We start from the raw sequence: 144,179 nt of genomic DNA on the forward strand, positions 1-144,179 counted from the left end.
GCCAGCAGGTGCATTCTCTTCAGGCCTTTAAAGAGGCACATTTTGTGGGGAGCAAGAAATTCTGGCTGGTGGAAGCATCTTGTGCTGCCTCTCAACAACCAGCCAGTAAAAAACCCTCCCTACCACACTCCCCAGTCACCAAACCTCCTGGCTTTTTTAAGGGCACCGGTGTGTCAGCAGATTTCATGACCAGTCTGCAAAAGTTCTGAGGAAACCATCCTGCGGATACCATTCTCACACCAGTTTCTCAGGGGGCATGAGGGGCCAGCACCACTGTTGGTCCCTAGAGAGACCTAATCTAGTCCTGGGATTCAGCTGGAGCCAATATCCTTCCTTGCAGGGTATCAGGCGGCTTCTCCTTCCAGCTGAGGATCCTTTCACTGTTATCTCTCCAATGGCCAGGGTGTTCTTATCTGTTTCTCTTCTTCAGGGGTTTATAAGTAGGGTGGACATTTCTAGGAGCAAGATACCGCAGGCCAATCCTAGAATGTCACATCATTCCTCCACCCATGTCCTAACAATCCCTTATGGCAACTTCAAGTTGTCTGTGGAAAGATCTCCCATGAAAGCCTCAGCTCCGCCCCTTGGTAAAAGAGCTGCATGATTCCTTCCCAACAACATTTGAAGGTGGACCCTCCTGTGTTTACTCTAGAGGTCTGGCTATTCATCTTTGTTCTAGTGGAACCAAGCCCGGGCTATCAGGTGCAGTGTTACAAACTAATTATCAGATGCAGATTTCCACCCCACCCCTTCCTTTCCAAGGAACTGAATCAAGAAAAAAGATATTTAGTCATCATTATACAAACGGTTCATCAACATAATTAGTTTAGATTGCCCTTATTGTCAATGCTAGTCAGGTGAATTGGCACCGTATTCAGAAAACTCTAGGACCCCCACAGGAGTCCGTTATAGTTAGGCAAAGTAAAAAAATGTGTGCTCTTGGAATTGCCATTCTGGTTACCTACTCTTACTCCCTGGTCCTGAATTGACGTTGAATCCGTCTACCAGGGCAATTGTACGTGAGTCTACGTCAGGTGGGTTTGCACCACTGAACTATTTACTAGTCGTGATCAAATACAAACAACAGGAATTGTAACATAGTGTACCCTGTTAGGGTAGGGTGAACATAGATAAGATTCTGAAGAAAAAATGATCCATTTGGGCACCCTGAGGAATATAGCATGTAGACTAGATTAGAGAGGCCCCTGAACAGCAAAGGTTCTACTGGTCCTTTTATTTATTTTGTAGTCATAACATGTATTCTCAATGAATAAAACAAATGCATGTGTAATTTCTGAGTCAGTTTTAAAGTTCACTATTGTGTCACCTATTACACACAAACACCCACCAAATCACGGATGCACATATCACTAACACAGGAATTGCAGGGCCCGCCTAGCATGGAGCTGAACTCAGTGATGAACAATGCCCCCTAGGTTGTGAGGGTTCACAATTCTAACTGTGGGATGTCCCCAATAAATATTTGTGGTACACATTAGGACACTTTTTACTTGAGCCTCGACTGTTTGTTAGGCCGTGAGTAATACTGTGGAACATAGATTTTTTCAATTTCTTTGAATTTTGAGAGAGAAGATATATGACGGACCAATGAAAATCTCCCAGCCCATATTAGTTTTTAAATATATATCAAAAGGTTGCCCCAGAATCTCAGTCCTACTCTTTATGATTCTCTTGTCAGCCCCATCTCCTTCCTGAGATGTGCCGACGCCTCTTTCTAGTGATCTCTCTCTCAACAAAGAGCATTCTTTAAAGTATGTTGAAGAGCCTGGAGCTTCCTTCCTCCTGTGTGCCTCACCCAGCTCACAGGAATGCAGTAATCCACAAATCTGTTTATGGGGATTCCTCTGCCTCCTTATTTCGCCAGTTAATCCTTGGTCTTCCATTATGGAATTTAGAATCGTCTATTCATTGTACCATACACAGGCACACAAACACCCAGCACGTGCATATAACACACACATACTGAACAGCACTACTTCTTTCATGCACTGTACACTGTACAGGCACACATATCCCCAACACATATATATAATATGTGTGAACTGAACAGCGCTGCTCCATCCCTGTATTGTACCATTCATAGGACACATACGCCCACCATTTGTGTAACAAACATGCACTGCTCAGCATTACTCAACAATCTGATGTATGCCAAGTGTGTTTTAAGAACACATGACCAGAACTTTAAATAAGTGAGCCTGTAGGCCTCACTCCAGTGACACAGGTAAAAAGGTCTATTCACTCCTACTGATCACTGCATGGTATGCTGCTATCACCATGCTCATGCTGTTCAGCTCCTGGAAATGGGACTAACCTTTTATCACTATGAGGGTAGTGATTGTCGTGCCTCTCCAGGTCAAAAAAGACTGCAATTCGTGAGGCAATCCTATATTATGGTGCACACACATGATCTGTGTTCGACCATGGTTGAAAAGTCAGCATCAGGGATCTTGAATTCATTACAGTTGGGGCACTCAGGGGTGCACATCCATCATCATGCAATGGACTTTTCACCCCCAACAGACACCTCTTTTACATCAGCCCACCCCAAACCAATTCTTAATCTGGAATGGTTAGGTGGTCAGATCGGTAAAACAGGCAGTAAAGTCCATCGGCATTCCAACTCTGTGCTCCACTACAAAGTCTAACCATTCCAAAGAATTAAACCAACAATTCGGGATTTCCTTCTCTCATACCCATCAACCATTTCAGTGGCCTATGATCATTTGCACTGCAAACTTAGTGCCAAACAAGTACGGTCAGAACCTATGCAAGGCCACAGTATGCCAAAGCACTCATTCTCAATAGCTACCCAGTTCTGTTCTCTGGGTAGTAACCTCCTTCTAATAAAGGCTACCAGACACTCTTTAACTTTTACCATCCAGTTGAGCTAACAAGGCTCCAACTTCCTTGTTAGAGGCATCTGTCTGTGAAATAAAAGGTTGACGATATTAATGTCCCCTTCTATGCCATCAGCATGCAACTCATTCGCTCCTTTACAGACAAGATGCTCAGTACCCGCTTCAAGTTCTACACCTGCATAACTGAAATCACCCACTGTGTGAAGGCCAACTGTCTAAAGCTGAACACCGTAAAAAACAAAATTGTGATCTTTGGGAAGAGTACATCACTGTGTGGCCTACAGTGCTGGGACTGACAACCACCACCCACGCCAAGAACCTTGGGATCATCATCAACAGCAAACTCAACATGGCCACCCAAGACAATGCTGTCACCTCCTCATGCTTTCAAATCCCAAAGATGCTAAGGGAGATATTCAAATGGCTCCCAATCAGCACGCCTGGTCACAAGCAAATTGTACTGCAGGAGCATATGCGGGATCAACAAAAATTTCACCAGTAGACTGCATACCATTCAGAACTCGGCAGCCAGAATTGCGTCTACTCTGCACTCACATCACACCACACCTGAAGGTGCTCCACTGTTGCAAGGTTACATAAACCCTGGGCACAAACACTTTCATATTTTATGCTCACATTTAAAATTGACATCTTTTTAGACAATGAGTCTCAACACACATTTGCTTGCGTCGCTTTATGAGCTATGTATTCAGAAATGGTTGGCTTACAGTTACACTTCTTCTTAGTTTGAGATAATGTTGGATCCAAGCCTTGTAAGCCACAGCTACAAAGTCATATGAGAAGCTTAACTCAACAAAAAAAAACTTTGAAAAGAGGCTGGAATAGTAAGAAAAATAAAAAAAAGACCAAACCACAGGGTGGGACACCTCCACAGGAGTCCTCTGAAAAGTGTTATAATCTGCGCAGAGTGAAGCACTTAAACAGCCTGATAGGTATCTTTATAATAAAAAAACACGTCCTTCTCGTTCCTTTCAGGAGTCAATAGAAGAACTCTCTGGAGAGGAGGACAATCAGAGCACAAGTCGAAGGAGTACCTGAAACAGAAGAAGGACTCATGTCGATCGGCAGACTTCATAATAAACAAGCTTTGGCATTACCAATAGGTCTCACCTTTGGGACCTTGTAAGTATATAGCCAAACAGCACATTAACCTGGGTGTTACAACATGTACTGATACTTTATGTGCCACTGGTGACCTGGGGAGCTAGAGCTGCCAATTAAGTTAGAAGTGGCTTGTACAGGCCACAAGAGAGTGAACAAGCTGCGAGGCTCAGGTACTACACAATAGAAGGGCAGGTGGAACATGCAGTGCCATAGTGATAGTAACAGACGTAATGGTAAAGTGAGTGTGCCTGCCCATATGTTACAAAAACCGAAGAGATGGGTACACATCTATTTGCAGAGCTGTACCTAACAAGCAGAACACAGACTGCCACTGCAGCAAGGAACCAGTGGTTCAGACTGAGGGTCTATCAGCACCTAGAGGATGGGGCTTCTAACAGGTCACTCTAGAGCTACACGGGATTTACAAAGACACACACAAATAAGTAAACAGAAACACTGGAGCATATATCCAGGTTTCTGGGACTACTTGTGTTCCCGTCTAGAAGGCATGTGACCTGAAAATTAAGGCTTCACTATTCCCAAATCAGCATGACCAAATCTGATTTGTAGATGGCTGATCTCTGTCTGCAGTAGCGTAGCAAACATCAAATGATGAACTGGAATGTGGACACAGTAAATTACCAGCAGCTGAGATTAACGCATTCGACCCATCACTTTTGAGGTTTTCTATATGACTGGTCTGACCAAAAGCGGGGCACATGCTCAGTGTGCCATAGGACTCAAGCAAAACCCAGCTCAGGAGACTCAAAATGCTGCACCTGTCTGGGATTGCTGGTGACCATGTGTGGAGAGAACTTGGCCTGGAAGTTCATACTGGACTGTGTTTACCAGAATAGAACCAAGTTAATTCTGTGCATGGCCAGCCTCAGTGTGGAGTAGCAGAATGTAATTAATGGTTATTACCAGTGGCTAATTTTAAATCAAGTGTACCAGCAACCATATTTTTGGTTTTCTTTTGCATTTTAGTGCCTCTTCAGTGAATTCCTTTCTTGGAGCTAGCACACACTGCTTATTCTGTTTTGCATGATATCCCATAACCGATAAGCCACTAACACAAGATCCAGCCAACCAATTTACTCTCTGAAACAGTTTTAATGACGGAAGTATTATTCCCTTCTCTGATAAACATGAGCACAGCCCACATCACAAACATTCATACACCTCCGACTCCACACCACCACTTCTACCACAGTGCTGTAGATGGGTATCCAATGCCCTTTTAAGAGAAGTGCTTGTGGAGGTTTCTTTCACAGGCCCAGGATCCAGTGCTTGGTCTCCGCACTGGATCCTGGGGGTTTTCAAAATCCATTTATCTGAAAAAACACTTTGGAATTTGTAGTCAATCAGCCAGTCTCTAGAGAAATAAAGGTTTCTAGGAACTACATATTACAATACCAAGAAATTTATATATATAGACGCATGTGAAAAAACGGAGTATGCATGCCGCTGGACCAACATGACAAGCGTGCTTTGCCAACCACTGGGGAACTGGGTGGTTTTTGTAAACTAAGCGTGGACTATTTCCCAACTCCTTGCGGTGAAGCATTGCAGCCACTATTCACAGCACTCATTTGAGTAAGCAGAGCAGGCTACCAACCCAGAGGTCACCTCCGCAGCCTGCTTTCCTAGGAGAAAGGGAGACGTGAAACCAGTGGGCGAGTCTAGGGCTGTGTGTTTGGTGCCACTAGTTCTGAATATCTGCCAGCCCTCAGACTCTTTCAGCTGCCATGGTGTGACAAGAGGTGACTTGAGCGTCCTGCGTGGCATTAACATACAATCCACATTATTGCAAACAGGAGAAAACCATGGGGGGCGATCAGATAAGAGGGACAGGGACATATAGAGCAATAAAATAACGGGGTTGTTCAGGGGATTATATCAAGGGGTACCATAATGCAATGTGGTGGATGTCACAGGAAAGCGATCGGCAGGACGATGGGCAATCTGGGGACAGAGCTAGAAGGATGATCTGGGGGATGAGATAAAGTTGCCACTCATGTGCCCATGTTCAAACCATACAGGGCTGACAGCAGGCCTGGTTTCATAATCAGGGCTCAAAAGAAAAGAGTATGCTGTTCTTAAAGGGGACAAAGGACAAAGAGGAGTAGGTCAGAGAAAAGGAACCACTACAAGGAGAGTAGTTCCTTTTTTGGAAATGGGGCCCTCACACACCCTTGCGGGTGTCATGCTTCATCATAGGGCTAGCTCCATGTCTGGCCGGCACTGCAATGCCTGATGGACACCCTCAAGGGGGGCTATTTATCGGAGATATTTTTCCAAAGCTGTGATGTGAAGTGCAAGTTAAGGGCCCTTTGTGTAGATTGAGGAAAAGTACTTGTCGATGTGGTGATTAATCACTTAAAAAAGCTGGGCAAGTCTCAAATAAAATTTGAATCCATGAGTATGCCTGACTTATTAAAAACGTGATGCCACCAATAGGGACAATGATCCATGGTGACTTATAAGGTCAACTTGTTTCATGCCATCAATTAGTCAAGATGTGATTTAGAGCAATTCTTCAGGACCGTAAAATTTGAAACTAATCTACACAGTGTCTGGGACCAAGGATGCAGCAAGTAGTGTTCAAACACTAAGTACCCTATAAGTGTACCTGCAGAATGTAGAATCACTGACCCAATGAGGGTGATGTAATCACCTCCTTGAGAGGAACACTGAGATAAACACTAAAATGTTTAGCGTGGTCATCCATTGGAGAACTTAAATAATGACCTACCCCTTCTCAGGTTCCTCCCAAAGGAACATGAGAAGGGGCAGGTCATTGGTAGATGAGAGCACATAGTCTGGATGAAGCTCTTTGCCTCCAGAGCCAGATCTTTGAAAAAGGGGGCCCCTCAGGTCTCACCCCCCCTGAGTCCTGCTGTTTTCAACATATAAATGACCTCATTGGCATTTTTGGTCTAATTCTTCTGCATTAAGATCATATCAGGACAATACGCTGCTCCTGCTCACCTTCTACAGGGACTCAGCGAGCGTAAAAGAAACATTTGCACTTTGCATGAAGGCGCTATTTGATTGGCCCTGGGCTAACAAATTACAATGCACCCCATATAAAACTGAGATCCTATTGTTTGGGTTGAACCCTCTCACTGGGTGGACATGAGCCTGGCCCAACAGCGTCCGCCCCACCCCTCCAACGGCGATGGTGAGAAATCTGGGCGCCCTGTTTGACTCTCAACTCTCCGTCAGTGCCCAGGTGTCAGCAATAGTTAACTCAAGAATCTGGAGTGTTGGCATGCTCAGGAAGTTTCTAAGCTTCCTGCTTCACGAATCACAGGTCACTGTCGGCAGGGAGCTGATTTAATCAAGGCTGAACTATGTTAATATTTTGTACCTAGGTCTCCCAGAATATTTAGTTGAGCATCCGCAAGTGGTCCAGAACATGTAGGTCCACCTACTCTATAAGTTACCCAAATACTCTTCAGTATTTCTGTTTCAAGGAAAACTACTTTGGTTACTGGACTTCAAGCACATCCTGTTCAAGACACTGACACTGACCTGCCAAGCCCTCCAAAACAATGGTCACACTTACTTGAATGAGAGGATCAAGAAGTATAGACCTGGGAGGTCGCTGTGTTCCAGTAACACTGGTTTGCTAACAGTCTCATGTTTAAAAAGCAACAGAAAGGAGGATCTTCCTTCTCGATTAGGGCAGAAAGCATGTGGAATCAGATGCCTGGTCATCTGATACCTAGCACTGAGGAGACTAGGTTAACAAAGAGCTGAGAATGTATCTATTCAATCTGTAGGGTTTGGAGGACACCTGACAAACTAAGACACTCTTTCAGCATCTCTGGAAGCCACACGTCAGGACACTTTCTGAGTAGCCGGGTGCTCTGTAAGGTCAATCCTTTAATTCATTCATACTGGCTGCCACACCTTCTGTGGCTGCTGATTGGATTGGATACAGCCATGCTTGCTCTTTGGAAATTGTGTCTGGGGTGCAGACAGAAACATCATCTGCGGAAGCTGGAAATAATATTGTTTCATCTGACTCATGGAACATTTACACAATTATGAAGTTTTGAGAAGATTTTTTGGGGGGGATTAATTGGGCAAACTTTTAATTGCAAACTGACTTTAAGGCAGATATAAACCCTGTAGTTTTAGATTGACCATTTTAAATTAAATGTGACTTTCTTTTCTGCTTTTATTATTAAAATGCATAACACTTTTAAGACTGTTTAAGTTTAATTTGCAAGTTAAACTGTGTTTTAAATATTTTATTGTTTTAATTTGAAGCTTTCATTCACTTTAGAGACAAGAAGAGGGTGTTGTGAGGTTACATAGGCCCCAGTCACAAACATTTCCATTTTACATGCTCACATTTAAAAATTGGCATTTTTTTAGACAATAACTTTTAACACACACTTGCTTGCAAGGCCTCATGAGATAATGCACTCAGAAATTGTTTGAGTGCATTCAGAATTTTTTTTAAGTATTATGAAGATTATGTTGAAATTGGATTAAGCTTTAGAACACACACTTGTAGTGCACAAGGATCTTCAAGTGAATGGTGATCGCTTGAATTACATGCATATTATCAGGGCTTGTCTGTTATCGTCCATTCAACGACAGATATGGGTGGATAGAATCAAGCATGTTAACAGGACCATGGCTTAGTCACAGAACAAAAGGGTCCTGTTTATTATATAGATTTCACCACACCTTTGTTTAGACACAGGAGCATTTTGATGGGTTGTTGAGATCTCCCCATGCCAGAATTCTAGCCCAGCTGAATTCCATTACTATCCTGAGTATGGCGGCCTGTCCAACACCAAGATGTGCTACCAAGTGACACACCCACAGGAAATGGGGCATTAGGCCACACTAAGGTATTTTAGCAGACCTGCACATCCTATTCTTTATCAGATAGGCAGCGCTAGATAGAAGTGTAATTTTATGTATTCATATAATCCAATGCAAATGTACTGTGGTTGAATTATTCCTTCTGTTCTCCATTCTTGTAATGCTGGTAACATTATTTTGCTCCATTCTATTAATCATTACATCACACTTATTTTACACAAGAGTGGAAGCGCTTCAATAAATGTTTGAAATGCTAATTTGTGTACTTCTTGTGTCTTCCATTGGGCATACCTGACTTACTAATGAAAAGGCAGGATCTGTTTCCACAATTTTCTTGCGGAATCAGGGTTGTCATGTTCTGAAGCTGCAGCCACCATCAGGTACCGTGTAAGGTTTAGAAGTCCAAATGGTGCATTGTGAGTTAGCCAGGATTTAGGTCAACATTTTTTGATGCAATGCGTGGACCAGGTCCCACATAGATTTGATGCTTATTTTGGCCAAGCACAGTCTTACTGGAATAGTACTGCTCTCCATTTACAAATGAGCACAATTCAAACACCTCACCCACACTTTCAAGGAACTCCATAGTACTGGTCCAACATACCTCAACAATCTCATCTTCTTCCACAGACCAGCTAGACAGCTCCGCTGAGCCAGACTCCTGCTTATACAAATCCCACACATACGGAAAACCAGATCTGGCACTTGAGCCTTTTCCTACATCACTCCAAAATCATGGAATGACCTGCCAATACACATAAGAGCCTCCTCCTTACTTCTTGAATTCCACAAGAAGACAAAGACTTGACTTTTCAAGTAGTCTCAATAGGCCCTAGGTGTGGCTAGGCTTACACCTGCTCAGTGCCAGGGTACCCTCTCGAGTGATAGTGCGCTATACAAATCTGCATAACATAACTATAGTCAGGTGCTTTTGTACAGGTGCAGTGCATAGTGCCTTCAGCTCATCAAATGCTTTCTAACACTTCTCAGTCCATATCACCTTTCTGGGCTGCTTCTTGGAGGTCAAAGCAGTCAACAGGGCAAATGTGTTTCCATAGTTTGCCACAAAATTCCTGTAATGCCCAGTAATACCCTCACCTCAGTCTAGGTACTTAGGACTTCCCACTCCATCACAGAATGAATCTTGGTATCCAATGTCCGAAACTTCCCTTTCCCACTCCATCACAGAATGAATCTTGGTATCCAATGTCCGAAACTTCCCTTTCCCCCCTTCATCCCCAAGGTGAACTATAGAGGACTGTCCCACCTGACACTAGGACGCCTTGAGGGTCTGTTTTGCCCAGTTTTTACCCAACACTTAATCAAGGTGTCTCAAGAAGTCTTGCCATAAATTGTGTAGTATTGCAATATCATCCAGGTAGGGCACACAGAACTCTTCCAGTCTTGCGATAATATGGTTTGCCAGGTGATGAAAAGTGGCAGGAGCATTCTTCAGTCCAAAGGGCATCACCTTGAACTGATATAGCGCATCTGGCATAGAAAAATGCAGTCTTCTCCTTGACATCTGGTGCCAAAGCAATCTGCTAGTACCCAGTGGTTAGATGCAAGGTGCTCAAGTATTTTTCAACAATTAGTCGATCCACAAGTTCATCTGCTCTTGGGATTGGATGGGCATCAATCTTGGTTACCTTATTGAAGGCTCGGTAGTCCACTCAGTACCACAAGTCAGGAGACCCTTGCATCAGTATTAGCACCACAGGACTTGACCAAAGTCTACGAGATCTCTCAATGACCCCCAGGCCCAACATTTTGGCAGATTTTCCCGTAATGCATCCCTGAACCCGGTCGGACATTCTGTACATCCTGGCCTTCACTGGCAGACTATTCCCTGTGTATATCTCATGCACAGAGACAGGAATTAATTCTGGTGTCAGCAAGAAGCGGTTGGAAAACCATCCAAACACCTCTCTACAGTCCCTCTGCAGCTCGAGTATCAACTCAGGGGCTAGCTGAAGCACTTCCACTGCTGGGCCCTCCCTCAGGACACTATGCAGAAAGCTTGGAAGAGACCCACTACCTTTCACTGCTTCCTCTTTCATAGCCATGACCTTCATTGTATAATCTCTCCAGAGGTAAGGCTTCAGGCTGTTTGCATGTGTTAATATTGAAAAACATGATGTTGAGGTACACCATGACATGTATAACATCGACCTTGCATCGCTGTTGACGAGTCCACCTGATATGACCTCCCCATCAACCTGAGTCAGAAATACATGGGCAGGCAGGCCCTGTGACCTAGGCCTGAAATACCTGATTGACAGATCACAGGTGGGGTGACGTATAACGCTTAAACAAATGTACAAACAGGAAAACTCAGATCGATCCCATAGATAGGCAGCAACACCACAATGGTCTTATGAGCCCCAATTAAACAAGTTTGCCCGGAGGGGCGTGCGATCCCAAAAGACTATAAAGTCAGATGGAACACCAAGGGCCAGATGTAGAAAGGCTATTACTGGTCGGTAACGGCCGAAATCGGCCGTTACCGACCGGTAATAGGCTTTTCTGATGTAGGTGGAAAATTTACCGATTCGGTAAATACCGAATCGGTATTTACCGATTCGATATTTACAGAATAATCATTTACCGATTCAGTATTTACCGAATCGGTAAATGACATGTAGGAAGCACTTTGAACAGTGCTTCTGTGCCTTAAGGATTCATTATTTACCACCAACTATTAGTTGGTGGTAAATAAGGAATACCTCTGTAAATGCAAATGTGTGCATTTACACAATTGCCATGTGGCAGACACACATGCCCTTAGGGCATTTATGTATGCCACGTGTGCACACCAGCACCATTCAGGGGTGCACCAGGGTGTCAAAGTGACACCCTGCCACCCTCGACTCTTTCCCTATTTTACCGAATAGGTATTTACCGATTCGGTAATTGACATTCATTCCTATGGGCCTCCAGGCCCACAGGAACGAATGGCAATTACCGAATCAGTAAATACCGATTCGGTAAATACCGAATCTTAACGATTCTGTATTTTTTACAGATTTTTTCCCACATAGCATTTACCGATTCGAAAATATCGAATCGGTAAAATTTGGTATTATCGAATGTGTAAATTTCAATTACCTACATGTAGCCCCAAGTTAGGAACGCTCAGCCAATCAGAACACAGCATGCACACTATGCGCAGTGATCACATGCTCCCCATGCCGGACATCTGGACACATAACCACTGGCCCCACATTGTGTCCACACAAGGTTGAGACCCACCTGCGCTTCTTATCAAATGATCTGATTTATGGCCCAGTGACTAGGCCCGGATTTCTGTCTCCAAAGGAATATACACATTATTTTATGGCACCTCATGGAATGTGTAAAACAATGCCCAAAACCAATGTGCTTTGAGACAGTCTTCAGACCCCGACTCTGTTGCTTATTCTTCCGCCCGCTGCGTTTAATGAAACCTGCTGTTCCTGTTTTGCCAAACACCTCTTGTCTTTTATTTTCTTAAGGAAACTTCACATTCTAACAACACATGGAACACCCTATGTGTCCACTAGGTAGTTAACCTCAGAAATCTTCTGAACTACCTTGTATGTCCTGCACAATTTATCGTCCAAAGTCCATGGACAAATAGGCTTTAGCACCAACATATCCTGACCCTCCTAATACCCAGTCAGTGTAGCTTTCTGATGATAGCACTCCTTCATCATCTCTTGGCTGGCTTGAAGGTTTCTTTTTTGCCTGACTCTTGTGTTGCACCATTAACTTTCTGAGGCCAATAACGTATCTGCGTGCGTAATAAATGCACGTAAAAGAACGCGACAATATCCACAGATGACGATTAGGTTTCCATCAATTCGGGCATCTGTGGAGGTAATGTTGTAAACCTAGTTAGTGACGGGACCAATGAATTGTTTGCTCTGTTTTTTCTGTGTTCAACTCAGAGCGGTGCTCCTCTAAACCTGAGCTGCAGCCAGGTGGGGTGAAGTGCCCACTACAAATGGGTGAGTGGCCTAAATGTATGGAATATCAACAAGTATGAAATGTCATAATTATGATATCTAGTGATGTTTATTATGACACACTGATCACATGAATGTGTCTTGAATGTGACATCATTCAGGTAATTTGTTTTCTTTGTTCTTTCCATGTTTCTCCTGTGTTCGTGTCTACAACATGATACGAAATAGTACGTGGTGGAGTATGAAACCTGAACATTGCAGGTGATATTAATTTTAACTCTCACTTTATAAGCAGTAGTTTCTAACAGGTCCTGAAGAAGGCATATGAACCATTTCATTCTAAATGCCGAAACATGTTGACCAATATTGCTGACAGATATTTTGTTAAATCTGTACTTTCACTTTGTTTTTAGATTTGGACAATTGAGAAATACTATTAAAATCACCATTTACTCAATTTATCCAATTTTATTTTGTATTCACACTTATTCACTTACACTTACACTGCTTATTCAGTAACCTCACATATATTCATATCTTCTAGATATACCACCCTTATTGATAACACATCTTTTCAATAACTACACATAGCCTTGATAACATCAGTAGGCTGTGTTGTCTTGTCTTGTCTCCTGGGCAAGGAGAACCCAAATGATGTTAAAAAGGGCGGCATAGGACGGTTACTGATGAGAATATTTGCCCATTTGTTTGAGTTGCCACGTGGTAATCACATGTCACATTTGCTGCATTTTTGGGTATCCACTACTTCTTTCATGATGTGTTAGTGTCCGTGTCCACAGTTGAGTCACATGGTCATCTGACCCCTAGATACTGTTTGTGTGAATACAATAACGTAGTCCATCACACCCTTCTGTGGGGATTCTGATGTTCCTTCTCACCTCTCTCTGACCAAGGTGACTGGACCCCACACCAGATATACCATACAGATGTTCAAAGGGACTAAACTCTACCTCCTTCTGTGGAATCTCTCGGTAAGCAAACAACAGACATGGATGGGGAAGATCTTACTTCCTCATGTGGTTCTCCAGCAGAGTTCCAATCATGCAGTGGAGAAGTGGTATGCCACACAAGTTGCTCCCACATCTCTTTCATGTAACCTGATATACAATTGGTTTCCCAGTCATAAAACTACCATTCTTGGAAATCCAACTCTTGAAAAAAGCCACAGGAGAGCTCTTGCTGATGCCCGTGCAGTCTTGCTCTTCAGTGTCTGGGTACCTGGTTGCTTTATCCACCACAGCCAAGATATACTAGATGCATAACTGTGAAGGAAGGACTAATTATGTCTATTCCCACCCACTCAAACGGAGCACCTACTTCTAGGAGAGGTACTAACGGTACCTTAGACTTCCATTCTGTCTTTACATTCATCTGGCAAGTGGGACAGGTTATATTGAACCTCTCCATGTTTCTGGCCAGTATACCACAGGGTCTAAACTATCTTGCCATTTTCTAATGCCTAAACATTGAGCTATGGTCACTTAATTGGCCAGCGACAACAGGAAATTCCTGTGCACTAATGGAACCACTAGCCTCTTGCAAGTTCCTGCCCCAGGATTCACTGGTTCTCTGTAAAGTAGGCCATTTTCCCAGCCAACATAGTGTTTCCCAATCACTCCTTTACTAACCTATTCCTGGGCTTCCTTCTGAAGTCCCACAGGTTTAGGGCACTTTTCCTATGCCTTGCTGAAATCTTCCTGGTTGACCATCCAGCGGGGAGCAGAACCTGCAGCTCTGGAAGGAACCCAGACTCCAACACCTAGCTAACTTCAGAAGCTGCTCCCCCCCTCCCTCTGGAGCAGAAGCAATGACCTCAATGTCCATTGCCATCCTGGAGTCTGCCCTTTCCTGGAAACTACATTGTCCTCGTCCGTGCAAATCAAGAATTATCCCAGTCCTATTCTGAAACTGATGTGCATCCTATGCTCAACTGACGGGTTACACGACATAGAGGCTTCTAGTCCTGGTTGTAAGCGAGGGGTAATCAAGATATTGCCCAAGAGACATCCAGCACCTTGCTTTTCCCTTACCCTCACATCAACCATGGTGGCATTACCATTCAGCTCAATTTTAACCCTGGAACATGGATACTTCATGCCCTCTCTACTGGTTATCAAACCTGTACTCTTGATACCAGGGAGTATCTCCTCATGCGTAAGGTACTTCATCTCAACGACAGTGTGGAAAGCTCCAGTATCCCTCAGGAAAAGTACCATTGATACTAACTTCCTGCACAAACCCCATTGTGATAGAATGAATGTGCTCCAGAGCATCTGGGTCCCTCTCCCTGATCTTCATGTAGCATGTCACCACCTTGAACTTTGAAAAACTTCCCTGTCCTCCCTTCACATGATGCTCCTTCCCTGACACACCGTTACCACCTCCATTTTGCTTTGGCCCTCCTCGAGTCCAATGTGAATTTCCCTGGCCTTTACCCTTCAATTTAAAACCATGCTGTGGAGAGTTGTTCTACACTTTGACTTAAAACCTACCCCTTATGAACTACTAGTCAGCAAACACTGCAAACGTCTCTGGATCCCTCCCTGTCAAATTAGACACATATTGGCTAGTGAGGTAGATAACTCTTCCTTGAGTCCCTCTGTCGCCAGGCTGTCTTTCCTTTTTCTTGAAGAAGACCCGCTGTGACTCCTTCGCAATCACGCACACTTCTGGGTTGAAAAGGTGACGTACCATGACAGTCCTTGCCCAGTGTTCTCCATCCCATGCAAAATAACAGAATATTCCGGAGGCTTTTTAGAGATTCATATGCCTAGGTAATGAGGGCCATTGATCTCATCATTTTATACGCTTGTATAGGACTGTATATATTGTCTTCACTCAAAACACCTTGTCACTTTTAGATAATCTATTCACTTATAAGTCACTCGTCGTCTTATCCAATTATCTATATTGTCCTGTGACAGCCACATCATTTTGTGAAAAAAGAAAATAATTTACAATATACAAATTTTGAATAATTCAGTTTTATTTATTTAGGTCATTTATTGAGCGCAGCGAATCATACCCCGGGGGATCTTTCGGCGCCTGAGAAGAGAACAACCTATTGACAATGAGAACCAGATTAGAAAAGCCAGGTTTTAAGCAGTTTCTTAAATTGAAAGAAACTGGAACAGGCATGGAGCTCTTCGGGGAGAGAGTTCCAATGACTGGGTGACAGATAAGAAAAGGCACACCCACCCATTTTGGTCTTCCTTATTCTCCGAGTACAGAGCAGGTTGCGGTTGCTTGATCGAAGCTGTCGTACGGGTTGATAACGATCAATTTTCTTTGTCAGATATAATGGCCCCATACATAACAGCTTAAAATTGGCACGTTTTCTAATGGGTAGCCAATGCAGTTGGCGCAAGAGAGGTAAAGACGGGGTTTGAGCAGGCTTATTGAGGGCAAGACGGGCTGCCGTGTTTTGAACCACTTGAAGTTTGGCCGCCAACTCCTCTCTTACTCCCACCAACAAAGAGTTGCCATAGTCCAGTCAACTAACTAGGAGTGACTGGATAAGAGTCTTTCTGGCATTTAGCGGGATCCACTGAAAGATTTATCTGAGCATCCTCATGGTACCAAAACCCATGCCTGACACAGTCTTCAACTGCTCTTCCATGGATAATTTGTTGCCAATTTGATACCCAGATTCTTAGCCCATCCTCTAGGGGAAGGGGATTCTCCTAATTCTGCTGGTCACCAATCTGGGGTCCATATCTCCTCCGCTTTGTCAAACAGTAATATCTCTCTTTTAGAGGAGTTGAGTTGGAGGAAATTCTTCTGCATCCAGCTTGCTATACTGGTCATGTAGTTTATAAATTTAAGCTTGGTTACAGAAGGATATAGTTTCAAAACCACAATTCCTAATGATGGCAGCTAAGGGGCCACATATATATTGAACAAGGTAGGGCTCAATATTGAGCCTTGTGGGACTCCCTTATCTACCAAAGTGGTTTTTGACACAAAAGAGTCCAACTGGACACTCTGTGTTCTATCAAACAGATAGTTCTGAATCCATTTATGGGCCATGCCTCTGACACCAATCTCTCGGAGCCTGTCCAACAGGATGCGATTAGAGATGGCGTCAAAGGCAGCCGACAGATCAAGCAGCACTAACATCACAGGGATATCCTTGTCCAGAGACATTCTTAATGTGTCAGTCACCTCCAACAAAGCCGCCTCCATGCTATAAGAAACACGGAAGCCCGACTGGGATATGTCCAGTAAATTATTCTGTTCTAAGTAGCAAGAAAAGTGCCGTTGACTAGTGTCTCCATCATTTTTGAACAACAGGGAAGCAGGGAAATCGGTCTAAAATTCTGTAAATCCGTAGGGTCTGCTAATGCCTTTTTAAGCAAAGGTTTAATATGAGCGCATTTCCATTTTCATGGCACAGTTGCTGTGCCTAGTGAGATGTTACAAACTTGAGCAAGCACATCAGATAAGACTGGGGTTAGTTCGGACATAACAGCAGGCAGCACCGGGTCTAGCGGGAAACCGGACTTCACCTGCATTAAATAACAGGCTTACTTGTTCCCCCAGATGTTGAGAAAAGATTCTAGGCTTGAAGGACAGTGGTTTTCGTCACAGGGACCTTTTCAAGAGTTAGTAAAGTGGCTCACAAGATCCTCACATAATTCTTTGGTGGATGGCGGGAGTGTGTTGTTAGACCTCGGGTTCGTGAATTCCTTTAGGATAGAAAAGAGCTCCTGAGAGGAATTCCTAGCTTCCATAATGCGGGAGCCTAGGTAGGATCGCCTAGCTATGTTACAGCTGCTTAGATCTATGAGCCACTCGGTATCGCGATTTCCTCATGCTCCAATTTGGATTTCCTCCATTTTCTTTCTAACACCCTGCATGAATCCTTTACTCTCTTAAGACTATCTGAGTACCAGGGGGCAGGAGCTGCCCTTGCCTAAATATTTACCCTCTTTAATGGTGCATATTTACCCTCTTTAATGGCCATCCGTTATAGAGGCCTCAAACCTTTCTAAGGCAGTATCATAATTGTCACAGTTCTCAAGTATAGGAGGGATATAGACCTGACTAAACGCAGCGGAAGTTACCTTTTTCCAGGATCTACCCAACTCCTTGCGAGTATGTGGGGGGCCAGGCAGTTTTTTCAACGCCCAAGGAAAATTTAGTGCAAGGTGATCGTTCCAGCCTAGCTTTAGGGTGGCTTCGGCAACTAGCTCAGGAACGTTGGTGAAGATCATGTCCAACACATGTCCAGCCACGTGTGTAGGGCTAGTGACTCTAGGGGACAGTTCAAGAGTTTCTATTGCTGCCACCAGACAGCCAGGTTCTGTATTGAGAGAACCTCCAGATAATGAACAGCCGTTCTAGCAGTGCATAACAAAACTCTTTCTTGATACCTCCCGGGGGTGATATGCTAGAGCTCCCCCCACTCAATCTCTTGGCCGCGAGGCACTCTGAAGATCAATAGCTCTATATTGGGGGAAGATAGTGTATCAAGAGTCTTAATATGATAATGGGGATGTGTGGCAATGGCCAAACTCCCACCCCGTTTTCATGATCCATCCAGACGGACCACAGCATAATCTGCTGGAAAAGCCATTGCCAAAGCTGGCGTTGCTTCATTATTCAGCCAGGTTTCCGTGAAAAGGCAGATGTCTGCCCTGGTCTCGTCTAATAGGTCCCAGATTTCCGCTACATGTTTTGAGATAGATGTCACATTCAGATACAACCCCTTAAAGGGTACTGCTAGACCCAACCCGGTCTGTCTCTCACTTCCAGTGTCCTGCCCCTTGCCAGTAGGACAAGGGATGGAGCATAATAGTGGACTAAGGGGAGTATGCATAACTTCCCCCAATGTCCATCCACAATCGGGGCACTTTTCTAAGGTCACAGCATCTACTACTTGCAGGTTAATTCTCCCCCTGCACAGGCTGAGGCAAGCCCAAATTCCACCAACCTCTTCTTAGGATACACCGGCCTGGGAGCCTGATGTCCCTGTGAAAAAACGGGCAGCATCCCCTGGCAGCCGGCAGCGACCAGGCACAGACAGGCGCAGACGGGCTTGCCATAGGTGCGCCTTCGGTGCGCCGGTGGTGCGTCTGTTGCGCGTCCGGAAATGCCGTGATTTTATACCTGGGAGGGCTGTCCACTAGAGCCCTAACTGCTAGAGTGGCGCCCCGCAGGTTCGAAAGACTATGGGCGTGCTCTCTCCACTCAATCAATCGGAAATCCGATTGCAGTTGCAGTTGATGTGTGTTTCCTTCTTTTATCTGTATACATTTACTGATGGGTCACCCCATATATTTTATGTAACTTCAAAGACAGATGTGGAAATCATTTGAAAACACCAATATAGTAAATACTTAAGACACAACTCACAATAAAAATCCAACACCAATTTATAAACATATGAAATGTTTTCATCTTTATATTGAGACCAAAAAGAACAAAATCAAATGTAGGGAATCGAAAATATGAATGTTTAATGATTTAACACTAGATAACACATAGAAACCTATAGCGCCTATTAGGATATCTAGTCATGCTAGACCGGGTCAAAGTTTCAGGTCGACTGCGATGGAGACCTGCGCAGCTACCTCTTGCGGTAGGTCTCGGTCAAAGTTTTTAACTTCTGACTTAGAAACTTTTCTTAAACTTTTTTTCCTGGGGTCCCTCGAAGCTCTCAGCCTGTCCGGAATGGGTTATGGTTTGCCGGTTTGCCTTGCGATGAGCTCCCAGGCAAATTCTTGGAAGTCTGACCTTCCAAGGATTTGAGCAGGATGAACCAGAATCTAGGCTGGCTCACGGTTATACTAAGACAGCTTGGCTCATGAGGTTAGCTCTGGTTACCTTTTCTATGTTCTGAATTAGAAACTTTTATGGAGCATTTTCATGCAGGTTCCCTTCATGCTTTTCACCAGGCCGGTTTTGGTCAGGGTTCGCCAGCTTGGGTCTCAGCCTAATCCTTGTCAAACTTTGGAATCGAGACCTTTGGAACTTTTCAGCGGGACAAACCTGGCCAGCAAGCCGGGTCACAGTTGCCGGTCGCCAGCTTGGCTGGAAAGGTCAAGTCAGTCCACTAGTGGAGCATTTTTCCAAAGTTACTCCGAACTTCTGGAACTTCTTCCTGAAGTTCCCCAACGGGTCCCAAAGTGTCCAAATATTACTCCAAGGGTCGGGAAGTCCCAATATGGTCCTTGAAAGTGTGGGACTTTGGTTCCCACAATCCACGTGGACAAAACCCTTACAAATCTTCTGGTAGTACTATAGGCTGAGGATTCTTGGTGATGATGTTCCAGGTGAGCTCTGTTAACCTGTAGCTTGCAGGGGGTCCACTTTTTAGTCCTCTTGATGCAAACAGTCCACAGGCCTGTAGTTCTGGATAATGCAGCAGGCACAGTCTTCAGAGTGCAGCGCGTGGTGCAACTCAACTTCTCAGCATTGACCCTTCTTCTTTCTTGAGTTTCAAGCAGTGGATCTGAGAGATGTTGCCCCTCTCAGATACTTATTCCAAGTTCTCTGGGTCAAGCAGGAGGGTACTCCTGTCCAATGAGGTGCAGGGCAACACCCAGGGTATGACCACATCCTCCAAAGTGTGACACTATTTCCTCCCAGAGAGCACCATTTCTCCAAAATTCATCATGGATGACTTTCCAGCAGGAAGAGAACAGCTGGCTAAATACACCTCCAGGATGGCTAATCTCTATAGTCTCTCCCCATGCATCTGCTCATTCCTTCGTTAATCCTACCATTTGGCTGGGTTCAAAAAGTAGATGTTTAAATGAAACTAGTTTATTCTGCCTGTCTCCACCTTCCATTCACGGATATTGTTTATAATCCCTCCCCCTGCTCTAGCATTCCCATGTAGCAGAATCCTGCCCTCCCAGAAGACCCAGAAGAGCTGGCTAACCCCAGGTCTCCAGTATCACCTCATCAAAGGAGCCTGGCTAATCCACTTAACGCTGGCCAATCAGGACCGACCACTGGAAGGCTGGAATTTGACTTGCAGACAAGAAAGTCTTATAACTTCTTGTTGGTACATTTTACCAGAAAATCAACAATACCATATTGTTGGATTTATCAATACCATTTCTTGGAAGTCTTTGAATGACATATTTATGATTCTCCTAGTGGGAATTATTAGTTAATAACTTCTTGCCATGTTTACCTATGTGGCAGGGGATTTGCAATGCGAAAATTACTTGGACCACTTTTCCTACACCAGAGCTTAAAAAAGCATATTTTATAGGAACCCTGCTCATATCTACAGGTCCCCCACTCCATAAAACACCTTGGGCAGACTTTAGGGGTTCTGAATATGTAAAGATATTGCAGATTCTCACTCCACAGTGCTCTTAGCACAAAAGTCGTTGTTGCGAAGCACTTTATCACAATGTGGGGAGTAAAATGTGCAATTTTACTTCATCTATTTTATAAGGGTCCTCGTTAAAAATACCTGACCCCCCACCCCTGAAACACCTAGGGGAGACCCTGTGGGAAACTAATATGACAAAGCATTGTAGCTTATCAATTTCTAAGTGCCACAAACACCAAAGTTGAGTTGGGCACATTGTACATTTTAACCCCTTCGCTGCTAGGCCTTTTCCCCCTCCTGTGCTAAGGCTTTTTTTGGCGTTTTGGGGTAGTGCGCGCTTAGGCCCTTGTAACTTTTTGACCACATAAGGTATCCACGCCAAATTTGGGTCCTTTTCTTCCAACATCATGTGGATTCTAAAGGCTCCCAGGGTTTGTGGATTCCCTTGGAGGGGTCCCAGAAATTAACCAAAATATAGTGATTTTTTTGTTTTTTTTCAGAAAAATCGGAAAAACAGGCTGCAAATTAAAGCCTCTGGGTTTTTCCCTGAAAATGTTATCAAAAAAGAGTTTGTGGGGCTGAAATCTCCATTTTCTCAGCTTTTAGGGAATTACAGTATTTTGTCAGAGAACCGAAATTTTTCACACAGTTTTGGCATTTTTCTGGGACATAGCCTATTTTTGCTATTTTTAGAGCTTTCCACCTCCTTCCAGTTAATGGTAGAAATTAGTTTGAAAGCAATAATGGATCCTGGAATGCTTTACATTTTCGAAACGTAGACAACATTCTGAATTCAGAAAGGGGTCATTTGTCTAAATCCATGAAGGTTTCGTTATAGAAACTAACAGTTAAAAATTAGAATAATTGAAAATTTGTTGAAAAAAACAGCTGTTTGTCTCAACGTTTTCACCTATAACTTTTTCTAATTTTGACAGCTCTTGGAAAGCAATATACCGTTACATCCATTAGACCTTCCTGGTTGTGGGGATATATAGGACTTGTACTTTCACCAAGAATCCGACGAACCCAGATCCAAAAACTGAGCATCAACTTGAAATGGTATTTTTTCATGTACTGGGTATAGAGCACTTTGTCTTGGAAAATGTATACATGGAATAATCTGTATGAAAGACACCTATGTATTTATGAATTGGGTACAAATTATAGAGTTCAGAAACAGTATATAATTGCACATTTTCAAAATTGGGAATACTCATACTAGCATGAGAATTATTGGTCATTTTTCAAAAAGCTTTTTTTTTTACACAATGTCTTTCATTGAAGGGTGAAATGCATGAAAGCTCAATTGGTAAAAACAGTTGATTTACAAATCTAAATTACCCCAAGTGTCCCGATTAAAACGGTACCTCACTTGTGTGGGTCGGCCTTGTGCGTGCGACAGGAAACGGCGTAAAATGCAACGTGGTCACACCTAAATTTTGCAGTTACAAATTGACCCTTTTTTGGCAAAGTGCCTACCTGTAGTTTTTGCACCCTAGCTCTGCCGGCACCTAGGGAAACCTAGAAAACCTATACATTTTTAAAAAGTAGACACCCAGGGGAATTCAGGATGGGGTGACTCGACTGCCTACCACCAGGTTTTGTTACCCAGAATCCCTTGCAAAGCTAAGAATTTGACAAAAAAAACACATTTTCCTCACATTTCTGTGGTGGAAAGTTCTGGAATCTGCGTGGATCAACAAATTTCCACCCACCCATCGTTCCCCCAGGTCTCCCGATAAAAACGGTATCTCACTTGCGTGGGTAGGCATAGCGGCTGCGACACGAAACAGCGCAAAATGCAACATGATCGCAGCTCAATTTCCCAGTGAAATCTAGCACGTTTTGGACAAAAAGACAACCTTTTGTTTTTGCGCCGTAGCTCTGCCAGCACCTAGGGAAACCTAGCACACCTATACATTTTTGAAAACTAGACATCCAGGGGAATTCTGGATGGGGTGACTCGTCTGCCTACCCCCAGGTTTTGTTACCCAGTATCCCCTGCAAACCTAAAAATTTGTCAAAAAAAACACATTTTCCTCACATTTCTGTGGTGGAAAGTTCTGGAATCTGTGTGGATCAACAAATTTCCATGCACCCAGCGTGCCCACAGGTCTCCTGAAAAAAATGGTACCTCACTTGCGTGGGTAGGCATAGTGGCTGCGACATGAAACAGCGCAAAACGCAGCATGGTCAAACCTCAATTTCCCAGTGAAATCTAGCACGTTTTGGACAAAAAGACTACCTTTTGTTTTTGCGCCGTAGCTCTGCCAGCACTTAGGGAAACCTAGCAAACCTATACATTTTTGAAAACTAGACACCCAAGGGAATTCAGGATGGGCTGACTCGTCTGCCTACCCCCAGGTTTTGTTACCCAGAGTCCCTTGCAAACCTAAACATTTGACCAAAAAAACACATTTTCCTCACATTTCTGTGGTGGAAAGTTCTGGAATCTGCGTGGATAAACAAATTTCCACCCACCCAGCGTTCCCCTAGGTCTCCTGAAAAAAATGGTACCTCACTTGCGTGGATAGACATAGTGGCTGCAACAGGAAACGGTTCAAATTGGCGTGAGATCGCTGTGGCGGCAAAAATGTCCTACCACCCAGCGTTCCTCTTGTTCTCCCGAGTAAAAGGATACCTCACTTGTGTGGGTGCCCCAAAGCAGAACACGCCAAAAATGAATTTTGAAAAAAGTAGTATTTAGTAGTATTTCAGTTTTCCAAATTAAGCCACCCAGCCTGAGTCACATGCCTTGTGCCCACCCACACAAGTGAGGTATCATTTTACTCGGGAGAACAAGGGAAACGCTGGGTGGTAGACATTTGTGCCGGCAGCGAGATCCCACCCAAAAAATTACGGAAAAGTGGGTTTTGCAGGGGTTTCTGGGTAGGAAAACATTGGGTGACCCACGCATGCCATACCTCCCTGGACTCCCCCTGGTGTCTAGTTCTCAGAACTGTTTGGGTTTGGTAGTTTCCAAAGATGCCCGCCAAGCCCCGGGCCAAAAGCTCAGGTGACCCCCTCAAAAAATAAGATTGTTTAGCTAAAGGTAATTTTTTGGTCTCCACAGTAAGAATTGGGCCTTTTCCTAAAGCAGCCACTATACCTACCCACGCAAGTGAGTTACCATTTTTATCGGGAGACCTTGGGGAACGCTGGGTGGGAGGTAATTTGTGTGAGCCCAGTGATGCCACGCTTTCCCACACTAAAACGTGTGAAAAAAACTGATTTTTTTCCAGCTAAAAATGAGGTTTGCAAGGGATTCTGGGTAAAGGAACGTTGGAGGATCCACGCAAGCCATACCTCCTTGGAAGCCCCCGGGTGTCTACTTTTCAGAAATGTGTGGGTTTGGTAGGTTTCCCTAGATGGCTGTCTCGCACGGGGCCAAAAACCCAGGTAACCCCTCTTGCAAAAGCTGGTGGACTTGACATTGTCACCATTGTCAAATTCACCAGCTTTTGCAAGAGGGGTTACCTGGGTTTCTGGCCCCGTGCGAGACAGCCATCTATGGAAAACTACCAAACCCACACATTTCTGAAAAGTAGACACCCGGGGGCTTCCAAGGAGGTATGGCTTGCGTGGATCCTCCAACGTTCCTTTACCCAGAATCCCTTGCAAACCTCAATTTTTGCAGAAAAAAATCAATTTTTTCACACGTTTTAGTGTGGGAAAGCGTGGCATCACTGGGCTCAAACAAATTACCTCTTACCCAGCGTTCCCCCAGGTCTCCCGATAAAAATGGTACCTGAGTTTTTGGCCCGGGGCTGGGTGGTATTCTTTGGAAAGTAGCAAACCCAAACAGTTCTGAAAACTAGACACCCGGGAGAGTCCAGGGAGGTATGGCATGCGTGGGTCCCCCAATGTTTTCCTACCCAGAACTCCTTGCAAACCTTAAAATGAGGTAAAAATAGCACTTTTCCAAACTTTTTTGCGTGGGATCGCCGTGCCGGCAAAAATGTCCTACCACCCAGCGTTCCCCTTGTTCTCCCGAGTAAAATGATACCACACCTTAACAGAGTTACTCAAAAGTCAAACATTCAAGCACGGCTATCTATTCCTCAAAGACACACACATACAGGTTGGATTTGGCACGAGGGCGAGTGATGGTTCAGTACATAAAATTTTATTAACAAGATATTTCAAAAAAATGAAATGCTCTGTCAATAAATAAATGCATAAAAACCAAACCAGTGACTCGCAACTCGTGAGCTGTAAAGCCACGACAAGGCACCAACCGTTTTACAGGCCATTCACGCACCTTTCATACCTGATACAAACAAGACCACTGACACCATCTGGAAGAAAAGCAACACATTACAACAATCACAATAAGGGACAAGGTACACCCTACTGCAGAAAGAGAAAAAAAATAAAAATTAATGGCACAGCCATCTAATCCGCAAGCACACACACATACTGGTTGAATTTGGCACGAGGGTGAGTGATGATTCAGTACATACATTTGTAATCGCAAGTAATTTCACAAAAAATGAAATACACTGCGCATAATTGAAAGTATGATTAACTGAACCACTGACTCACAGCTCGTGAGCTGTAAAGCCACGTCAAGGCACCAACCTCTTTACAGGCCATTCATACACCTTTCGTACGTGTGACACATTCAAAACATTCACACCGCCAGCCGCGGACCCATCACATTTCAACACTCACACCAGCAAACAGCGCCATTCAAGGGCCCATCACTTTCACACGCCCACATTTCTGACACTGCAACTACACAAATTGATGGACTGCGTGGAGTGTCATTCAACTAGCAGTGTGTGTAGTGACCAACAGAAAGTAACTACTCACACACCGCCAGCCGAGCGCCAGTCCACCCACACCACCATCCAAGCACCAGACCATGCACACCGCCAGCCAAACACTCAGCGCACACCGACAGCCAAGCACAACTCCGTGCACAGTCAGTCAAGTATCACTCCACACTCACCACCAGCCAAGCGCCACTCCACGCACACCGCCAGCCAAGCACCACTCCGTGCACAGACAGCTAAGCACCGCTCCACGCACACCCTCCAGCCAAGTACCACTCCGCACAAACCGCCAGCCAAACACCACTCCACACACACCACCAGCCAAACACCACTCCATGCACAGACAGCCAAGTACCACTCCACAAACACCACCAGCCAAGCGCCACTCCACACACACAGCCAGCCAAGCACCACTCCGTGCACAGACAGCCAAGTACTACTCCACAAACACCACCAGCCAAGCGCAACTCCACACACACCGCCAGCCAAGCACCCCTCCACACACACCGCCAGCCAAGCACCACTCCACACACACCGCCAGCCAAGCACCACTCCACACACACCGCCAGCCAAGCACCACTCCACACACACCGCCAGCCAAGCACCACTCCACACACACCGCCAGCCAAGCACCACTCCACACACACCGCCAGCCAAGCACCACTCCACACACACCGCCAGCCAAGCACCACTCCACACACACCATCAGCCAAACACCACTCCATGCACAGACAGCCAAGTACCACTCCACGAACACCACCAGCCAAGCGCCACTCCACACACACCGCCCGCAAAGCACCACTCCGTGCACAGCCAGCCAAGTACCACTCCACGCACACCACCAGCCAAGCGCAACTCCACACACACCGCCAGCCAAGCACCAGAGGGCGCACACCACAAACACATTTAGAATTCTTTTTTTGAAAATAACACTAAACAAATGGAAATACCTACAAATCAGGTAACACAAGTTCTTAAAATAAAAACTTTGCACTAATGCCAATCCTTGAAACAAACTGTTTTACAGAATGCAGACCAGGCAATTCACTTTACAGCTCATTAAAACTCCCAAAACTTCTTTTGCGTGTGGTACGATTTAAAACAAGCTGACAGACACAATGCAGGCTTAGAAGGACAGTCAGGACAGTATATACGAGACTTCTTCCGCACGCCTCTTCGCCAACAGACTCTGCATCTTCTAGTCGGAAAGTCTCTTCCAGTAGTGGAAGGAATAGATTCAGGAAAGTGGCGATCTTGCAATCTAGCCACTTCCTCCATCACTCCAAATCTAGGAACACTTGCCTGCTCCACAAGTACAAGGCTGCCTATTATAGACTCCTGAAACTTAACAAAAGGCATCTTCTTCTCAGGACAAGACTTCTGGTACACAACAAAAGCATTAAAGGATGCCAAGTGGAACAGATGAATAGCCAACTTCTTGTACCAAACGTAAGCCTTTCGAAGAGCAGCATAAGGTTCCAACCTCTGATCTACTCTGTCAACACCACCCATGAACTTATTGTAAGCTAGAATGCACACAGGTTTGCGCACTTCAGCACCCTGACCCCAAACAGGCACAGGTTCTGTACTTTCATCGTGGATAGTAGTCAGCATGTACACATCTCTCTTGTCTGAATACTTCACAGCTAGAAGCTCCCCACATCGCAATGCTGTAGACTGTCCCCGCACAAGCCTTTTGCAAACAAGTTCCTTTGGGAAACCTTTACGGTTACTGCGCATTGTGCCAAAAGCAACAGTGCCCACTTTGGCCAACTCCTTGAACAACCGCACACCAGTGTAGAGGTTATCTACATATAATTGATGGCCTTTGTTAAATAATCCTCTACCTAGTTCCCACACAATTTTCTCAGTCACTCCAAAAGTAGAAGGACAACCAGGAGGGTTAATGCTGGACTCCTTACCAGTGTACACCCTGACATTGTAGACATATCCAGTCTCACTGTCACACAGCATATACAGTTTGGTTCCATAGCGTGCCCTCTTACTAGGAATGTATTGCCTAAAAACCAAGCGGCCCTTGAACAACACCAAAGACTCATCCACTGCAATTTCTTTACCAGGGACAAAAATCAACAAAGTGATCAAGGACAGGCCGAATTTTAAACAAACGGTCACAATCAGGGTGATCGCGTGACAACGCTAAACTATTAGCAACAAAATGAATCATCCGAAGAAGAAGCATATACCGATCACGACTTATGACTGCTGGAAATATAGCTGTTGCCATCAAGGGACTAGTGGACCAATATAAAGTCATGGATGATTTCCTTAGCAAGCCCATCAAAAAAGTTAATCCCAGAAACTTCTTCATCTCTTCAACATTTGTGGGAGTCCACCGGATTGCTCTAGAATAGGGCTTAAGGCTGGCACTGTTGGCCCTCAAAAATTCTTCTGCATACAAATTGGTTTGCTCAACAATCTCTTGCAAAAACACATCGTCAAAAAACAACTGAAAAAAATTAATTGGCAGAAAATTCTCTGTATTCACTCTACACCCAGGAACACCAGTGAACTCTGGCAATGCCGGCTGCACCAAGCCAGGGGGAACCCAAAGGCCATCCCTATCAACGGGGGGAGCAGCCACCCCAGCCTGCAGCACCGAAACATCTTGCTGTTCACCAACGGGAAGCCTAACAGCCACAGATACTTCTGGCTGCACAACACCAACAGAAGACATAGCATCCCCAGAGGGCTCTTCCTGCACTACACCAACGGGAAGCCCAGCAGCCTGAGATGCTTCCTGCTGCACTACACCACCGGGAAACCAAGCAGGCCCAGATGCCTCTTGCCGCTCTACACCAATGGGAAGCCTAACAGCCCCAGATGCCTCTTGCTGCACTACACCAGCAGGAAGACGAAAAGCACCAGATGCCTCTTTGCGTACCACAGCAATGTGAAGCCTTTTGGGTGCAGGCTCCAGCCCACATGCCTCTTGCCGACGTAAAAAGAAAGGAAACCTTGCGGCCCTAGGCAGCAGCACAGGTGCCTCTTGGCCCACTCCTGGCAACACAATGTCCTCCTCTACCATAGGCCCTTCATCAGCACTAGAAGAAGAGTCATCATCCGATGATGATGATTCCATGCGAAGAGAAAACTCACTGCCTGAATCTTCTGCCGCTTCCTGGGAGTCCGAATCGGACTCAGACTCTGAACCATGGTCAGAGGAAGACTCAAAAAGCAAACCAAGAACCTGCTGAGCAGTAATCCTGCGACTAGCCATTATCCTTACAAAGCAAGAAGACTGCACACACAAGTAAACAACAACCTACACTGTGCAAAGTAAGAAGTAAACAAGGTAAGGCTTTCACTAAAAGATAAATACAATCCAAAACAATTTCACTCTTACAAAATATAGCTACACTCACCAGCACCTACTCTGTTGAGACACAGCGAAAAGAAATGATATCCCACTAGAAAGAAAAAAAGAAATGACAGATTAGAAAACAAAGTGCACATCAAACACTAATGCTGAAAAAAAAAAACACAGAGCCACGCAAACTGCTAGAAGTACAACCTTTTTCAAAAAGACAAACATCAAGGGGAAGTAGTACAAAATACATTCACTTACCAAGCACAAGCAACTACACAAGCTGCAAACGGACACGCAACCTACAACAATCCAAACAGCAAAAGCCTGGAACAAGACAAAAATAGAGAAGAAAAAAAATTACTACCACATTTCACAAACAAGATAACAATTAAAACAACAACACACAAATTTGCCCCCCAAATTAAAATTCGGCCAGATGGGCCATCAAATAGGGCTTAGACCAATTGAGATTAGATGAGGTTTGACATCAAGACACTGGATAATTTTTTGAATTTTTTTAACTGCCTGACCACTTTGGTGCCAGTCAGTCTTTTGCTCCTACCAGTACCCCCATCACACAGGGGCAGTAAGGACATTCATACACCTTTTGTACGTGTGACACATACAAAACATTCACACCGCCAGCCGCCAGCGCCATTCAAGGGCCCATCACTTTCACACGCCCACATATCTGACACAGCAACTACAGAAAATGATGGACTGCGTAGAGTGTCACTCAACTAGCAGTGTGTGTAGTGACCAACAGAAAGTAACTACTCACACACCGCCAGCAGAGTGCCAGTCCACCCACACCACCATCCAAGCACCAGACCATGCACACCGCCAGCCAAACACCACTCAGCGCACACCGATAGCCAAGTACCACTCCACACACACCGCCAGCCAAGCACCACTCCACGCACACCGCAAGCCAAGGGCCACTCACCGCCAGCCAAGCACCGCTCCACGCACACCATCCAGCCAAGTACCACTCCCCACACACACCACCAGCAAACACCACTCCGTGCACAGACAACCAAGTACCACTCCACGCACACCACCAGCCAAGCGCCACTCCACACACACCACCAGCCAAGCAGCACTCCATGCACAGACAGCAAAGTAGCACTCCACGCACAACACCAGCCAAGCGCCACTCCACACACACCGCCAGCCAAGCACTACTCCTTGCCCAAGGGGTCGCTTCCTAAAAACTAAATATTCCTTGGTGTTAGTGGGCATTTTCTGCCCCCCTTAGGGGCAAAACGGCAAAGAAAACGGTCCGATTTGCCCCCAGGGTGGACAGAAAAACAAAAACACAATCATGGCCACCTGGAAGTGACCCTTACCCAAGGGGTCGCGTCCCAAAACAAACACATTGCCCCAACAAAAATCCCTGGTGCTAGTGGGTAATTTCTGCCCCCCCTGGGGGCAAAACGGCCGAAAAACGGGCCGATTTGCCCCCAGGTGGGGCAGAAAAACGAAAAGTAAATGTGAGGCCACCTGGAAGCGACCCTTGCCCAAGGGGTCGCTTCCTAAAAACTAAAATGAAATCCCTGGTGTCTAGTGGGCATTTTCTGTCCCCCCTGGGGGCAAAACGGCAAAAAAAACGGGCCGATTTGCCCCCAGGGGGGACAGAAAAACGTAAACAATAGCCATGGCCGCTATCTTGGCTATAAAAAATAACCCTGGTGCTAGTGGGGAATTTCTGCCCCCCCCTGGGGGCAAAACAGCCGAAAAAACGGGCCGATTTCCCCCCAGGGGGGGCAGAAAAACGAAAACATATCGCCAGCACGCCTGGAAGCGACCCTTGCCCAAGGGGTCGCTTCCTAAAAACTAAAATTAAATCCCTGGTGTCTAGTGGGGGCATTTCCGCCGCACGATCGCGACGCTGTGTGCGATCGTGAGGCAGAAATGCTCTGCAAAGAGACATCAGGGGAAAGGAAAATCTCTTTCCTCTCCCCTGATGCCTCTTCGCTGCCCCCAAACCCCCGCCAGCTCGACAAACCTACCTTCTTCCAGCGCGGTCAGGAAGCAAATGGCTTCCTGAGCGCTGGGAATCCCTGATGATGTCAGCGCGCGCTGTGCGCGCTGACGTCATCAGGGATTACCATGGGGGGGGGGGGCGGGGGCGGCAGCGGAAGCTCTTCCGCTGCCGCCCCCAGCAAAACAAAAACGATCAGAGACCCTCGGGGGGAGCACCAGCGCTTCCCCCGAGGGTGGGGCTGATGACGAGCTGGCCTTGTCATCAGCGCACCACAGGTAAGCGCGATGACGAGCCCAGCTCGTCATTAGCCCCGAAAGGGGGTTAAAAGCAGTTCTACAACCCATGGCTGCTTCAGCTGTGCACATATGCAAGTGCAGAAAGGGCTGCTGGCCTCTGACTTGCCAGGCCCTATTACATACTAGGGACTTAGAGGTAGTTTCAACCCCCAGTGCTATTATGCACGAGGGCCTTATAGGGGAGGTCATGCCAATCACAGGGGTACCCTAACCCATAGTTTCCCCTATTGTATGTAGGTGTTTTCACTGTATTCTAAGTGTCTCATTCAGTACAGCATTTGCCCTGGGCTGGTTAGGCAGAGCCCAGGGTCAGTCCGAGTCACTTGCCACCAGTACCAGTCAGCAAAAGCAATGGGGGGTGCCCAGGGCACAGGATAACTTTGCAACAGCAACTATAAAAAAAGAAGTTTGATTGGAGTAGGCAGTGTCTAAGAGACCACTGCAACTTTAAAACGAACAAAAAAAATAAAATTTTTGTTTTAAATGTAGCCCGATATTCTTTGGAAAAAATGGACTGTATGTAAAAAAAACACAAGTTTACTCTATTTGTATGAGATCACAAACATGGTAGTCTGCTGACTCCAGCAGGCCACCATTGGTAGCGAGTTGCAATTTGCAACCTATCTCATAAATATTGATGCAGTAAGTGTGATTGCAACCGACCATGATTAGGAGTTTTGAGACTTGCTCTATTAATTCAAAGATTGGTTTGCTAAATTATTTTCCATTCACAAAAATGGAGTGCGCAATTTGTAGCCATTTTTTGCAAATGGAAACTTCGTATGTCATGCCCTTAGTGTTTAAAGAGTGCACTGCACTGATGAGTGCAGTATACAGCAGCAGGTGTCAATAATCAAAACAAGGTCACTTCCCCCATCCTCAAAGTGAGAAAGCTACAAATATATAGCGTAGCATAAAATAAATGAACTAACCGAATGCATAAGGTCAGTACACATCTACAGATATTACATACTTCAGATACATAGGCAATGAATTCTCACTGAAAGTAATAGAGCATATCATTTTATACCTACTATGCCCAAACGCATAATATAGTAAGTCAAGTACTTACAACTGCTCATGGGAGAAATTAAAGTGTTGTCTCTTTTTGCAGCAAGCATGGTTTATCGTATTTGGAAGCAATTGCTTAAGGACCATGGTGATTTACAGGGACGATATGGTTGTGATGAGTTAAATGAAGCAAGCTTTCATAGTCACCTTTCATGGCTGTAGAACACAGCTTTACAAACTTTTCATGTTGGTGAAACACTTTTTGGAGATGCATCATTTTGGGACACAGTAAGGCAGCGTAGCGAGCGGGTCCGAACCACCTAAAGGGGGTTCAGGGGGTACACCCACCGGAAGAAAATTCTGAAATAAAAGTGTGCAAATGGTGCATTTTCAAGCAAATTTGAAGCAAGAATATAATCATGCACACCTTGACACATGCCCAAGGGATTTAGGGAACCACCGTTAATAGAACAAAATGGACTATTGCTGGGGGCTTTTTCCTGGTGCTTGGTCTTTGAAAGTTGTGCAGCCTCAACGGCTATGTGCCAAGCACATACAAACAGGCAGTAAGAATCATACTGCAAGAGAGGAAATTCCAGCAACTCACAAGTTGTAACTCTGTATGTACATTCCAAGTACTTGACAGTTGCAGCAAACGAAATTGAGCCCTGGATGTTGAGTCCCACATTACCTCTAATATTTACCCCCTGCTACTTTTAGTGATCACTAATCAGATTGTCCTGATTGAAAATTGCAAGCCAAGGAGTTTAGACCTGGGTGGTTGGGACATATTTCAATTTTTTCTTTTCTTTGCAAGATTAATTGAGGGTCTTATCCCTGATGACTCTGACAATAACATTCTAGTTCCCCTGTGACTAAGGCTTTCATTAAATTACTTACAGCAACCAGCTGTCTCCCTCCCACCATCTCCCTCCCTCCATCTCCCTCCCACCATCTCCCTCCCTCCATCTCCCTCCCTCTGTCTCCTTCTGTCTGTCTCCTTCTGTCTGTCTCCATCTGTCTCTCTTCTCTGTCTCTCTCCCTCTGTCTCCCTCTCTCACTGTCTCCCTCTGTCACTGTCTCCCTCTCTCTCTGTCTCCCTCTCTCTCTCCCTCCCTCTGTCTCTCTCCCTGTCTCCCTCTTTCTCTGTCTCCCTCTCTTTCTGTCTCCCTCTCTTTCTGTCTCTGTCTCTCTCTCTGTCTCCCTCACTCTCTGTCTCCCTCCCTCTGTCTGTATCCCTCCCCTCACCTCTATCTCCCCCGACTCCCTCCCTCTGTCTCCCTCTGCCTCCCTTTCTCTGCCTCCCTCTCTCTGTCTCCTTATCTCTGTCTCCCTCTCTCTGTGTCTCCCTCCCTCTGTCTCCCTCCCTCAGTCTCCCTCCCTCAGTCTCCCTCCCTCTGTCTCCCTCCCTCAGTCTCCCTTCCTCAGTCTCCCTCCCTCTGTCTCCCTCCCTCTCTCTCCCTCTGTCTGTCGCCCTGTCTCCCTCACCCTGTCTCACTCCCTCTCAGTCTCCCTCCCTCTCTGTCTCCCTCCCTCTGTCTCCCTCCGTCTGACTCCCTTCCTCTGTCTCCCTCCCTCTGTCTGTCTCCCTTTCCTTCCCTCTGTCTCCCCTCACTCACTCCCTCCCTCTTCTGTCTCCCTCTCCTTCCCTCTGTCTCCCCCTGACTCCATCCCTCTGTCTCCCTCTGCCTCCCTTTCTCTGCCTCCCTCTCTCTCTCTGTCGCCCTCTCTCTGTCTCCCTCTCTCTGTGTCCCTTTCTCTATGTCTCCCTCCCTCTGTCTCCCTCCCTCAGTCTCCCTCCCTCTGTCTCCCTCCCTCTATCTCCCTCTGTCTGTCACCATGTCTCCCTCTCTCTCTGCCTCCCTCCCTCTCTGTCTCCCTCCTCCTTTCTCCCTCCCTCTGTCTTCCTCCCTCTGTCTCCGGCTCTCTGTCTCCCTCTCTCTCTCTGTCTCTGTCTCTCTCCCTCTTCCTCCCTCTGTCATCCTTGGTCTCCATTTCTCTCTCTCTCTCTCTGTCCCCCTCTCCGTCTCTCTGTCTCTGCCTCAATCTGTCTGCCCCTGTCCCTGTCTCTGCTTTTATCTGTCTCTGTCTGTCCCTGTCTCTGTCTGTCTCAGTCTCTATCTCTGTCTGTCTGTCTCCCTCCCTCTCTCTGTCTTTCTCTCTGTATCCCTCCCTCTCTCTACCTCTCCCTCCCTCTCTCTACCTCCCTCTCCCTCTCTCTCCTTCTCTCTCCCTCTGTATCTCTCTGTCTGTCTCCCTCCCTCTGTCTGTCTCCCTCAGTCTGTCTGTCGCCCTCTATTTGTCTGTCACCCTTTGTCTGTCACCCTTTGTCTGTCACCCTCAGAGTGGCTTTGTTTGGGTCTGATGTGATTCTTTTGACTCTCATCATTTGTGAGAGGGGTAGGTGTCACTCTGAGAATTGAGCAAATGGGAGAGAGGTTTGAAAAGCGAGGTTATCCTAAAGAAATCATCACTACAGCTAAACAAAGGGTCAAGAACATTCAAAGAATTTATTTACTTAAGGCGCGACCAAAAATGGAAGAGACAAGAACGACCATGGTGTCTAAATTTTCAACTTCCAGTATGAAGTTTAAGAAAATTATCAGAAGTCATTGGGGAATTTTAAAAGCAGAACCAGATTTTAATTCCATCTTTGAGAAACCTCCAATTTTCGCTTTTACCAGAGGAAAGAATTTGGCTGAATTACTCAAGATACAAACCGAGACATCCATCATCTACCGAGGAACTAGACCTTGTTTACATTGTGGCAACTGCAATAACATCATTAAAGGAAATACCATTACGCATCCCATGAAGGGATATAAGATCAAACTACGAGTTAACGCCACTTGTGATACACCAAATGTGATTTACATGCTGAAATGCCCGTGTGGCAAAGTTTATATTGGGAAGACTGAGAGGAAGGGTAAAACAAGGATTAATGAACACAAATTTAATATAAGAACCCACAATCAGAAGTCTTCAGTAGCACTCCACTTCTTTGAAGAACACCACAATGTATCTCAATTACAGTTTCTTATTTTGGAAACAGTACTTAAAAGAGAAGGTTTGGACAACAATCAACAGCTACTCCAGAGGGAGAATCATTGGATTTACATGATGAACTCTTACAAACCTTTTGGTTTAAATGATTGCATTGAATTTTCATGCTATCTATAAATATGTGTAATTTGATAACATGTAGGCGTCTCCTACATACTCTTTGAACCTGTTTTTTGATGTTTTTTGGTACATCCTACCATGCATTATATAGCGTCACTGTAAACATCTTCTTAATTATTGAATTGGATTTACTATTTGTTTATCACTAGCATTTGCTTTGACATATTTAGTATTACACATTTAGTTTTGCATATCTTTTTCGTTTTTACATAATCTGAACACATCACAGTCTTTCCTCTACCTTCACGAGCACGTGATCGGCACTCGGCAACCAATCAGAGCGCTTCCTCTTCGTTTTTTAGGAAGTCGCTTTCGAGCTCAACAAACCTGTATGCTGCGAACTCGGCACCCGCGCAACCGGCAGGAATAGCAATCAATCAATCATGCCATTTGTATAGCGCACTACTCACCCGGGAGGGTCTCAAGGCGCTTGGGGGGAGGGGTATGCTACTGCTCGAACAGCCAGGTCTTGAGTTTTTTCCTGAAGGCGAGATGGTCCTGGGTCGGCCGAAGGTGGATGGGGAGGGAGTTCCAAGTCTTGGCAGCCAGGTAAGAGAAGGATCTTCCTCCGGCGGTGGCTCTTCGGATGCGTGGTACGGCTGCGAGGGTGAGGCTGGTGGACCGTAGCTGGCGGGTGGGCGTGTAGAAGGTCAGGCGGTCGTTGAGGTACTTGGGGCCCAGGTCGTGGAGAGACTTGTGTGCGTGGGTGAGGAGCCGGAACGTGATCCTCTTGTCGACGGGGAGCCAGTGCAGGTTCCTCAGGTGGCTGGAGATGTGGCTGCGTCGGGGGACATCCAGGATGAGTCGGGCGGAGGCGTTCTGGATGTGCTGGAGTCTTTTCTGTAGCTTGGCTGTGGTTCCGGCGTAGAGGGCGTTTCCGTAGTCCAGTCGGCTGGTGACGAGTGCCTGGGTGACAGTCTTCCTGGTCTCGGTCGGGATCCAGCGGAAGATCTTGCGAAGCATACGCAGGGTGTTGAAGCACGATGAGGAGACGGCGTTGACTTGTCTGGTCATCGAGAGGGAGGGGTCCAGGATGAAGCCCATGTTGCGTGCGTGGTCGGTTGGCTTGGGTGCGGTGCCCAGGGCTGGGGGCCACCAGGAGTCGTCCCAGGCGGAGGGCGAAGATCCCAGGATGAGGACTTCTGTCTTGTCTGAGTTCAGTTTCAGGCGGCTGTCCTTCATCCACTCGGCAACGTCTTTCATCCCTTCGTGTAGGCAGGTTCTGGTGGTGTCGGGGTCTCTGGTGAGGGAGAGGATCAGCTGGGTTTCGTCGGCGTAAGAGATGATGTTGAGGTTGTGCTGGCGTGCGATGGCTGCGAGAGGTTTCATGTAGATGTTGAAGAGGGTGGGGCTGAGTGAAGATCCTTGCGGGACGCCACAGATGACTTCAGTGGCCTCGGAGCGAAACGGGGGGAGGCGGACTCTTTGTGTTCTACCGGCGAGGAATGAGATGATCCCCTCCAGTGCCTTCTCTTGGATACCGATGTTGCTGAGGCGCTGGACTAGGGTGCGGTGGCAGACCGTGTCGAACGCAGCGGAGAGGTCCAGGAGGATGAGGGCCACTGTTTCCCCTTTGTCGAGCAGGGTCCAGATGTCGTCGGTGGCTGCGATGAGGGCGGTCTCGGTGCTGTGGTTGGCTCTGAAGCCGGACTGCGAGGGGTCGAGGGAGCCGTTGGTCTCGAGGAAGGCGGTCAGCTGTCTGTTGACCATCTACTCGATGACTTTAGCAGGAAAAGGGAGGAGCGAGATGGGGCGGAAGTTTTTGAGATCAGTGGGGTCCGCTGTAGGTTTCTTCAGGAGGGCGCTGATCTCGGCGTGCTTCCAGCTCTCCGGGAAGGTGGCGGTGTTGAAGGAGGCGTTGATGATGTTCCGGAGTTGGGGTGCGATGGTGGAGTCGGCCTTGTTGAAGACGTGGTGTGGGCAGGGGTCAGTCGGTGATCCGGAGTGGATGGTGTTCATCGTGCAGGCTGTGTCTTCGTTGGTCACCGTGGTCCAGGTGCGAAGGGTGGCGGTGGGGGGCGTTTGTTCGACGGTTGGGTGCGTGGGTGGGGCGCCGAAGCTGTTGTGGATGTCGGCGATCTTGCGGTGGAAGAACGAGGCGAGGGAGTCGCAGAGGTCTTGTGACGGAGTGATGTCATTGGTGCCGGTGCTGGGGTTGGAGAACTCCTTGACGATAGTGAAGAGCTCTTTGCTGTCGTGGGCGTTGTTGTCTAGTCGTTCCTTCAGGGATTTCTTCTTGGTGGTGCGGATGAGCTGGTGGTGCTTATGGTAGCGTGTTTGAGGGCGGTCATGTTGTCGGTGGTCCGGTCGAGGAGCCAGGCTTTCTTGAGGGTGCGGCAGGTCTTCTTGGAGTCCTTGAGGTCGTCGGTGAACCAGGATGCCTTCTTGCTTCTGGGTCTGCTGGGAGGGTTCTTTAGCAAGAGACGCTACGCGTCTCAGAAGTAAGTTTTTTAAGCAATGCACGTTGCATTACAGAAGCCTTAAGATCGGTCAGCTATATGTTGATTACCCCGTTCTTTTGTTTCAGTTTTATTCATGATCGTGAACACTAAGATTTGAATGGTAGCAATAGTCCTACCATCGACATGTAAGTACACGCCAGATCGTATGCGTCATTTTGTTTCAGAGCATTTTTTGATTCACCCTTCACTCGGGTATTTCACATCGCTATCACGGGGCACAGACTCACAAACACTATGCAATAACAGGTTGCACAAAATGAACTAAAAACTCTGCATACATTTTTTGTTACTTGATAGGATGTTAATGTCATTTATGAAATATTTTCTTTAATTCATCTTTTCTAGAAAATGCTCCCTGATGAAGGGCTATCTAATGCCCGAAATGCATTGGAAATAATGAGAGGCTTTGATGTCAAGTGAATACATTATATGAAATGAAAAGAAAAAAACAAAAACAAAAAAAATAAAAATTCATGAAGAAAGAGAAACAAATGAACTTGTAAAATAAAAAAAACTTTTCAATGAGAACATTCTCAAGAGCATTATAATTTAATCTTTAGAAGGAATCCCTGATTTACTATCAAGGATAGAAGGTGTGCACCAGGGGATGCGACTAATTTCTGATTGGAAGCACTATTTTCTAAGTTCAAGACAAGATATCCCAGACAAGAGACGTTACCCAGGCAGCACCCACCAATACAACTAAATTTACGCTGAACATAACCAACCATCAGGCTGTGCACTAATCTTCGCCTACCTTTCTTGTTGTTTACTTTCCAGGTTGATATGGCAGTGCCACACTGCGCACAGAGACGCAGTGGCATGTCTGAGTTACATTTACAGGCTGCTTATGTGGGTGGCACAATCAATGCGGCAGGTCCACTAGCAGCATTTCATTTACAGGCCCTGGGCACACACAGTGCACTGTACTAGGGACTGACTAGTGAATCAAATATTCCAATCATGGAATCACCAAACAGCAATTATAAGGAGCACTTGCACTTTTGCACTGAAAAGCAGTGGCAAAGTCCCCCAAGCATCTAGCCCGGCAAAAACAAAGTCCAACACACAGTAAAATAACCGGAGGCAAAGACAAAAACACAAGGGGAAACCCTCGCCAAGGATGTCAGGTCTAATACGTGTCCCTTCCAGCTGAAATGTGGGGAGAACTACCCACCCTCTTGGGATCTCTCTTCACTAAGGCATAAAAATCTGGAAAGACATCAGCATTGGCGTGTTCAGTACCAGGGTGGTGTTCCAGAGTGAAGTCCATCACCTGTGGGGAAATGGACCACCTCAACAATTTTGGGTTCTGTAATATCCAGTGAGGCCTAAAAAGGCTCTCACCTCTGTCTGGGTCTTGGGGGGTTCCCAAGCCAGAATGGTATTACATTTAGGCTGTAGGGGTGCCACCTGGCCGCTTCCTACCTGGTAACATAAGTACACTACTGAACTATGCCTGATCTGGCGCTTGCTTTCCTTGACCATGAGGCCTACCCTCTGCAGAGCCCTCAACACTTCCCAGAGGTGGTGCAGATGTCCTCCCAAGTGGCATTGAACACCGCAATGTCATCCAGGTAGGCAGCACTGAAATCCTCCAGTCCATCCAGCACCTGGATGACCAACCTCTGAAAGGTGGGCGAGGCATTCTTCAGCCCAAAGGGCATCACCCAGAATTGGTAGTGCACCTCTGAGGTTGAAAATACAGACCTCTCCTTGGCCCCATCATTTAAGGCAATCTGCCAGTACCCAGATGTTAAGTCAAAGGTACTGGGCAGATCCCAAGAAATCTACAAGCTCATCAGCTCTGGGGATGGGGTACGATTCAGTCCTGGTGATGGAATTGAGCCCTCGGTAGTCCACACAGAACGGGAGTTCTGGCATGGCACTGGGTGCAACTTGGATACCTCCTCCTTCATGCAATCTTTGACCCTATCAGTCACCATGTAAATGTTGTGCTTCACAGAAGGTCTGTCCCCAGTGTCCACATCATGACAACACCACTGAGTGACACCAGGCGTCAGGGAGATCAGAGCAGCAAACTGTCCCAACAGTTGGCGGCAGTCACTCTGCTGTTCAGGAGTCAGGGCGGGTGAGAGTGTAACACCATCCACTGACTCATCATGTTCCTTAGCAGACTGGAGGTCAGGGAGAGGAGGCCTAGTCTGCTCCTCCATTCCAGCATCTGTCGCTAGGAGCATGCCCACATCAGACCTCTCTAAGTGGGGATTACGGCGGCTCACATGTAGGACCCACAAATTGTTCTTTGGAGACTGCAAGTCCACCAGATAGGTGACTTTACTCTTGCACTCCACTACCTAAAATGGCCCAGTCCATCTGTCCTGGAGCGTTTAAGGCTCCACTGGGGTCATGACCCACACTTTCGGGACAGATGCAACTCGATCAGAGTGGCATTCTGATCATATCACCGTTTCATCTCTTCCTGGTAGGCTTCCAGATTCGCCTGAGCGAGGTGTCTAAAGCCTTTAGTCTGGTTCCTGAAGACCAGCATGTAGCTTTACACATCCTGGGGAGATTTACTGGCAGCTTTCTCCCAACCTTCTTTGACCAGACTCAGAGGATGCCCATACAAGAGTTGAAAGGGACTGAACCCTAAAGACTTCTGCGGTACTCCCTGTAAGCAAACAACAGCCATGGTAAGAGGACGTCTCACTTACGCCTCATGGAGTCACCAAGAAACATAATCATGCGCTTCAGGGTCATGTTAACTCACTCAACCAGCCCATTACCCTGGGGGTGGTAAGGAGTGGTGAACTTATAGCTAACACCGTACTCCTGCCACAGGGACTTCATATCCTTGGATATGAAGTTGTTACCCCTGTCAGACACCACCTCTCTGGGGAATCCCACACAGGAGAAGATCCCCATATACGCTCATCCCACCACGGGGGCCATCACAGGCCAGAGAGAGATGGCCTCGGACTACCGGATGGCATGGCCCACCAAGACCAGGATGAACCTTTTACCCATGGCTGTCTTGGGATCCAGAGGCCCCACAACATCTATACCTACCTTCTCAAAGGGGGCTCTGAGTATAGGAAAAGGTTAGAGAGGAGCCTTGCACTTTCTTCCACTCTTACCACTTGCCTGCCAAGTCTTGCAAGACCTACAATGTGTGTCAGAGTTCTTACGCATTTGGGGCAAGTAAAAGTGGGTGACAAGTCTTTCAAAAGTCTTGCCTTACCCTAAATGCTCTGCAAAAGGCATATCATGAGCCAGACCCAGTATAAAGGCTCTGAAGTGCTGGGGTACCACCGGCACATGGGCTGACCCAGGCTCAGCAATCCTAGGCTCACTACACAGGAGACCATTCTCCCAGTAAATTCAATTTCATCAAGACTGATGCTGCCTGTTTTGCAGCCTGCTGCCACAATCCAACAAGAGAAGGTAATTCCTGCTGCTTCTTGTTGAATTCCTACCAGAGGGCCCCCCTTCCTGCTGCCATTGGGTGAGCTCAGGCAGGTCCCCCAGTTTGGCCACTTGCTCCCCTTTAGGCTCTAGGGCAACCCCTCAAGGTTTGCCTCCTCCAGGACCATGGGAAATTTGGGGGTCAGTTTCCCGCACCCCCTGCCTCTTCTATTTCTGGCAGGCAACTGGGCCACTCTTTCAGGCTCCAGGCCCTCTTGATTGTCCTTACCGGCAGCCATAGACCGAGTTGTCACACACGCCCACTCAGGCAGACCCAAAATCTCCAAATGTGACTTACGCTCCACCTTCTCCCAGGGGGAACTCTTTGGATCATTGCCTAGCAGACAGTCAACAGACATGGCTGACCTCACAAGTTCTTTCAAGGTACCTGAGACCCCCCACTCCCCACTTAAAGGAACCCTGTGCCACCTTGCAGAGGCGCTCTGAGTTGCCAGCTGCAACTACTGGTTAAAGTAAGTTGGGGACCACATGTTCTTCAGACACTAACTGACAGCTGTCACATTGGCTCCAGTGTCTCTCAAAGCCTGCACCCTATGGCCATTTATGGACACCCACTGCCCATATTTCTTAGTGTTAGCTGGCAGGTGGGTTCTTGGGACCATCTCACTATCTCCTATTGAGACCAGGGTCAACTCTGCTTGCTCCCACCCTTCCTGGGAACCCGACACCTCCCCCAAGGCTACACTAGTCAACTCATGGGGCAGTGAACTGTGGATGCAGTGGTGGCCTTCTTGGGACACCTAGGATCCCTTATGAAGTGACCCACATGACCACGAGCATTACATGTGCTGGGGCCCTTCTGGGCAGTCTTACCTGCAGGGACCCATGGCTTCTTCCTACTGGAGGGCTGGGAACCTTTCCCTTGGTTCCCTTTGGAATTACTTTGGTGACCCTTTGGAACTCCTTCTGTTTACCCTTGTCCCCCCCACTCTTCTGCTGGGGACCCTACCCACCTTTGGCAGAATCTCCCACATGACCTTTGTGGACCCTCGTACTGACCTAGTGGTCTGCCTCCACAGCAAGCTTTCTGCGGTCAGTCAGCTTACTGTCCACCAAATGCTGGCATAGCTCTGAAAAACAACTACCAGACAAGAGCTCCCATGCCACCAAATCATAGAGCCCCATAAAATCATTTACTTGGCTACCCTTCACCCAACCATCCAGTGCTCTGCAAAAATAGGACACATACTCCACCCAAGTGCTTGACTCCAGCTTCATAAAGGCCCTCATTTTTTGCCTTGTACAGTTCTGGGGTCAAATCATACCTCTTGATGAAGAAATCCTTCATGTGGTCATAAGACATTTGCTCCTCGCTTGGTAAAGCTAACAAAGTGTCCCTCCAATCTGTCACAAAACGGCTCTACAACCCCACTCCCCAGTCTCTCTTAGGGATTCTGTGGGACCTCATTGCTACCTCATATGCCTTATACCACTGACCAATATCCTAATTCTTTACAATACCCTTAATCACTTCCTGGAGGATATATACCTTCCCTTCTCCAGGCACTGGTAACAAGCTGCCACCATTGGACCTGGGCGCCTCACTCTTGGCATTATGTCCAGTTCCTTCAAACCTCTTTCATGCTCTCAATGCTTCCTCTTGTCCTCCATGGCCAGTTTCTGCCTCTCGAATTCCAATTTCTTACTCTCCATGTCCCTCCCATTCCCCAGCCTGAGCTTTGTAAACTTTAACTCATGCACTCTAATTCTCTCCCTGTCCTCAAACTCCTCTTGAGACGGCCCCTTTGAAGACACGCTGATTATCTCCATGGATGGTGACTTCCCTCCAGGCAGACTCAATAGCCCGTCTTGCTGCCCATCTAAAGTCTCAGCCTCCAGCATAGGCTCCCCGGTATGCTCACTGGCATTCCTTGATTCCAACCAGGCCTTCAGTACCTTTATTATTCCTCCTTTCTGGTGAGGCCTCTTACTGAGATTTTTTATTTCTTGCAGGCAGCTTTCAATTGTGGCACAGTGTGGATTTCAACCCTCTCCTCTTCAAATCAATATCCACAGATGCAAGGGATGCTGTTTTTGTCATGGTGAAAATTGGCACATCTCAAGTTGCAAAGAAAATGCCAAGAAGAGAAAGTTCCACCAATTGTATGTGGTCGCATAATGGTCTGCACTTTACTAGTAGTGTACGCCAATCACTGTATGCAGGGCACAAATGCAAGTCCAGATTCTCACCGCTAACCACCAATGTTAGAAATGGGGGTCTCTAATTGGCAGTGGTTTGCACCATTGTCCAAGTAGGGACCCTTATTCCTAGTCAGGGTAAGGGGCATACACTTTTAAAATAACCCCTGCTCACCCCCTTGGCAGCTTGGCACAAGCAGACAGGCTTATCTCAGAGGCAGTATGTAAAGCATGTGTGCACACATGCAGTAATACAGTGAAAAAACTACAAATGGACACCACAACTGTTTAAAAAAATAAGTAACCTTTATCTAAACCAAACAAGACCAAATCGACAAGAATCCACAATTCAGTAATACAAATATGACTTTTAAAAGGTATAAACAGTTCTGTCCATAGCAAACTATACGTGCAACACTTTCAACACAAAGGCCTGAGGCTTTAAGCCTTCATAGCTTAACGCCTCACACCGCCACTCCAGAAACGCAAGGCTGCTCCATGTTTACAAGATTATGGTGCAGCCTTGCGTTTCCCCCTGCGCTAGCGCATGCGCTTTGCACTTTAGCGCCAACGCAGGCATCCTTGCACCATAGTGCAAGGGTGCCTGCATGCAGGGGAATATTGTTTATGTGTCGGAAGGTGTTCCTTCCAACACATAAACAATTTTAAATACCATTTTGTCACTTCTATGTGTTCTGCTTAATGCAGCACACATGGAAAGATTGTTTATGTGCAGGAAGGGAAACCTTCCTACACATAAACAATCCAAGGTGTTTTGCTTTTTCCATGTGTGCTGCACAAGGCATCACACATGGAAAAAGCAAAAATGGGGAGAAATAAAGCATTTCTCCTCATTTCACCTGTTTAAGACCAGGTTTTCCCTGGTCTTAATTTTGGCGCTCTCTCCTATTTACTCCACCCTTGTAAATATGAGGCAGCGTCAAAATCAATGGGTGTTGCGGTGGAACTCCCACAGCAACACCCACTGTTCACCCTTTTCAAGCTAAGCATAGCATGAAAGGGGGTCTTATTTACAAAGCAGCGTTAATAAATGGCTTAACACTGCCTTATAAATAAGGCAAAGCCCCTACTGCCAAAGAAAAGTCGGAAAAAGTGAGGTTGCCGCGAGGATGGGGGCTTGTACATATGCCCCAAAGTACCTTGGATGCGTCAAACTCAAAAACAAGAACATCCACAGGGAAGTTGATGCATTGGTTCCTTACGCCCTGGGAAGGTGATGCGTTGGTTCCCTACTCCAGGGGAGGTGTTGCATTGGTTCCTTACTGACACGCAGGGAAGGTGATGTGTCAGTTCCTTACTGAAGGGGAGGTGATGCATCGGTTTGTTACTGTGCGGGTAAGTGATGCGTAGGTTTTTTACTGCGGCCCCAGCGTCCTTGTAGACTTGGCGCCCCAGTGCAATGTGAGGATCGGGATGGTCCGGTTCTCAATGCGGCGTTGGCAGCAACGCTTAGTTGATTTCTTCAGCCACGATCCCATGATGCATTGCTTCTTGCAGCCATACAGCAGGGCCTGTGTGGGAGTTGGTGCAGTGATCCCAGCCTTCCCAGTTCCGTGCACTGACTGCAGTTTGCGGCGGTTTCTCAAGCTGTGGGCAGGCGCTGTGTCAATTTCTTCAGCGATGCATTAGAAGAAGGTGCGGCTGCATCGCCCTTCTCCTCGTTGTGTTACTTTTCCAGCTCCCAACAGCAGGAAAAACGTTCAGAGGCCCAGAACAGCAACAGGCACCTCTTGGCAGGTCAGAACTCTCAGCTAAGAAGTTCAGGGGATCTGGGAGTGAAGTCTTTGTATCCTTGAGACTTCAAAACGGGAGGTAAGCTCTACTTCAAGCCCTTGGAGATCTTCCTCAAGCAGGGGACATAGCACACACCAAAGTCATTTTCCTTTCCTTAGCAGAAACAGCCACTGCAGGCCAACCCCAAGCAGCACACAGCAAAAGGACAGTTTCTCCAGCTCTTCTCCTTGGCAAATGATCCTCTTAAATTCCAGAAATAATCTAAAGTTCAGGGGTCTGGGCCCCACTTTATATAGCACAAATTCATTGGTTTTCTGGTGGCAGAGAAGCTCTTTGCCCAGCCAAAGCAAGTTCTGTCCTCTCTGGTGCAGCTTCCTGGCAGGAGGTGGACACAGTGTTGTCCAAGGCGGAGCAGGCCCATTCAAGCGTGAAAGAAATCTCCTCCCCCTACATGGAATGCAGCCCAGGTCTATTCATCCCAGCCATGACTCTCCCTGGAAAGGCAGGACACACTTCAGCCCACCCCCCCCCCAAGTGGCCGTCTGAACAGAATGTGCATCCCCAGCTCCTCTCACCTGAAAGCCAGACAGTCAATACACAAACCTAGCAGAGGCACACAGGATAGCTAAGCAAGAAAATGCCTACTTTCTAAAAGTGGTATTTTCAGACACAGAATGCAAAAATCATCCTCACTGAAAGATGCCTCTTTGTATTCTAATTTCCAGCATACTAAACTTTATTCATGCCATCTTGTCCCAACGGGAAGTTATATTTATAAGATGTTGTAAATCAACTCCTATTCTATCCTATGGGACAGATAGCCTTTCAATAGTGAAAACAAAATTGGCCGTATTTCACTATCAAGCCATGCCACACACATTAGGGCATGTCCTACCTTTCACATACACTGTGCCCTGCCCACAGGGTTACCTTTGGCCTACCTTAGGGGTGACTCACATGTAAGAAAAGGGAAGCTTAGGGCCTGGGAAGTGGGTACACTTGCCAAGTCAACATGGAAGTACCAAACTGAGCACAGACACTGCAGTGGCAGGTCTTAGCTATATTTACAGGCTGCTTACGTGGGTGGGACAATCAGTGCTGCAGGTCCACAAGCAGCATTTGATCTGCAGGCCATGGGCACACACAGTGCACTGTACTAGGGACTGACTAATCATGGAATCACCAATCCATAACAACAATTTACAGGGAGCACTTGCACTTTGGCACTGAACAGCAGAGGCAAAGGCAAAAATACAGGGGAAACACACGCCAAGGATGCCAGGTCTAACACCATGATTTTACCATTTGATGAAATTGAAATTGCATGTTGTCCTCCATATTAAAATGTAGATCAGATTTCTGAAACACCTTTTAAAATTTCTGGGGGATAAAACTACAAGGTGACAGTTTTTTTCCCATATGGTTTTACAAACGCAATGCCCCACTTGTCTATAGTGAATGTTATTAACTGTTCCTCCCTTAAAGAGGAAAAGCCTTTCTTGCAAAAACATTTTCTGGCAGATGCATCAACGTAGCGTTTTGCTATTCCTAAATAGCGATTTTTAAGGAATCGCTATTTAGGCATAGCAAAAGCCTATGCATGTAGAAATCGCTATTAAAATAGCGATTCCTAAACATTCCTTAATTGCTACTTGCAAATTGCTAGTCACAATTAATGAATGCTGTCCCATTCATTCCTATGGGCCTACAGGCCCATAGGAATGTACTGGAGATTGCATGAGCAATTTGCGAGTACCAGTAGGTACTCGGAAATTGCTCATGCAATTTCAAGGGTGCAAGGGTGTCAAAATGACACCCTGTTGCAGCCCTGAAATTGATCTCTGCACATATGTTGCACACAAACATGCCCTAAGGGCATGTGTGTGCGCAAAATGAAACTTTGAAAAATGCACAAAAGTACTTTTTTCAAAGTTTTAGCAAATTACCATGAAGTTCAACTTCATGGTAATTTGCTCCCCCTATTAGCGAATTCGCTATTTTTTTGACTTTCATGCATTGCATTTAAGGAATCTCAATTTGGGATTCCTTAAATGCAATCACAATTTAAGGAATCTCAATTTACAGATTCCTTAAATTGCGATTTTTGCATTTGGGATGATGCATCCCAAATGCAAAAATACCGGGAGCTATGGGGCAGATTCTGAGAATCTGCCCCTTTGCTCCCGGTATTTACTTTGATGCATATGCCTGTACGTATTTACAAATCCTGTCATCAGCAAAATCACAGGGATTGTGACTGCAAAATGGCTTTTTGCTCTGAACTACACCTCTTTTGTGAATTAGAACAACGTTTCCAAATCGCAAAAGGAGTTTTGTGACTCATTCAGATGCAGAGGCTTATACAGGCCCCTGCAGCCCTAGCCGTGCGGGGTGGGTGGCCTGAGCTGCAGGGGGCCCTTCAGCACAGTACTCAGGTTTGAGAGCTTTGGATTAAATCAGGAGCGGGGGGCCCTCCGTGTACCTTGCAGGGGGGCCCCCTCAACTTTTGCCACTTTTCCGAGCCACAATTAGGATTGGGTGATAAAGGGGTATCCCCTCCCAATTGCAATGTATTAATAGTGTGTGGCCACAATAGCAGTTGCCAAACATTTAAGAGTCCCTAATGCCACAAAGGATGTGGTAACTCATTTGCAAAGTGGAAACTGTCCCTCTTGTGTTTCTTCCCGGATGGGAATTATGGCAGACAACCTCAAAGGCAGTATCGCAAAATGACAGGCATGTCGCAAAAATGAAGTGTTCAATATGCACCCAATATTTGTGACCTGTTTGATCGTACGTCAAGTCCAAAGTTTGTAATTGCAATGCACTTTAGACTTCTTATTAAAAGCCATGTTGAGTTTGATAACAAACATGACTAGTGCAAATGTTCACAGACATTTCTTGATTACGAAAGGGGGATTGTTGAAGGATCAAGACTGCACTGTAAGCCAAATATTTGATATAAATAGCCCAAACAAAATAACATTTTGTAACTGTGGTTTAATTTAAAGTCAATGTGAACTTTTACTGACAACAGGGTTCTCCAATAAGCACATTCTGAGTTATGCAGGAATTCCAAACATGTATCTTAATTCCTGGCCGAGTAATTATCACAAAATTACATATTTTCTCCGAACGAGTAATAGGCAATCATCAAGGAGCTTGGTGATTCCACGCCAATTTCAGCACATTCGCTCAGATTTACTAAAATATTGTGCCAGGTTTCCAATATTTGTGTAACCCAAATTCGGTGCAAAGTGTTGTGGTGGTATTTACTTTCCAACGCAAATCAGGATTTGCGTTGGAAAGTTGGCCAAAGTAATGCAAAATGGTGCAGTGTTCTTCTTTGTGCAAAGTGGGCAATCTGTTGGTAGTACTTGGGTGTTCCCTGAAACAATCCATGGGTTTGACACAAACCCATACGTACTGAAATTTGTAGACAGGGATTTGAATCAAACCCTTACACCTCTTCTAGGCAAGTGCAGAGGAGAAGACATTTTTTTCTCCATACTTTTCAAACTTGGCATGTGTGTGATGCATTGTACAGCACACTCACAGGGTGAAAAAAAAGATTTAAAGCATAGATTTGTTACAAACCTATGTTTAACAGAACATACACACCTGAGCACTCATACAACTGTGCACTATTGTGAAACGCTGTGTGTCTGGCAGCCTAAACTGTGCTTTGGTGTATGGCAGCCTAAAATGCATCAGCACAGGGAGCCGCAGCGCCTAGACATTTTGGCTGATACTTTGCGAGGGATGTTGCGGACCCTCGGACTTACCAGATAACTGCTCACTGGTCCGCGGAGGCAAGAGGGGAGAACACCGTGACCCTGGGCTTGTTGTAGTCGCGCCAGGGAACATCAAGGCGGACTCCAAGATCCAGGATCCCTCACCCGACACCACCTGGCCCGGGAGCAAGCCGCGCCCACTCTCCCCGCCCTACTTAACAATACCATTCTCCCCGCGACGCGGGAGAGCGCGCGGGAGAAGCCCGGGACAAGGGCAGGACCGTCTGTGGCTGTCCGGGGTGGTACGAGGCTGGGCTGGGCCACGGACCATGGCAGTATACATTGATCATCTTATAGTGAGACTTTTAATCTTTTAAACGTGAAGGACGCTGAGTTCCTGTTATTGATATATCTGTGTGTTTCATGATTGCTTCGGTACTTTTATTTTATTCGTGTTAAGCAGGCCTCGTCTAAAGCCCCGAGTATGTCTAAAATTAAACCCACCAAAACCCCTTCAGCACCAGCAACTCTAGATAACTACTTAGTTAAAGTAGTTAACAAACTCAATAGTGAACGACAACGTTCTTTAAGTCGTGTTAGCCCCCCAGGGTCTCCCTCTACTCTGTTAATTTCCTTGGATATACCAGTCCTAGACATTACCCAAGAATCTGGAATAAAGGAGCTAATAAATAATGATATAGTGTCATCACCGGTCCATGACCAGGTCGTGTTGGATGATTCCCCTGATACCCCTGACCACCACTCACCGGTTCGAAGAGTAGTCAGGGCGTGTCGTAAGTTACCAACTAAGCGAGGGGGGAATAGAAAGACCAAGAGACCGTCAATACCTCCGAAAAGCCCAGCTGGAGAAGATGTCTTGGAAGGGGATGGAATGACTAAATTGAATTCTGAGCAATTTGATACTTTGGTGAGAATTATTGATGGTAAATTTGATAAACTGGTCAAACCTTTAATGGCTAAATTAGACCAGATGTCCAAAGAAGTAGTCAGGTTGGGCGAACCTTTGGATACACATATTACCTCGGCTGGATTATCTAAGTCCAGAGAGATAGGCACCAGGGGTAGGAAAGAAGTAGTAATTGAACCTAAGGAGGGGACTGAGGCAAGTAGAACAGTCACGTCACCTCAACCGCCCACAGTTAGCTCAGAAAAGCCTGTACCTGAAGCTGGTGAAAATAACGTGGGATGGTCTGAAGTGAGGAGAAGGCATTTTATTAATCTCCCTCCAGACTGTGCTCCATATGTGGTTTTTTTAACCAATGTACCTCAGGCTGATACGTACATGTCTCATCCCAAACACGAATCTCATGATTCGCTGAAAAATAAAACTGTTTCCTTGTTGCATAACCAATGTGGGTTCCCAATCGCATTTTCTAATGATATACTAAGCATTAGAAGGGCAAATTGGATCGGCAATTTGAGCAAGAATTGTAGTGGCAACTGTGTTATCATTAATTTTAAGTATCCACAACACGTCGCCACAGTCTTGCTTAGAGCAGCCTCCCTCCCGTCCAATGCTAATAATGTATGTGCACGCCCGCTTGGCTTTTTTATAGTCACCTTATTAAGGCACCCCCGAAGGTTAGTAACTCAGCTAGGCAAATTACGCCGAGCCAGCGCCCGGGGTCAGTTATTCCTTTGCAGAATCGTTTTCATGCCCTAAGCCGCCTGGATTCGAATGATTGACTTGGCATGGACGATCAGTTCCCCGTGTGTGAGGATATTAACAGACATGCTACTGAAAACATTGAGGTCATTGAAAACATTGAGGATATAACGGTCTCTGTGTTAGCCAGGGAGGTGACCCCTTTCTTGGTACATAATGGGGGGGGTTCTATCAAGCGGCAATCAAGGGGATGGTAATAACCCTAATGTAATTACGATCCCAGATAGGACTAATATTGGGGTTAATGGGATATCCATCGTCAGCTGGAATGTTGCAGGTCTAAAATCTAAGGGGAGGGTTCTGGGCTGGCAGAACTTTGTCAAAGCCCATGATATTCTCTGTCTGTAGGAGACTTGGTGCAGGGAGGAAGTTAACTATGAGGGGTATGCGTCATTTCATTTGCCCGCGCAGGGGATTGGACCGGGTAGGGCAAAAGGGGGTTTGCTGATACTGGTTACAATTAATCGATCTCTAGTAGTAAAAAGGCACATAACTGTAGGTGAACATGCTCAGATTCTCTGGTTGTTAGAGGAACCGAACCATAATATTTTACTGGTAAACTATTACAACAACATCTTTGATGGTACCAGGGATGTAGTGGTCCATGATTTGGCTAGTTCCATTGAAAATCTGAATTTTGAGGCTAATGTCCGTTTGATATGATTTGGGTTGGGGACTTTAATATCCTTTTGTGTAAATCGCCAACAGGAAAAGTATGTGGATCTAGTGATGAGTCTGGGGTGGACGATTTGCATTTTGGTCATAACAAAAATGGAGAGGCGTTAAACTATTTAATGGGTTGTTATGAGTTGGAAATTTTAGGCCTCCCCAAAGATGAAAATGGACCTGCCATTCCGACCTTTAAGAATCAGCAATCCAGCTCAGTTATTGATAACGTGATTGTGTCCTCTACTATTACTTCTTGCTGTGCTCCTCCGAGGATTGAAGTAACCAATATCAGTGACCATAATTATGTCATATTGGAAACTACTTTATGGGGAGATTGTCATGCTAGAGTGGGCAATACGGTCTCCAATGTGGAGCCACATAGACCAAACGGAGTCCGTTTAAGATGGGCAGGGGATAAAGCCAGCGAACTAATCGGTGCAATTGTCAGGGATTGTCTAACGGACATTTCTTTTATCCTTGACAATAGCACAGATTTAAAGCAGGTTGTAAATGTTTTTAACGATATTAATAAAATTATTAATGCCAGGTTCACTAAACCGAAAGGTGGCCAAAGTAGAATTGGACCGGGGTGGTTTGACCATTTGTGCACCAGTCTATTAACTACATTAAAATTAGCTCTTGCCAACAAATCAAGGGACACCAACTCTGTAATTAAACTTAGATCAGAATATAAGCTTGCTTTAAAGCAGAGGAAAAGTGAGCTACAGCAGTTGGCATGGGACTCTTTAAATCAGGCAGCTGAATTATCTAACAGCACACTTTTTTGGATAACCGTTAATTCTCCTTTTCTTAAGGATGAAAATACCCCAGTCCTAACTTCTAATGTCCCGAGTGACGGCTGGATTGCACATTTTTCAAATATATTTGATTCCAACAGTAGTATGGCCACCAACCTGGATAGATGGCCTGTGTTACCTCTGGATATTACACCCAGTGAGGTAGAATCTGGCATACATGCTAGTAAGGGGGGTAAAGCCCAGGGCCCGGATTGGTTGCCCATAGACGTATATAAAACAGCCCCCGAGATGTGGAGCCATCTCCTAGCAATAGTTTTTAATGCTGCCATATTTACCGATGCCCCCGATACATGGGGGGAATCTATTATTATACAGATACATAAAAAGGGTAGCAGGTCGGATGTAAAAAATTACCGACCTATCTCTCTCCTTGACTCCTCAGTTAAGATCATGAGTAGAGTTATGTTAGTGAGGTTAGAGGATTGGGCTGAACAAGAGGGTATCCTCGCCGATAGCCAGTATGGATTTAGAAAGGGCCGGGGCACAATCGATCAGCGTTTAAATTTAGATTTACTGATCGGGAAATATACCGCAGCTAAAACCGGCCCACTCTACCTCTGTTTTGCAGACCTTAGTAGTGCTTTTGATATGGTTGACCACTCAATCCTATGGTCAACCTTGCTACAGTTAGGAGCACCTGAGGGTATAATCTATTTTCTGGCTAGGCTGTATGGGAGACTAAAAACATGGGTACGCTTTGGCTCCAATGGGGAATGCACCCCAAAATTTAATATCAAAAGAGGGATCAGACAGGGCTGCGTACTGGCCCCCCTCCTTTTTATTCTATTTATTAACGGAATCGAGAAGGTTTTAAAAAGTGTTAAAGCTGACGCCCCACAGGTCAAAGGCTCCCCGGTACCGGTGTTATTATACGCCGATGACGCTGTTCTGCTCTCTAGAACACCAATTGGACTACAGCGCCTGATTGATCAATTTTCTACCTTTATTAAGGATAGGAAATTGATTATCAACAAGGGGAAAACCTATATAATGGTATGTGGGCCTAAGAATAAATCTTCACATTGTTCCTTTTTTATTGACAAAGATAAAGTGCATCAAGTAGATACCTTTTGTTACCTAGGTATCACCTTCTCTAAAGATGGAAAGTGGTATAATGAATTTAAAAATATCTGCATCAAAATGGCAAAAAACGCCCACGGTGTTTTCAGGTTTGCAGCAAAAGTTGGGGACCGACGAACCAGGGATATGCTTAAGATTTATCAAGCAAGGTGTATTAGTATTGCTCTTTATTGGCAGGTGTCTGGGGACACAACTGTGCGTACACTTTGCAGCTGGAGGAAAATACATTTTTAAAAAAGCTTCTGATGCTGCCATCCTCTGCTGTCACTGAGCTGATCCATCGAGAATTGGACATTAATTTTCTGATTGATCAATTATCCTTGAGGCCACTTATGATATGGCGCTCAATTTGGCTTCAAGAGGAAAAATCTTTTTCCAGATCAATCATTGAGGATTGTTTCTCTTTGGACAAAATTTTAAAAATTCCCTGGTTGAAATACGTCATTAGGTGTTTTTCTGAGATCTTTAATTTGAACATCTTGGTTGAACCTAGAGAAGTTTTGTTAATACTTAAATGTGAGTTGAAAACTAAATTTGTATCCTTTGCTGCAAAAAAAACGGGCAGTCGCCAGCTGATCTCTATCCACTGTTATGTTTTACAACAACTATGTAATCAATGAAGGTTTTCCTATTTATTTAGTTTGGGTGACTAGGCCAACACATAAGTATGTGCTGACTAGATTAAGGCTTGGTATTGCGCATCACTTAGTGGCCCTGCCTACTCTTAAGAAACATCCGCAGGGGCCATGTATGTGTGATGGCGTATCCAAACAGAGCACTTTGCACTTTCTTTTAATCTGTAAACTGTATATAAATTTTCGTATTGCATTTTTAAAACCAATGTTTGTAAAATATGCCATACGTACAGTAAATCAGGCTATGAGATTAGTTTTTAATCTACAATATGTCGATATCAGTTTTTCTACGGCCATGTTTTTAACCCAATCAATTAGGGCCAGGAAAAGTATGTTTTTTTAAATTATTCTGTAAGTTATATATTCTGTTGGTTTCCCTTGTCTGTAAATCTGCTGTATTTGTTATATTATGTATGTATTTTTTTTTTTTTTTTTTTTGTGCTTTTATGGTCATTTTTATATGTACGGAATAAAGCTTCATGAATTGAATTGAATTGCATCAGCACAGGGAGAGTGAAAAACAGAGTAATATCTTAGTAGATATCACAGTGTTTTTCACTTTTCCTTTGACGCACAACAGGGCATCAGCTTTAATTGCTGTGGTGTGTTGCATCACATTTGAGATTTTTAGTTAATTTACATGCTGTTTTCCAGTGACATATTCCTCCTGGCTGTCCCTTTCGAAAATGTCATCAGAAAAAAAAGAAAAACAGCTTTATCTTACTAGATATTGCAGTTTTTTTCACTCTTCCTTTGACAAAACAACAGACAGCAGCTTTAGTTGCTGTGGTGCATGGCGTCACATTTTATTTTTTAGTTAATTTCCTGGTCATTTCTGTTTCACATGCTGTATCCCACTGACATATTCCTCCTATACCTTTCAAATATGCCTTCAGAAATGCCAGAGGGCGCATTATTGCCACCTGTGCAATCACCTTAAATCATAGAGTCCTTAGTAATCCAAAAGTCTTGCTGTACACGTCACTGGCACCGATGTAACCTATGGGGCTGATTACATGTGTCTTGGTTACTTCTGACCTGTGTGTAAACCTTTGCTTATGCACGGGTTAGAATTACGAGTTTGGTTGTACTTAACACATCCAATAATTATTGGAGGCATTAAACAACTCAACATTTGTTACATTTCGTCATGTCAAACCTGCCTAAATTTAACGGGGGAAAATTATTTACTATATCATGCAGATTTTGGTGAGTTAAACACCAGGGGCCTGATGTACGACCACTTCATTTTGTGAGTCGCTAGTTGCAATTTTTTGCAACTTGCATTCAGAGACTCGGGAAATGAAATGTACCAATGTTTCTCAGACATACTTAGCAAATGACCTGCCTCATCAATATTCATGAGGCAGTTCGCAATTTGGGACCCATTGAGAATGGGCAATACCACAGAGATGGTGGACTGCTGGGGACAGCAGACCACGATCAGTGTGTTACTTTTAAATAAAGCATCTTTTTCTTTTTTTTTTTTAAAATGCAGCCCAGTTTCCTTAAAGGAAAACAGGACGTGTTTCAAAAAGAAAAATGAAACGTTTCATGTTTTAAGAGCAGGCAGTCGTCTGTGGGACCACTGCCTGCTCTTACAAAATATTTTCACTGCCAGTCACAAAGGGCAAGAGGTACCATTGGGAACCTCTCCCTGTTTCTCAGTTACTTACCACCTACGTGAAGTAAGAGGTAAACTGCATTTGTTTTGCGACTGAAATCCAATTGCAAAACAGTCATGCATGCCATTGTAACCCGCTATTAGGAAGGGACACCTATCCAGGAATTGACAAGGATATTGCAGGGGCATATCTGCTCCTGCGGATATTTCCTCGCAGGAGATATAGGGCACCCTGCCTTAGGACTAAGGCCTGCTGGAGGGGTGTTTTACCTATATATAGTTAATGCAGATGTGGGCATAGCACAGATGTTTGCCTTGTTGACTCTATGTCTGAGCAACCCACGCAGGCTGCAGTAGTGAGGGATCCCTTAGGGTGGCACAATCTGTGCTGCAGCCCTTAGGGACCCTCTTTAACCCCTTGACTGCGGGGCACATTCCACCGCTGTGCTGGGGGCCGGGGGGGGCGCGTAAAGCGCCCCGGTGCTCATGACGAGGTCAGCTCGTCATGAGCTACGGCGCTCCGGTGCTCATGACAAGCTGAGCTCGTCATGGTCACACCCGATCCCATGGAACGTTCAGCACAGCAGGGGAATCAGCCCAGCGTGCGAGCGTTCCACGGAACGGGCGAGGTCATGACGAGCTCAGCTCGTCATGAGCACCGGAGCGCCCAAGGGGTTAAACACAAGGCCCTTGAAACCAGGGGTACCTTTTACAAATGACTTATCTGTGAGCAAAAGAGGCGCCAATTGTGGAAACAAAAGGTACAGTTTAGGGAAGGAGATCTGGCACAGGGAACCTGATTGGCAGGGACCATGTGCACTTCCAGTCAAAAAACATCACTTGGGGGCTAAGCATGTCCAAAAGCGGCACCTTCCTACACACCAATACTTTTAATCAGCCCCTAAAAATGTTGGACATTTGTAAAACGACCCCATCTGAATCTCCCCTAATACCGATTACCAGACAACACTTTAAAAAGTAAGGTGCATGTGCTTTATCAGAGAAGTGCACTGATTTTACTTGCAAATAAATGGATCAGCTAAAGACAGAAAACCTCATTTAAATCGTACCAGTTGGGAAAAAAGTCAAATGAAAAAAGTTTGCAGTGTTGCTAAATGATATGGACGTGCAGACTGTCTAGGTCACGGCTGCACAACTCGGCTGCTCTGTGTGCTCTGAGTCCTGTACCAGAGAGCGAATAAGGACCGTGCATGCAGCATGCCTGAAAGAACCCCGCACCAAGAGACGACTGATGCGTTGCTTGGAAACTGCTGCGACTGGTGCTATGTTTCAGAACAGTAATATAAAGTAGGTTTTAAAAATAGCTAAACCCTTTCTCCTTCAAGAAGCAATTGATGAGAGTTTTAAGGAGCAGCGACAGAGAACTTTGAATACTGCGCTTCTGCCATACAAATGATACAATGAGGCGCCCCGCATATCCTAAAGTAGCCATTTGTAGGTTACACAGACAGCACGAGCTATTGCACTCGAAGTAATTAGGTTATGGGTGTATGAACCTAGACTGAAATTAAAGGTAATGAAATACTCCTCCAAAGAATAATGACCCCTTCGAAAAGAAGTGCATCTAATCAGGTGCGCCATGCTTCATTGGGCTTTTGTGCAAAGGGCTCGCCGTTTATTAGATGTTGGTTGGCATACAGGATTGGATGCAAGTATTAAACTATGCAGAAACTAATTCATTTCTTGATGGGGCGGCAGAGCCTGTACTGCTTGTAGATCTGAATGGTGCACAGGCTGACCTCTTCGATTTCCGGCCTAGACCGGTTTGTTCGCTTTTGTTATATTTGCAATAATATTACAAATCGCTAGGGAGGGAAACTTCATAGGGCCGTTCTTGTTACTGCCCCCTTGTTTATCGAGAAGCACTATCTCCAATAATTTCATCTCAAAGGGAGTGAATTGGAATTGGAGAATGCCGGAAAAGATTCTTATGAGGAAGCGGAAATGCTCTTTGGGAAATGGCGGAGTGGTGAATTCTCCTGCGATATTCTTACCGCCATGCTCTTTCTTTGGCAGATGTAATTAAGCTTGAGAAATCCCCACCGATATTCAAGGTCTACTCAGAATATGAATATTGATTTATAACTTTTGCCTGCAACATGAACTACCGTTGATGTGTTTGGGTTTAAAGAGAATTTATTTATCATGATATGTTAATCCTGTCCATGATCTGATTTTTTTTATTGTTAACTTCTTGATATGTTTGTTTTTGATTATATTTCTTTCCTGTGCTGCTAATAAAAAAATAAAAAAGAGAAATCCCCACCGATGTGGAATTTTCCAGCGGGGACTTTGCATTTCCACCAATATATCATTATCTGCATTAGGCCCTGGCCGTCACTGTGCAGACACTTCACGCTTCCTGTCATTCTGACACCTCACACTTCCTGTCATTCTGACTCCTATTCTTTTACATAGCCCCTAAATAACAAACATTCCAGGGGGCATATGTACAAGCCCCTATCGCCATGGGAACTTCACTTTATGGGACGTTTCCGTGGCGACAGCAGCTTTGCCTTATTTACAAGGCAGCGCTAAGCCACTTGATGTGGCTTAACGTTGCCTTGTAAATAAGGCCCCCTTTCATGCTCAGCTTAGTGTGAAAGGGGTGGGAGGTGGGTGTTGGGGTGGGTGTTCCACCGCAACACCCAGTGATTTTGACGCTGCCCCCCATTTATAAGGGCAGCGTAAATTGGAGGCTCTCCTGCACTCCTGCACCCCTGTCCCCCGCTCCAGGCACCATACGCTGCACCAGAACTCCTCGTTGCCATTGCCGCTGGTATTTGAAGCTGAGCCGAGCTGTGTTGGGTTCGGACTCGGCTTCCTGGTTTCAGTTTCAGGCTCGCGGTTCGCACCCCCCAGCCTTGCACCCCCCATACCATGACAACGCGGGCTTTTACACCGCGCTGCCATTACGACGCATCCATTACAATGCAAGTCGTTACAATGACTTGCGCTGTAGGCGCTGGATTTTCGAATAGTATGATTTACTATTCCAACTCCAGCCTACGCAACAGTAGGGAAGGTGTTGCAATAGTAAATCTACTATTCCTTAGTATCTAGCGCCATCTAGCGCAAGTCGTTGTAACGACTTGCGTTGTGATGGCAGCGTCGTAATGGCAGCGCGGTGTAAAGCCCGCGTTGTCATGGCTGTCTCCCAGTCTAGTGGCAGGCGGGACTTCCATGACTGCTGGAATTGCTGGAATTGCGGGACTTGCAGGACTGCTGGAATTGAGGGACTGCTCTCCCTTGCTTCTGTTACACATGGTGGAAGAGGCAGTGGCAGTGGCAGTGGTAGCCTAGCAACAACCTACAGAGTGCCGGTATTGATGTTCTGTGTCAGCGATGAGCTATTCTGTATAAAAGATTGGACACCCAGGAGCGCAGAGGTGCCTACAGGTGGTTCAAGCATTAAAAGAAGAGTATGATAATTGCACTGTAGCCAAGCTCCAATATGCAGTATTTTGACTTGATTAATTGACCAATCTGATCAATCTGATGACGCCGCTGCAAGGCTTGACTTCGACTCAGCACTGACCCTTTGATTCTGACTGCGGGGATAGACTCCGATACATCAACCCGACTGCATGAACCAGAGCCAACGCAGGAAATCCTTGACTCCGTCACTTGCTCCATACAAAGGTTTTTCCCTTCCGGTCCTTCAGAGACGCAACAGTCGAGACCTGTGAGCGTGAGTGAGGGACACTGGTGTGGTGATTGTACACTTCGCCATTTGGTATTTGCGGGAGCCCTGAGAGAGAGCCAGCAGACCACCAGAGTAACAGCTTGGGGGAGCAAAACTACACCCCCGAGGCTGCAACAAGAGGCGCATCACCGCCAGCGCCGGAGGCACTTTAAACCACTGGCAGAGCTCACGCTGCACCAAGCCCGGGGCAAGGGCAGGGCAGGGCCACCCCCCTTTGCATTACGACATACACCAACCTGTGAAAACTTGTAAGATTAATACATTTATCTTTTGTTCCCCTGTTATCCTAAAACCTATTCACGGACTAACAATGGGAAAAAGGAAATTACCATTAAAGGGGAAAGTGCTCCCAAAGAGTGCGCCAATTACCAAATACCTGAAAAACGCTGTGGGGCTTATTAATAGTGAAATTGTCCATGTCGCGGAGCAATTGGCAGTTACACAAACAGAGCTTGATGCTGCTCAAAAAGAATCTGTTCATGAGGGCAGAAAGGTCGCAGCCATAAACGGGTCTATCTTGGGGAACATAGGGGAGGAATTTGAGCTGATAGCAGACAACATCTGTGTAAAAGAAATTGCACATAAAAAACCAAATCCATTTGTGCTAAATACATCCTTGGAGATCTCGGTCCCAACAGATGACACGCTCCAAATATCTGTCCTGGCAAGAAAAAAGAAGGATGGCCTGTGACCCATAAATAATGTGGCGGAGCAACTACCATCATATTCCAAAATTAAACCGAAGCGCAAGCAAAAAAAAGGTGACAAAAATCCAGGGATCCTAAGGGGGGAAAATAACCCAATCAACCCAAAGATACAAGACCTTGAGACACTATTTAAAAAACTTCATGGCAAACTGGACAATATAGAAAGATGCTTAATGTCAGAGATCGGAAATGGTGACTGAAATTTTACCTTCTAAATCCTCGAATTAAGTTACCAGCATCTCCAAACCCACTAAGCCTATCTGTAGGCCGATGGAAAATGCCAGAGAAAACAGGGGCCAAACTCTTATCCACCACTCTAATCAAAGTCGGGACACTCTTGTTGTAGGGGACGTCTTGACACTACAAACTTCAGCTTGTCCAAGGCAGAATAAAGTTGACATTCCACCGGACATAAGGGAGCAGCAAAATATACTTTCAACTAGGACAAAAAGTACCGAAGAAGATAATAATGACGCCCAGGGTACACTAAATCTCCCACCACAGGCGACTCCATATGTTATTATCTTCAATAATGTTCCAAATTCAGTGGCAACTCAGAAGTAAATGTATGAGTCCCTGAAAAATCAAGTTGTTCATTGTTTTTCTGTCAATGCAGATGTCCGGGTGAATACATTGCAAGAAGTCATAATTATGATAAGGAGAGTAAATTGGGTGGGCAATTCCAGAAAAACATCTCAGGGGGATTGCATCGTTGTAAATTTTCGGGATCGGAATTTGGTGGGTTATTTGCTGAATGCTTTGCAAAATGATGAAATTGGGCATACTCTCGAAAATTCTAATCACATAGTGGCTGTTCTACTGGGATATTTTTATTGGCCTAGTTATAGTATTGCCTATTTAACCACGAGCCAACAGCATATTTACCACAACCTATACCACTGCACAATAGATATTTAGCTTTAAGAAGATGCAGTGAAATAGATTGACTTACTGGGGGTATGGCTAGGCCAATTGAAATGAAAAGGGCCCCCACCACTAAAATGAGAGTGGGAGCAGCTGACGTTAACATGATCATACAATGGGAGCTAAACTTCCAGAATGGCACCTTGGATGGTTGTGATGGAGGCAGCGGGGACCGTTAAGGCGGTCACTTGCCTCCAATCTCGGATGCTGCGTGAGGGATTACGCCCATTGGCGGACCTCAAAGCGAAATGGGAAGCGGGAATAGGCCGTCCGATCCCGGATACTACGTGGGAACACATTCTGAAAAGGGCATGGAAGGGGAACAGGAACGCACGGCTCCAGCAGATTCAGTTTTTCATTCTACACCGGGCCTACTTGACCCCGAGCAAGATCCAGAAATACTTCCGGGTCCAGGACGCGGCGTGTCCCAGATGTCTAGAGGAGGATCCCGAACTGGAACATATGCTATGGCTGTGCCCACGGATGGAGGGTTACTGGGCGGAAATAGGGGACCTTCTGAATGCAGTTACAGATAGACGACTAGAGTACGATATGGCCACTTGTTTGTTGCACTGGTTCCCGCACACGGCTAAAACTAAAGTAACCAGCAAATGTATTGATTTGGGTCTCTTGTTGGCCAAACGAGAAATAACTTGGGTTTGGAAGGCAAAGGAGGGGCCTTCGAGCAGGCGCTGGCGCAAGGAGTTCTGTAAGTGGGCGAATTTTGAGAGTGTTGTGAGGCTCAGGCAGGCTACACGTGTGGGTAATGATAAGGCTCTGGAGGTGGCTAGAGCGTGGGAGGCCCTGGTGCAGGCTCTGAGGGACTCTCCGATGGCAGAGGAGAAGGAATGAGTGATACATGTCCATGTGATTGACAAACAAGGAACAATGCTTTGCAAGCCCTTTGAACAATTGATACCATAGTGGGGTATGAGATTCTGCACGTGCCCACGCCACCGAGTATGTAGGGGGGAGGGTGTTGAGGGGGGAGTTGGTATTAATATGGGGGCATATTTGACAGAAATGGATAATATGGTACAAGTTACTATTGATTGTATGACGACTGTATAAAATATATATAAAAAAAAAATTGGATGGTTGTGATGGAGACATTGACATCTAATTCAGCGCAGATCATAGAATGTGATGACTTAATAGTATCATCGCAAAAACGCACTGTGGTTATACAAATTAATTGTGATATTGATTATATACCCGCTCTTAACACAAGTACAGCTAGCCCGGGTAAATACCAAAGTGAATCCCTGATTCTAATGACACGGAATGTCGCAGCGATCAAAAATAAAATCAGTGACGAGGCCTGGCTGAAAACGTTAGATGGGTGTGCGCTAGTTTTACTTCAAGAAACATGGTCCATGGAAACTTTTTTTATAAATGGTTATCAAATTGACTGTCATTAACACAAAAGACCTATTGGTACATTCACCAGGGGTCGGGGGGTTCAGAGAGGAAGAAGACCGGAGTATATCCTCCCTAGAGATATATTTCACAAAAAGATACTCCAATCACACTATAATATGGCTATTTGCCAAATAGTGTATATTCTAAAATAGATAAATGTCTGTAGAGGTAAGTATTACGCACTTATTCACCTAGGGTATGAGGGTCATGCTAGTCATGTCCGTGTTTGTTTAGGGAAAGAAGCTAGTTCTTATTATTTACCCTCACACACCCTAGTGGTGTCATGCTTCATCATCGGGTCACCCCGACTCCTAAAAGTCGAGGTGGGCTCTAGTATAGCCTGCCTATATATGAGCCATTTTGGGGACCTAAACATCTGGGCAGCCAATCCATATATCACCAACATATACAGGTGGTACAGATACATTGATGATATTTTAATGATCTGGAAAGGGGACGAGGGGGATCTGAAAAACTTTGAGAACTGGATCAACCAACTAAACCCCCATCTACATTTAACAATGAACAAAACCAGGGAGACAGTGCCATTCCTAGACATTAATATAATTTCAAACAATGGCACCCTAAATAGCTCTCTGTACACCAAACCAACTGATAAGAACAGTCTACTGAGGTTTGATAGTGCACATCCACGCACTCTTAGGGCAAATCTACCAGTAGGACAGTTCCTAGGTATCAGAAGGAACTGTTCCAACATTCAGGATTATAAGAAAGAAGCTGAGATTTTCACCCAGAAACTTCAAGAGAAAAAATACCCAGCAAGAATTATCAACAACGCCAGGAAAAGAGCACGGAACACCCCTAGGGACTCACTACTAGAAACGCATGAACGATCTGAACCCCAACAACTGATCTGCGTCACCACATTTCATTTCTCATCTAATGAAGTGAAGAAGATCATAAATAAAAAATGGGGAATACTGACTTCGAACCAACTAACGTTTGAGAAACCCATGTTCTCCTTTTAAAAGGACAGAAGTCTGAGAGATTCTCTAGTGCACACCAATAGCTTCCAACCTAAAATCAATATCCAACCTACCCTCTGGAGTGCACAACCAGTGATGGGACATTTCCCATGTGGCATGTGCATAGTATGCGAGCTCACGGAACACACGAAGCATCTCGATATGGGATTACCCACCCCTTGGGAACAGAGGTCACATACAAATTGCAACACAGAGGGTTTTATCCATCTCATCAGATGCCCATGCAACCTGCTATACGTAGGTATGACCTCACGAAAAGTAAAAACTCGCATCTATGAGCATAGGAGCACCATCAGAAGAGCCATTACAGCCACCAAACTGACAGCCCAGTATGTGGAAAAACACCACAAGGACACAGATATCAGATGGACTGTAATTGAAAAAGTGAAAGCTATCAATAACTTCCAGAAAGCACTATTGGAGAAAGAACAACAGTGGGTTTATCGGTTAAAGACATATGAGGTAGGATTAAATGATTCCATACCTTGGAGCCAGATAAAGAGATGAGAATATCACATTATACAGACTATATGGAACTTCTAGATTTGATCATAAGTACTCATATGATCACCGTCAATGAAAGCATGTGGCCACTTCGTTTATGAACTTCCCCATATCATCTGAGAATAAAATATCACCTTCGTCATACATATGTCACCATTAATTATGCAATTACCCAGAGTACCTAATATCATATGTTAACTGTATTTTTCGACGGAAAATTGGGAGACATTCTCTTTTTATAGCCCCTTTCACTCTTGAAATAATGAATTCATAACCAGTACCCCCGTTTGTCGTCTCACTGATAAGTAAAGCCCTATATTTCTCAAGAAACGGAACTGGGAACTACTTGTCCCATGAACCTCCATTCGTAAAAACCGGAAACTCGGGCTTCAGCCGGTCACATGCCCACTGGTCACTTCAGGGTCACGCAATCTAGCATCGCCATTTCCGGAAGCAAAGACACCCGGCAAGAGGTGTTTAAAAGATCGATTCCCCGGTAGCTCATTCTCGCAGAGCCGGGACCGGGATAACGCTAGATGCAACGGATGGGTGAGACCTCAAACTGAGTAAGTTATTGACGCGTCCCTCCTACATGAACTGGCCCACTCCCCCGCCCCCAGTCCTCCGGATGCCTATATAATTTCCGGCATTTTCGGTTCTGTGATGGACCCCCTTCCCAGCATTAAGCGGAAAAAACAATCAGGAATAATGCTTTAATTCACATATTCCATTTAATTATCAAACGCTTAGGACCCCTACACCGTACATTCTGGTCCGTTGAGACACACAAAACCCCTAAAGTTTGGGTAAGTGCTAACCAAAATACTAAAGCGCACATGATATGCCTGAATGAATGAACTGTTGACAGCACGGGTTTGAAATTCTAACGTGCACATGGTATGCACGTATGAAAGCCCTCGCAAGAGTATGATATTACCTATATGTTAACTATAAGAAATGTGCCTCCTGCAATTGAGACTGCGACCACTGGTTTTTATTCACGGTTTATTCACTACCTTTATCTGTCCTATGGATTCTATTAGGCACTAATACATAGAGGATGATTCAATTAACACTTTATTATATAAAATAAAAAATCTTTATTAAAAGCCTGTCACAAGCACGAATGGATGACTGGCACTGAGTGGGGATGTGCTCTCCACCTTCATGGCATGCGCACAGAATGTAGCATGCTCGTCTATGGGTTACGCGCCAACTCACAAACAAAATGTGGATATTTAATACTGTTCCTTTGTACTTTTTTGCCCTACAGATGGAGCCTGGCAATACAACATTTTAATATTCCCGAGGAGAAGCTACTCTTCCCTCGACACACAAATAGGATAGGGACCTCCATCCTGTTATTTCCCACACATAGAGGGGGATTTTTTCGTCTGCCCTGAAGAAAGTCCTTGACCTTTAAGGCCCTTGTGGACTGAAACATGTCGGCACTGGCATTAGGGTCTTAGGACCAATAAAATCCAAAAAAGACCCGCTTTTATTAATATTTAATAACCGGACCTGACCCAAGAATAAAGGGAAACCAGGGGTCAGTTTCAGGTGTTTTATCTTTAAGTCCCCCGTCCTTCATCTATCTAAAGAGCTACCCAACACTGTGGTTGAGCCCACCTCGACTTTTAGGAGTCGGGGTGACCCGATGAAGAAGCATGACACCACTAGGGTGTGTGAGGATAAATAATAAGATCTAGCTTCTTTCCCTAAACAAACACGGACATGACTAGCATGACCCTCATACCCTAGGTGGATAAGTGCGTAATCCTTACCTCTACAGACATTTAGCTATTTTAGAATACACACTATTTGGCAAATTGCCATATTATAGTGAGATTGGAGTATCAAATTGACTGTACAAATGCCAGTCCATCTATGGCGGGACGAGCCAAAGGTGGTTTAGCTATCTTAATTACTACCACATCGCCTATGAATCTCATGAAAACACATATATCATCAGAATATTACCAGCTTTTGCGTCTGCAATCGGCAGAAAAGCAGGTTGTTAATATAATTCATATATATCAGTCAGTCAGTCAGAAAAGGCTTTATTTCGATTTATATCATAAAAGACAGCATATAAAGCATATCATCATTAAAATACCACCATAAAATACAGAAATCCAACACATTCTAAGAACCTAATAAAAGAGTATTAAATATAGATACAAAAGACATACGACTGTTACATTTCATGTATAGATTAAAAAGAAGGGTACATGGCGAGTGGTAAAAATACACAACCTTCAGATTAACATAGTAGCACAGTGTAGACAGAATAAGTTAAGACCTCAAATGCCGAAGCCGAAGATACCAAGCCCAGCTGATAAATTTAGATACCCCTATAAAAATACACTCCGTGGTATCCGATCTCAAAATTCTACAAGCAGTTAGGGCTGATCTGGTCCCCATAGAACGGCACACCGGTGCCAGTCAGACTCGTCTAGGCAATGAATAAAAGGGACAGCAAAAGAGAAGGTGATCTACTGTTTCCACCATATCTGTACAAACGGGACATTTGTCAGTAGTAGGTGGGGTCCAAGAGCACGTTAGACCTCGGAGCGGGAGCGGGCCCACCCTTAACTGATGGTATAATTTACGATCTAATGGCTTTGTAATGATCTCCCAATAATTCTCATAGACCGGAACGTCCTTAATGTCCAGAAGCAATGCTGTCTTAGTCCCACCCAGAGCAGATAAATATCTCTTTTCTTGGACCCTGCTCCAAAACAGATCCTTGAAGAGTTTCTTGGACGGGAATACAACTGAGGCAGGGTCATCCCAAAGGGACCCCAGCCCCATATCAAACAATGAAACCTTGATTTCACTTAGCCAAGAAATCCTAGATGAACCGGGTAGATTTTTTACTTCTGCAAGAGCCCTAGCATACATGGACAGTTCTGGTGTCGACCACATACGTCGCCAAAACGCCAGTGGTCTAAACCTTACCATATCCTCAACAGGGTTGCAGCCTAGGTCATATAAAAAGGGGATACGAGGTGAAGATTGTGGTAACCCAATTGCAGATCTTAAGAATTTGTTCTGTGCAACTCTAAGTTGGATCATATCACTAAAACCCCATAGTTCTGCTCCATACATAATTTCCGGTAAAATCTTGGAACCATAAATTTTCATCAATGGAGCCAAAGGTTTAGTTAGGGAGTTTCTGTGTCCCCTCAACAGGGCACCACCTCGTTGGGCGTGCTTGAGGGATAAAAGATCTATCTGTGGTTTCCAACTCATGTTTTCACAAAAGGTAACCCCAAAGTAAGTGAACACAGCAGTCTGATCAAGAGTAACCCCACCCATTGTAACCTTAGCTTTGACGGGTTTAGTAGAACGTAGGACCATAAACTTCGTTTTCCCCACGTTGACTTCCAACTCATGATCACGGCAAAATATCTCAAAGCGAGACAGTGCAAGCTGAAGCCCCTGTCGCGTCTTCGATATTAAAAGTGTATCGTCCGCGAACATGAGAAGAGGGACTTTCTGGCCCGCAAGAGTGGGTGCATCGGTCGGACAATTGGAAAAATAGTTGATAACCCCATTAATAAATAGGGAGAACAAAGTAGGGGCCAACACACACCCCTGTCTTACTCCTTTAGAGACCTCAAGTCTATCAGTAACCTCCCCAGGTTTCCCCCAACGGACTTTAGCAGATGTACACTTGTGTAAATTGATAAGAAGTGCCACCATTTCTTCCGGCATACCTAACCCCAATAGAACTTCCCACAGCTTAGTTCTTGGGACTAAGTCGAATGCGGACCGCAGGTCTACAAAGGCCGCATAAAGCTTGCCACCCCCAAGCAAGACCTCTTTCCAATACAGGAGCATAACCCTGAATGCTTGGTCTAATGTGCTGATATGGGGCTGAAAGCCTGCCTGTAATGGAGTTAATATCTCAGAGTCAGCCATCCAGCCCTGGATACGTCCCAGAAGTAATCGGGCCACAATCTTTTGTATCGCATCGATAAGGCTGATTGGCCGATAATTGGCCGGGGCAGAGCGATCACCCTTCTTATAGCTAGGCAAAATCTCTGCCCCTAGCCAAGAATCGGGAACCGTGCTCCACTTGCAAGGGCATTTGCCAGCATGGTCAAATAAGGAACCCAGACATCTTGTTCATGTTTAATAAGGTCAGCTGGAATACAGTCGGGCCCTGGAGCTTTGCTATTTGGGATGTTAATTAGAACAGCTTTCACTTCACTAGGAGTAAAAATCAGTGGTTCAGCCTGCAAAAACGGCGGAATTGCAACAATTGGCCTAAATTTAATTCTAAATTGGTTTTCGAAATAAGAAACCCACTGCAGCGGTTCCACAAAGGATGAAGGAACATTATCCATGCAGTGGTTACCCCATTTCAGAAGATGCCAAAACTGTGACATATTGCGCCCATTGCAAGCCTGGAGAAGCCCCCTCCAGCGATCCTCATCCCAGCTTCTCTTGGCATACTGTTTTTTTTTTTTTTTTTGTTTTTTTCATTGTCCTCATATTGCGAAGCTTTATGTGTTTGGAGTTTCAGGTGTCGTCCTCTTGTTTTTGTTGCTTTGTTCAGTTTTTGCCCCTTGGTCTCTCTTGTCTGGGGAACAAAGAGGAGTACCTTTAAACCTTCACACAATTTGGAACTTTGGTTTTCGGGTCGTGGGGGAGCTAGCTTTTATAGCTACTCAACAAGTACCTTACTTGTTCACCAGAAGTTGTTTCGCCTTAATCATAGGACTATTGTTTCTACTCTATGTTAGAATTTAGATACTTTTCAAGACTTTCCCAATACTTAAATCTTTTACAGTTATTTCCTTTTCTGTCTAATTTGTTTGTTCTTATTACTGAGTTCAACCACTCTTCATGCGTTGGTGGGGAGGCGCTTATCCATTTTATACAAATCTCCCCTCTTGCAAGTACAACCAATACAAAAAGTAAATTTTCTTGACACTTATTTAGACCCCCTGTATTCACTGTGTTGTCTATCCCAAAAAGAGTAAGAGTAGTACTTACAGTTATTTCCCTTTTCATGATGTTACTCATTGTCTTACCGACTCTGTTCCAGAATTCCATTAATGTGGGGCAGCTTCTGAACATGTGAATATCGTCAACCTTATCTTCTCCACATTTCGGGCATTTCTTTATTCCTGCATTTTTAAATTTAGAGAGTTTTTTCGGGGTCCAGCATGCTCGGTGAATGGTAAATAAATGATTCCTTTTTAGTGCCGCAGATTTTAGAGTCGACCAGCATTTCCCCACTGATTTTTCCCAAATTAAATCCAAGTCAGCCGTGAGTAAATCTTTCCCCCATATTTGATTTCCAATGTTTAAGTTTCTGTCTTCAGTTGTTATTAAGGCCCAATACCATTTTGCCACTTCCTTTGGTATCGATGAAATTTTTACCATTTCTTCTTCTAGTTTTTCACTTTCTTTGGTGTTCATAGGTAATGTTTTGGACCAACTTAAAATTTGATAATATTTGAATTTGGAGATTGAGTTTTTAGTAATATTTTGCAGTTCTGCCCATGTTCTTAAGGTTGAGCCATTCAGTAACTGTCCCCAGTAATTGACGTTTGCAAATTTTAATGGGTTTGCCAGTGTGTCTTTTAGGCATTCAGGAGTCCCTGGTGAAGACCAGATAGGGGCCTTTTTGCTGTAGTAGGGGATGTTTAAGATTCCTCTTATTTGTGTCCAAACTTTTGCAGCCTCCCTTAGGGTCTTCAATTTTATCTTTTTGAAATACTTGGGGTGTCCAAATTTGAATAAAAAGTGGTCAACTGCTTCTGTTGTTGCTTGTAAATGTAATGGGTAGTTCTCATGGGTATTGAATAACACTCGGATGTTTTTAAAGTAGAAAGCCCTATGATATTCCACTAAATCTGGACTAGCCAGTCCACCTTCTTGCTTTCTCCTTCGGAGTTTTTTTAGTGAAATTCTCGTACCTTTCGAGGCCCATATGAAGCTTGCTATTTCACTTTGTGGCTTTTTCAAAAATAATTTCTTGAATTCCAGAGGGATTGAATTAAACAAGAATGTATATTTTGGTATAATTGACATTTTGATGATGTTTGATCTTCCTATCAAACTGAGTGGTAATGTAGACCATGTCTTAAGCAATTTTCTCACCTCTCCTGCCACTTTATTTATGTTTCGTTGCGTGATTATATTTAGGTCATGGTTTATTAGCATTCCCAGGTATCTTATTTCATCTTTAATGTTTATACTTTTGAATTGGGTGTTCCAAGTCATGATTTCCGTTTTTGTGTGATTTACTAAGTATCCCGAGACCTTTCCAAAGCTACTGATGGTTTCTTCGATCGTCGCCTTGCTTTTCGGATAATTGTCCGTAAAGATCATTAGATCATCCGCATATAGTGCGATCTTCTTTTCCCATGTTTGATATTTAAATGGAGTTATTCCTTTGGCTTTCCTTAAGTTGTTTGCAAGAGGTTCAATATATAGGTTGAAAAGCAGCGGGGAAAGGGGACACCCCTGCCTTGTTCCTCTACCTATCTTCACATCATCCGTAAGGGTGCCATTTATTAAAATTTTGGATCTCGGTGCCTTATATATTTGTTTTACAACATGCATGAAGGGCTGACCTATGTTGTTTTTGGTCATGACTCTCTCCAAAAAGGCCCAGTTCACTCTGTCGAATGCTTTTGCAGCATCTACAGTTAGTATGGTGAGTGGTACTTTTTTTTGTGTTGCTATATCAATTGCAGTTAGGAGCTCTTGTGTGACTTCATGCAGTTGTCTCCCCTTGACAAAACCTTTTTGATCTATATTTATAAGTTTGGGTAAAACTTTTCCCAAGCGTGCCGCCATAATTTTAGTGAAAATTTTATAATCTGTATTTAACAGTGATATTGGGCGATAAGATTCGCATCTGGAAGGGTCTTTGCCAGGTTTTAGGATTATGGTAATTACTGCATCGTTCCAGGTGTCTGGTATAGTGCTTTCTTGTTTGAGAATCAAGTTTACTAGGTCTGTAATGTACGGGAGCAAAGTATTTCTTAGTTCTATATAAAATTCGTTTGGTAAGGCATCAGGTCCTGCAGCTTTTCCTTTTTTCAGACTTTTAATGGCCTCCTCCACTTCGCTTGTTAAGATTTCATTATTTAATTGAGTCTTTTCTTCTTCTGTTAGTGCCAATGACGGAACATCTTCTAAATAGGAGTCGATCGTTGTTTGTTGCGGGTTTGTGTCTTCAGTGTATAGATTTTCAAAAAATAATTTAAACTCTTGTTTGATTATCTCTTCGTCTGTACTCTGTAGAGTTTGTCCTTCCTGATGTATACTCTTTATATTATTTTTGGCTAGGTCTGTTTTAAGTTTCCATGCCAACCACTTTCCACATCCCTCCCCATATTCATGTTTTGCTAATTTGCTTGACTCCCATTTTTTACGCACTCTTTCTTCTAGGATGTCTTCTAATTTTTCCTTTTCTTGCCGTATTTCTTGCTGTAATTCTTCTTTCCTTGTGCTGTCTTGTTCCCTTGTTATTGAGATATCTAGAGTGTTGATGTTCGCTTCTAAATAAAAGATTTCACGCTTATTTTTCTTGTTTTTATAGGCTTCTAGGCTTAGTAGCTTCCCCCTAACCATTGCTTTGTACGTGTCCCAAATTATCTGTTTTGTGGTACTGTTTTCATTTTGTTTAAAAAAATTTAGTGTTTCGTTCTCTAGTTCCTTCAGCATTTGTTCGTCTTGTAATAATGATCTTTCTACTGTGAATCTTTTTGTTTTTCCTGTTTTTTCGATCTGTAGGGTAAGTTCCATAGACGAATGATCGGAGATATGAGCTGGTCGGTGTACAACGCTTTCTACATTTTTGGATAAGTTCCGATCGATAAGGAAGTAGTCGATCCTCGACCGGTGGCCTAATTTTTTATTATGCAAAGTAAAGGGTTGGTTGGTTACTCCTTTTTCTCTCCAAATATCAGTTAGATCAAGATCTTTTTTGTAGATAGCAATCCATTCTCTCATCTTTGGCAAGTTTGCTTGCCTTCCTGGCGGTGCCCTATCTAGCTTTAGGTCCATAACTAAGTTGAAATCTCCCCCTAGAATTATAGGTGAAGTGGCCAATAATAACTGTGAGTATAATTTTCTTAGCGGGTTTGCATCATCTAGATTTGGGCCATAGTATCCTGCAATCGTAAATGGTTTGCTTTCAATCTTGATTTTGGCTATCGCCCATCTTCCCTTATTGTCTACTTCTGCTGAGTCAATAACAGCTTTTAGTGATTTTTTTATAATTATTATGATTCCTTTAATATTGCATTGTTGTGTGGTACAGACATATGTGTCGATCCAGCCTAGAGTCTTTGTTATTTGGTCCCATTCTTCTTTCAAGAGATGTGTTTCTTGCAGTATTATTATTTCAGATTCTGATGTTTTAATGTATTCCAGTATTTTGTTTCTCCTGCTCTTCGTTCTTAACCCGTTTACATTCCAAGAGAGTATTTTGATGGTTTTATTCGTGGTCCCCATTAACTCTCCTCTGTGCGCACTTTACCTTGTTTATTTGAAATCTCCATTTTAGTTTCTCTTTCTGCTCCAGCATATGAGGGTTTTTTTTAATTTTTTTTCCCCTATTTTGCGCCCCACCCTTTTCCTTTTCGTGATTTTTTTTCCCGTTTTCTTTTTTCTGTTTGTGTAATACCCTCCCCGGGGAAGCCTCCTTCTTCTTTTCTTCGGTTATCTTCATAACCCATTGTGCCCCCCTGCCCCGTGATTTAAAATTACGTATAAAAACAATTTATAGCCTTATACTTCTGTGCTCTTTAATTTTGATCCGTATTATGTATTCAAGAATTTTTTTCATTTACTCGGTGGTTCTTCGGTTCTTCTCTGATCCTTCATAAGTTCAATGAATGATTTGACTTCTTCGGGTTCTTTCATATTTCTCATCTTGTTCCGCCACATTATTCTAAGAGATGGTGGAAATTTCATTTGTACCGTGGCTCCTAGCTGTTGCAGTTCTGGCATTAAATTTCCAAGCTCCCATTGTCTAGTTTGTGAAGCCTTCGACATGTCAGATCTTATTCTGAAAGACCAGTCTTCTTTGTTGAAACTGCCTTTTTTCAATGCTTCTCCCAATATCTTATCTTTTAGCAGATATGTTTTGAAATTGACAAGTATTCTCCTCGGGGATTTTCTCTCCTTATTTTTTCCGTACGGGTCTCTATGTGCTCTCTGTATGTCTTCTTGTAGGAGTGTCTCATCTGTCCATGGGAAGTATTCTGCCAACAGTGCTACTACAAATTTTTTCATGTCCGATCCCTCTTTACCTTCCGGAACATTCAAGATCCTGATGTTATTCTTTCTTGCCTGGTTTTCCAATGATTCCATTTTGTCATTTATTATTTTACTTTCTTGTCTTAGAGAATTTATCTCTTTCCAATTTCTTTCCACCTTTTTGTCCAAAGCGGCGACTTCAGTTTCTACTAGTGTTACTCTATCGCCCAGAGCATTTAATTTGTTATCCATCTTTTCGCAGGCTTCCTGAATTTTATCTTGTTTTGCTTCAGAAATTGCGAATTTTTCTTTCATATCTAGCCATATTTTTTCAAGTAGCTCCTCTGTTGTTTGAGGGTTCTGATGCTCTTTTTGCCCCGACACATGTTCTATTATATCTTGAGTCATCCCTGTGTGGTTCTGCTTTTCACCCCCTTCTGCCATATGGAGTTTTTGGTGCTTTATTTTCTTTTTTTGCTTGTCTTTCCCCCAAAAATCTTCCAAACAATTAAATTCAGCTCTGCCTTTGTTCTTACTTCTACTCTCCTCTTTTGCAGTAAGTTGAGAGCCTGCGCTTGTTTCCGACTGTCTCTTTGAAATCTCAGCTGTAGTTGGCAATAGTGATGGAACTAATGTTGCGTTAGGAGGGAGACCTTGTTCTTCTGAGTCCACAGGTGTTTGATTGTGTAATGAACACTGAGCCTGCTTGTGGTCCTGAGTGTCTTCTTGCTGTTGCTGTTGTAGTTTGAAATAAGATCTTAGAGAAGGTGTGATTTTTATTTTGGTTTTAGTTTGAGACAGGGAGAGTGTGTTATCCTTAAGGGTTGGTAGCCCTTCTTCACGAGCTGTCTTGCTGTATTCCTTACTCTGTTTTTTGAGTTTCTTTTTTTTTGACTCTCTTGGGGATATTCCTTTAGGGAACTGCTCTTGTTTCAAATAGTTTCTATTTCGCAGGCTATAAGTGGATATAATTCGTGCCCCTTGTGATTTTAAAGCCTGTCCTCTTTGAGCTCTCACTTTTGCCTCTTCTGCCTCTTCTGATTGGGGGGGGATCTTCGAGCTTCTGTTATGTTTTTTATCGCCCTCCTCTGTTAGGTTTGATTGGCTTATAAGCTCACTCATAGGCTGTCTCCTTATGCTGAATCTTAATTTATCAGTTTGTGAGTTTGGTAGGTTTGGTATGCTCTGGATTATAATTGCATCAGTAAAGCATAAAGACACACGTGGCAAAATGAATCTGTCTTTCTTTAAACAGTCCAGGATTGAACCTTCATCAAAACCAAAATCCTTTTTAAGAGCCTCAATTTCACTATGGAGTTGTACCCCCCTCTGGTCAAAATATTTCTCGTTTTGAGTACAGTTATTCTGAATGTCCGCTAGTAACCCCTCTTTCATGTGATCTAATTTGACTATTAGGCGCTTTTGACTCGCGCTTTTACCTTCGTTTTGAGTGTGTTTTTCCAGAGTGAGCAGGCGATCGTCTCTGCTGACTCTGCCGCCTCCGCCTCCGCTGACTCTGCTGCTCACTCCCCGGAATTGGAAGTTCAATCTTCCGGCTACTCGGCAACAGCGTGACCTCGCTCCAGCAGCTGCCGCCCAGAGACCCCGGCAGTGATTCGGCTCCTCCTTCCGCTCTGAACCGCAGCTCGTGTTTTCCTTCTCCTGCACCTCGGACGCAGAACGTCGGCAATCGACCATAGCGCGGTCTTCAAGTAAGGTCCTCTCACCGTTTTTTAACGTATTCTAAGTTTTGCTCAATAAATCATAGAGCACAAGTTCTTGAGGTTTCTGCCATTTCGGCCGGCTTCTTACTCAGTAAATCACGGGGTGAGGAGCGCTCCGACTGAGCGTCCTACCCAGCCGCCATCTTCCCCCCAAAAACTCTTGGCATACTGTTGGGCAATTTTGTAAAAAGCCCTACATTTGTGGCTGGCAGGTGGTAGTCTGAATTTAATAGCTATTAGCAAAGCTCGTTGTGCCTGCCTACAACCTTTGTCATACCATGTACTAGATCTCAGTTCTTTGCTTTTGGAGTTCTGTAGAATACTTTTGACAAAGAAGCTTTTAAGCTCAGAAAAAAAGACATTATGTATACCGGTGATGTTATCATTTAACTCCTCCTGGGACTTAAAGGTATTCAGGTTATCCACAGTACAAATTAGCAAGTGCCTAATAGAAGACAATAGACCCTCATTCAGGAGGATTTTTGGCCATCGCACTCTACGTTCATCGTTGGCTAATAAGACTTTGCCCTGAACTACAGGGACTTCAGCCTTGGGAGAGTCAATAAAACTAGTGTCAGTCAAGGACAGGACTAGGGGGTTATGGTCACTCTCTAATCTGAATGTTACCATCATATCCTCTATTGTTGACCACAACCCCAAGTTAACCAGTATATAGTCTATACGTGACTTCGATCGGCCATTATCAAAAGTCATTGCCCCTAGCCTGTCAGACTTGGTTCTACCATTGGCCGCCCGCAAACCCTTGTCTAAACACAACCCCTTCATGTACATGGCCGCTTGCGTCCATTTTTTAACTGGGGGAAGCTCCAAATGGGGATCCCCCACATGGAATCTTCAACCTCAGAGAGCTTCCCATCGTCCATGCCAAGGGGCTCGAAACAGGTATTAAAGTCCCCCATCACGATCCTATTATCAGTATTCGATAAGGAGCTAAGAAATTCCTCTAATAGGTAAATAGTATACGGGCATTTCCCCCCTGCAACCCCCCTTGAATATACATTGATAATAATTATATTAAGGCCCTGAGTGGAACTAATCCTAATTGCCATAATATCCGTACAATTAATCAGAATCTCCGTCACGGTGACACCCTCACATTGTCGTACCCAGATTGACAGTCTATCCACCGGTCTACCCCTAGTACCCTTAGTTGCTGGTTTAGAGTAATTTAAATAGCCTAAGCGGTATAAGGGGGCCAGAGCCCATTTTTCCTGGAAGGACCATATATCTGATTCTTCAATAAAATTGGACCAATCGGGTAGGCCCAATTTAGATTCCAGGCCTGCTATGTTCCAGGAAGAAACCTTTGTTGTGGAATTAGCATTTATCAGGGGGAGAACAGGGCTATCAGACCCCTCCAAACAACTTCCACTAGAGTTTAAAACAACACTCGCCTTAACATTATTGTTATTATTAGAGTGAGTAGATGGGGAGAAGAGAGCCTCATTAGACGTTGATCTAAAACTACATCCTTCGTCCCCTAAAGTTTGCGACGGGCTCCCCGTAGATGCATACATAGTCACAGCCTTACCATCCTTAAGTCAGTCAATTTCCTCCAGTGTGGACAAGGGAGCGAAACGATTAAATGTAGCAGTTGGAAACTTAAAGTGGGGATCAGGAAAATGGACCCGTGGACGATGACAATACTCCCTATACGCAGACCTAGGATGTCTTGGGAGCATATCGGACCAGTTGCAAGTAGTCAAGGGGATTCCAGTGGTTGAACGGGGATATAAATAACTTAGATGGTGCGTATTGATCAGACCCTCCCTACTGAAATCCCCCTTATTACAAATAAACTTTACTGCCCTAGGGTCCCTAAAGTTTACAATTATGCAGTCCCCTTCCCGATCCTTTTGTCTGCCACCCAACCAGCTTACCCTCCTAACAACCAAAATGTCACCATTGATATGGGCGGGGAGGGGTCTAAAGTTGCTAAGCCAAAATATAACTTTATTTTTCAGCTCCCTATGACTCTCCATTTTGTCCTGTGAGATCTCAGGTACCCCTGACAAGATTACAGTGTAAGGCGCTGATTCGGGTGGGAGGTCAATACAGGGATGTTTTCTCACTCTTCCTTTGGACCCCAAGTCCGTCTTATCTTGAGAGGAAACCTCGCCCTCCACTAAAGTTTTTTCCAACCCCTTCCCACCCATACGCACCTGTACAGGTGTGGGGCTTATCATAATTGGCCCCTCCTTACATCTTCCAACCTCTTCGTTTTGAATGGGGGGGACAATGTGAGGAATAGTGATAGGGCATGGTGTGATGATACCCCCCGAAGCTAACTCTGATCCTCCCTTATCCAAGCAGTTAGGAACCAATAAACAACTTCGAGGAACTTTGGAAAATGCTGAAACAGTGACTTCCAATTTCCCCAATTTTTCACGTACTGACTTGATTTTTTCAACCAAAGGGAGCATGAGCGACTTCATCAAGTGCTCTATCTTATCAAAAATATTGTCGGGAAGCTGTGCAAGCAATGACAGACGCGAAGACAAGTCAGGGGGATACTTCCCAAAGCTGTCGTGAATGGTTGTCATTTTATCTGAAGTAGGCCGAAATAGAGAAGCGGAAGGCCCACTACTATTTGAGGTTTTTGTAACTTTAGGACATCTGCCCTTTTGTGGACCCCCCATGCTTTCTTTTCCCCCATTTAGTAAGAGAAGTTTGTGTATTACTTAGTTTTTTTTTGGGGCTAACCTCCGATAGGGAACTCATGATAGAAAGTGCCACCGAGGTGCAAACTTCTGATAAATCAGATTCCCGCTCATCCCGACCATTTACCCCCCGGATTACCTGGCAAGGTTAGGGAAACAAGGGTCTGCACAGGGCTGGTTGTGTCCCTAATGGTGCCTAACGAGGAGCGTTTGAAAAGAAAAGGATCGGTAGACAACCGTTTCTCTGTAAGGGCTATCTCTCGATCCAATGCTACAGCAGCCCTAGTAATAAACTCATCCATGGTCCTAGTAATGGACCCACCAGTGTTTGTAATAGCACTTTTTTCCCCTTTCCGATGTTAGACATTGTATAGATTCAGTCTCAGAGCACAAGTAGACTAGGTGGAATAACTGGGAATATGTGCAAGGGAAGAATTACACGCTAAACCAGTAGTTGCATAAGGGAGACAATTAACTGTTGCTCTCCACACACAAAGGTCACATAAAGAATACTAATTAATTGTAACACAAAAAGCTGGGCCACAACCCCTGCTAACAAACTTTTAGGGGGATAGCCCGGCCTGGCCTCCTCTGGCCCCGATGGCCCCAGATGGCCCGCCCTTTGCCCGGGCTTAGCCCAGCTGGACCCGCGCGCGTCCCACGTCTCAGACTAATGAGGCGTGTTTCAGTGATCCAACCAGGGGGCGTGCACACCGAGGGAAGAGGCTGCAGGTGTGGCTGGAATAGCCTGCTGGTCCTCGCAGTCCCTCGGTGTGAGTGGTTTCCAAATCTGAGCCCCCAACAGTTTCAGCAAGGACCCTCCGGTATCCTCAGAGACAAACACTGCAGCAAAGACCCTCCGGTATCCTCAGGGTCAAACAAGGCAGGAAAAAGCAAAGCTTGGGCAATGAGTGGCACCCGCGAAGCGGGGGCCGCGTAGAGTTTATAAGAAGGCAGGCAGGGGCGTGCACACCGAGGGAAGAGGCTGCAGGTGTGGCTGGAATAGCCTGCTGGTCCTCGCAGTCCCTCGGTGTGAGTGGTTTCCAAATCCGAGCCCCTACAGTTTCAGCAAGGACCCTCCGGTATCCTCAGAGACAAACACTGCAGCAAAGACCCTCCGGTATCCTCAGGGTCAAACACGGCAGGAAAAAGCAAAGCTTGGGCAATGAGCGGCTCCTGCGAAGCGGGGGCCACGAAGAGTTTATAAGAAGGCAGGCAGGGGCGTGCACACCGAGGGAAGAGGCTGCAGGTGTGGCTGGAATAGCCTGCTGGTCCTCGCAGTCCCTTGGTGTGAGTGGTTTCCAAATCCGAGCCCCAACAGTTTCAGCAAGGACCCTCCGGTATCCTCAGAGACAAACACTGCAGCGGGTGTTTTCCCATTTATTTCTATGTGCGAAGATCTCTACCAACAGTGTAGAGCTTGGCACAGGACGGAAATGTGGGTCTTCTAAAGTGTGATTACCTTGAAGTATATGAACACCAACGCCAATGGATACTGATGTTTGACAGCATTCACAAACTACTCCCTTCCCTTTCCAGCCTGGAAAAGATCACATTTCCCTCCAGAAGGGCTTGAGCAAATCCCCTTTCAGAACGAAAAAGGGAATTGATCACCCTAATTTTTGGTGGTCGTTTAGAGAAAGGAGGTTCTCCATGTGGACAAATATTTTCTCTGTGGAGGAAAGAAAGATTGCGCTTGTACAGGGTACTATTTCCCATGTGCAAAGTTCTCCACTATGCAGAACTCTGCAAAATTTGAATAGCCCGCTACGCGAATGTCACACAACCTTTCCAGAAATACACATATTCCGACATAGTTGTAAATCTCCAAACTTAGATGTATTGTTATCTTTTTAAACTGGGTCCTACATACCTTAGCAAACCAGAAGACAACCAGTACATGTGAAAAAGTTGTGAACTGTTCAGGCAGTGTTTGCACATTAAAGGAAACGGTGCAGGCAAATATGTATCATTCTGCACTCCCGACAAAAGGGTAATATTTATAGTCCCCTGCTGTGACATTGTTTCCTATGCTGCCTCCTGCTGGTGGCACGGTACCTTAACTCGCTTCAAGAAAGTGCCTGCACTTAAGTAATTTTTACTAGGTTCCAGCTTCGCATCATATATGTTAAATTATTAAATGAAAAACGCACTCCAAGAAAAATATTATTTCTAGATCATGAGTTAATCCTTCAATAATTAGGACAATCCACAAACACTTGTCTTAAAGGGGTCTGAAATCTTTAGTAAAAAGTAAGAAAAAATAAATGGAGGTGCTTAAATTTTTTGTTCAGTAAAACCTATACTGTTAAAATGGGGTTTCTCTTTTCTCTTAGTGCATCCCTTGCCCCTGTGTGTCTGGCCATAATTGCGGTCAGGATCTCAAGGTGACACTGGCAAAAACTAAAATATTAATAACCATGGCATTGTAAGGAAACAGTAAAGTGCAAGCCACCCTGACTGTGCAATTTTCCCCAATTCAAAAATGATAACATGAAGTTTAGAAAGCAGTGTTGGGCACAGACAGACATGCTTTTTCAGGTAGCATATTACTAGTCTAGTACATAATTTGAATTGAGTTGCTTCCAGGTGTTTATAATAGGGCACAATTGGGTTGTATCTGAAGGCAGTGTGAGGTCCTCTCAGTGGGGCAGTATGGTGTTCAGTGTGAGAGAGGATGTGGCACTTTGTGCCGATGACAGAAACTGCAAAACTCTCAGACAAATAACTTTTGATAGCACTTTTAGTCGTATTAGGGACATTCTGCGAATGGCAACGTTTTCAGATGAATGTATTGTGTTGACCAATAACAAACGAGTGAATGTGTGCATTGTCAATTTAAATAAATGTGAAAAAATATTTGCTGCAGCGTCGTCTTTTACTTGTGGGAAAAATAAATGTGGATAAATACAGAAAAAATGCCCAAAAAGTAAATATGGATAAATACAGACGGAAATGGCAAACAAATAAATACCATAAAACCGGGAGCTCTATTTATGTGTAGGAAGGTGACCCTTCCTGCACACAAACAATCCTTAAAAAAATGACATTTTGTAACTTCCATGTGAGCTGCATTAAACAGGACACATAGAAGTGATAAAATGACATTTCAGGATTGTTTACGTGCAGGAAGGGACACCTCCCTACACACAAACAATCCTCCCCTGCACGCAAACACCCTTGCACTATGGTGCAAGGGTGCCTGCATTGGTGGTACTCTGCTAAGTGTAGCACCAGCGCAGGGGGAAACGCAAGGCTGCACCATATCCTTGTAAATATGGTTCAGCCTTGCGTTTCTGAAGTGGCGGAGTGAGGCGTTAAGCCATGACAGCTAATGCCTCACTCCGCCACTTCCTCGTACATATGCCCGTTGGTTTCTTAACAGTGATTCACTTCATTCAACTCAGATTCTACAAAACACTGTATGTGCTTAAGGACGTCTGTCTTTATTTCTGTAGGTCTAACAGGGAGTCAGTTTTAATTTTGTTGTGAGGAACAAACAGTTGAGATTAATTTGCAGGATTTTTATATTGCCCAAGCCGCTGACAGAGTCAGTGACTTTGCCATTGGTAAAAAAGAAAGACATTCAAACTGTATGTCTAGCAAGCTAGGACGCAAAACACGTAAATTGCTGGAAATGGTTATTAAAACACCATCAATCCTTTGGCAGGCCAAAAATAGGGTGCCGCAACCCATGGCTTAGGGCCCATGAGAACCAATGAGGCACCTTATGTTAGGAGGCATGCTATAAAAAGGCCAGACTAAATCTGCCAAGTGTTAGGAACACCTTTGGCTGTGCCCAATGGCATCTGGGCACAGTACATTGCTGTCAGCTATTCCCTATACCCAGAGGAGTGTGGTTTGCATCCCATGAAAGATTGTGACTCTCTCTTGAGCTGCAACAACCCCAGTGTGTCCGATCAAGCCTAACATCACCATGGCAGCCTATATGTGACCCTATAGGAAGGAAATCTAAGGTTAGCATGATCCGAACCCAACAATTGTGGCTCTTGACTGCTGTTCTTGGCAGAGTGCCTGGCTTCTTCCTATATTCAGGTATTTTCCCTGCCACTTCTACCACCAGCTGGTGAGCGGTCTGACCCATGGTGTGCGCTGATCACCTCTGGCCCCACCTGATTACTCTCAGCTTTTTCAAGAGCATTGCTCTAGGCCTCACTGCCAGTGGCCCTTCCACGTTCTGGAATCTAGCTGTCCTATTGCTGCTCTACCTGAGCTTTTGCACTAATTGTGCAGCACCTGGGTAAGATGCTAGCATGCATTGGTTAAAGCCCATATGAATTATGTGTGGGCAGTGTTAATGAACAGCATTTCATAACCTACAGAGTCTGATTTCAACCTCTGCAGGTCTGAACTCTTTCTCTATTTTAACCAGGCATGTCAGGCGATCTCAGCCTTCCTGATCTATTGGATGTCCTGGTCTAATGAACATCCCTGATCAGAATTTAGGGTACCGTTACCCTCTATTCTCCTATAGCTCCCATCAGTCAGGAAAAATTGATTTTGGACTGAATTGAGTTTCCTTGAGTTCCCTTCTACCCACAAAATGATGAAATCCAAGGACCACAAGGAAACAGAAAATAAAGGTAAACTAAAGAGAACTAAGCAGGAATCACCAGACCCTGACTGTCCAGGCAAGCACAAAGCTGACAACCTGTCCACACTTGGGACTATCTTTAATAAACTGAATGCTGTTCATGACATCGCCCACAGCACCAAGACCAATACTAATGTATTGCAAGTGGAAGTTGCTAATTCAAAAAGGATCTGAAAGGACCTCAAGGACCTGAACATCAGAATCACAAATGCAGAGAGCAGGATAAGTGCAATCAAAGTCCTTAACAAATTGTCCTTTCCAATACAAACTGTTGTGTTCTGTGTCCAGTGTTTCACAAACTACTGTCTTTTGTTCTTTAAAAATGAAAAACAAAGCTTTAAAAAAGTAATAATAAAAATGTCCGTAACAACAACCACTCCAAACGATTGATGAAATCTGAATCTTCAGTAGCCTCCCTCAAACATGACATCACTGATCTTAAAGACCGTAATAGAAGGAGCAATCTCAGAATCCTTGGTCTTCCAGAGGGGGATTGAGGTTGAGCAAAGGAGGAAGGAATCCTTTTCCTTCAAAAAACTCTCACCCACCATGTGTTCCCCTTGGTGGCCTACTTCATCATAGAGATCCTTTCCATTTTGTTATGAACTTAAGCATATTTCAACCTATGAGATGTACTGGAGCACTCTGTTTGAAAAGGAATGGGGTAGTAAGTGGGAGTAGGGTCACTCTTTAAAAAATTCCAGCCTGGTAGCCGTAGCATTTTAACCCCTTGCATCCTTATGAGGGCCCCCGGCCGTCATGAGTTATGGTGGGCACGTGTCTACGATGGCCGGGGGCCGTCCAAATCCCTCCCACTATTTAAATGACCAACATAGCGCGAAGATTCGCCGCACATGCAAGGGGTTAATCTGGGTTCTAGCCAGTATGATTAAACATTGGAAATGTTAAAAAGTCCTGAGGCTCTAGTTACTCCTACTTCCTCTTGGGGTTAACATGTTTCTGCCACTAATGTTTCCAAATGCTTGTGGATTTTGACAGGACTGATTATACTCCCACAGTCCACACCTATTCCATAATTCTTATTTAACTGGTTATTTTAGCAAAAACTATAAGATGATGGACGGAGCGCTGAAACCTTTCAGACACTCGCCCCCAGTCAATATTAGATCTAAGCTAAATCCAGCATTGTTCTTTTGCTCACTCTGCCACCACAGTTCAGACCAAGCCATTTGCAAATCAGTTGTTATCCTGTTCCTCATGGCAACCATCCAGCCCGAACTGCCAAGCCAGGTCTTCCCTGGACTGGAAACAAGCATCCTGGGACCAGTTTTGGAGTAACACCCCTCGTCTGCTAGGCTAGCTTAAATCCACTAGTAAAGTGAGCAAGGGACCCACGTCTGGGGATACCCCGCCAACATAGGGTGAACAAAGCAAACACAATACAATGATGGACAGAGCGCTGAAACTTTTCAGATACTCACCCCCAGTCAATATTAGATCTTGGTTAAATCCATCATCGCTCTTTTGCCCACTCTGCCACCCCAGTTCAGACCCAGCCACATGAAAATCAGTCTTGACCCTGTTCCTCATGGGAACAGTCCGGCTCAAACTGTCAAGACAGGTCTTCCCTGGACCGGAACCAAACATCCTGGGACAGGTCTCAGGGTAACACCCCTCATCAGCGAGGCTAGCTTGAATCCGGTGTCAAAGTAAGACCTTGTCTGGGCAAACCTGTCAACTTAAGGTGAACAAAGCAAACACAATAAGATGATGGACAGAACGTTGAAACTATTCACACATTCACCCCCAGTCAATATTAGATCTGAGTTAAATCCATCATCGTTCTATTGCTCACTCCGCCACCCCAGCTCAGAACCAGCCATATGCAAATCAGGCTTGACTCTGTTACTCATGGGAGCAGTCCAACCCGAACTGCCAAACCAGGTCTTCCCTGGGCCATAAACAAGCATCCTGGGGCCGGTTTCAAGGTAACACCCCATATCAGCCAAGCTAGCTTGAATGCAGGGGCAAAGTGAGGAAGGGGCCCACGTCTTGGCATACCTTGCCAACTTAGGGTAAACAAAACAAACACAATAAGATTATTGCGGAGAGCTGAAACTTTCCAGACACTCACTCCTAGTCAATATTAGATCTGGGTTAAATCCATCATCGTTCTTTAGCTGGGGAATTTACCATCCATATGTCAAGCACACCTAAACCACCTACTTCGTGTACCTGCATGGGTATCTGGAAATAGAGGGAACAAACAGCATTGTTCAAGGATTATGCACAGATGTTGGAAGACTGTGCTCTCAACTCGTTGTTCATCCCGTTAGCAGTATCACGTGATCTTATCATTATGTTTCTAATCTTGAACTATGAGACTATATAAAAAAAGGAGGTTCTTCCCTGTGGGAATAAACAAATGCAAACGTGGGCACATCTAAGACTCATACGGAACAAAACCAATTGTCATGCACTCTGGGCACCACATTCAAACACACATAGCAGGTACATACATATTAAGGCACTTAATACTTCTAATAGGTACACAGACGAGAGGCGTGCCTGTTGTAACACAATGGATTGTGAAAGGAAAAAGAGAGGAAAGCATTGGACATCTGGGTCCTCTCATGAATTAAAATCTCCATCTTAAAAGCGTCTATGCTGTACTTACAACTCTAAGGTCCCCGCATGGACTGCTCTTCTAAACTACCTCCGCCCATGCCTGCATCTTGAGGCATCTGAGTAGCAGGAGCAGTTTAAATAAGCTTCCTTCTGACAGCTGCATCTCATAATTAAATGCACCTGCCTTCTCTTCCATGCCTCAGGCTCTTGAGAGAGGAAGACTAGATAATTTCTGAAACAAAATGGCTACAGATAGTGGAACTACTTCCAGATTCATACAGCTTATTAATTGCTACATTGAAACAAGTGCTTGGTAAAATTCCTATGAGGGATAATCTGTTCATTATATGTTATAATTCATGTTTGTGGACAGAAACTCCCTCAGTTTCTAAATAGGGGCCAATTACGTTAGGTATAAAAATAAGTGGTGAAATCAAAAAAAGCAGGTATTAAAAAACTGACCTTGGATAGTGGAGCTAGAGAATGGCTGAAGGGATGTGTTATCATTGTTATCACTGAGTTAACTGTCCCCACAGGATATTGTCAATCAGTCCTGATGTATCTGTTGAAAGTCTGAAAACCCATCGCTGTTCCTTCTGGAGCCGGGTTCTTTCCCATGTGACAGGATTTGGTAGGTGTTCTGACACCACACAATTGAAGTTAGTCAATTTGTGACACCTTTTAATGTTATGTGTTGACATTTTGGTCATGCTACGTCCACATCTTAAATTACTTCTGTGTTCGCATATTCTGCTGCATTTCGGACCACCTCCAATTTCCCAATCAGGAAGTCAGGCAGGCCGAAATACTGTGCATTACCATAGTCAAGTCTAGATGTCATTAAGGCCTGAACTACCTGTTTCCTTGCTAAAAGAGAGAGAAAGTACAGGAACCTTCTTAAGACACACAGCCGACCAAAAGAATTCCCAACCACAGCATTGACCTGAGGCTAAAAGGATAGCTCACCACCCAATTTATTGACTAAGTTCTTCGCCACACTCGCCTGGCATAGTGGATGATGAACATCCACCAGTCAAAAGGACAGTCAGGGCTCTTGTGCCCTAGCACCAAAGAAGAGTATTTCCATATTTTCTGTATTACATTTCAGCTGATGGTGTGTCAGCCACTGAAAGACAGCTGTTAAGCAGTTTTTTCACCCGGAAACATCTTATTCCAGCCCCACAAAAATAGTAGCTGCGTGTAATCAGCATAAAAAACTATTTATGCTTTCAGGGCCCTTGCCATAAATGCATTGGAGGTGAGATAAATGTTAAAGAGAGTCGGGTTCAGAGCCGAGGCCTGTGGCACTCCCACTTGCAGCTCACTAGACCCAGATAAACAATGAGGAACCATACAACCTGACCTCTTCCCTCTTGGGATGCAGCTAACCAGTCGCATGTGAGCCCCCTGACTCCAATGGCTAGAAGTTATGCCAGCAGAGTGGAGTGGGTTACCGGGTTGAATGTCGCTGACAGATTAAGCATAATCACCAACACAAAAGGCATCCCTGATGTAGTCTATTACTTCCACTAGCACTGTTTTCACACTGAAACTGAGGCAAAAGCCAGATTGGCTTGGCTGCAATAAGTTGTAATTTTACAAAATGCTGGGAAAACCTTTGTCATTGGTCAAATGCTACAATCCCCACACATATGTGTCCAGTTACTATTGGTTAAAGACCTAGGGTGAGGATGTTCTGTGGTTTCCTGTGTGTGTACTAGTGAGTCCCTAAGACTTGAGCCTCATTTTTGGGAGAACAGAGGTTTCTCAAGATTCAGGGAGTGGCCCTTCAGGAATCACCTGTTCTTATATATGATTTTGCTAACAATGTTAAATGCAATGTTAGTGCCAGGGTATATCCTCACACTGAATTTTTGAGCTAGGGAATAAGCTTGGAGTTTGAAGTCCTTCGGTCACTGCAATTTCTTCTCATTCTCAGAAAGTGCCCAAAGGGTACATTTTCCTTTAGGGGCCTGGGGTGGAAGCTTCCAATTGTAAGAGACAGTTATGATCTGTTGGTTTCTAATGTGTAGCTGTTTGAGTTTTCACTATGAAATGTAGGCCCAAACAGATAAAATCGGTGTTGCTCATCGATAGTGTACATCTCAAAATCTGATTATGGGTACTGAGTCAATGCATGAAGTTTATGGCTAGGGTCACATCGTCATACAAGATGATGAAAACATCATCAGTGTTACTTTTCCAAAGTTTGATATTGAACAGAAATGGATTGGTCTGTGTCAAGATTTTGTGACTTTCTAGGTGATGGACATAGAGACCTGCTATACTCGGAGAAAATGTGCTTCCCATACTGGTCCCTTGTTTTTGAAGTAACAGAGACACCTCAAACTTAAAGAAATTATGTGTAAGGGCTAGTTTAGCACACTGAAGTACAAAATGTCTAGTGGCTTGTACTCCCTATTAGTCTTGAAAGGACCTCCTCAATTTCATCCAAAGTTTCCATTTCAGGGAGACTAGTGTAGAGACTTTTGATGTCAAGGACCATTAGAGGGTTTTGTCAAAGTCCATGTCATGTAGTAAGCAGAGGACATCCTTAGTTTCCTTCAGGTAGGTGCTAGTCTTTTTTACTATTGGTCTCTAAAAGGCATCAGCAAATTTGCATAGAGGCTCTAGAACAGAGCCAACACCAGAAACAATGGGAAGTCCAGGGTGATGGAAGATGTTTTTCTGAACCTTAGGCAGGGGATAGAAGCAAGGTGTTACCGGTGTGCTGTTCCTAAGGAAACCGGTTTCTTTCTTAGATTTTGAATTGTTAACTAAGCCATGGGCTGTCATTATCTCAGTCTCTCTCATGAGTATCTTATTGGGGTCCCCTGAGATCTGTTAATAATTTCTTGGGGTCATTTAGTAACTGGAGGCACTTCTTCTGATAGTGTTTAGTGGTCTGAAGCACAAACCCATCACCCTTATCAGTAGGTTTTATAGTGATCTCACTATCCAAACATAGCTCCGTTATGGCTTTAGTCACTTCCTTAGTGACATTATGAAAGGTTTTAAGGAGTTTGGGGTCAATGTTCCCCACTTCTTTCATGACTGCCTGTATGAAGGCTAATGCCTTTGGCGAGACTGTTGTGGTGGGAAGGGTGAAGATAGACTTCAACTTTCAGGCCAGTGCCACCTCAGTCATTATCTCCTCTTTCAAAAAATACCCTGAGTTTAATCTTCTCCATTATCCCCATTAGCTCACAGTGAGGTACATATGCAAATGTGGGAGAGGAGCACGATGGTGTCTGTAATGCCCCACAGATGCACTACCCACCATATCCTTATCCTCAGCCTCCGGCATACATGCACCTTCTCCCATTTGATACTTGGGACCCCCGACCAAGGCATTTTACACAACCACAGTACAATCAACAACATCCTTTTTTAGGGCAGACCAATCTGGCCAGGAAAACAGGTGGAAGAAACAGGGCCAGGTACAATGGGAGTGACTAGTGGACCAACTGCGAGTAGTCACCAGGAGCATGTCCAGGGCCCCAGCCAAGAGAATGAGCAACAACATAACCTAATTATGAACCTAACTGAGAAAGCTCTCATGGCTCCCCAAGTTAGTGTTCTTCAGAAAGGGTTAGGATTTGTTGCCACATCTACCCTTGATAGATTTAAGTTTCACTGAAACGAAAAGTGGAATGTCGCATCTGTGTTACAACCTTTAACATTGCAACTAACATGTTTAGCAAAACCATAAATAAAAACTGGCTTATCAAGAACAGTTACTACCTAAATCTCGATAAACAGCTTTTATCCAACAAAAGAGGATCAAGCCTTAGAGACTCTCTAGTATATACAAGATCCTCATGCAGGAAACCGCAGAACGTCCCCAGCTTAGGTCTTCTATGTTCAATGACAAAAGTTACCAAGAATGTGGGTATGTGGATCAACCGCCTGTGGGAACTTAGACAATTCATCAACCGTAACACCTCCGGGGTGGTCTACATGATGAACTGTTGGTGCAAACTATGATATATCAGGATGAAAAGTTGCAAATTCAAACAAGAAAATGCAAACACAGAAGTAACTTAAGATGTAGGCACAGCATGACCAAAACATCAACAGATTATATTGAAAGCGTCAAAAATCAACTACTTCAACTGGGTGGTATTAGAACACCTACCAACCCCTATTAACTGTAAAAGAACCATGCTCAAGAAGGAACAGTGATGGGTTTTCAGACTTTCAACACATATATCAGGACTGAATGATAATATCATGTGGGGTCAGTTCACTTAGTGATAATGGATCCTTTCAACCATTCTCGAATACTTGTATCCATGGTCGGTTTGTTAATACCTGCTTTTAATATTTGATTTTATCACTTATTTTTATACATATGGTAATTTGCCCTTATTTAGAAACTGTGGGTGTTTCTGTATAAAAACATATATTTAAAAATATATTTGGAAAGAATATCTCTCACAGAATTTGACTAAGCAGTTGTTTCAAAGTAACAATTAAGAAGTTGCATGAACCAGGAAACAATTCCCCTATCAGTAGCCATTTTGTTTCAGATATGCTCTGGTCTTCCTCTCTCAAGACCCTGAGGCTTAGGAGAGAAATCAGTTGATTTAATTATGAGATGCAGCAGTCAGAACAACGAGAATTTAAACCACTCTGGCTCCTCAGTTGACTGAAATTCTGGACACTGACTGAGGTATTTTAGGCAAGCATGCCAGGTGGCTACTTTGGAGACATAACTAAGGCATGGCCGATTTTATGGGGGAGACTTTAATTCATGAGAGGACCCTGAAGTTTAATGATTTCATCTCTTTTCCTTTGGCAATCCAGTGGTTGACAACATGCCTCTCCTCCGTGTATCTATGGAGCAGTATTGAGTGCCCTAATATGTATGAACCCACTATCTGTGTTTAAGTGCATTGTCCAAAGTGAATGATACTTGGCTTCATCTGGCATGAGACCTAAATGTGCCCATGTTTTTCGTTTATTTATTCCCACAGGGACGAAGCAAATGTTTTTGCCATAACCTCTTGGTTGAAGATGAGAAACATAATTATATGGCCCCGTGATACGGCTAATGGCATGAACAAACAGTTGAGAGCACATTTCTTCAGCATGTGTACATAATCGTCAACAATGCTGTTGCTCTCCCATTTATGGATACCAGGTAGGTGGTTTAAGTGTCCTTGATGTATGTGTGGTAAATTCATCAGTTACATCAGCATTATGGAATAGCTGTGGATTGTAGTAAGCTGATCTGTCCTGACAAAAGCCACAAACATTTAGGAACATAAGTGGCTGAAACATATTTACCCTAAGAAGAAGGTGGGGTAACTAGAGCCTCAGGAATGTTTTACTTTTTTCTATTTTAATCATACCAGTTGGTGTCCAGATAAAAACATACGGGCTAACAGGCAGGTAAACCCTACCTCCCCTCACTACCTTATTTCTTTTCAAACAAGGAGCTCCTGTGCATCTCACAGGTTGCAGCACACCCTGTTCCATAACTGAATGGGAATGGGAAGGAACTCTGTGGGCGAAGAAGGCAACCTGGGAGTACCCCTGGAAGGTGAGAGTTCTTTAAAGCAAAATGATTATTTTCTCTTTGGGTCAACTGGAGTGAAATAGAACGATAAATCCTGTAATTATCTATGCTTCTAATAGTGACAGCCTTCAGTTTTGGCCATTCCTGAATGCTAAATTCATGAGCTTACCCCATATTGCTGAAAATATTCTGGGAGTTGACTTTAACTTGCAAAAGAATATTATACTAGATAGGCATTTGGCATTTCAATATAGAACTCCGAAGCTCACAAAAGCACACACAGTCGACTTTTTCTTACCTCCCCATAACAATGTTTAATGGATGGAGTAGACTATATACTAGTTGATTCCTCTATCTTCCATGAAATCATTATGTCATCGATTAAACCCATATTACTCTCTCACCACGTCACCTTCACTGCTTTACTGAGGATCAGTCCTACCAATAGAAAAAAAATTCTGGCGGCATGAATGCTGAAGGCTTTGAGTCTGAATCTGATGAGCAGAAGTTAGACAGGGAGCTATCGTTGTTTATTCAATGCAATATTCATTACGTTATGTTAGACCTGGAATCCTTAGCAAAGTATTCCACCAAACATTGTGCCTTTAACCCCTCTGACTTTCTGAATGTGTTTCTGTTGGCATTAGGACTCTGTAGACTTAACCACTGCTGACCATTGCTAAGAAGCTTGTGCTCTCTCCCTAAAACATGATCAAATCGGCCTACAAACAACTGGCTTATCTCATTTATTTATAAATCCATAGTATATGGTGCGACATTTGCCCAGGGCATGCAAATGAAATATTACTACTATGCCTGCAGCACTCATTGTGCCACCCACTAAAGAGCACTTTAAAACTTCTCAGGCCTGCCATTGCAGCCTGTAGTGTGTTTTTAAAATGGCATTTCGACCTGGCAAAATAAACCTTTTACAAGGCCTAAGCCTCCATTATGAATATGTATAAGTCATGCATAAGGTGGGTGCAAAAGGCTCATAGTGTGCATTACTTTTAAAACGTAGGACATGTAAGAATAAGTTTTATATGACCTGGTATTGAAAACTCCTAAAGTCATTTTTCACTACTGTAAGACCTATTTCTCCCATTGACTAACGCTAGGTTACCTTATTACGCTTAAGTGCTGACATTGGATTGGGAGCAGGTAGAAACAGACTCAAACAAATTATAATTTAAAATCATCTTTAGTTGGATTTTAGGTCACAATTCTGAAAATGGTGCTTTTAGAAAGTTAGAATTTTCTTGTCCTAACCAATTTGTGCCTCTGCCAGTGTCCTGGGTCATATGTCTGTGAATGGCTCTGCTGTTGGGCTAATTGTATTCCTCTAGACAATGACAGAAAAGGGCACTAGATATAGGCAGTAGGGGACATTCTGCCAGGATGGCTGGGGTTGGACCTGCTCCCTGCCCCATTGACACTTCAAAGGGCTTGCCTCTGGCACATACAAAGGAACCCGAAACTTGTCTTTTGTTACCCCAGCCTTCTTGTAGCCATGGCAGGGGAAGAATGTTCAAGAAACAGATGTGGGAGGAGGCATGGTATTCCCTCATATACAAAGCTTGGCACCAGGTATTAAAATTGAATCCTCAGAACAAATCCTCAGTATACTCCTGGACCTGTAGAAGACTTCAGAAAGACTGCTCTGCCACCAGAGCACCGCCTGCTGCCACTGGAAGACTGCCCTGCTGCTTTAAGGACTGTCTTGCTGCTTGAAGGAAAACACCACCATCTCCTTGAACACAGGGCCACAAGATGTAACTCCAAGGGCTAGCTATCCGGCCTCCTGTGTGAGCTACAGAGAGATAACAAGCTCCTCAGGCTTGACCCCTGATGCTAGCCTCTGCTGGGGTGAGTCCTAACCCCCCAAGTGGTGCCCCCAGGTCCTTGACCCAACCTTGCTAGTGGTGTTGGTGGTACTTCTTCAAAAACTGGGATCTTTAAACATTTTCTACAACAACTCCTAGAGAACTGACAGAAGACCGGTACCTACCTGCCAGCTGATCTGCCCAAAGTGCATTAACAGTTGGCCTGACTCCGTCGTCAATCTGCTACATTGATCTCTGCAGCAGCAAATCCTGTTCAGTGGAACCGCATGTAGAAGGTATTCAGCCTTGTGGGCCCTTTTCGGCTACATCCTGCAACTTTGCCTCGCTGGAGGTTTTAGACCTAGATCTAAGTTCGAAGGTAAAAATCTAACTTGGCTCAACCACAACTGGCTCTCAATCAATGGCGTTGACCTCCTCGGTATGGAAATCCATCTTTTTTCACTCTGAGATTTTTATCACCGTCGTCAACAAATTCACCAAGGCTTATTCATGCAGTTCCACAGATGACTCCTCCTTGGACACAGCCTGCTACCTTGCCCTGCTGAACTATACTCATATCCCAGGAACATTTCTTCATAAATGTTTCAAAGTCCAAAGGTAAACCGAGACTGGGCCCAATCCATTTCTTTTATCTGACCTGTGCTCCATCTGCTTTAACTTTTGACTTTGAAGTGGTCTGACGCAACCAGATACACATTGTTGGCGCTTTGATCTTTCAGACCCTCTATTTCACTAAAATCTTTAGAAATGTATATCGCTTGTTCTACTGACTTGATTTAATTTACTTTGGTGTAATGTTAATTTATTACAATTGTTTCTATATTTCTGAATTGGTTTGGGATTTTTCTTGTGTTGTATTTTCATTTTATTACTGTTTGTCTGCTTTCCAAATACTTTACAAATTGCCTGTAGGTTAAGCCTGACTGGCTTTGTGCACAGCTACCAGAGGATTAAGCACAGGTTAATTTAGTGACTATTTGTAATTCACCCCAACAAGGATTGTGGTTGTTGCCTGAGTGTCTGCCCTCAACCAATAACCCCATTTTTTTTTACATATTTCTTCCTGTGTCATTCTTTTGGTGTGCGTTGAAATGCACCTTTAGGTGAAATTTTATTATTCCTATGGCCAAAAGAAATAAAGATATCAAATTCTCCATCAACAAGCTTGAGGAAGATATTAAAGGAAAGAATTACTACCTAGACATTCTAAAGATCCTACTTTACTTGAGGCCATTAAATGTCTCAAATACAAATATAGCATGATTATTAGTAGATGGGCTCATCTTGGAGTACAGTTCAGAACAGAAAAATGAATTTCTACCTGAACAAAGCAGGTAAGTCTCTGTTGGTGGAACTAAAATTAAAAATAACTATAACCTGATAACGTCTATTAAAGAGCATCATGGTGCCGTTAAAACAAATACAGTAGAAATCTAAGAGGTTTTCAAGAAATTCTTCTCAACAAACATAAACATCACCAAGGAGACATGCTTAGACTACCTACAAGGATCCCATGAACTCTAATTACGACACAAACAAACTCTTTAAACAAACCAATAGAGAAAAGTGAAATCCTGGATGTAGTCCAACTCATCTTATGAGGCAGAGCCCCAGGGCCTGAAGGTCTACCTATAAAGTTTTATAAAACATTTGCCCAGACGATCTTAACACCAGTTGAAATGTTACGTAATCAATTTGCCTCCACTGGCAAGGTAATTGGCACTGCAGCCAAAGCCACTGTTGTCATCATCCCAAGAGAAAGGAAAGAACATCTGGTCCGAAAAAACCTAGCTTGCTGATGAATAAAGAGGCAAAAATACATGCAAAAATAGTAGCCAAGCGTCTCAAACTCCTCATAGGCAAACAAATCAATTTCTCACAATTGGGCTTTGTTAAGGACAGACTAGCTAGAGATACCACTCAAACTTCCTGCCATGTCATTGAAAAGCCTCCCTGTCTCAGTCGCCTGCTAATATTGCCATAGCACTGGGTGCTAAGAAGGTCTTCGATAAGGTCTTCTGGCCATATGTGGAGGTAATTCTCTGTAGATATAATGTTGGTGAGCTTTACTCAAAAATGATCAGGGCATTATATGCTCTCCCGCAGCGAGAATTACAAATAATGATGTCATGTCTGTCCCTTTCACATTACAGCAGGGAACCTGACAGTGTTGCCCACTTTCCCCATTATTATTTGTTCTGGCTATGGCACCTCTTTTATAAATGTTAAATAATTCACCCAATGTTAAGGGTGTTCACTTTGAGCCTTCAAAACTTAAAATTGCAGCATATGCTGATGATAATGTAATTCTTTTAGAAGACCCAGATTCAGCGATAGCGGACATTTTAAAGTTTACACATTTTTTTTTTCTAGCCTCTCTATTTACTCCTTGAATAAGGATAAAACCAAAGCAATACCCCAGCACATTCACTGTTATCCATCTTGTATTGATGACTCAGGGCTGCAATGGTAATCCAGGTTTGTCAAGTATTTAGGCATCTCTATTTTCTGGTGACTTATTCGAGTCGGTTACATACAGTAAGCAAGAAACAGTTCATAAAAATAAAGAGATGGGGACACATCTTGTACATTTTCTCTCAAGCATGTGACCTCTTCGTCTTTCTTAGTTGTTTTCCTCAGTCACCGATAAAGCTGAAGTAAAAAAAAAAAAAACAGAATGGCCCTTAAAAAATTTTATCGGCTCATTTTGGATTGATGGAGACTGATACAAGACTCCGGTGACTCCTTATTAAACATCATCTCTGCTGGGCCTACTTATTGATTTCAATGTTAACTATGTCTCAATGTAATTTCATCATTCAAAATACAATATTATTATTATTTTTATTATTATACCTGACATTTATTAAGCGCGCGGCTACCCCCAACGGGGGTGTCCCGGCGCTGAGGACCGCGAATGAATGAAACCTGGGGGTTAGCAGCTGGAGAATAGGAATGTCTTCAGTTTGCTCCTGAATTTTGATTCTGAGTCAGTCAGGCCGAGATTGACCGGCAGGGCATTCCAGAGTCTTAGGGGCATATGTAGGTAATCCCAAAATAGCAAATAGGAAAATGTGATTTTTCGCGAATCGCAGTTTCCGAATCGCGAATTCGTATGTAGAGAAAATTCTGTGAATTTTTTGCGATTCCCAAAAATGCGCAGAATTTTTTGCGATTACTGATTTTGCAATTCCTTATTAGCGAATTCGCTAATAAGGAATCGCAAAAAACGGGATAGTGCAATTCAGGTGCAGGATGATGACATCACAACCAGGAAGTGTGAGTCTCCATGGTGGACCTAATTGCCTGCACCTGTCCCTGAGTCAGTTGCTGGCTGAGAGACACAGTGGAGGGTGTGTGTTACTAGCTCAGAGCACAAACTGAAAGAAATGGATCCTAATGCAGCTGAAAAGGCTGAAAAAGCTGAAAAAGGGCCCAGAAATTTTCTGAAAGGGAATTAGAGGTCCTCACAGAGGAGGTGGTGAGGAACCATGACCTACTATTCGGTAAAGCCTCACTCCGTGTGCCTGAGGCAAGGAAGAGGAAGATATGGGGAGAAATTCAGGACAAAGTAAATGCCATTGGTGTCACCCATAGACCCACCGACGTTCTCCGGAAGCGGTGGTATGACATGAGGCAGAGGTTGAAGGAGAGGGTTGCCACCAGATTGGCAGAAGCCAAAACAACAGGAGGTGGAAGCTCCACAACACCAGAGCCAACGCCCGTGGAGGAGTTGGTGGAGACAACACTAACACCAGAGTCAGTGACAGGCGTGGCTGACTTGGACAGCTCCGAAGGCAGAGACCCAACAGAAGGTAAGATGCATGCCCATGACACACAATGCATTGCCATCCAACTCATTCCTCAAAAGTTAAATGCACAAACAGGAATCCGGTCCATGATTACAGTAATACCCAGTGAAGCATTATGGGAAATGTAGTCAAATTTCATCTACATAGGGGCAGCTAGTCAGACAAAGGTCATGTATGTAACGGTTCAAAATAGAAAATTAACAGTACCCCAAGAAATACAAGCAGGCATGTAAATAGTGTCAGAATTAACTTTATACCTCCATGAAAAGAAATATTTTTTAAACACACAACTCATGTGTGATTATTCTTTATATTAACAGATACACCAACTACCCAAGCCACTATTGCACCAGTGAAAGTGTCCGCCTCAGCAGAAGATCAGGCAGGGCGAGCGAATCAGAGTCCCACTACTGACACACCTGCAATTCCCACAAAAAGGCGCAAAACTGTCCAGGCATTAATCACAATGAATTCAGGATTCACAGATGCTGAAGATGAGCCACAGCCTGATGTATCGCCTAGCGCTTCTCAGGGCACAATGCAAACCACCACACCAAACAATACTGTCAGTGGAGCCACACGGAGGGCACGGAGGGACACCAGCAATGCCACCGCCATTACCGAGTCTGTTTTTGCAGGGTTAGAGGGACAAATGCTTCAAGTGCAGCGCCTGCAATGTAAAGACAAAGCGTCAATAAAACGACAACTGGGACAGCACAATAGACACATGTCTGAGATGAGAGTGGGCATCATGCGAATTGCTGCGACAACAGAGGAACATCTGAATGAAACTAGAGCTGCTAGCCAGGCCCAGCGCAGGGAGCAACGACGACTCACATCACGGCTGGACCAATTCGCCCGAGCTGTGACTCAACATCAATAGCCATGCTCTGCAGGAGAACAGTTAGCATGCAGAATGCCATGACACACTGCTGTCAAGATGTTGCTTGGAGCCTTGTGCAGGTCACACATTCCCTTGACCAGCTATGTGCAGCTGTAACAGGGGGCATAGTTATGCCAGCAAGCTTTGACACAGATGGGCAATCGAGCCGTAGTACACCAACACCTCCAATGCCAGCTGAAAGGCGTAGGAGTGGGCGTCAGGGAAACACTGCACTGAAAACACAGACCAGGGTGACGGTGCATAATCAAGGCGTTCACGCTGTACATGATGCAACATAATGCACAATGGAATGTTGTGAAGAAACACATACCATGTGGACTCCAGTAAAATACATATTGCCATTGTGTGTAAAAGAACTGGTGCACGTTTCTGAGTTAGACATACATTCTGGCACATTACTATTCCTGCATTTAAGGAAATAAATATTTTATTTGCAAACAACATTGATCATTGTGGTGTATTCTCTTACCTAAAAGTAAATATGTGTGATGTCATCACGTCGCATGCGCCCAGCAGCTGCCCCAGCTCCTTCTGTACGCCTTCTTTGGGGGGCTTCTCCATCCTCATCTGATGTGTCGGAGTCAGTCATATCCACGGGGGTACCCTTCTTGATGGCAATGTTGTGGAGCATAGCGCAGGCCACCACTATTTTGCAGCAAGTTTCTGGACTGTACTGAAGAGTGCCTCCACTCTTGTGGATGCATCGGAAATTGCTTTTGAGTATCCCAAATGTTCTCTTAATAGTGGATCTTGTAGATCTGTGGGCGTTGTTGTATCTCCGCTCTGCTGCATTGGTAGGATTGAGGTAGGGAGTAAGAATGAACTCACGCACAGCATAAGCACTGTCTCCTACATGGGAGTAAGATAAAAATGTTTAGCGAGATACAGCAAGTTGTAGTAATTCCTATTAATATCCCTCTCCAAATTCACCACTACTAAGTCTGCGGTGTAAGGCACAGTGTCTGAAGATGAAGCAATCATGGGTGCTTCCAGGGAATTTTGAAACAATATCGGTAATGAGATGTTTTGCGTTGCACACTACCTAGATGTTGATAGAATGGTAGGATTTTCTGTTTCTGAAAACATACTCATTGTGTGATGGGGGGAGAGTGCAACATGTGTCCCATCTAAACAGCCAATCACATGTGGAAATTGGGCAAATTGATAAAAATCAAGTTTTGTCTGATCAAGTTCCTGCTGTGTGTTAGGAAATGTAATGTGGACATGCATCCTCTGCATCATGGCATTGAGGAAAGCATGGAAGAAACGCTAGAGTGCGCTCTGGGACACTCCTCCCACTGTGGCAATTACCCCTTGGAAACTCCCAGACGAGAGGAGGTGCAGTGAGCACAACACCTGGATGTGTGGGGGAATGGTGTGGGCCCTGTGTGTGGGGTGCTGAACCGTGGGTGTGAGCTCCTCTATCAACTCCAAAATACTGTCTGGATGCAGCCTGTAGTGCACATGGATGTCCTCCACAGTGCGTTGAAAGAGGGTGATGCGTGCTCTGTAATCGTCTCCTGGCGTCTCCCTCTCTCTTCCTCCTCAGGAATACGCAGCCTCCTGGCTATTACATAGAGCCCAGCCATTGTGAGAAACCACAGATGCATCATGGGCCTCTTTATATAGGTTGCACCTGGTTACCACCTGGCCAGAGTTGGTGGTAATTGTGAAGTGCAAAAATGCAAATTTCGTAAATTCGCAATTAGCAAATTTTTCCTACATAGTATTTTGCGAATTCGCATTTTGCCTAACGGTATTTGCGATTTACGCAATTACCGATACGCATCTTTGCGAATTCGCACATTTATTCACAAAATTGTTTTTCTCTTTTTTGCTAATCGCAATTTTTGCGATTAGCTATTTTGCATGCGACATTTCTTTCCTACATAGCATTTCACTGATTTGCATTCGCAAACGCATAAATTTGCAGATTTTATGCTTTTGTGATTCGCTAATGGGTACCTACATATGCCCCTATGATGCAATCCAAGCCTCACAAATACTAGATAAAAACCTCTCCTCTAACATCAATAAATCCTTTGCTCTTTCCTTATGAAATAATAAAAAGCCATAAACAACAGACGCTGCCAATATTTGCCGGGTGGTCAGCCAAGGGCACTGGTCTGATCTCAAATCTCTTCAAAGAAACATTTGCTTTTTGCTAGAGTTCCATGATTTTTCAGAAAAATAAATAAAATATCTCCAAACTAGGCCATCTCCTGAGGTCAACCCTGCCTAATGTTATCCTTTAGTCAAATCTGCTTAAAAGGGTATGTGGCATCTAAAATATATCTCATTGATCAAAAGCAATTCCATCCCCCTGGTCTAAATAGTTAGAAGGCTCATAGTTACAAGGCTCAGGTAATCCTCCTCCTCAGAAGAGTCCTTGGCCAAACTTTGCTCTAACTTGCTTCAGATCAAATGTATCCCGCTGTTGTGCCAAACAAAATGTTTTGTGTCACATTTTTTGTATTGGACCTCAATGAAGCTGTTTAAACTAAAACTGAAAGTCTCTGATACATACTGGTCTTGTAAAGAGGTCCACAGAGACTGGAATGTTTATTTTTTTACCTGAATATTGCCGACCCTAAACAAGGATAGAATAACCAATCAACCCAGTTCAATATTCAACACAAACATCACTTTAGAGTTTTCCTCTATGTTGCTGGGCCTATGTGGTGCCTATATTCTGCCACGTATTTCAGATACAGATCCAGCTCTTCTGGACCTCTTAAAAACCATTACCCTCAAAATCATCCTACTGAAATGGAAATCCACCAACAATGTATCATTTCATATGTGGTAGGCATGGGTCACTTTTCTTAGAAGAGTGCACAAAGGCCTAAAGAAATGTTCAGGAATCTCTATAACTTCACACACAATTTGGAGAGCTCTGGGTAACTTGATTTCCAACAAACTGTGAGATTTTGCTCTCTTGGGCCCCCCTCTCTCCAGTGGTTAGTCTGGTGTTCTTTTAGCTCCATCGTATATCACATTGCTCTCTTTTTCCTATACAGACCTCCCCTCTATCTCAATTCCCAATTTTATTTTCTGTTTTGTTCCTTTTAGTTTTCCTCCAATGATAGGTGCTTTCTCATCATTTTGACTTCTACTGGTTTATTCTTGCGTATAGATAATTCCCTTCCTAATATATTACATTTTTCCTTCTTGCATTTACAAATGTTAATGCTGCTATATTTTTACTTGCATGTATGCACTATTGTTTACCATTTCTAGGTATTACAGTTTGTTGGCATAATAGCTGAAATATTAACTTCTTCGTATGTAAGCACCTGTATCCTACATGACCATTGCGGATTTTATGTGTTAACATATCAAAAACTAATGAAGTCTTTAGAATCAAAAACAAAACTGCACCTTATGTCCAGTGTGGCAACCCCAGAGATCCCACACTCCATACTCCAGATATATTTGTGTTTTAGGCTGTAACCAGCATCCAGTCTCTGTTGACCAGAGCCTATTGACCATCAAGCAGACTTCAAATGAAAGGTGGGCTCTGTGCCTAGGCTTCTTGATTTCAATGGCCATTTGGGTGGCAGGGGTGGTTATGTTTCCGTTCTGTTTTAAAAAATTCAAATCATTGATCAAATCATTGATAGTAATCAACAAAACGTTTTTCTGTTTGCAGCAGGGTTCAGGAACTGGTAATGAGCAAGCAATGAGAAAGAGGATATGACAGGGGGCCTTCACTGACAGGGCTGTTGGAGGAAGCCCTAAAGGATTCATGAGGAAATTTGTGTTGTTCCCCCTGGGTCACATGGTCCTGGATAAGGGAAAGATTTGTTAATTGATTCATAATCAGACTATCCCCAGGGCAAAAGGTTTTTCTGGGGCAATGCACAATCAGGTTAAAGATTTTGCTTTGGCAAGTGCCTTGGATTTGTGGAAAGCAGGTGCCGAGAACTACCGGGTACTTGTTCCAGAGTACAAAGAGCCACACAAAAGAGAAGAGGTAAAACATTATTATTCATAATATTTTAGGGAGTTTGGCAGTGTTCTGCTCCAGTGTGCTGGCTCCAGCCACTAGTACCAACAGCCAGTGGTCTTTCTGGCCCACCATTTATTAAAAGTTCTTCTTCATACTCCTCACAATCTCTTGTACACTTGCTTCCTCCTCCTTATAAAGCAGCTTAGCTGTAAGATCTCTGTCCTTGTCTTCCAACCCAGCCTTTTTGGTCTCCTGACCAGGGTTTGTTACTCAGCCACACCCCACAGGTTGCTCATGGTTGAGTACCTTACTTGCCTGCACTTCTGAGTCACCCAGACCTTGCTCTAAACAAAGCCTACAGAGCCCCTCCTTTAGAGGCCCTTAACAATTCAGCTATCCACTAAGGCTTTGAGAGAGTAAGGGAGGTAGCACCACCAACCCTGGAGTGATTCCATTTTCATACACTTAGCTTTTTTGTATTCTGATATAGAAGGAGTGATGACTAGCTACACAGCCTGTTTGAATGTTCAGCCGACCGTAGAAATTAACACTGTAGTCAGAGGGACAAACCTGGAGGGAAAAGGAAATTAGATAAAGAGGTAAGACTGGTCTGAAATTGTCTGCATGCCATGATCCATTAATCTCTTTTGAACTCCAGCATCCCAAGGCTACTTCTGATCTCTAAAAAATAAATGAAATCATTAACAATATGTTTATGTCAGCGTACAAAATATATTCTCAGGCGAATGCTTTGTTTTTCTTTTCTATGGCCTATGAGTACATGTGGTGGCAATGAATGAAGATCCCCTCTGGGTTTATGTTTAATTGTTATTGGGTCTGAGTATCTTGGTCTTGTATATGAAGAAAGACGCTCTATAGGTGAACATGTCACAGATTAATGTATAGCAAAGTGCCAAATAGACATCTTTTATTGGCCTGCAGAAGAATCTGGCAAGATTGGCGTTATATCACAATCAAACTTCAATAGTCACATTCTGAAACTCACATTATTTTTGTCTCTAGATTCCAAACCTATAAAGTCTCTTGTAAATATTCACCAATATGTAATGCCAATATATTTAACAACCCTGGATACCTTTGAATCATTGTTTTAATCTTTTAATCTCAGAACTTCCAATCTACTGACCAAAGTTGATATGCATGCACACCATGCAGCATATTTGCCACTGACCCTTTATTGATGAATCTTACGTGTTACTCAGACCTTTCTTTTATCCTCTTTTTCTAGCTGTCTATTTGGAAACTCAGGTGACCCATATTGCCAGAATAAGGTGCTCCTCCGTAGCCATGAGCAACACCTTTGCAGCAGCTAAGCATTTGCATGCGGTCAAGAGAAGCACTGCCTATGTATTTGAGACTCAATTGCATAGTAAGGTATGTTAGAGGCAGGGGTAATTTAAATAGGCCCATGTTTGAAAATGGCAACCAGGATTTGGGACTCCTGTGTGATGTAACAAAAGGCCCCTTATAGCTTCAACCTGGCTGCCCATACCAAATCACATGGAAGAATTTGCCACCCATAGTAGAGCACTGGCAAAGAGGTTCCCCATGGCAGGCAGCCTTTCATTCCAAGCCCTCTTAAAAGAAGTGCAAGTAATTTGTTTTGTATCACTGAGCCTGTTCATGCTGATAAATTGCCAAACATAGTAGAGATAATACCATACCTCAAACCTTTCTACACACCCTGCACTGAGTTCACATTGAACCCACTGGTGGTACCTGCCATGTAGTCTGTGCTTGTTGTTGAGGATGTGACATCCACTAAATCCAGGACTGCTAGTCAGGAGTGGGAGAACCCCCAATGCACCTGACAGCAATTGCACTGTTGCTGGTCAGTCCACTGTCCTTTTTAGGCATCTTCCCAGTTCTCACCGACTATACTGTAGTTTATGAAAGGAGATGGGGAATTCAGAGATAGGTGCAGTACCAACCCAATCTAGTGGTGCCAAGTTTTCCCTCCACCTCCAAATGACACCCAGTGAACCAACCCCCTTGCATGACTAATTCAACTTGCAGCTCTCTCCAAAATCACTGCACATCGTTCTCTTCACTGTTCTTTTCCCTCAAAAACCTACCTCTTTGGGACTCGCGCGAGTGCACAAATTCAAGATGGCCGCCGCTATGTGAGCTACGATACGAGGGAGCTACCTTTTAGCGACAAACATCATTATTCCAGTCAGAATTAACTGGAATCCATACTTAAAATACCCAGAGGACTTACCTGATGCTGTGGTGTCTTTTTTGGATGAATAAGACGTCGCTAAAGTTATTTTTCTTCCTCCTGGTTCTTCTCCTATCCCTGCTTCAGAGTACTGCCCAGAGTTCCTGTCAGGGGGGGCGGAGCAAGTGTTCAGGAAAGGGCCTGGCTTTGTCCTTACCACAGCTTAATTAAGCTGCTGTACCTGCTTTACTCTTACAGTATTGTTTTCTGGTTTCACAGTACTTCATTATTCTTCACATTTATTTGCTCCACACTCTTTATTATCTGAAAATGGAGAATAAAAGTGCACAGAATCCTAATAATAATAGGAAACAGCAAATCTCTCCGCCTCCTGGAAAATCTAAAGTGGTGGAATCTAGTGAGCCCTCATTGGCATTAATTCTTGATGATATTCAGGCATTGCATACCAACACTGATACTATTTCGTCAGAGATTAAAAGTCATGTTGATGAAAGTTTCAGATAACTCTATTAAAATACAAGATAGCAAGATTAAAATTGATGCTTTCACACCACTTGTGTCAAAAATGTTGCCTATGTCTACTCTTCTCCTGGAGATGGAAAATCGTAATAGGCAATACAATTTGCTTATTTTCAATCTACCTGAGGATGTTGTAGGTGCTAATTGTAGACTATATCTGAAAAATGTCATACCTGGTCTGTTAAACATTACATTTACAGAGACTTTTGAAATTGATAAAGCACATAGAATTCCATATCATCACAATCCTCATCACACTAAGCCTAGACAAATGATTTTTAAGGTTTTGTGCCATCATCATTTGGTCATGATACGAAAAGCAGCACGAGAAATACCATCCTTTAATGGCTAATGGCAATTAGATCTTCATTCACCAAGACTTTGCTAAAGAGACTACTAAGAATTTTCAAGGAATTTTCTGATATTCGTCCTCAATTGAGAAGTTTTAAATATGGCCTATTTGATCCTTCAACAATGCGAATCTGGAAAGATAAGCTTTCAAAGTCTTTTCAGCATCCAGAAGATCTAAAGTTATTCTTGGAACAACACTCACAGCATTCTATAGATATGCATGATTCTGCTACTTGAATATTCTGACAATATGTATTTCTGACAAATTTTAATATTCCCTTTAAGTTGGGCTCCAATGATTGGTCATACTTGTTAAGCACGTGTGGGTTGCAATTCTAGTATTAATGTTTATTTGTGGTCACCTTTTTTATGTCTGCTTGTCTTTTTTCTTTTCCCTCCTTTTCCTTAAATAATATTCTAGAACTACTAACTTTTTATACTTTTCTTTAACGGTTTCTCCTCTTCTCAGCTATTTCCTTTTTCTCTCTATTTTATTATGGCAAATGCTCATAATGTTAAAATAACCTCTTTAAATGTCAACGGTTTGAGACATTCGGTAAAACGTACAAAGATGTTAGATTATTTAGGAAGATGTAAAAGCAGATATTTATTTATTCAGGAAACACATATTTAAGACAAGATATTAGAATACATGAAAAAAAAGTGTGTTGATACTATTGTCTCCTCTGCGGCAAAGGGTAGGAAAAATGGTGTCGCTATTTTTTTGCTATAAGATTACATTGTCAAATTTTAAGTAAATAATCAGATTTAGAAGGTAGATATGTCATAGCTAAAATAAAAATTTATGATTGTATTATGTTTTTATTTATTGTTTATGGTCCAGCTGCTGAAGATCCTCTGTTTTGTTCTAATTTAAATACTGAAATACTCAAGTTAAATAATGTTCCGCTTATAGTTGGAGGTGATTTCAACCTTATTTGTGATTCTCTATTGGATAGAATGTCTCTCACTAAATTTGGTCCTCCAAAAGCTTTTTTTACTTTCAAAACTCTACTTTAAACTGCAAAATTTGTTGATATTTGACAAGTACATTTTCCCACGGAAATTTATTTTCAAATTTTTCTCTAATCCACATAATTCGCACTCGAGGCATGATTTTTTGCTAATTTCCAGACAATTAATCAACTCTGTGGTTAATCCTACCATTGGTAATATTGATATCTCGGATCATGCTGTAATATCTTTTGTTTTCCAGGCTAACTCTAATTTATATCACAATCCAGATGGAGAATGAATACTGATATTGTTCTCAATTAACAAAATAAATTGAAAGTATTAGATGCTATTCGTGATTATTTTCATCGTAATCAGAAGGTTCTACATCCATAGTGAATAGATGAGATGCTTTTAAAGCTTATATTAGAGGTATTTCTATTTCTCTAATGGCACATGAAAATGAAAAATGTAATTTACGAATTAAAAAATTGGACAAACAAATTGCAAAATTTGAAAGGCTGTTTATTACCTCTAATGAGCCACAGTACAGATTGAAATTCAAAAACTAAGATATGAATTTAATTCCATTCTTAGCAAAAGAGTGGGTTTTCAACTCTCCAAATCCAAAGCCAAATTTTGTTTTAATACTAAAAGATTTGGACAGTTTTTAGCTAATTATTTATGTATTAAAAAAGATAAATCTCAAATAAATTCGATTCATGGTCCCAATGGGAAAATTGCCATTTCTCAGCACAATATTGTTAATGAATTTCTAAATTTGTACACTATTCTATGTAATAAACCTAATTTTGATAATTCTTCTTTAATTGATACCTTCTTATCTACATGTGGTTTACCCAAAATTTCCCCTTTAACTAAAAATAAATTGGATCTGCCTATCACTGAAGATGAAATTCGATAAGCTCTTAAATCTCTTAAACTAAAAAATCCCCAGTACCAGATGGCATTCCTACTGAATTTTATAAGGAATTTCAATCATAACTTATTTCTCATTTTTTTAATTATTTACCTTTTTTGGTTCCACAGGGACTGTTACTGGTTCTTTTACAGAAGCATTAATTGTTGTATTACCTAAACCTAATAGGGACCCTTCACTTGTTTCAAACTACCATCCTATTTCTTTATTAAATCAAGATTGTAAGCTCTATGCTAAGATACTTGCTACTCGATTGACCTCTGTTTAAATTGTATCATTCATCCAGGTCAATCTGGGTTCATGAGAAATAGATATTCTGCTAACAATACAAGAACATTATTACATGTTATAGAACAAGGGTCCAATTTACATATACCAGTAGGAGTATTAGCATTAGATGCTAAAAAAGGCTTCAATAATGTTCATCTGCAATTTTTGTTTCGCACTTTATTTGCATTTCATTTTGGTGACATATTAATTCGTATGATATCTGCTCTTTATTCCAGCCGTACAGCTGGTTTGTTTATTAATGGACAAAATTCAAACCAGTTCTCCCTTTTCAGAGGTACCAGACAACGATGTCCCCTTTCCCTGCTCCTTTTTCTACTTGTAGTTGAACCCTTACTTGTTTCAATTAGGAATTGTAGAGACATTAATGGTATTAATATTAACGGAGCTAATGTTAAAACGTTAGCATATGCAGATGATGTACTTTTATTTATGAGTAATCCTATTTAATCACTTCCTCCTTTATTTGAGATTAGTTCATCGTATTTCATACTTTCCGTTTACAAGTTAAATACTAATAAAACAGAGTTATTTCCCATTAATATTAATTGCAACCCAGATATGTTACACATGAAAGATATAATTTGGCAAAGAGAAAAGCTTAAATACCTAGGCGTTTTATTTTCATCTTCAATAAAAACTACAATATCATTAATTGTGACTCTATTTTAAGTTATATCAAGGATAAAATATCTAAATGGTCTCCACTTCATCTTTCATGGTGGGGAAAAAAGGAAATCCATAACAATGACCATAGCACCAAACAATTTCTACTCCCTCGCCATGATCCCTACTCAATTTCCTATGAAGTTTTACAAAGATATAGACTGGTTTCTAACTAAGTTTCTTTGGAGCAATAAGGCACCTCGTATTAGTTATAAAAAATTTAAATTACCTAAAGGTAATGGAGGCTTTGGTGTACCAGACGTTCTTTGTTACCATAAAGCTTTTATATTAAAACAAAGTTCTCTTTGGTTTAATCATTCTCATTTGATTAATCCCCCTATATGGATTTCTATAGAAAAGAGCTTAATAAATCTGTTTTCCCTAACTTCTTTGTCAACAATGTCCAATACATCAATATTTTTCAATAAATCTGTTATTTTGAAATCCACTAAGTTAATTTTATACAATGTCGTTTTCATCTTTCAATCACCTATGTCCATTACTGAAGATATGTCGTTATGGTATAATTCAAGTATAAAACTTACTAAAAATATTAGATATTGGCATTCTTGGATTAAGGCTGGTGTTTTTTTGCTTAAAAGATATTTATTATAACAATGTATTCATTTATTTTGATGTTCTACAAGAGAAATGTAATTTATCTTCCTCTGATTTGCCCAAATATGAATTATGTCATTCTATTTTAGATTAATTTCCTCATTGTATTACTTCTAGAGCTAAATTAGATTTATTAAATTATATTCAAACTCGTTATACCTTGCCTCATGCTGTTTCACTATTGTATAAAAGAACGATTACATTTAAAGGTGACAATTTTACTACACTAATGACATTTTGGAATAATGAAATTTCTTTATTGTTATCTTACGATACTTGTAAAACTATTTGACTTAATAGCATTTCAGGATGGTTACCTGTTTCACTTTATCAAACAAACTCATATATTTTATATAACTGTTTATTGACCTCACAGAAGTTATTTAAAGCTAAACTTTTCTCAACTTCAACTTGTTGGCATTTTAATTTGCATACTGGGTCATTAAAACATATGTTTTTTGATTGTCCTTTATTCTTAAATTTTCGACTGAGGTTTAGGATGTTATTAAAACAATACTTAATATTCATGATGATTTATCATTCAAATTGATCATTTGTAAATCTGTCGTTCTTTCTCATAAATTAATTGACTTAGAAGGTAAGCTTTTTAATTTCTTATTATCAGCAGCATTAAAATAAATCCATTACCTCATGTTGGAATGATGTTTCATTATGACCTGTTCATGTTTGGTGGTCTTAGGTGATTTTTACTAGAAGAGGAGCTCATTTATCTTTAAATGGTATTATTCATATTTGTAATTCTTAACATGTATTCTGGAAACCTATTGATAATTACTTATCTTCTTAAAAGATATTTATCTATAAGTTAAGTTTGTTATAGATAACTTTACAAGGTTTCTATTTATTAGTAGTTCTATCTTACGATTATTAATATCATATGTATAATTGTGTCTTTCCCATACCTTTTCATTTACTGTAATTAGATATTATATAGGATATTATATTATAATGTACCTGTTATAATGTTATTGATGCTAATAATCTTCATTTTATTATTAGGTACTTTTCTTGTACTATTTTTTGTATTGTCTATATGTTAACTATACATGTAATAAACTATTCTAAACAGAAAAAAACAACCTCTTTCCTTAAAAGTTATCAAAGCAGCCAATTGTTGGGTGGCAGAACCAAATGACTGATTTTTGTTGTCTGTCACCACTGAAAGGTTCCTCTCTCTTAAATAATAGGCTTTTGATAGTAATGGCTTTGGAGTTCTGAGCCTTTCCTATTTCCTTCAGCAGTAGATTTTTAATATTATGAAGTGGGCATACTGACTATCAGGGTCATTGATCTACCAGGTGGTGAAGCACAGTAGTTACCTCACTAAGCCAGAAAGCTTAAAGGCAAAATTAATTCAGGCAATTTAGAGAAATACACTCCAACACAATCTGTTTTAAGGAGTCCAACTACAGTAAACAAATACACTAAATCAGGAAGTATATATACAAGGCAGTGCCTCTGATCTTTTAGCCATGTTTCAATCCAAAGCTGTACTTTAAGCATAAATTCAATTGAATTAAATGCATTTTGACTGAGCCCTATCTACCCGAGTGCTGCATATATACAGAACCGGGCTGAGTCAGAGAACAGTGTTCCTTGCTCAGCCCTCACACGGGCTCACACATGTGTACATTTGTCAGTAGCAACCTGTTCAGAGCCCTGTACCTCACTTAGCCATGCACCCCAAACAGTAGATTTTAAGCTATGGTTTTGAGAAGTCTACTCATATACAAACTATTTTAAGGAATCAAACTATGATAAACCTTTGATTAGGAAAATACATACAAACATAGAAGGCACTGTTTATGATCCTTGAACCATGTTCCAATCCAAAGGTACAATTTAAGCATAAAGGGCATCAAATGAAACACCATGCATTATAGTATATGCTTTTTACAAAGGAAATGGTACAGTTCCTTTCATTCCCCAATTGATTTCTAGCAATTTCATTTGTCACAGGACTTCCTGTACCAGGTACTGGCTGAGTCAGACAACAGTCCTTCTTGCTCTGCCTTCATGTGTGTGCATAATGTGTACACATGTAAAAGCAAGGTGGGCAGAGCCCGGTACCAATCTAAGCATAATAGCAGGTCTTATTTTAAAAGGTGGACACTAGAGACACTCAACCCCATTTTAATAGAGCTTTATTATGAGGGAGACTCCATTAGAGCTTCCCACGCCACAGAGGAGGTCTACAACCTAGAAGTCCAAAAGGGAAAAAGCTGGGGCTTTCGCAAGTAGAACCACAATATCTGAATTGATCCTGATTAATTTCTAGGTCCATCAGACTCAGGGTCATAATTTTAACAAGTTCTGTTTTAGTATGGAACAGTAATGCATCACATAATGGAATGCGTAACATCATTTTCATTTGAATTTATGGTGTTCAGAACATGTTGGAGGTTCATAAATACAGCATATTTTCTAGGAGAAAAACTACAGTGCCACATGTGTTTTTCATTTTCTATGTGTGATTCACAAAGTGTGCAGGAACTGGAGTTTAGGGTATGGTTTAAGCATCAATGGTCAGACATGCATAAAATGATCTCCCCATAAAAACTACTTTGCACTTTTTAAAAATTTAAGTATTCACAAACATTATTGAATACATTAAGCTAAACTTGAAGACGCATATACTGTGACAGCTCTCAGGCTGAATTTGGTGTCTTTTCGCTCAGTATTTTTCCTGTAGCTCATCCCAGCACACCCTATGGAAAATGACACACAGATAAATCATATTTTAAGAGGCCATGTAACTCATTCCCAAACCAAGCTGTTCAAACTTTCCTTGACTGGTTAAAAGCAAATGATTATTTTTAAACCTTTTTTTCAACCATATGATAAAGTGGATTATTACATGGGTAAATGGTAGTGCACCACAATTAATAATGTCACTGTTATTATTAGGCCTAGTAAAGGTTTCAGTAATTTAAACCTGAGACTGGATAGTATTTCTGCAACTGCCTGCTAAAGTGGATTTGGTGTCAGGGAAAAGCTCTAAGTGAGGGCAATCTGGATCTTTGGCTCAGCAGCAACGAACATTCCACAAGTTCTCTTGACATGTTTGTCCCAGTCCTCCACAAGTCTTTGGAGATAAAATGTTTCTAAATCCCAGGTTTTTCAAGATATTAGGAGAAGTACACTTTAACCCAGACAGGTTCCCAGGACCTCAGAAACGGCATAAAGGGGTCATGACTCACTCCACCAGAAACACAAGCAGGGACCAGGGCAGGTCCAGTTGGAAATGGTCAGCAGGATCCTTTGGAAAAATAATTGTAAGCAGCTTGTTGTGTCTGTATTTAGTGGCAGCACTGCCATGTTACTTTGTTGATTTAGACACTGACAGGTATCAGGTTCTTGATCTACCTAGTGCCTTTCTGTTTCATATACTCAATTTTGTGTTTTGTTTTGTGTTGTAGCTGATGTTTATCATTTCTTGTAATCACATCCTATTTTTTCACCGTTGTAAGTTTTTAACAATTGTTTCATGGTTATCTATATTATTGATCGAAGACTGTGTTCTTGTTGATCATCTTTGTTGGTAATCATATCCTAGGTTCTTGTAGCAATAAAATAAGTCATGCATTAAGTACTTTATTAATTGGGGGGTGCAATAAGCACAGTACCTTATATTGATGTGATATTTGCATTGCCTAACATAGGGGCCGATTAGGATGGCGGACGGACTTGCGTCCGTCCGCCACCCCTGAGTTGGAGGGACCGTCCGCATGGGCAGCGGCGGTCCCTCCATAGCAATTAGGATGTGACCGCCACCCTGGCGGTCACATCCTGTATGTTTTACATTGCGGCGGATGCTGCTTGAAGCAGCATCCGCCGCAATGCAAAAAACGAAAGGTGTGCATTTGCATGCACAAAGCGGCAGGCACCGCGCGGTGCCTGCCGCTTCGTGCACGCAAGGGCAGGGGGGTACCATAGGTACCCCCCATGTGCACCCCCCACGCAACCTTCACCCAGGGGGCCCGCAACGGGCCCCCAAAGTGACTGTCCGTATGCTTTTCCACGGCGGAAAAGCCGCCGCGGAAAAGCATGACTCACCCTGCATCCTAATATGGCTGGCGGTGTCTGATAGACACCGCCAGCCATGTTATTGCTTTTCCGCCGTGGTCGCCTTCCGACCGCGGCGGAAAAGCGGCGGACGGATTGGGAGACCCACCAGCCATCCTGATTTGGCGGTGGGTCTTTCAGGCCTCCTCGGCGGATTTCCCGCATACTCCGGGCCGGCGGTGGCTTCCGCCGGCCCGGAGTATGCGGGAAATCCGCCATCCTAATGACCCCCATAATATGTAGCAGACAAATTTACATATAAAAGTTACAATACAGTTTCTGGAAGAGTATAAATATTTGAGAGAGACACTCAAATATTCTTATTTCGTGGATCGTGTCCTGTCACACTCCAGGGCCCAATGTAAATAGCCATTTTGCAGTCGAAAAGGCTGAGATGTGCAAAATCACAGGTTTTGATGCAGCAAAAAGGCTATTTGTAATATGTAAAACCCATTTTGTGATTTGCTAACAGATTACCAAACTGCACAATGGATTTAGAAATCCATAACAAATGATTATTTGGACGGGACATGTTTAATGTGCCACTTCCAAATAACAATTTGTTAAGGAATGTATCAATATTTTGGTACTGAAATTCAGTCGCAAAAAAATGAAAAGTCTGCTGACCCCAGCAGGCCAACACCAATAGGATCTGATCATAATGAGGCACACTATAAGCCCTACCTCATGAATATTGATGAGGTAGGTTGCATTATGGGCGGACCTATTAGAACATAGATCGGTTCACAAAATTAATTTCCATTTGCATAAAGTCTGTGCATAATCTGCGACCACTGATTGTGAATGGAAATTTCCTACATTTGGTCCCAAATCACGAATAGTAAGTATAGGTAGGTGTCTGCACAAGTATGCGCTGAACATGTTGAGAAGCTTTCTCTATAGTACAGAGAACATTTAATCTGTATGAAGGAAAATGCATGTGTTAGAAACTGAGTTTTTAGTTGAATCGTGTAAGAACCCAACTAAAGAAATAATCAGAGTCTTTGTCAGAGTGAACTGCTAAAGTTACTAAATAAACCTTAGCTCAGCTCCCTGGAAGCTATGGCACAGAAAAGACAGGCCTAACTTAGAGGCAATGTGTACAGTGTATATGCACTACTAAAACAGTAATAAAGTAGAAATCCAAAACAATAAAAATCACAAAATAAATTAGAAAAACAGAGTAAAATTTAATAAAGAAAATGGCACGAAAAGGACAAGCATACAAGAAGGATAACCAAAGATGTACATTTTTAAAGGTTTAAGTAAAAATAGCACCAAGTGCCAATGGTAGTCAATGGTCATAGTTGACTGGAACCTGGGCATAATTTGACGCTGACCATGCTAGAGCTCATCTCTGATACACCAACCAGTTAAATCCACAGCAAAAGATTTTACCTTGTGATTTAGGCCCTGATTTAGAGTTTGATGGATAGGTTACTCAGTTACAAATGTGACGGATACCCCACACACTGTATTAAAAGTGCATTTTATTCAATGGCACTTGTAATACGGCAGACAGGATATTTGTCACGTTTGTGATGGAATAACACATCTGCTGATCTCTAATTCAGTCTCTTAGTCCTTTAATTCCCAATCTGCCACAACAGTACTCTTCTAAAGCCCCCAATAACTTCATAGGTTGGGCTTAGAGTCTCACTGGGTGTCAGGCAGAAGCCAACAGCATGGTCCAGTCCTGGTCCACTTGCCACTGATACACTTGCGAGTTGCAGGAAAGGCCTCTTGTAGCTTATTGTGGGCCATATGTATCAAGATACCCATTTGCGATTCCCAAATAGGGATTTTTAAGAAATCACTATTTGAGAATCGCAAATGGGTATGTCTGTCCAAAACGCATTTTTTTGCATTTTCTTAAAATTCCTTAATTGCGATTCGCAAATTGCGAATCGCAATTAAGGAATACTTTCCCATTCATTTCTATGGGCCAGGAGGCCCATAGGAATGAATGGGAAGTTATTCTCAATTTGCGATTTGCAATTTGCTAATCGCAAATTGAGAATAATTTCAAGGGTTCAGGGGTGTCCTGCGTCACATGGCACTTTGAAAAATTCAAAATGTGCATTTTTCAAGGAATTCGCAACTTACCACCAACTAGAAGTTGGTGGTAATTTGCGATTCCTTAAGGACATTTTGCAAATTTTTTTTGCTTCATACATTGCATTTAAGGAATCGCAAAATTTGCGATTCCTTAAATGCAATTGCAAAATAAGGAATCGCACATTTTGCTATTCCTTGTTTTGCACCAGATTTTGCTTTATACATACCATTTAGCAAATTCACATTCGCAACATTTGCTTGATACATATGGCCCTGTATCCCTATAGTTTGAATAGGAGATCAGCATTATGAACCTTGGAGTCACCTTTTTGTCCTGGGTTCAAGCAGTAGGGAAGGTGCAGTCCTTTATAGCTCTTCTAATGTCTCATACAGCAGGTTCAGCCCTCTTCTGATCTTCCACTTGTCCATGAGTATTTTGAAGTTAGTGCCTGGAGATGCCATATTTATGTCTGGAATGAGTTAGTGGGTGGGAATGATCCCTGGGGGTGCCTTAACCAATGGTGTAAAGGTGGCTGTGGCAAATCCTACCCATTGTGTGCTCTGAAGACTGGTGGTGTGTAGGGAGTGTACTGTGGTAATCCAAGTTTCCTCCTACATCTAACAATCACGTTTGAAGCAGGTCCTGTACCCCCAACAAACTCAGAGATAGACATCTGGTAGATAAAAGTAGGGTTTTAAGCATTCAGACAGTGGATACACAAGAATTGTTTTGACATGCTGGTTCCCGCCTTTGAAGTGCACCCCAAGTGTTATTTATGGACTAGGCACACCTGTGGCACTGGCTAGAACACTTTAATGTTAAAGAATCCTACTGTGATTGGAGCATGCCTGCCTGAGGGTACAATGGCAGGACCATGCAAAAGTGTCAGCTAACATTTGTCTGTGACTGGGGAGGCCTTTTTGAAATGCACTCCAAATATGACATGAAAAACCTGAGCAAGCATATCATGCAGAATTTAACATTCACGTAGGATTTTATACTTTAATGTCAAAAAGAATGCTGACAGCCCCATCCCACATATTCTGTTAGGTTTAGAAGAGTTATCTCTGTCCATTAAAGGTCAGCATATTGTTTGCTCCTGGGAGGCATTTCACACCAAATAATATCTTTCCAAATGCTAATAATTGGGTGGTCTGCAGGAACTTTAGGCAGGGACACATAACTTTCTAAAAGTTACTTTTGCTTAGAAAGTAGTAACAATCTGACTTCATTGAATTGAATTTGTCAAAACTATATTAAATAATTGTTTAGTTTTATATCTATCGATTCCCATTCAAGAGATAAAATAATAGTATCTAATATTGCACCTCAGTTTTTTCTATAGAACAGCCAGTAGTGGATGGCACAATGGGTGCTGCAGTCCACTTGTGACTTTACATTTACAGGCCATTGATTCACTTTGTACCGTATATTAACATATATTAGTGACTTATAGGTACGTTTAATATGCTAGTTAGGAGTATCCCAATTTTACCAAATTCAAAGGAGGAACACAAGCACTTTACCCCTGGTTAGCAGAGGTAAAGTGCATGTAGTTGAACAGCCTGCTAAAATATGGGTTCCAACAAAAGGCAAAAAATATGGGATGATCTTGCAGAAACAGTACGAGACTGTGGAGAGGTGAAATTAGTTCAAACTGTAGAGTGGGAAAAAATACCTTTTACTTGATAACAGTTCTCAAGGAGGAACAAACATGCAGAAATAGAACAGCAAAAGATAACAGTTCTTTTACTATTAATCATACCAATACCGCTACCAGATTTAGGAGCTAAAAGTTCGAAGTCATCTCGAATGCCATTAAAATGTTTCTATTGGAACCGTAATTACATAGGAGAGACTCAAGATAATAATACGTAATCCTCACATGCAGCCCTAATGCAAATGCCAGTTCAAGTGTACTAATACATTTTGCCCTCTAGTGAACCGCCGTCACTTTTGCTTTTTTCCGTGACTGGATCTTGGTCTCCTCAGAGGACTGCAGCTTTTCCACAAACCTTATATGCTTTTTTTTGCTCGAGGCAACACTATACCTCTGTACAAACTACACAGGAATTATAAGTAGGGTCTGCAGGGTTGTCCATGTGATCCTATTTATTTTAGAAATTGCATCTCAGAAAATGTTTCTGTGCCTGTGCACAAATGCCTTGGTTTGCAATGTGCTTTTTTTAATTCTCCCTTCGAAACAATACTACTTGAATAGCATGCCTATCTTATGAGAGTGAGAGCTCTTTATATTTATTAATATCAACTTTACACTTGTCCTATATATCCTTCCCATAATATTTAATACTAAAAAGCACCCATCAGTTACCCCACGGTGCTGGATCCTGCAAATTCTTTTGGGATGCTATCAGGCGGCATTGGGGTATGCTCACAACGTCACACCCACCTCTTCCATTCTACTGTTCTTCTCTATATTAGGTATACATTTCCTTTAAAACAGAAAAGGGGAGTAATATTACAGTCTGGAAAATTGGGCTAACACCTTCAGAAATTCACAAGAGATTTTGGGCCACATGTATCAACATTTGTAATAGTGATTACCTAATTGTGATTTTCTGCGAATCGCAATTAGATAATCTCTATTACAAATTCTGAAACTCCAAGAGTTTCATATATCGATTCATAGGGGGAGGCAACTCAACCTACCTCATTAATATTAATGAGGAAGGTCGCAATTTGCGACCCCCTATGAATCGCTAAAATCACTGGGATGTGACATGCTGGGGTCAGCAGACCACCAGGTCCATGATTGCGTTTAAAAGTTTTCTTTTCCTTTTTTAAGAGTAGGCAGTGGTACGTGGGACCACTGCCTGCTCTTAAAAAAATGTTTTTGCATACATTCACAAAGGGAAAGGGGTCATTTGCAAATGAGTTACCACCTGCTTGAAGTAGATGGTAAAATGCGAATGTTTTGCAACCGGATTTCGATGCGATTCGGTATTAGGAAGGGATGCCCTAAACATGCCCTTTCTAATAGCGAACCGCTTACCCATTTTGCGATTCGGTAATGGGTAACCGAATCGCAAAATAGGGTTTAGTGTATTGGTAAAGCCTTTTTTCCAGTTGCAAACGGGCCATTTGCGACCTTAAAAAAGGTACATACAAGTAGTGTGAGGTGAGAGGAGTCCTCACTGTGCACCGGTTTTACCTATTTTATCAATAATCTTTTAATGTTTTTAATACTTACCATTTTGCACAACAACCCCATTGTTTTTAGTTACTGCAATGTTTTGCGTTGATCTGTATCTGTGTTTGCTGATTGATAGGAGGGAAGCGGACGCACCCCTCCTTTCTGGCCTGCCCCCTGCCTGGACTGCCTGACTTCCAGTGGAGAACTGAGAACACAGGGGAATCCCGCGCCCGGCCAGCTTCTAAATCCCATGCGGGGCCAGACGCAGAGCGTGAGGTGAGAGGAGCCCTCACTGTGCACCGCTTTTACTTATTTTATCACAAATCTTATAACGTTTTAAAAACTTTGCATTTTGCACAGCAGTCCCATTGTTTTTACAAACTGCAGCGTTTTTCCCTGATCTGTATCTGCTTCCTCGGTCCGACGCGGCATTTGCCGATTGATCGGAGGGAAGCGGACACATCCTCCTGTCTAGCCTGCCCCTGCCTGGCCTGCCTGACTTCCGGCAGGGAAGTCAGAACACAGGGAAATCCGGCGCCCGGCCAGCTTTTTCAACCCACACTAGGCCGGCGCTGAAGGCGCGCCAAAGGCAAGCCCGTCCGCGCCCGTCCGCGCCAAGACCGCGACAAGTGCTGGAAATGCTGCCCAAAAAAATCCAGAAATCGTTTACACATCAGCTACATTAAAAAATCCTAATACAAGGGGATCTTATAGATGTCTGATCTTGCCTGCCAATTTAATGGGGGCCTTCTCATGTTAATATTGCAGATTTGAACTTCCTACCATATTTAATAGCCTTAGGACAGCTGCAACAACTAATACTGACCAATCAAAAGGGGGAATAATTAATGCCTGATCATTACACAGACAATGCCAAGATATCAGAGATTTAATCGCGGAGCAATGGTTAGACTTTCTCTTTATCACTGAGACTTGGCTGAAAGACTGGTGCAATCCTTATATCGCAGTAGCACTCCCACCTAACTATATGATCTGTAGAAAATACAGAGGGGACACCATAGGAGGGTGCCTGGCCATTATCCTTCGTGACACATTACACTGTACTAATTCTGAGTTGGGCACACTTAAGGGAGCAGAAAGCCTTGGCTTCTGCATCTCACTAAATACCTCCATGTCCTCTTCAGGAACCCTGATCTATTGTCCTCCTGGTCATAAGGCCACCTTTATTGACTCACTATGAGATAGCCTAAGTCACTTCCTGCTGAGATATGCCAACTTCACCTTATTAGGTGATTTTAACCTTCACTTAGAAGACAGAAGTGAGCCAGGAGTGGACAACTTTCTTCAAAAAATAGAATTATTTGGCCTGCACCAAATGATGGACGCCTCCACACACTGGGCGGGTAATACATTGGATGGAGTCTACTCCAATTTCACCCTGCTTTCTGCAGATACCCCTATCCCTCAGACATGGTCAGACCACAACCTCGTCCCCCTCGCACTTGAGATTCCACTGACAAATCGCCCGGACAAGCACCCCAACACCCTTCAATCCAAGCGTAAATGGGCACAACTAGCTGCCAATCCCAAGTTGGCTACCACTGCCCAGGCTCAGGCCCCCGCCCTAACAGGGATCACCACAGTAGACGTGCGTCTCTTCCACTCCTGGCTAACTGTAATTAGCAATGAACTCATACCACCAGAGAAACCAAATAAGAATGAAATAAAAAACCCATAAAGCCCCCAGGTTTACTCCCGCTCTTGTACAAATACATTTCCAATGTAAACAACAAGAACGCAAGTGGAGAAGATGTTATGATGCAGAAGAGAAAAATGCATTTAAAATAAGCAGGAAGCTCCACCATACCCAGATCAAATTAGTCAAATCAGAGTACTACTCCAACAAAATACAAGAGGCGAACCAAGACCAAAAAGTAATTTTCTTGGCCATAAAGTCCTTTACCAACCCCAAAGCATCACAGAAAGAAATACCTCCTTCCCAGAGTTTATGTGATCAAATATCAATCTTCTTTGAAGAAAAAAATTCAGAATATCCAAAAGGAATTTATAACACATTCTGCCCCCACCCAGAAAGATGCCTTGGAGCACGACCCTGCTACTTCTGGTCATGCTATTCAAACCTTTGAGCCAGTGTTGCTGGAGCAAACTCGTGATGCCATTGTAGCATGTAAATCAGGTTCCCCCCTTGGATGCCTGTCCTCCCACGATTCTCCACCAAATCATAGACACCGTCAACTCAATAATAAATCTGTTATTAATTCCTTACTAGGTTCATGTACAGTGCCAGATGAATGGAAGCTAGCGATAGTAAAATTATTGAAAAATAAGCATAACATTGACCCATCCGTTCTCCTTAACCTCCGCCCCAGATCACTGCTTCCACTACTGGGCAAAATCACCAAAAAATGTGTTCACAAAAACCTAACTTAATTTATTGAGGCCGACAATATCCTCCACCCTCAGCAATCTGGTTTTCACCCTAATCACTCCACAGAATCCGCACTCCTGGAAATAACTGACGCTTTAAAAATTATAGCTGACAAAGGCAGGAAGAAAGTTCTGATCCTGCTCGACCTGTCGGCCGAGTTTGATACTATCTCACACAGTATCTTCCTGGCAAGACTCAAATCCAGCTGTATTTCTAACACCGCACTGGAATGGAAAAAATCTTTCCACACGAACCGCAGACAAGCAGTGTCCCTTGGAACATTCCTCTCTGCTGAACGCACCATCACAACAGGAGTGCCACAGTGTCCATTGCTAAGCACATTGCTGTTTAATGTTTACATGACCCCACTCATCTCCCTGATAGCATAATTTGGGATCGAAGTTACGTCCTACGCAGACGACACCCAAATGATTTTATCTTTGGACAATGACGCCATGGATGCTGAACTTGACTTCAAACGATGCCTAACGAGGTCATCCGGTGGATGAAAGACAACCACCTCAGGTGCAACACCAATAAAACCGAGATCCTACCAATAGGAAAAGATGTCTCATTTCAGCCTTGTGAGTGGTGGCCGGAGGGTGGGATACCTCCATCTAATACGGTGAAGGTAGCCAAAAACCTAGGAGTGCAGTTTGATACCACTCTCACCTTTCAACCACACACAATGACAATAGCAGGTACATGCTTTAGCCTCATCGAGTCCTTGAAAAAATTATTTGTTTAATTCCACTCACCGCAAGAAAATCAGTGGCGGTTGCCCTGATCCTCTTGCGCCTGGACTACTGCAACAGCCTCCTGGCAGGAGCAAATAAACAAACATTAAAAAGACTCCAAGTGGTCCAACACGCTGCGGCTTGTTTGGTTCTAAAACTCCCAAGAAGGTCCTACGCACCTGCAGCCTTAACAACCCTCCATTGGCTTCCGCTGCATAAGAGAATACTCTTTAAGATTATTTTATTCATATTCAGAGCCTCACTTAAGCTGGGACCAAAGTACCTCTCAGCGAGGTTCACCCCCTACATCACAACCAGGACTCTTAGGTCCTCATCAGCTAACCTCCTCAGACCCCCCAGTTTTAGATGTAAAACAAAGGGAGGAAAAACAGTGGCCACCTTATAGTCCAAAGCCTGGAACCTAATGCAAATTCATCTATGATTGCTAAAAACAGCAACACAATTGAGGAGGGCACTGAAAACTTGGATTTTCAGATCCTCAGATGAATTCTGTCTCTCACTCATTTAGGTTCTCCTGGCTTCCTCTTAACTCCAAACCAGTGTTAAGATGCTCCTTTCGGTAGTGTCAGTTTACCGCTTTATAAATACCCCATTCAATTAAAAATCATTTACGTTAAATGATAACTCCTCAGTTATTAACCGCTCTTCACTCGCAATTGTTTTGGTGTTCTTACTACGTCTCCATATTACACTCTAACAACAGAGTACCGCACCTAGAGCTAAAATTGTGACGGAAATGTGGAACGCTATTTCCTTTTATATTGTCCTGTTTTACTTCACTATATTAAAACGTACTGTCTATCCTAGGGTGTGAAGTCTCTGATACTTTTGAGGATTTCTGGCTGCCCTTTATTCCTCTTCAAATGCAACTGCACATGCAATCACTTGGTGATGCCTGGTGGTACTGGAGATCATGCAATATATCTTTTCTAGTTTAACCCCTTCGCTGTGGCGCAAATTTTGCCACGGTGTGATGGGGGCCGGGGTTGGGCGTGGTGTTCAGATACTTATGACGACTCCCAGCCCTCATAAATCATGGTGGGCGTGTGCTCATGACGGCCAGGAGGCGTCAGAACTCCGCCCACTGCACGTAGGTGGAGCGTCAATGTTCTGAGGGCTCCCGGCCATCATGAGCACACGTCTACTGTGACTGATGACGACCTGGAGCCGTCATGAACACCGAAGGTGTTAAGATTGGAAAGGCTGAGAGTTGCTTGAAATTATGGTCCCCACCCTGCTGGGGAACTGCCTGTGAGGATCAAGTTATGCTGCTGAAGAAGGGCTGAAGCATGCTCAAAAGTGATGGAGTTGGTAGAAGATGTAGGAAAATCATTGTGTGACTGATAATGCATGGTGCCCAAAAGGTGATGAAATGGTGATCCATTGAGTGGAAGCACAGGTGTAGAGAGGAGGCCCAGAGGGGTAACATAGGAGATGTGGGGTAGATCAGGCAGCAGAATTGCTTCAGTTCCCAGGTGTTAACGTCAGCATTCAAGATGCTGATTGACACCCATGGAATGGCTCCCTGAGGCAGAGTAACGCAACGCAGTGATTTGCGCTGCATTGTGTTACAATGAATTTATCAAGCCATGCAGGGTCACGCAAGGTGGCCTTCTGCAGCTTAATAAATCCAACTTTTACGTCATTATTGCGCTCCCTTCCGTGGTGCAAGGCGACACAAAAGGTCATAAATATGCCCCTCAATAACTCCAATTCTGCTTTTTGCAGTGTGTGAGTATCAGTTGTGTTGAAGAATTTTCTACGAACTGGAGAATTCCTTATGAACTCTGTCTGCTCAGTATCAAGAGGTCGACAGATGTGTGAATATCTGTCACTGGCTGAGCATGGCATTCGAAAGAAGATTATATCCTTTCAGTGCAAATATTTATTTCAGGTACATGAGTGTACACATGTTGGAAGGGAGTCAGGGTTTGAATGGAGCTGTCTGTTAGCAGTGTGCAGCACCACTCACTGTGACTAATAGATGTTACCCACATCTAATTTTTCCTAGATTAAAATGGGTTTGCGGAGGCTTGCACCAAAGCCAGGCAGAGACCACCACTCTAGTTAGGGCTGGGGAGTTACATGCCAAAGATAATCCCTGCTCACCCCCTTGGTAGCTTGCCACGAGTAGTCAGGCTAATCCCGGGGGCCATGTGTGAAGCATTTGCGCACGCACACAGCAGCAACATCCCAGGCACACTACAGAAGGAACACCACACAAAGTTATATAGCGTTTATATTCTCATAACACATTAGAATAGTAAAAACATAACATACACTGAGCCACATGGCACAGGCAATATTCACAAGGGATTATATACACATGACAGGGACACATGGACCACTGTCAGAACCATCACAAAGCGAACTTGGTAAAAGTAAAACAGATCATAAACGTATAGTCAGTAAACACTGGTAAATACTGTACTTAGCATCAGCCTGTAACATAAACTACATTAGGCACAGTGACACATCAGGCACAAATTACATTCTGCGCCAAACTCCCCAGCATAAACACATTATGCAATCATCTCTCAAGTCTAAGCACATTAGACCCTAATCTCCTAAGCACAACTCACATTAGAGGTGTACATCACACAGTGAAACATAATCTCACTAGCATAAACCATGATATGCAAAACAACCTCATAATCTTAAACCATATTTAGAGGTATCAAACAGGGTGCGTAAAACATACAAAATGCATTACATTTACTAGCACCACATCACATTAGGGCCTGGTGCCCTACAAATCTAACAATCCCCCTGGCCAACTGGCCATCCAAAAAGGGGCTCACATGCCCTGTGTCCCCAAAGTCAGGGTGCCGAACGGAATCCAATTGCGCTACTGCGCAAACCTAAACGGTGCAGCTGGCACTAAGTGCTGCGCAGCTGTGAAGGGATGAGGGTGGGGGAGTGCATCTCACTCCTAGCTTACAATCCATGTCCCCCAAAGAATCCAATGGCCTAAATGTTGCAGCTGCCCACTACTTGCTGGGCAGCTGGGGATCCCCACATGAGGCCTGGCACCACTGTGCCGCTTCTGTCCCTCTCAGGGACTCTCTTAAGAGCTGCAAAAACGTGGGCACCACTGTGCCACACCACGGGGTAAAACATGGCCCCTCATGGCCCTCCAGAAAATATCTATGATCATCGTTGGAGCCACCTAGGCTCTAGAAATAAATGTGCCCTCACCCGTTGGAGCCACACGGGGCTCTGTACACAATCTGCTGAGCGTTGGAGCCATCTAGGCTCTAAGGATGAACTTGTCACCGATGCTGCAGTGGCCCGCAACTGCGGCACCGCTGTGATGATCAGCCCCACACTGGGGCACTAACAAAAGGCTCATGAGCCTCTCCGGCCCTTACAACAACCATGGCCATGCTGGAGCAGCCCGCTGCAAGACGGGCCGCTCAGAAGCGAACATCCCACTGTGCCTGGAGCAGGCACCATTAATGGCCCCACGGAGCCCCCCAACCCTTTCTTACTCACCGGGCTGCTCGCTGGGGACTCCTCTCCATGGGGACGGCCACACCTCTCTCGCGGGGCTTTGCCTGCAGGCTCCTCTTCTCGCCAGTACTTCTGCTCTTCCTCAATGCGGCAGAGGGCAGGCACCGGCAACGTGCCTCGGGCACCCTGCGCCGCAAGGATCCCCTGGCCAACTGGCCATCCAAAAAAGGGGATCAAATGCCCTGTGTCCCCAAAGTCAGGGTGCACTGCCTAGCAACAGAATCCAATTGCGCTACTGTGCACACCTAAACGGTGCAGCTGTCACTAAGTGCTGTGCAGCTGTGAAGGGATGAGGGTGGGGGAGTGCATCTCACTCCTAGCTTACAATCCATGTCCCCCAAAGAAACCAATGGCCTAAACGTTGCAGCTGCCCACTACTTGCTGGGCAGCTGGGGATCTCCACATGAGGCCTGACACCACTACGCTGCTTCTATCCCTCTCAGGGACTCTCTTACTAGCTGCAAAAACATGGGCACCACTGTGCCACACCACGGGGAAAGCATGGCTCCTGTGGGCCCTCCAGAAAATAATTATGCCCACCGATGGAGCCACCTAAGCTCTGGAAATAAATGTGCCCCCAACCGTTGGAGCCACACGGGGCTCTGTACATTATACGCGGAGCGTTTGAGCCATCTAGGCTCTAAGGATAAACTTGTCACCGATGTTGCAGTGGCCGGCAACTGCAGCGCCGCTGTGATGATCAGCCCCACACTGGGGCACTAACAAAATGCTATTCGGCCCTTACAACAACCATGGCCATGTTGGAGCGGCCCGCTGCAAGACGGGGCCGCTCAGAAGCAAACTTCCCACTGTGCCTGAATCAGGCACCATTAATAGTCCCCACGGAGCCCCCCAGCACTTTCTTACTCACTGGGCTGCTCGCTGGAGACTCTTCTCCATGGGGACGGCCACACCTCTCTTGCAGGGCTTTGCCTGCAGGCTCCTCTTCTCACCAGTACTTCTGCTCTTCCTCAATGCGGCAAGGGGCAGGCACCAGCAACATGCCTCGTCCCCCCTGCGCCGCAACAATGCCTCACTACCACCGCAATCTCTCCCTCGTTCTCGTGAGCCCCGCATCACTCCTCGCGCTGGACTCCGCTCTTGTGGGGCTTCCCCTCCGTCGCAGAAGCCCCGCCCACAACGGCACAGACTTGCCTGCTTTCCGGGTCGCTCTGGGCGCGGCCCAGAAGGGATTTGATGTGCGGCTCAGGTCGCAGCGGTGATTCGGGGGTAGGCTCCCTATAAGGTAGATAAAAAAAAATTTTTTTAAGTACGTGGCATTAATAGCAGGAGAGCGGGGTGGGCACCCGCTCTCCCAAAAAGGGCAATTAACAACAGAAATGCGGGTTAGGTTCCCGCTCAAGGCAGGACAGGGGAATTCCTATGCTGGGGATTCCCCCTAGGGCAAAAGACAGCAGCTGAGCGCTGCGTAGCCCCCCGTGCTCCTCCTGGCATGAAAATCAAATGTAGCGCTCCCAAGGCGCTAGTCGATGCAAAAGTCCAGGAGTAAAGAGCACCAAGCCAAAGGTCCCAGAGGTCTGCAAGCAAGAAAACAAAGGCAAAATGTTTCAGGGCATAGCTAGGCCCAGGGAGGCTGTTCTCCTGGCTAGTATTCCTGAGCCCCAGCAGCAGAATGCCCTGCAGCAATCAGGATCCAAAGCAGAACCACCTCATGGGGTCACAGCTCCTGCTTTTATACAGCATTTTCCTTTGTCTACAACTGTAGGGCTAGGGGAGAACCAGATACAACTGGTTCAGAGGCACTGTGTTTTGCTCAGCTTCCCTCTTCTATTCACAAGACCGACCAGGGACATCAGACACACCACAGTAGGTGGAGCCAGCATTGTGAAGGGAAGGCACAGCCCCATTCAGGTCCCAGGTGCAACTCGTCCCTTCCATCTACATGCAGATCTCCCTATCCACCACCAGGCAGACCCATCCTGGCTCCTGGAGCCAGCCAACCACATCAGCCAGCCCATGTCAATCACAAGCAAGACATGCAATTCACATTAGGCAGGCAGACACACTGCACACAGAAATGCCAACTTCTAAAAGTGGCACTTCTCCACTAGTCAGAATAAATCTGCGCACACCATTTCGCAGCATTTATTCTCACAAGTTCGCACATACTAAACTTGCCCCTGCACACCTCTCATACCAGCAACTACCAGGGACACACATATCCCTCATGCATTCCTATGGGAGGGCAGGCCAGTCTCACCACATATACACAGAGAGCGCATGCACTTTACACTGGACCACAGTGCTAAAGTGCGCAGTGGCCTAAAATCACCAACAATAAGTTGATAAAAAAAGGCTAGGAGATCGCAAAATGTTTTGGGGGTGAACCTGCCAAAAGGGCCAAGTCCAACAGAAACTAACTGGAAAACTCAGAGCAGGGATAGCTAAATAACAAGCACATTTATGCATCAGAGACAATGGACAGCAGAGTTTACTTGTTTTAGATTCAGATTACGTTGTAGTGATATTTTCACTTAGTGTTTAGATCTAGAGACCGGAAATGAGGTTGGATAATGGTACTACAGGGGGGCACACTAGTGAGACTGTGGGCACACCATATGGGGATAAAGAAGTACCAATCCCTTAGGGAAAAAAGTTCACACTAACTCATACACACCTCAATTGCATACATAACACCGTGAAAGGCAGGGGGTACACATATGACACGACCCCTCAATTGAAACACCACCAAGCCCAAGAATGTCGTGGCAGAATTATTTAATTAAAAGGATGAGATACAAAGCAAAATAGAAGGCGAGAGAGCGAAAGGGAACCACAAGTGTGGTACCTGTAGCATTTGCGATCTATGTATAGTGACTTAGGTTGAACTTGTACAACATGTCATGTTTTTTAATATATATATTAGAATTTCTTGCGATGATTAATTCGCCAGACTAGTGACGTCTTCAAATGAACTGTGTGGTTCCTTGACTAGGCACTGTGGGGCATATTATCAACAAACAGAGATATTTATCGCTAAGTAGGGTTAGCGGCAATTTTTTTATCGCTGCGCATCACAGGATTTTATCGCCGAGATAACGTGCTATTAGCAACGTTTATCTCAAAAGCGATAAAATTCCCGGCGATAGCGGCAAAATTCGTGAATATCGTTGAGAATACAGCGATATTCACGCATTATCGCTAACAGGGTCTTAGCCATTATATCCATCTCCCATTGGATATAATAACTAAGAACTGGTCTGAGCAGGTGTTAGTTTTTGGAGATATTCAGGCTTAGCGTGAATATTTCCATTGCTACGCCTGTGTTGGTAATAGGCGATAGCGATGTTTGCGACTGCTTTCAGTCGCCAACAGGCTGGGTACGCCCACTTTGCATGTCATTAGCGATAAATATAATAATAGGGCGATAGTATTATCGCCGCTTAGCTGCCAAAAGTGGCCGCTAAAGCGGCGAAAATTGCCTATCGCCCCCCTTGATAATATGCCCCTGTGTTTTTATATTAATTGGATCTTTTTTAAATGGAAGAATTCTGACACTACATTCTTGGGCTTGGTGGTGTTTCAGTATAGGGGTTGTGTCATATGTGTACCCTTTGCCTTTCGGGGTCTTGTGTATGCACTTGAGGTGCGGTGTGTATGAGTTAGTGTGAACTTTTTTCCCTAAGGGATTGATATTTCTTCATCACTATTAAGTAGTGCCTGGTCCCTTGGGTTAGTGGGGCCTCCTCTCTTTCTTACTCCACACCATATGTGGAGCCGTCACTCAAGGAGTTTTTGACGGCCACAAATCGAAGGAACTCCATCTTTGAAGAAAAAAATAGAAATTGTGGATTTGGAATTTGCCATGTTAAAGCTCAATTATTTAAATATCCATCAGGAGAGGTGTGTACTGTGGCTGAGGAAGGCAAGTAGTTCAGGGCACTGTCAAAAAACAAATAAAATATATCCAAATCCTGATACAGAGGGTGAAAGATCCCATGGATCGCTCAGCCCATATTAAAGATGCTTTCTTGGTTTTTCCAGGAAATCAGAAAACCCAGCACCAGGTTGTTTGCAGAGAAGTGATTGGCTAAAGTCTTTGAGCTGTGTGGTCCACAATGAGGGTTCCTGGTGCTGAAGGGTTGAAGCGTCTGTGTCCAGCTGTCCTGTATCAATTTATTTGAGAATGGAATACTTGAAGCTGAACCCTCCATGCCCAGGGATGGGGTCTTGGGACAGGAAGGTTATTCTGCGTCCTTGCTTGTCTTCGGAAGTGTGTCTTTGTTTGTTTATCATTACCTGTCACTGTCAGCAGTGTATAAAGTAAGCCATGCAATGGAGAATGGGGTGATTACACGGTTGTATGTCAGTACAACGCATGCTTTTACCCCGCGTGCCATTACAACGTGGGGATTACAACGCAAGTCGTTACAACGACTTGCGCTGGGGGCGCTGGATAGTGGAATAGTTTAATTTTCTATTCCAACTCCAGTCCCCGTGGATAGTAGGGAAGGTGTTGGATAGAAAATTAAACTATTCCCTATCCAACAGCGCCCTCCAGCGAAAGTCGTTGTAACGACTTTCGTTGTAGTCCCGGCGTTGTAATGGTAGTGCGGGGTAATAGTTGGGTCGTAAAGGATGTTCCCCGATTACAATGTTCCTGGGATTATGATGTTCTGAAATCTATATCCACCTGTAGAGAGGTAGAGGCTGCTAGAATGTAAGATGACCATCATGTAAATAGTTACACTTTCTGGTGTTCCCGTAGGTTGGGGCTACAGACACTTTTTGGGGGAACTAGGATGTTTTCAGCTAACTGTAATCAAATGTTGGGGGAGATTGAATGTGAGTGGTTGTCTATGAATTGCGCAATTCATCAGTTGATGTGTGCAGAAGCAAAATGAGGTAGTATGGGCGTGGAATGGTAACACTTTTGCTTTTGGTGATAGAGTTGAGTTGAACTCGGATAAAGTACTAATTTTCAAATATAAACTGTAACATTTAATGAACTGTGTGTTTAAATTAAGAGGGAGATAGTCACAAAATATATGATCTCTCATAGGCCGGAGATAGTGCTTTTCCAAGAAAACAACTTGGTTGCCATTCAATGTCAATTTATCTAAGATGGAAAACATGGTTAATGCAAGTACAAACACTTGAGCAAGCAGGTTTTACAAGAATTTGTTTGAATTTGTGTTTTTTTACGGCGAAAGTCACGTCCCTTTGTGACAATTTTATTACTGCCTTAAAATTGCTGGCTGCACAAGGACTTATGCAGCAGGTGTCTTTACCTCCATCAGACCTTTCAAAATACAGTGCCTTCGAGCCTCATTCACACCGCCCTAAAGTTGACCCTACTCATAATAATGATAACATGTATTGCCCCCAAAATTGGGAAGCAAGGATTGTTATCTCCCCAAAAGGCAGATACATCTCTATGCGGTGCCTCTAAGCTTTTTAATGCATAGACGCTAAATACAAGTATTAAACAGCATTAGATAAAGTATCAATTGTAAAGGAGAGGAAAAAGTCACAGGTGGTGACTATAAACACACCAAAAATGTAATGAATATCGAAAGGATCTGGAAGTGCATTAAACCAGTATAACAACAACAGTCCCTTTGGAAGTTTTTTCCAGGCCTTTGTATTATGTTGTGAAGTGTGGACGGCACAGCACGTTGCCAAGGCAGGGCATCTAGTGTATCATTAAGTTACAAACGTCTATTAATCATAACATCTGTCTAGTTTAAATAATGCCGTGCAACAACGTTTGTTAATAAGGTGTTAAAACAATGAGGTGTGTCGTTTTGTGAACACAAGTTTGACAGTTTCATTCAACCCATTTTACACGTTATACACGAAGCAGGTACACAGTCAATTACATAAGGCTTTTCGTCAATTGGTTATAGGAAACCACTAGAAATTATTTGAATGAGAGGTAAATTGCACAATATTATCTATTTCATTGGCCAGACAACCTGTTTCAAGGAGCCCCCCTTGAGGTTATTCACAAAAGTTATGGGAGAATTATATAGGCTTGTCTGGACTTCTCCGAAAAAATCTCAAGAATAGTGATTTTTTAGGAAAAGTCACAGACCATTCAGATTAATGAAATCGTATTTGTATGCATAACATGGAAACCTCAGGGATTTCAACCACATAGGTCTCATGATGCAGGGAATACCATACTGAGTGATGGGTCACTAACACCTCTCAGTGAAGTTCATTATACAGTTTATGTGCATGAGTCTGAAGGCGGTAAATCCAATTTTGTTCTTCAAAAGTGAAAGAATGTGTAGCCACAGAGTTAACAATTTCAGTGACAGTCCACCTTATATCTTGTTGGTTGTGGCACGCATTTTGAAAGGGGGTAGACCAATTTTGTAGTTAATCATGATGCAAAAATAATATTCTTATGTTCAAGAATCCTGATTTTTATTTTTCTGGTGGTTATATTGACATAGATTTATAATTAGGACAATTCCTCATTTAAACTACATTGCTAGTATTGTAATTAGCAATTTGCAATTGTATCCATGTTTTTCACATGGACTGAGAAAATCCCTTGTTATGTGTAGCAGTGATAAATATTTAGCAGTGCCCTCAAGGGAGATGCCGTACGACCTGTGATAAGGCCAGTAGGTTGTGATGCTTTGGGCTTCTTAGGTCACGACAACATAAGTGCTTAAAACATTTGATTATAAAAGATTGACCCTAATTTGAATGCAGATTGGGGTGGTAATGGAGTGCCAGCCCCATTCAAATTCACTCTGCTTTGGTAAATTAGGGAAATTAATTAAGAGACATGGGAAGAGTGAATGTGGCAGGCTTTTTATCATGTACTTTTGTGATCATTTTGTATCTGATCGGATTTGACTACGACTATTAAGTGTGGGAGTAAATATCAATCATTTCAGATTTTGGACTTGCATACTTCATTTTTCTGACTGAAATTACTTTAGACCTCACTTTTCACATTTATTTTAAAGGCTGATGTGTTCACATCCTTATATCTGAATACCCAAAGAGCATCACAGTTGATGTCATGTCTCTTACTGAAATGGATACTTTGTTGATAACCACAGAGCTTCAGATTAGAGTTTAGATTTCCTGTTTGAAATTATATAGATATTTGTACTAAACTAGTTTCTGTGAATGCATAACAACTAGTCAAGGGTTAGATTTTCCCTTAACAATCTGGAAGAAAATTGGTGAAATTAAGTAGGCATTCGGCGCCATGGGCCTAGCGTGAAATTGAGAGGAGAGTATTAATGTAAGAAAATATCACTAGTTGTAGGTCCATGATGTCCCGAGTCCTACATCTGCATTAATTCAAATGAAAACCATGGAAATTCAACAATCTGAGGATCTCATGTAGCTTTTTTATTTTCCCATGTTAGATCATGAAAGTATCATCAATATAGCACTGCAAGAACCTGGTCTTGAGTCCAATGAGGTGTTGGGATGAAAGATGTATTGTCTTTCAAGATCATCCAAACATAGTATTGTTAAACTTGGTGCAAACATTGCTCCCCCAAGTGTGCAATTGATCTCCCCCAAAAATAGTTCCCCAATGTGAAGATTTTTTAGAGAGTCTACTTCAGTTGATCATTCATTTGTTAAGAATGCCAAAAAACTGTCAGATAGATGGTCTGTTTTATTTACCAATTCACGACTGGCTCATGGAGGGATGCATCTCTATGATCAATTCCTCTAGGAATTCAGGCCCTAAGGAAAATGAGAAAAATGTAAAGAGGTTAAGCTATGATTTTTTAAATTTAGATTGGCATGTTCCTCCCTTGCTATCAAAGAAAGACATCCACAAATGTAGACAGTGGTCAAAAGATAGGTTCAGTGCCAGAGACCACAGGGTAACCTTTTGAATTTTTGCCACAATATACAGTAAAAGAACATGGCAATTATACTAAATGAGGAACTCAGCTTCCCTATACAATATACACCAAGCTTTGTAAATCAGGTGTGCCAAAGTCTAAATCAAGTCCTGTACTAATTCTGCAGGGTCATAAGACGAGCAAACAACTGTTTTTAGCACAAAAGAGCCAGAGTGGTTCTTACTTGTACCTCTCAATGTTCCTAATGGAACTGCCTTCATTGGCTGATTTGATTACACTTTCTTTGTTTGTTACCCCAGATTCTAGGCCACTTAGGTAATTCCAATATGGCCAACAATGCATTGCATGTAAATGCCATTATGTCATGTCGCACACATTAATGATGTACTTTTTGAGCACTTTGTTCAGAAAATACATGTTAAATATATACATGGATTATTATCCTAGAACTAAAGAATTTATCAATCCTAAGAGGTAGCGATTATAGTTTTGATTAGTGAGCACAGAATAATTAATATTCATTACCCTGCAAAAGGTGTTTAATCTTGAAAGACAGCATTTTCTTCCTCCCCTAAAAACTGTCTACTTGTGTCTTTCATTACACTATATCAATTAAAATCTCAAAATAAACAGTTAGAACATATGGCTTCCACAGTGTTTCAGTATTCCATTTGTGAAAAGGGGTACAACCGGGTGCTTCAGGGTGATTACCTAATTGCGTCTTTCCTTGCCAAAAGAACGCAGGCTGTCATTCTAGGTCCCTTTCAATCGGCTCAACTCTCTGCCCCCTGTGGAGTTCCTCAAGGCTCATCCCTGAGTCCGACACTTTTTAACATTTATGTGTCGGACCTTGCTAAGACCATCAAAGCACATGGGATCAGCCTTACCTCCTACGCCGACGATACCCAACTAGTGTTGGCAATCAAAGGGAATGGAGAGCAAGTAGCCGAAAATTTTAAGGAAGGGCTCCTGGATATAGGGGAATGGATGGCTACCAACTGCCTAAAGTTAAATTCGGAAAAAACCGAGGTACTCATCTTTGGACCTCTCTTACCAGCCTGGCCAACTAATTGGTGGCCAGAGACCTTCGGTACCCCTCCGATACCTACCACCAAGGTCAGGAACCTTGGAGTCATCTTCGACGATGGCTTAATCTTCTTGGACCACGCCAACAAAACAGTGTCTACGGCTCACCTGAAATTAAAAATGATCAGGAAAATACGTCCTTTTCTCCCTGACGCTGCCATCAAGACACTAGTCACTGCCCTCGTCCTTTCATCCTTGGACTATTGCAATGGGCTATTTCTTAATGCTCAAACTAGAGTAATCACAAAACTCCAAACGATACAAAACGCGGCGGCACGTCTGCTCTCTGGCAAGACAAACTTTGAATCCATCTCCAAAAACATAAAGGAGTTTCATTGGCTCACTGTACAAAAAAGAATCCACTTTAAATCCCTCTGCATTGTGTTTAAAGCAGTCAACAATCTAGGACCTCATTTCCTTAGAGAGCAACTACAATATTACAAACCCACCAGAGCCTTACGATCAGCCACTCTTTATCAACTGGTCGTCCCCCGCACCAAAACTGTCACCTGGGGAGACCGTCGCTTTTTGGTGGCAGCCCCCAGACTCTGGAACACCCTGCCTCTCAACATCAGGCAAAGCACCACCCTCCTTCAGTTCCGCAAACTCCTGAAAACCTGGTTGTTCACTCAATAATTATCTTGCCCTTTACAGTCCACCTTAATCTACTGATTCATAATTTCACTTTTCGTATGCAAACAAATGATTTATCAGCGCCAAGACGCCCAAGGGTATATGCAGCGCTCTATAAATATTAAAAATAAATAAATAAATAAATAAATTACGCGAGGGGATCTCATACATACATGAAAGGAAGCAGTAGTGGTCCCAATCTTTAAGGAAGGGGACATTCATGGTCCCTGCTGCTACTGACCAATTTCTTTACTAGATAGCTCCCTCAAGATTCTCTGTAGAATTATAGCACCTAAATTAGAGAGTTGGTAGAAGAAATACAATTCCTTATCAAGAGCACAGTACAGGTTTCATCCCAGGCTGGAGACGATCAAACAATATTGGAACCTTCAGTTGGTTGTTGGCAAGTATGCCAAGGCAAGGAGAGGTTCCAATCACTTAGCATTTATGGACTTCTCCTCAGCCTTTGACATGGTTGATAGACCTAAGCTTTAGGGAATAATGGCAAGGATGGAAATTGACCAGGCCATAATTGGCGTACTGCAGAGGATGCAGTGAGACTGTTTGATTAGGGCCAGGTGTGGTACTGGAGCCCAACTTTCTCCTCAACTTAAATCCTCCATGGAGGTGAGAGAGGGGTGCTTGTTGGCCCGCTTATTGTTTTTCATCTCTATAAATGACCTTAAGTTGAGCTTAAGTAAAGCTGGGAAAGATCTCCCCAAAGTGAAGTCAAATGCCTTGACTGTTTCTTTGTACGCCGATGACGTGGTTCTTACGTCAAGAATCACCAATGGTCTACAATGTCTTCAAGAATCTTTTTATCGTTTTTTGGGGGGGCTTGTTTTAAAAGCCAACCTCAGTAAATATTTTGCTATGAACATTGGCCCAAATGTTTTCCATTTATGCGGTATAGAAATTCATAAGGTCAACAATTTTAACTACAAGTGTCTGGTTGTAAACATTGCTCCTCTCTCCAATTACACTCTGCATGAGCAGTCCCACACCTCCTCAGGGACAATGTATATCTGTGGTTGGATGTTATAAGAGGATCTGTTGCCATGAAGGTTAGTAGACTACTGCGTCTAAGGGGTGCACAGTTATTTAACTGATCCCCTACAGATACCTTTACTTGGCATTAAAACTGTCTGCAGGATGGGTGTGGAATGCTTTACCTATTCATTTGCCTGCAACATTCCAGTTGGCTACTTTTGGATGCGCTGGATCGAACACAAAGCCTTATATATAGCAGGTCAGAGGATTTACATTGTCTCTGAGGAGTTGTGGGACACTTCATGCAGAGCATAAATGGGGAGCGGACCAATGTTTACAACTGGACACTTGTGATATTTATGATAAAGTGCCAGAGTGTTTCCATTACATGCCTATTTCTAGCAAGATACATATATTGGTGTGGATGTCATGTGGTATCATTGGGGACACCAGCACGAATATGTGAACCAACAGAATGACACAAGTAAGATGGTGGCAAGAAACAGTGGATTTCACTTTTAGATGGCAATGTCCACCCTACATGTGTGCATGTAACTCTCCAATGGGGACATCCGCTTGATATTTTTTAAACCTGTGGTTATGCCATGTGAATTGCATTGATTGAAGGCATTGAAAAAGGCGGTTATGTTGAAATGCGTCTTTCCAATGAGATTTTTAAGCTGATGTGTGAGTGCCCGTTATTTTCCAGATGGAATTTGTATATATATAGGCTGAGCTGTAAATGCCCAAACCATTTTACTACTTCAAAATCTTTAAGCGTCGCATTATATATCTATATCTATATATATTATACATAATATATCTATCTATCTATCTACATATAAATGTATATATATATACACACACACATAGATAAATGTATATACATTCACACACACACACACACACACACATATATATATATATATATATATATATATATATATATATATTCAATTAAAAAACCATAGGTTTCAGGCCTTATATAGTTAGGAATTAGCATTTAAAAAAAACTTTGAAATTCACTCAATAAACTATAAGTTTTAGGGGTGTTATAGTTAGCTGGACATTTCACTCATACAAAACCATTGAAATTGCTCCTATATAGTTAGTTGGACTAACTATATTTCACGCACCCGCAATCCACTGCTGATGATGTCACATATTACATCATTCATGACATGGTCAGTGACATCACTGATGACATCTCAAATGACATCACTGATTACATCACTGATGACATCATCCAGTGAATGTGGTTTGCTTCGTTATTTAAATATGCATTATATATAGCAATTTGCATTGAAGAATGAGTGGATGTATAAAAATAAATATTTGGATGGAGGATTTAGTAGCAATGTAATTGACTGTTTACTTTAACAATGTATAGTGTCTCACTAAATATAGTGGATAGTGACTAAACTGTGTGAATATCTGTATCACTTTGTCAGTTGTTGTGTAAACTGGTTCTCCAGTTGGTTACTAGCTATGTGAAAGTCTATATTACTTATTAATTAGTTAACTGAGTATTTGTATTGGAGAGTGAATGTGTGTGTGGTTTGGTGGGGGGGTGTGAGTGCCCAAAGATGTGTGAATAGTTGATTCAGTAGATATATGAAGTTAAAACTACATGTTATAATAGTTGTTTGGGTGAGTGAATATCTTTATGGGAGTGGTGATGAGCAAATATATTTCTCTTTGGTGCATGTCCAACAAAGTCGAAAAATAAAAGGCAGTGTATATGTCAGTTTATATGTCAGTTTTTGTATATAAATAAGTATTCATAAGACTCAATGATTCTGTAAGTGACTATATGGATGACTGTATACTTGTAATAATGATTTTATAATACAGTAAGTATGACTTACTATGTAAATGAATAGATGAAGTGGTGTTTGTATAAGTGTGTAGCTAAGTAAGTATGCAAGTTTGATCCATTGTTTGCATAAGTGAGTAGGATAACTTCATATTTTAATAGGTTGTGTGTAATGACGATATAGGTGTATAAGTATTTTTGATAGTGTTCTATTTTTCATTGACAGAATGTATGATTGAATCTACAGGTAAGTGTTTAGATGTGTGTATACATCTAGGATTCACTGAGTGGGTTTTTAGATACTTGTATTACTGTGTCAATGGATTCAAATATGATACTCTGTATTTTACAAAGAGTGATGAAAGATTTTACTAGTGTATGAAAAGGTGTATGTGATTGTCACATGGATGATGTCATCAGTGATGTCATCAGTGATGTCATTTGAGATGTAATCAGTGATGTCACTGACCATGTCATGAATGATGTCATATGTGACATCATCAGCAGTGGATTGCGGGTGCGCGAAATATAGTTAGTCCAACTAACTATATAGGAGCAATTTCAATGGTTTTGTATGAGTGAAATGTCCAGCTAACTATAACACCCCTAAAACTTATAGTTTATTGAGTGAATTTCAAAGGTTTTTTAAATGCTAATTCCTAACTATATAAGGCCTGAAACCTATGGTTTTTTCAGTGAATTTGCAAGTTTTTTTAATGCTAATTCCTAACTATATAAGGCCTGAAACCTATGGTTTTATCATTGAATTCGCAAGGTTTTTTAAATGCTAATTCTATTAGCGGATAACGTTTATATATTCAAAAGTTTTTTTAATGCTAATTCCTAACTATATAAGGCCTGAAACCTATGGTTTTTTCAGTGAATTTCAAAGGTTTTTTAAATGCTAATTCCTAACTACATAAGGCCTGAAACCTATGGTTTTATCATTGAATTCGCAAGGTTTTTTAAATGCTAATTCTATTAGCGGATAACGTTTTTATATATTCAAACTTTTTTTAATGCTAATTCCTAACTATATAAGGCCTGAAACCTATGGTTTTTCAGTGAATTTCAAAGATTTTTTAAATGCTAATTTCTAACTATATAAGGCCTTAAACCTATAGTTTTTTCAGTGAATTTGCAAGGTTTTTTAAATGCTAATTCTATTAGCGGATAACGTTTAAATATATTAATATCCTAGTGGGACCACCTGAGCAGCCCTAGGGGGTCAGGGGGTTTCTACCCTGCCCCCTTTTTGTAATGTAATGTAATGTATGTATACTTGTAAAGCGCACTGTTACCTCGTTACGTGGCGTCCAGGCGCTGTATACCGCTGGGGAACCCGTCCTGGCTTTCCGTGTGAGAGGGCACCCCAAGGTGAAGCCAGGCATCCCCGGCGTTGCTGGGGCCGTTGTGGAGATTAAGCAAGCTATTGCCCAGAATTGCAGAGTGGGACCCATGGATAGCGGAGGCACCTAAGCGAGAATTATCGAGTCCGCGGACATTGACCCAAGACCCTGCCGCGTCGGGAATTGAACCCTGGTCCCGGGCCGACCTCTGCTTCAGGGTCTGCCGCTTCTAACCAGTGAGCCACACTTCTCCACGTTTGTTTTTCTGCTGTCTTGTGCCTCAGTCTACTGAGACCCAAGATGGATGCCAACACTTCCTGGTTAGAAGTGTTGACAGCCAATGAGCATGCAGCTTTCTCGGGAAGGCATGCTGATTGGCTGTCACTGTCTGTCAACACTAGCACAAGATGGATGCCAACACTTCCTGGTTAGAAGTGTTGACAGCCAATGAGCATGCAGCTTTCTCGGGAAGGCATGCTGATTGGCTGTCACTGTCTGTCAACACTAGCACAAGATGGATGCCAACACTTCCTGGTTAGAAGTGTTGACAGCCAATGACAATGTAGCTTTCTCGAGAAGGCATGCTGATTGGCTGCCACTGTCTGTCAACACTCCAAACCAGGAAGTGTTGGCAGCCATCTTGTGCCTTGTTAGAACCAAGGCACAAGAAAGCTGTGAAACAAAGGTGTGAAACTCGCAAAGGGGCCCGAGTAGAAGCACCCTGACCCCCTAGGCCTGCTCAGGGGGTCCCACAAGGACCCCAAGGCAAAAAAAAAAGAAAAAAAGTTTTTAAAAGTCGCGGGGTACGCGTACCGTGCACGTACAGTACGCGTACGGTACGCATACCCCACGACTTTTAAAAACATTTTTATAGTGGCAGCCAATCAGCATGCAGCTCGTGCACGTAGGGGTTCGCGCACTTACGCGTATCGTACGCGTACGTACGCGTACGGTATGCGTACCTGTAAGCTTACGAGTAAGCTTAGGGTGAGCTCATATAGATATATATGTGTTTTTGAAGTTAATTTTCATAAAAACCACTGGAGCAATTTTCACCAAATATATCAAAGGCACATCTGCGTACCAGTCCCTACAATTTTGCCAAGTTTGGTGTAATTCCGTTCAGCGGTTCGGGCTGTAGACTTGTCAGAAGGTCCTATGGAAATTAACTTGGGGAAAACACGTTTTGGGACTCCCCTTTTTTCTCAGCCCCCACTTCACGAATCCCCCTGAAACTTTCAGGGAAGGAGCGCAGCGGAGCTGGCCAACATTTTTGAAAATTACACGCAAATTCCTCAACCGGCACCAAATTTATTCCCAATAGAATGTTGCTGATTACCTATGGTAGCTAGGTCCTAACTATAACTACCTACTGGCGACCGCCAGTAGGTAATATATATATATATATTTACATATATATATATATATATATATATATATATATATATATATCAACACGATTGCAGGACACCCAAATTGAAGCAGCCACACGAGGTTTTGTAATCAGCATGTAGTTTAATGGAGGTATGCTGGCAGTCTATGGAACAGAAGGTAGCGTCATTCAAACATTGCTTCGCCAGACGCGTTTCGAGAGCAAGGTGCTCTCTTCCTCAATGGCGTATGTTGAAAAGAATAGCAGCGCCTGCAAAATAAGCACAGTTTATGTAGATCACCTGCCATTCAGGGCGTGGCGCACCCCACAGCATTCTGGATGCTGTGGTCCTTGTAATTAACGTCCCAGTGGATGCGCTCGCTATTCCAAATAAACACTTTGATAATTTCCAAGTGGACTGGCGTCACCAAAAGGTCCATACAATGCCTTGCTTTGGTATCTCCATTCATGCGAGAGCGAGGTTTTGTAATCAGCATGTAGTTTAATGGAGGTATGCTGGCAGTCTATGGAACAGAAGGTAGCGTCATTCAAACATTGCTTCGCCAGACGCGTTTCGAGAGCAAGGTGCTCTCTTCCTCAATCTGCTTGGGGTCGCACTCGCATGAAGGAAGAGGTGAGAGCGGAGGCCTTAGCAGGGGGACACTCGCTCTCGCATGAATGGAGATACCAAAGCAAGGCATTGTATGGACCTTTTGGTGACGCCAGTCCACTTGGAAATTATCAAGGTGTTTATTTGGAATAGCGAGCGCATCCACTGGGACGTTAATTACAAGGACCACAGCATCCAGAATGCTGTGGGGTGCGCCACGCCCTGAATGGCAGGTGATCTACATAAACTGTGCTTATTTTGCAGGCGCTGCTATTCTTTTCAACATACGCCATTGAGGAAGAGAGCACCTTGCTCTCGAAACGCGTCTGGCGAAGCAATGTTTGAATGACGCTACCTTCTGTTCCATAGACTGCCAGCATACCTCCATTAAACTACATGCTGATTACAAAACCTCGTGTGGCTGCTTCAATTTGGGTGTCCTGCAATCGTGTTGATGTATGCGGCCTTTCCCGGTCGCGAAGCAAGCCCTCCCGCTCATTTGTGGGTCCTGAGCCGGCCTCTGCTTGGGGTCGCACTCGCATGAAGGAAGAGGTGAGAGCGGAGGCCTTAGCAGGGGGACACTCGCTCTCGCATGAATGGAGATACCAAAGCAAGGCATTGTATGGACCTTTTGGTGACGCCAGTCCACTTGGAAATTATCAAGGTGTTTATTTGGAATAGCGAGCGCATCCACTGGGACGTTAATTACAAGGACCACAGCATCCAGAATGCTGTGGGGTGCGCCACGCCCTGAATGGCAGGTGATCTACATAAACTGTGCTTATTTTGCAGGCGCTGCTATTCTTTTCAACATACGCCATTGAGGAAGAGAGCACCTTGCTCTCGAAACGCGTCTGGCGAAGCAATGTTTGAATGACGCTACCTTCTGTTCCATAGACTGCCAGCATACCTCCATTAAACTACATGCTGATTACAAAACCTCGTGTGGCTGCTTCAATTTGGGTGTCCTGCAATCGTGTTGATATATATATATATATATATATATATATATATATATATATATATATATATATATATATATATATATATATATATATATATGTATATATATATATATATATATTTCAAACAATTGGTTGCCCCATGAAGATGCTGACTCAAGGAGGGGTCACGCACAACAGCCACTGGCAGCAGAATTTCTCAGCATGCTCCCTGCACTCCAAATTTAGTCATACGCGTTTCGAGCATTCACTGCTCTTGATCAATGGCAGCTCACACAGGAAGGAAGCGGGCTGTTAGGAACATCTATTTTATTCAATACAGATCCCGCCCAAATGGGCTTTGGCATTGTGGTCCTTGTAGTCCTTATTACAGCCAAATAGACCTTACAGTTCCTTTAATCTAGCCAAGTGGACACCGCTGCCTCCATGCATGTTTAAATGTATTTTCCTGTTCGGTGGAAAGCGTTTCAAGCACCGCTGGGAGTCCGCTAATATTGACCAGCGGCTCAGGCCCCCTCCATTATCGTAAGTACTCATCATCCAAGCACTCGAGAGCCGCCTAGCACGCGGCGGAGCCTCTTCGCGGCTGGACTGGCCGCTTCATATTTCAAACAATTGGTTGCCCCATGAAGATGCTGACTCAAGGAGGGGTCACGCACAACAGCCACTGGCAGCAGAATTTCTCAGCATGCTCCCCGCACTCCAAATGTAGCCATACGCGTTTCGAGCATTCACTGCTCTTGATCACTGGCAGCTCACACAGGAAGGAAGCGGGCTGTTAGGAACATCTTATTTATTCAATACAGATCCCGCCCAAATGGGCTTTGGCATTGTGGTCCTTTTAGTCCTTATTACAGCTAGGCGTGCTAGGCGGCTCTCGAGTGCTTGGATGATGAGTACTTACGAGAATGGAGGGGGCCTGAGCCGCTGGTCAATATTAGCGGACTCCCAGCGGTGCTTGAAACGCTTTCCACCGAACAGGAAAATACATTTAAACATGCATGGAGGCAGCGGTGTCCACTTGGCTAGATTAAAGGAACTGTAAGGTCTATTTAGCTGTAATAAGGACTACAAGGACCACAATGCCAAAGCCCATTTGGGCGGGATCTGTATTGAATAAAATAGATGTTCCTAACAGCCCGCTTCCTTCCTGTGTGAGCTGCCAGTGATCAAGAGCAGTGAATGCTCGAAACGCGTATGGCTACATTTGGAGTGCGGGGAGCATGCTGAGAAATTCTGCTGCCAGTGGCTGTTGTGCGTGACCCCTCCTTGAGTCAGCATCTTCATGGGGCAACGAATTGTTTGAAATATATATATATATGTATATATATATATATATATATTTATTTATTTAATTCCTGGCCAGATTGTATATCTGCGTCTCTATCTTGACACAAGATGACATCCTACTTCTTCTAAATATTGAAAGTGTTTTTAATATGGATATTTAAGATGCTCATTGACGTTTTATACTATAGGTACTTCTTACAGCAAACACAGAATTTCACTTAACCTATGCTCTCAGTGACAATCAAAAGATTACCCTCTCATTGACATTTAAACAGTTAAGATGAGCATTGGATAATGGCAATACGAAGATGACATAACATTACGTGCACATGTCCTAATGTCACGCTATAGAGGTTCTACACATTCATTGTTATCACTTTAAATGTACACTTCAGAAAATGAAAATAAATCTGAATATTTGACCTCAGCCCCATACTTTGATATAAAGAATCCAGTAAGACTGGATTCATTATAACTTGATTATTAAGGAATGAGAATAAATATTCATTAGTGTGCAATAGGTGACTGAGCATGAAAGACAGCAATTTCCCCTTTTCAAAGCTGAAATTAGCTGTGTCTCTTGCACTTTATCATTTAGAGTGGCAAATGAACAGTTGGGATTTAACACTAACACTCCGTTTCAACATTTCATTTGAAAGAAATAGTGCACTTGGATGACACTGGTTGAATATGAGAGGAGTTATAAAGACTGAAATAAATGTATTTATTCAAGACACGTACACCAAAGACTGCTAGCTAGTCCCGGATATTCCTCTGTTATTTGTTTTCATAGTTGCTTTCTTAACAATATTAGTCTCATTGGAAAGATAAAGCTTGTCCCTTTGCCTGTCTTAAAAACACACTTTTCTAATTGTGTTGAAAGGAAGAGTGGGTTCAAATAGCATGACAGCTGATCTGGCCCCAGTAGTTAATTTGTACAGGTGCTTGCTGGTGCCCGACTATGGCACCTATTTTTGGTAGTTGCACTCAGTGCACCACAAAGGTGCATTCTGTTGCGGCTGTGCTCAATGCAGTTTCGCTTATGTTTCTCTTTGGCTGTAATGGCTAAGCCTGTTGCACTCAGCTGCATTTGGTTAATGTTCCCCTTTCTCCCTGTTTGAATAATTACCTGGGACTGGTAGAGGTGAAATCGCCAGCAATTCACCTGTCGCCCACAATAGTTGTCAGCTTTATGCAGTGCACAGCTATGCGTCAAAAGCCTCTGATTCTGCCCGATCCCTACCTGCCCATGCTGCACTGGCTCCAATGAGAGCAGGAGGAAGAAAGAGAGATGAAGGTAAACTGTTTCAGCATCTTCGCACTTGAAGCCAACAGGTAGCAGATGACCTGCACCCAGGTTCTGGAGGCTGCAGCCCAGTCGAGTTTGTGCAAACTCTGATGTATCCCTGCACCCTCTTTGAATTTAAAAAAACAAGAGAATAGACATGAAGAAATCCACCTGCACTTGGAAGGCATGACCTCAAATAATGTCCACCACACCCCCATACTTGGCTACAATGTTAGCAGGGGAAGAAGAGAGAGGGCTTGCCACTCAGGCCTCCACTCACCCAGATCAGCCACTGCAGAAGACCGGCACCCACCATCACTGAGTCCTCCCAACATCTCTGCCAAATTCACCAGTACCCAACCCCTTAGCCTTAACATGGGGTGTGAAGAGGCTACCCAATTCCCAGTTATGCTGGGATGTCAAGAGCCCCATTTCAAGAGCATCTGTTGAATTTACAGCCACTGATCTCCAGCAACCATCAACATATTACCATTCTAACTATGAGCAGGGCTTAGCAGGTTCAACTACAGTCATTTGTCACGTAAAGTGATGCAGGGATGGGTGAAAAAGTAAAGGAGTTTGCCAACTTGATTTTAGAACAATATGAGTCGATTTCTGAGGAGATTCTCGCACAATTCAGCAAGTAGAAACCTAGCAACAAGGAAAGTGATAGGGAAGATCAGTGATAAAGGTGTAGTTTGTAGCTGGTGGTGCATTTCAGAGTACACTTTTGCAAATATATTACTAAAGCATTGTGAAGTAATTTACAGACAGCACATTTTCAATCGAAATGGCCACTAAACTTGCACAGACGTAGAGTTTTACTGATAATAATATATAGCACACAAATGATAATGTGTGGAAATCGAGTTTCAGTGAATATGTATCATTTGTGCTCCACCAAGTAAAGTGTCTTAATTTGTTTTGATCCTAATAAAATCTTGGTTTACATCACACTTCAAAATTTCAAAAATGCTTCATTTTTGCTCTCCAAGATGCTGATATGTTCCAAAATATGTCTGCTGTTCATCTACAGGTGATAAAAAATGTGATCAATGGTGCAGGGACAGTTGTAAGAGTGAGGGTGCAGACATCAATGTTACATCACTGAAGTCATAGTGATTGGGAAAAATCCTAGCTTCATACAACCTATAACAAATATATTCAGCAGGAGAGTGACAGACAGACATCAATCTGCATGTTAAGTGAATGTCAGAAGACATAGCATAACATTTGACCACTGTCTTTGAAGCTCAGAAAATGTGACATGCTAAAAACAAAATGTAAAGACATCTTTATTTAGGCTCCTTTGTGACCCACCTGAAATCATCTTGCGGTCCACCAGTGGGTCACAACCCACAGGTTGGAAAACACTGATCTAGTACATAAGAGTAGGAAGGTGACCTATCTTTTTTCATATTTCTCAATTTTCATAGAAAATTATTATGTTACAATTTAAAATTACCTAAGCTTGCATTCAACTCTTTGGTGCGGAGGTCACGGTGCTCGGTGATTATCTCAGCTC

The sequence above is a fragment of the Lissotriton helveticus genome, chromosome 8 (assembly GCF_964261635.1).
Source record: "Lissotriton helveticus chromosome 8, aLisHel1.1, whole genome shotgun sequence".
NCBI lineage: Eukaryota > Metazoa > Chordata > Amphibia > Caudata > Salamandridae > Lissotriton > Lissotriton helveticus.